The sequence below is a fragment of the Bos taurus genome, chromosome 19 (genome assembly GCF_002263795.3).
Source record: "Bos taurus isolate L1 Dominette 01449 registration number 42190680 breed Hereford chromosome 19, ARS-UCD2.0, whole genome shotgun sequence".
NCBI classification, from domain to species: Eukaryota; Metazoa; Chordata; class Mammalia; order Artiodactyla; family Bovidae; genus Bos; species Bos taurus.
In genome coordinates this window covers 55,247,698-55,379,174 of record NC_037346.1, presented here as the reverse complement: position 1 = coordinate 55,379,174, position 131,477 = coordinate 55,247,698, and the positions used below count along the sequence as shown (strand labels likewise).

Genomic DNA, 131,477 nt, shown 5'->3' with positions numbered 1-131,477 from the left:
CTGAACCGAGGGAAAAAATACCTCTGCTCATTTTGTAAATAATTTTTCTTTTTTCTTTTTTTTGCATTTTGAAATGAGACTTTTCTTGCCCCGTTCTTTTTTTTTAAAGTTTTCTCTATAAGAACAGGCTGATCTTCCAGATGTGCTGGACATTTCCTACAAAAACAAAACAAAACAAAAACAGCTTTCTCTGCTCAGTGCAAGAGGACATTTTCCACATTCAACTCAATTTCGGTTTTCAAGTTAAAAAAAAAAAAAAAAAACCTGTTGTTAACTGGGCTGCAGGTTCAGCATAAATTATGGAAACATAATCTCATCTATTCTAAAAACTGGGAGAGAAAGCACAGGTTCAGATTTGACACAAAGAATTGTCCGAGAGAACAAGCAGACAAAGAGGGGTGTGTTTCAAGAGACTCAGCCTTGTCCCCGGGGAATGAACCCTTTGGAAGACAAGGTCAGTCTCTGCGACAAAGGAAAACGTTTTAGGCAGTGATTCAGAAATGTTGCCTCCAGGTCGCACTACTCTGACTTGAACTTTGAAAAAAATATGAGATTTTTCCCTGCTTTCATTTCCTGAACAGGACTAAGCAAGCTGAGACCAAATGATCTTTAGTTCTAAAAATAATACCGATTTGGATCTCTTAGCTGATTCTCTCCATAGGACACCAGAAACCACGCTGGGGACGAGAGCAAAATACTGGGTAGACAGAGCCAAGCGCACCGGGAGTGACCCTTCCCAACTCGAGCAAGGGCAGTGATAGAGAGCAGCTGCCCTGACGGCCACTGGAAAGTCTGAAATGGAATCCAGTGTGGAGTCTCAGTAGGACAGAACCGGTCTGTTGTGAGGTTTCCAGGAACTCTTGGTGAAGGCCTTTGGCGATATGTGCTAAGTAGCTTCGGTCGTGTCCAACTCTCTGTGACCACACGGACTGTAGCCCACCAAGCTCCTCTGTCCATGGGATTTTGCAGGCAAGGATACCGCAGTGGGCTGCCATTTCCTCCTCCAAGCTATCTTCCCCACCCAGGGATCGAACCTGTGAAGATATAAGTGTCTCTTATGTTTCCTGCATTGGTAGGTGGGTTCTTTACCACTAGCTCCACCTGGGAAGTCAGAGACATTTCAGGGCATCACCAATACCCATACTTGCTGAAGACTTTGGTTCAAGGTGAGACCATAGTGCCTTCTAGAGTTCTGCCAAACGAGATGTTTCCTTGCCCATATCTCCAGATTTATAGCAGCACTGGCAAGGGGGTGAGGGAGCTCATAGGGAAAGACATGAAGGGAGGAAAAAGGTCAATAGGGGCTGATAAGATAGAAGATAAACATTAAGGAGACAAGGGACTCTCCTGGTGGTCAATGGCTAAGACTCAGAGCTCCCAGTGCAGGGGACCTGGGTTCAATTCCTGGTCAGGGAACTAGATCCCACATCAATGAAGATTGAAGATCCCATGTTCCAGGACTAAGACCTGGCACAACCAAATAAATAAACAAAAACAACCTTATTAAAAACAAACAAACATTAAGGAGGTTCAGTTCAGTTCAGTCACTCAGTCGTGTCCGACTCTTTGCGACCCCATGAATTACAGCACGCCAGGCCTCCCTGTCCATCACCATCTCCTGGAGTTCACTCACACTCACGTCCATCGAGTCAGTGATGCCATCCAGCCATCTCATCCTCTGTCGTCCCCTTTTCCTGCTGCCCCCAATCCCTCCCAGCATCAGTCTTTTCCAATGAGTCAACTCTTCGCATGAGGTGGCCAAAGGACTGGAGTTTCAGCTTTAGCATCATTCCTTCCAAAGAACACCTAGGGCTGATCTCTTTTAGAATGGACTGGTTGGATCTCCTTGCAGTCCAAGGGACTCTCAAGAGTCTTCTCCAACACCACAGTTCAAAAGCATCAATTCTTCTGTGCTCAGCTTTCTTCACAGTACAACTCTCACATCCATATATGACCACTGGAAAAACCATAGCCTTGACGAGACGGACCTTTGTTGGCAAAGCAATGTCTCTGCTTTTGAATATGCTATCTAGGTTGGTCATAACTTTCCCTTCAAGGAGTAAGCGTCTTTTAATTTCATGGCTGCAATCACCATCTGCAGTGATTTTGGAGCCCCAAAATGATAAAGTCTGACACTGTTTCCACTGTTTTCCCATCTATTTCCCGTGAAGTGACGGGACCAAATGCCATGATCTTCGTTTTCTGAATGTTGAGCTTTAAGCCAACTTTTTCATTCTCCTCTTTCACTTTCATCAAGAGGCTTTTGAGTTCCTCTTCACTTTCTGCCATAAGGGTGGTGTCATCTGCATATCTGAGGTTATTGATATTTCTCCCAGCAATCTTGATTCCAGCTTTTGCTTCTTCCAGCCCAGCGTTTCTCATGATGTACTCTGCATATAAATTAAATAAGCAGGGTGACAATATACAGCCTTGATGTACCCTTTTCCTATTTGGAACCAGTCTGTTGTTCCATGTCCAGTTCTAACTGTTTCTTCCTGACCTGCATACAGATTTCTCAAGAGGCAGGTCAGGTGGTCTGGTATTCCCGTCTCTTTAAGAATTTTCCACAGTTTACTGTGATCCACACGGTCAAAGGCTTTGGCATAGTCAATAAAGCAGAAATAGATGATTTTCTGGAACTCTCTTGCTTTTTCCATGATCCAGCAGATGTTGGCAATTTGATCTCTGGTTCCTCTGCCTTTTTTAAAACCAGCTTGAACATCTGGAAGTTCACGGTTCATGTATTGCTGAAGCCTGGCTTGGAGAATTTTGAGCATTACTTTACTAGCGGGTGGATGAGTGCAATTGTGCGGTAGTTTGAGCATTCTTTGGCATTGCCTTTCTTTCGGATTGGAATGAAAACTGACCTTTTCCAGTCCTGTGGCCACTGTTGAGTTTTCCAAATTTGCTGGCATATTGAGTGCAGCACTTTCACAGCATCATCTTTCAGGATTTGAAATAGCTCAACTGGAATTCCATCACCTCCACTAGCTTTGTTCGTAGTGATGCTTCCTAAGGCCCACTTGACTTCACATTCCAGGATGTCTGGCTCTAGGTCAGTGATCACACCATCGTGATTATCTGGGTCATGAAGATCTTTTTTGTACAGTTCTTCTGTGTATTCTTGCCACCTCTTGTTAATATCTTTTGCTTCTATTAGGTCCATACCATTTCTGTCCTTTATTGAGCCCATCTTTGCATGAAATGTTCCCTTGGTATCTCTAATTTTCTTGAAGAGATCTCTAGTCTTCCCCATTCTGTTGTGTTCCTCTATTTCTTTGCATTGATCCCTGAAGAAGGCTTTCTTATCTCTTCTTGCTATTCTTTGGAACTCTGCATTCAGATGTTTATATCTTTCCTTTTCTCATTTGCTTTTCACTTCTCTTCTTTTCACAGCTATTTGTAAGGCCTCCCCAGGCAGCCATTTTGCTTTTTTGCATTTCTTTTCCATGGGGATGGTCTTGATCCCTGTCTGCTGTACAATGTCACGAACCTCCGTCCATAGTTCATCAGGCACTCTATCTATCAGAGCTGGTCCTTTAAATCTATTTCTCACTTCCACTGTATAATCATAAGGAATTTGATTTAGGTCATAGTTGAATGGTCTAGTGGTTTTCCCTATTTTCTTCAATTTAAGTCTAAATTTGGCAATAAGGAGTTCATGATCTGAGCCACAGTCAGCTCCTGGTCTTGTTTTTGCTGACTGTATAGAGCTTCTCCACCTTTGGCTGCAAAGAATATAATCAATCTGATTTCGGTATTGACCATCTGGTGATGTCCATGTGTAGAGTCTTCTCTTGTGTTGTTGGAAAAGGGTGTTTGCTATGACCAGTGTGTTCTCTTGGCAAAATTCTATTAGCCTTTGCCCTGCTTCATTCCGTATTCCAAGGCCAAATTTGCCTGTTACCCAGGTGTTTCTTGACTTCCTACTTTTGCATTCCAGTCCCCTATAATGAAAAGGACATCTTTTGGGGGTGTTAGTTCTAAAAGGTCTTGTAGGTCTTCATAGAATCATTCAACTTCAGGTTCTCCAGCATTACTGGTTGGGGCATAGACTTGGATTATTGTGATATTGAATGTTTTGCCTTGGAAACGAACAGAGATCATTCTGTCGTTTTTGAGATTGCCTCCAAGTACTGCATTTCAGACTCTTTTGTTGACCATGATGGCTACTCCATTTCTTCTAAGGGATTCCTGCCCGCAGTAGTAGATATAATGGTCATGGTCATCTGAGTTAAATTCACCCATTTCAGTCCATTTTAGTTCGCTGACTCCTAGAATGTCGACGTCCACTCTTGCCATCTCTTGTTTGACCATTTCCAATTTGCCTTGATAAATCCCATGGATGGAGGAGCCTGGTGGGCTGCAGTCCATAGGGTCGCTGAGGGTCAGACACAACTGAGCGACCTCACTTTCACTTTTCACTTTCATGCATTGGAGAAGGAAATGACAACCCACTCCAGTGTTCTTGCCTGGAGACTCCCAGGGACGGAGGAGCCTAGTGGGCTGCCGTCTATGGGGTCACACAGAGTTGGACACGACTGAAGCGACTTAGCAGCAGCAGCAGCAGCAGCAGCAACATGGATCTAATATTCCAGGTTCCTATGCAATATTGCTCTTTACAGCATCAGACCTTGCTTCTATCACCAGTCAATCCACAGCTGGGTATTGTTTTTGCTTTGGCTCCATCCCTTCATTCTTTCTGGAGTTATTTCTCCACTGATCTCCAGTAGCATATTGGGCACTTACTGACCTGGGGAGTTCCTCTTTCAGTATCCTATCATTTTGCCTTTTCATACTGTTCATGGGGTTCTCAAGGCAAGAATACTGAAGTGGTTTGCCATTTCCCTTCTATACAGTCAGCAAAAACAAAACTGGGAGCAGACTGTGGCTCAGATCATAAGCTCCTTATTACCAAATTCAGACTTAAATTGAAGAAAATAGGGAAAACCACTAGACCATTCAGGTATGACCTAAATCAAATCCCTAAGGAGGTAGGTTGCAACAAATCATGGACCAAGTAATTCAGAAAGTTGCAAGATTCCTGGCTCAAGTAAACTAAATTTGTCAGGTTCAAGGTGATGCAGGCTCTCTAATAGCTAAAACCTCCACATGATATAAACATCCAAAAATAGCTCTAGTCCATCCATAAACTGGGAAACCATGTGTTCACTTAATGCCCCAGGGACACCCTGAGAGGGTGCGTACATGTGTGCCATCTTGGGCCCAACTCTTACCAGCTGTGTGACCCTGAGCAAATAATTCTGTCTTCCTTTGCCCTTCAGTTTTCTCCCCTGTTGAAGTGGCTGCTGCTGCTAAGTCACTTCAGTCGTGTCCAACTCTGTGTGACCCCATAGACGGCAGCCCACCAGGCTCCCCCGTCCCTGGGATTCTCTAGGCAAGAACAGTGGAGTGGGTTGCCATTTCCTTCTCTGATGCATGAAAGTGAAATTGAAGTCGCTCAGTCGTGTCCAACCCTCAGTGACCCCATGGTCTGCAGCCTTCCAGGCTCTTCCGTCCATGGGATTTTCCAGGCAAGAGTACTGGAGTGGGGTGCCATTGCCTTCTCCGCTGTTGAAGTGGGGATAATAGTAATTGCTGTTTAGAAGGGTTTTGTGAGAGTTAAGTGAGTCCATACATGTCAAGCAGAACAGGGTCTGGCATGTTGGAGATAATTAGGTGAAAAGTGAAGTCTCTCAGTTGTGTCTGACTCTTTGCAACCCCATGGACTGCAGCCCGCCAGGCTCCTCTGTCCATGGGATTCTCCAGGCAAGAATACTGGAGTGGGCTGCCATGCCCTCCTCCAGGGGATCGTCCCAACCCAGGGATCGAACCTGGGTCTCCTGCACTGGTGGATTCTGAGCCCCCAGAGAAGGAAGAGGAGAAATGTTTATACATATTTATTAGTCACGGGCAACCAGGAAAACAAGCACATTCATTATTTTAACAAAGAATTTAGAACACAGAATTGGTTAAATGGGTATTGCAGGACAGAAGCAGCAGAAAGCAGGCTCTGGGGGAAGCACAGGAAGCAGCTACCCTACTCCCTTGGCTGGAGAACCAAGAGGACAGGTCAGGGTTATGGGATCCTTAGAAGCCGGGAAGAAGGGTCCCAGGGAGCTCTGCCGAGGGGTCACTGCCCAGCTGGTGCGGTATCTCTGTGAGGCACAGAGGCTGGTTTTCCGAGCACAGGGACTCTGGAGCCAGGAATCAAACATCAGGGTGATGATGCTCGGGAGCCCGACCAGGGAGCGGACTGGAAGCCACAGCCCTCCCGCTCCGCCGGCCGTGTGGGCCCGGCTAGCGCCCCTGGCGGCAGAGGCTGGAAGGGAGCCGTGGCCGAGGAGAAACGGGGGTTCGCAGAGTCCCGGCAGCATCACGGAGCCGCGTGTGCCCCCCACTGTAAACGCTGCCCCTCCTCCCCCTCCCCACAGCCTCAGGACGGCGGATCGGAGGAGCGAGAGGAGGTGCTCAAGGGTTTAAAGGCAGGCCTGAATGACAGCGCGGCTGCAGGAGGGAGAGAGCAGGACAGCCTGGCACGTGGACTTCAGCCCTGGAGAAGGGCTTGGTGGTCCGGGGGCGGCCGCGAGAGAGTCAAGGCTGAGGTCTGACGCGGATGGGAAGCACTCTAGATCGGAGAGAGATTATGGCAGGCGTCCAGCTCCCAGAACCTAATGTTCTGCATGTTCTCGGAATTGGAGTCAGGAAGATTGAGAGCAGAGGCCAGGGACATCCCAGACGAGGAGTGGGCGACCACAGGGGGAGGGTTCGGGGTGGTGAACCCCGTAGCAGAGGGTCAGGACACGGCTTTGCAGGAGGAAGGGAGGTGTTTTGGAGGCCATGAGGGGAGCTGCCATGACTACAGTGGGGCCAGGGGATAGGGGAGTTCGGGGGAAGCCAGAGCTCAGCTCCTCGTGAGTGGGCAGCTCTGGAGTCAGACAGACCTGGACTCAGTCCTGTTCTACTGGTTCACCTGGGGAGTCTCTCAGCCTGCACCTAGGTTTCTTCACCTGTGGAAGGGTGATCGCAGTAACACCTGCCTAGGGGCAGGGGTGTGGGAGACCCGCTGGACTAAATGAGCTGATGTATATGCGGCAAGATGGAGGTGGGCATCCTGCAGGATCTTTCCTGCTCTCCAAGAATTGCCAGAGCCTACTGCCAAGAGTAAAATGCACCCCACATTGTAAGTTCAGAGAACTAGCAGCCAGGGGCTGGTTGGGATATCCCATGCAGCACTGACTCTGTGAATCCTGTGTGTAACCCAGCATTTGGATGGTCTTTGTCTGGTTCCTGGGAGGCCACCTCTAAATCCTTGGAATTTTCTAAGTGATGGGAGTGTCAGTTATTCACAATGGACTCCTCCAACTCGACCTGTTGGTTTAGGATAAACCATGTGTTATCAGCTCACTTCCCTGGTGGCTCAGACAGTAAAGTATCTGCCTACAATGCGGGAGACCCGGGTTCAATCCCTGGGTTGGGAAGATCTCCTGGAGAAGGAAATGGCAACCCACTCCAGTATTCTTGCCTGGAAAATCCCATGGATGGAGGAACCTGGTGGGCTACAGTCCAAGGGGTCGAAAAGAGTGGGACAGGACTGAGCGACTTCACTTTCACTTTCTGGGGAAGGGAGAGGAACTGGAGATTGAATTCAGTCAATGGTGTACATATATAATGAAACTGCAATAAAAACTCTGGGAAAGACTGAAGGCAAAAGTAGAAGGGAGTAGCAAAGGATGAGATGGTCAGACAGCATCACCAACTCAATGGATATGAATTTGAGCCAAGCCCAGGAGATAGTGAAGGACAGGGGAGCCTGGCATGCTGCAGTCCATGGGGTTTCAGAGTCATATCTGACTTAGGGACTGAACAACAGTAACAGCAACAGCAATAGAAACTCCAGACACTTAAGCTTGGTGAGCTTCCTTGGTTGCCAATGCTCTGCATATTGTCACATACTGATGTGCCAAGACGGAAAAGGCAATGGCACCCACTCCAGTACTCTTGCCTGGAAAATCCCATGGACGGAGGAGCCTGGTAGGCTCCAGTCCATGGGGTCACGAAGAGTCGGACACCACTGAGCGACTTCACTTTCACTTTTCACTTTCATGCACTGGAGAAGGAAATGGCAACCCACTCCAGTGTTCTTGCCTGGAGAATCCCAGGGACAGCGGGGCCTGGTGGGCTGCCGTCTATGGGGTCGCACAGAGTCGGACACGACTGAAGCGACTTAGCAGCAGCAGCAGCAGACGTGCCAAGAGGGTAACATGTCCCTGAGGATGTCAGAAGCTTCAAGTTTGGGACCACCCCACCAGCAGACCTTGCTTGAGACTGGTTCAGCTTTGTATCCTTTTGCTATCATTAAACGGTAATGGCAAGCACACCACTTTTCTGAGAGTCACTCTAGTGAATTATTAAACCTGAGGGAGTAGGTGGAACCCCCAGGTTTGTAGCAAACTGGTAAAAAGTGAGTGTGGCCTGGGGACCCCCCAGACTTGGCGGCTGGTGGCTGAGTGAAGACAGTCTTTCAGAGGACGGAGCCCTTAACCTGTGAAGTTTGGCCCAACCCTGGGTAGTTGGTGCCTCCAGAGGAAAAGGGACGGGGAGGGGTGAGAGGTGGCATGAAGACTTGGCGGGCTTTTCTGGGAAACAGGTGGGAGTGAAGGGGGTTGGGGACACAGTGGAGTCATTGTAAAGTGGGTGGGACACCAGAGAGGAACACCTCGTCTCCCACTGGGTTGGCTACTTGGCCGTGGGCTGGTGGCTCTGTCCTGGGGCTCCTGAAGTTTGGAGAGTGTCCAGGGCAGTCAGCCAGGAGGCAAAGGACTGGGACCATCTCCACCCCCGCTCCCCTACAGCCCCAGAGCTGGATCCAGAGTACGGATGGAATTGCAGAGTCTTGGTGGTTTTTTGAGGCTTTTTAAAAATTTTACTTTTTGTTGCACTGGGTCTTCATCGCTGCATGCAGGCTTTCTCTGGTCGCAGCCATCAGGGGCTACGGTTTATTCTGGCGCTCATGCTTGGCCTTCTCATTGCGGTGGCTTCTCTTGTTGCAGAGCCCGGGCTCTAGGCATGAGGGCTCAGTAGTTGTGGCACACAGGCTCTAGAGGGCCTGCTCAGTACTTGCAATCACAGGCTTAGTTGCTCTGTGGCATATGGGATCTTCCCAGACCAGGGATCGAACCCACGTCCCCTGCGTTGGGAGGTGGATTCTTTACCACCAGGGCAGTCTAGAATTGGATCCTGGGGTTTGGGGGCGGGGGAACACCTCAGAGCAATATGGCATGAGGCCAAGGGTCAACAAGAATATGTAACCAGGGGAGCCCCATGGAAGAGAGTCTCTGTCAGTAGGCCCATGGGGCACCCCCTTGGGCACACCAAGTCTAAGGAGCACTGGTTCTCAACCAGGGCATATTGGTAATGGCTGACACATTTCTGGTTGCATAACTTGAGGAGTGGTACAAGACTTAGGGCTGAACAACTGGCGTCCAGTAGCGTGAGGCCAGGGATACTGCCAAACAATGCACAGGACAGGGCCCCACCACAAAGGATGATCCAGCCCTAAACATCAGTAGTGCTGAGGATGAGAAACCCTGCTCCAGAGAATGAGCTGGGTCAGCAGTAAAGACCCAGGACACAGGACAGCCACATCATTGCCCCCAGCTGGTGACCACAGGAAACACCTCTGTTTTCCATTTCTCTCCCCAGTGCCCCAAGTAAGCAGAGAGGAGGGTGGTGTGAGAGGTATGCTTGGTCCCTGCTTCAGTGCTGAAACCTCAGGCCTGTGCTTCGGCAAGGGTAATTTGAGACAAGCTTGACTTCATTTATTTTTTTGGCCATACCACGTGGCTTTTGGGATCTTAGTTCCCTGACCAGGGATAGAAACTGTGGCCCTGGAAGTGAAAGTGAAGAGTCCTAACCACTGGACCACCAGGGAATTCCCGAGTTTGACTTTTATTTTTAGTCTTTAATTTTTGTTGGAGTATAGCTGCTTTACAATGTTCTGTTAGTTTCTGCAGTACAGCAAAATGCATCAGCTCTAAGTATACGTATGTGCGTGCTCAGTCATTTGGTTGTGTCCCACTCTTTGCAACTCTAAGGACCGTAGCCTTCCAGGCTGCTCTGTCCATGGGATTCTCTAGGCAAGAATACTGGAGTAAGTTGCCATTTCCTACATCAGGGGATCTTCCCGACCCGGCAATTGAACCACATTTCCTTTGTCTCCTGCATTGGCAGCGATTCTTCACCAATGAGCCACCTGGGAAGCTCATGTGTGCTAAGTCTCTTCGGTCCTGTCTGACTCTTTGCGACCATATGGACTGTAGCCCATGACGCTCCTCTGTCCAGGGGATTCTCCAGGCAAGAGTATTGGAGTGGATTGCCATGCCCTGCTCCAGGGGATCTTCCCAACCCAGGGACTGAGCCCGCGTGTCTTATGTCTCCTGCATTGGCAGGTGGGTTGTTTACCACTAGCACCATCTGGGAAGCCCTGGGAAGCTCATACATATACATATATTCCCTCTTTTTTTAGATTTCTTTCAGGTCACCATCATGCATTAAGCAGAGTTCCCTGTGCTAGACAGTAGGTTCGCCTTAGTTACGTTTTATAGCTGGTGTATACATATGTCGATCCCAAGCTCCCAGTTCATCTCCCCCTCCCTCACCTTGGTATCTGTAAGTTTGTTCTCTACATCTGAGTCCCAAGTTTAACTTTTTAAATGGACAAGCCTTAAACTCCCAAGTGGGGCTGCCTTAATAACAACAACAAAAACAAAATGACTGGAGAAGTGAAATCAGATTGAGGTGCCTTAACAGGGAGCCTTACACTCAAGTGACCAAGGGGGTTTGGACAGAACACAGCTGGTGGTAGTTACTGGAAACATACAAGCAAGCAAGCAACTCCTAACAGGCACTTCAACAAGACAAGTCTTCTCAATGGAACGGGTTAAGTGCATGCATTGCTCAGCACAGTCTCTGGCACAAATGAGAGCATGATGAATGTTAGCACTTGTATTAAGAAGGAAGTGGAAAATCAGCAGCTTCCAATGGAGAGAGAGGGCTTAAGGATGAATGCTGTCTGGTTGGGTAGCTGGTTCCAGTTAAAGCACGGACACCCAAGGAAGCTGGGGCTTTGATCAACCAGGCACTGGGGTTTCCTGAAAATACATTTGAAGGAGTCTGTTCTTAAACTGAAAAACAGTTTCCTTCAGGGTGAAGCAGTTCCCTAAATTTGTCCCAGTTCCCACTTCCTGAGATAAGTAACTGAGTCCCTAAATATGGCCTCCATAGACCCCTCCTCCCCCACCGAGGGAGAGGGGCCCTGGCTCCCTTCCCTGGAATCTGCCCTGGCCTTAGTGACTTGCTTGAGCTGTAGAATGTGACGAAAGTGACAGCCTGGAACTTCCAAAGCCAGGGCATGAGACGCCACACAGTTTCTGCTGGGCATCTTGGAATGATGCCCGTGAGACTGTCGCTCTGGGAACCCAGGCTCCATGTCACCTGGAGGGACCATGCAAGAGCTCTGGCTGCTGGCCCCAGCTGAACTAGCTGATAGCCCCCCTCAAGGGTCCCACAGGAGGGACCCATCTCAGATGTTCAGACCACTGACACTGCAACCACATGAGTCCTTAAGTGAGAACCACCCAACTGAGTCCAGTCATCCCTCAGTTCACTTCATTTCAGTCACTCAGTTGTGTCCAACTCTGCAATCCCATGAATTGCAGCACGCCAGGCCTTCCTGTCCATCACCAACTCCTGGAGTTCACTCAAACTCACATCCATCAAGTTGGTGAGGCCATCCAGCCATCTCATCCTCTGTTGTCCCCTTCCCCTCCTGCCCCCAATCCCTCCCAGCATCAGAGTCTTTTCCAATGAGTCAACTCTTTGCATGAGGTGGCCAAAGTACTGGAGTTTCAGCTTTAGCATCAGTCCTTCCAAAGAACACCCAGGACTGATCTCCTTTAGGATGTACTGGTTGGATCTCCTTGCAGTCCAAGGGACTCTCAAGAGTCTTCTCCAACACCACAGTTCAAAAGCATCAATTCTTCAGCACTCAGCTTTCTTCACAGTCCAACTCTCACATCCATACCGAAGCTGCTACTGCTGCTGCTAAGTCGCTTCAGTCGTGTCTGACTCTGTGCGACCCCATAGACAGGAGCCCACCAGGCTCTCCTGTCCCTGGGATTCTCCAGGCAAGAACACTGGAGTGGGTTGCCATTTCCTTCTCCAATGCATGAAAGTGAAAAGTGAAAGTGAAGTCGCTCAGTCGTGTCTGACCCTCAGTGACCCCATGGACTGCAGCCTACCAGGCTCCTCCATCCATGGGATTTTCCAGGCAAGAGTACTGGAGTGGGGTGCCATTGCCTTCTCCGCCATACCGCAGAGGACCCAGCAAATTATTGCTTCAAGCCACTACAGCTTAGGGTGATTTATCACTTGGAAGCAGGTAATTAGAACACTTCCCTAGGGAGTCAAGAACTCTCAGAAACATATGGTGCTTTCTTGGACGAAAAATTAATTGTCTTTCTAGTGACTGTCCAGGAAGGGTTTGCATAAGTGGCATATCCGGGCTGGTGGAAAGATATATGCCAAACACTCTTCCAATCCCAAGTTCTAGCTTAGGCACAGTATCAGCTCATAAGATGGGTAACATGAAAGCATTCCAGCCCTCCACCCCTTGATCTCCCCTTTCTGCCCATTTCTTCCTGCTGTCAAGCTGTTCCCATTCTTCCGTAAATTTTAAACCACTATTCCAAACAACCACTATAGACACACGGTCAGGTTCTTAGAAATCTGACCCATATCATGAAGGTACAGTGTGTCTAGGTGGGAGGAGCAGGAACATCAGAGGTTAACCTCCCCTCCCTCGGCCCCAGTGAGAACCCTCAGGGGTGGGGGGGTTGGAGGAGTTGGGGAGAGTAAGGCAATTTTATCTTCCTTTCAGGGAAAACAGAATCCCACCAGTAATTAAATACCAATTCAATACTAAGAAGGAGCACAGGGAAATAAGGTTTAATTGAGTTGTTTTTTTTTAAAGATATTCACAAGAGCGTCTGCTCGGGCGCCACCTAGTGGGAGTGACTGTAATAACAGCAGAGCCTCCCTTCCCCAGCCCCCTGCCCCCACGCCCCACTCTCCTGGAGCCTGGGTGGCAGCCAGCTTTGTCACTGTTCCCACATTCCCACGCCGGCGTCGGGGAGGATGTGGGGAGAGGCTGTAAGAGTATGTGTCACTTGTGTACTACAGCTGACTCATTTCCAGAAGTGAAATAGTCGCGGGGACCATGACAATTCATGATGCTCTTGAATAAGATGGATTTTTGTGGTAGTCACAGAATCTCTGGGAGGCTTTTGAGTCTGCCCACCTGCTTGGAAGGCAGGCTTCACATCCTCCTTGTAAGCTAAGTCAGTGGTTCCCAAATTTGTCTGTGTATTAGAATCACTCGAGGGCTTTGAAAAATTCTGAAGCCCAGACCAGTCAAATCACCATCTCTGCAGATGGAGCCCAGGCATCTGTAGTCCTGAAGCCCCGCTGTGGGGGGTTGCCAAAGTGCTGCCCAGTTGACCCAGGAAAGCGATGGGGCCATCAGTTGATCCCATGGCTACTGCCAGCTGCCTCCTCCTGCTTTCCCTTGGGAGCAACTTGAGGCCAAACTCACAGTTCTGTCTTTACCATGTCTAAGCCATTTGGAAGATCCTTCACAAATAAACTTCCCTGGTGGCTCAGACGGTAAAGCGTCTGCCTATAATTCGGGAGACCCAGGTTCCATCCCTGGGTTGGGAAGATCTCCTGGAGAAGGAAATAGCAACCCATTCCACTATTCTTGCCTGGAAAATCCCATGGACGGAGGAGCCTGGTAGGCTACAGTCCATGGGGTCACAAAGAGTCGGACACGACTGAGTGACTTCACTCACAAATAAAAAGTGCTGGATTAAAATTTTTTCCATCTCTAATATATTTTTGCTTTGTTTAAATTTAAAGTATTTTTTCCCCAATATAAAAATACACTGCACGAGTAGTTATTGTGGTTGGGGTGGGGAGGAGCTGGGAGGGAGCACCAGGGGTTTCTAGGATGTGTTCTTTTATTGATGCAGTGTGTTGGTTCGTAAATTCATAGTTTATAACATGTACTTTTCTGTACATATTTATACCTCAATAAAAATCCCACATAGCCAAGCGATTTAGTTATACAGATGTGTACATTCTTTAGAAAAAAAAACCCAACCCTGTTGGTCCAGTAGTTAAGACTCTGTGCTTCTGCTGCAGGGGGCACAAGTTTGATCCCTAGTCAGGGGTCTCGCATGCTGCACAGCAGGGGTCCAAAAAACCCTAAAAACTAAAATAAATAAAAACCCCACACATACTTCATAACTATGTAGGGAAATACAGAGAAATGGGAAAAAAAAAAAAAAAAGAACCAGTGAAAACCAAGGATTGCCTTTTAGGGCCTCCACAAGGTGACACAACTTTTGAGACAAGGTAAGTCCCTCCAAATAAAGCCACCAAAGTGCTGGTGGCCTCCTCTCACCCCTGTGAGGAGAGGGAACGAGCCTCTGGGAGGTTCCATGAAGTTGACATACGGGACTCCATATAATTCAGTGCCAAGGAGCAGGAGTCTCTCTTTGATCTAATCTGGCTCACCTGAGCCCTCTTTTTGACCAGGTCTCAAACCCTGGGCCCTTTTGTCCTTCCATGCAAAGTCCAGTTGTAACAAGAATCTTGATAAGTCAGTTTAGCCTGAACCCCCATCCTCCAGGTCTGGTCACCTTCAAAATGTTTGGCTTCCCCATTGTCCAGCATCCTCAGGTGATGTCTGAGCCTCCTGGCCTGCCTTAGCAAGTTTTTTTTTTTTTTAATTAATTAATTAATTTGGCTGCACCGGGTCTTAGTTGAGGCATGTGGATTCTTTAGTTGTAGCATGCAAACTCTCAGTTGCGGTATGTGGGATCCAGTTCCTTAAACGGGGATCGAACCCAGTCCCCCTGCACTGGGAGTGTGGCATTCTAGCCACCGGAAATTCTGCCAGGCCGATTTAGTGAGAATCTCCCCTGATCCCTGACGTTTTCTTTTAGTAATCTTCCACCCACTGACCCCTACCCTACTCCTTGGCTTATATTCCCACTTGTCTTTGTATTCACAGTTGAACTCAATCTCTGCTCCCTCCCACCCATCTGCAAGACCCCAAGGTACTGGTCCCTGCCCCTATCACAGAGGTTCTGAATATAGCCCACCTTACCCTTCTTTAACAAGTGCCTGGAATGAATGTTTTCCTTTAACAGCAGTCAAATCATAATTTAAACTGCATCATTAGAAATGGACGTTTTTGTGCATCGCAGAAGAATGATCCTGAAAGGGACATTGCTGGTTCAAGTCCCTCATTAAAAAAAAAAAAAGGGAAGAAATGCATATAACAGGAAATAAACAAGTCAGTTAGCATATTCACGACGTGCAACAATGAGCTCTGCTGCTGCTGCTAAGTCGATTCAGTAGTGTTCGACTCTGTGCGACCCCACAGATGGCAGCCCACCAGGCTCCGCCATCTCTGGGATCCTCCAGGCATGAACACTGGAGTGGGGTTGCCATTTCCTTCTCCAATGCATGAAAGTGAAAAGTCAAAGTGAAGTCGCTCAGTCGTGTCCGACTCTCAGCGACCCCATGGACTGCAGCCTTCCAGGCTCCTCGGTCCATGGGATTTTCCAGGCAAGAGTACTGGAGTGGGGTGCCATTGCCTTCTCTGAGCTCTATCTGGTTTCAAAATAAAACCCGCAATAAAACTATCACCCAAAATAAAATCATCCCAAATAAAACCCATGTCCGTTAAGCACTGTCCTCCTGGCAACCACCAACCTGCTTTCTGTCTTGGTGAATTTATTTATTCTGGAGGTTTCATTTAAATGGAATCACACAATATATGGCCTTTTTGTCTGCCTTCTCTCACTTCTTTCACATGATGTTCTTGAAGTTCATTCACAGGGTAGCACAGATCAGGACTTCATTCCTTGTCATGGACAAACACTATTCCTTAATGTGGATAAGCCATGTTTCTTTTACCCGTTCATCTGCTGATGGACACTTGGGTTCTTTCTGCCTTTTGGGTATTGTAAACAGAGCTACTATAAGCATTCGTGTACAAGGTTTTATGTGGACACATGTTCTCAGTTCTCTTGGGTAAACACCTAGAAGTGAAATTATTGGGTCACATGGTAAATCCATGTCTAATTTTTTGAGGAACCTTGAGTTTCTCTTTTTTTTTTTTTTTGGCCACACTATGTGGCATGTGGGATCTTAGTTCCCTGAAACCCTGTCCCCTGCATTGGCAGTTCAGAATGTTAACCAATGAACTGCCAGGGAAGTCCCAGGTCTCTCCTTTTTAAAAGAGATTTTTTGGGACTTCCCTTGTGGTCCAGTGATTAGGACTCCAGGCTTCCACTGCTGAAGGTCTGGGATCCCATAACCCACCCGGCATGGCCAAAGCGGGGAACAAAGATATTTTTCTTGGGGCAGGGTTGTTGTTGGTCAGTCGCTAAGTTATGTCTGACTCTTGTGAGTCCATGCACTGTAGCCCACCAGGCTCCTCTGTCCATGGGATTTCCCAGGGCAAGAATATTGGAGTGGGTTGCTGTTTCCTTCTCCAGAGGATCTTCCCAACCCAGGGATTGAACCCACATCTCCTATATTGGCAGGTGGGTTCTTTACCACTGAGTCACCAGGGAAGCCCTGGGGCAGGGTGGGGAGGTTAAATCAGGAGCTTGGGATTAACAGATACACACCACTACCACTATATATACACAAAATAAACCTACTGTACAGCACAGGGAAATATATTCAATGTATTATAATAACCTATAATGGAAAAGAATCTGAAAAAGAAAACATGTATATGTATAGCTGAATCACTTTGTTATACACCTGAAACTAACACAGTATTGTAAATCAACTATACTTCAATAAAAACAATTTTAACATATGTTTTCCTCAAGGGCTGGCGGGGACTCCAGATTCGTTCTCCACATCTATTAGTAGTAGTGGTGTTAGTTGCTCAGTTCTATCTGACTCTTTGCAACCCCATGGACTGTAGCCTGCCAGGCTCCTCTGTCCATGGAATCCTCCAGACCAGAGTACTGGAGTGGGTAGCCATTCCCTTCTCCAGGGTTTCTTCTCGACCCGGGGATTGAACTCAGGTCTCCTGCATTGCAGGCAGATTCTTTACCATCTGAGCTACAGGGAAGACCCTGTTCCACATCTGTTAGGACCAGTTTTTCATGGGTGACCAGCCTGTCTTTGTTAAGTACACATAACATCCAAGTCTCAGTTTAGAATTAAAATGATGCTGCTGTTCTTTCATGTAGCTCAATGATAAAGAATCCACCTGCCAATGCAGGAGACACAGGAGGCGCAGGCTCCATTCCTTGGTCAGGAAGGTCCCCAGAGAGGAAATCGAAACCCACTCCAGTTTTCTTGCCTGGAAAATTCCATAGACAGAGGAGCCTGGCGGGCTACTGTCCATGTGGTTGAAAAGAGCCAGATACAACTGACTACAATGAAGCCTGAAGCCTGCGCTTCCACTTAGGGTCCTGCCTGAGACCTTAGTGTCCTAGGGTTTGCCTGACTCCTGGGGGCCAGCCAGCCTGCACCGCTAATGGCTGCAAATCGGGTTAACAGATCCACCCCCAAGGACTCAACATGCTTCTCCCCTTAGGAATAACACTTACTCCTGCCAAGAGATGCAGGTGGCAGATCTGATTCCATGCTAATCCTATTTTACAGTTAGATTGTCTTCCCTTCTTAAGTGCTCCAAGTCCTCAATTTGAGAACCAAGTGGTCACAGATACTTGTCACGTGGCAACTGGAATTCAGCCTAAGATGATAGGATCTTTGCGCTTGTTGGCAAATGCCAAGTTGATGCTGTGGATTTTTCTAGGTCATGCCGAGTCCGGAAGATGGATATGCCCTTTAAACTCTGCATCAGAGCCGTCTGTCTGTCCCTCCCTCCTGGGACCCATCAGCCTGCTGCGCAGAGCCAGGAGGAGGTGGGGTGTTTGACTGTGTCCTTCCTGGGCTCTCTGCATCACTGGAACAGCCACCTGGCGCCCAGATGGGGCTCCCTCCCCTGGATCCTCTGCTGCGGTTGGGAGGGGTCAGCCCACAGCCTTTCTCTCGAGGACTTCTGTGTACAGAACCATGCTTACGGCAGCTCTAGGAAGGAGACAGAAACAGAAAAGAAAGGATACTTTCTTCGTATATGCTTCCCATTATATGCTCCTCCCAAGCCCATTCCATCTTTTGTTTTAAAATTACTTCACTCCTTAGTCTGTAAGCTTTTACAGGTAATCACTCGGCTCCCTTTCTGTTTTGAGACAGGGAGTTTCAGAGGAGGCTGCTAGGATCATCTGATGGTGCCTTGAAGGAGAAATGACAGCTCGACTCATTTTCAAGAAGCTGGTCACGTTGCTGTGGTCAGCACTTTAGGGCAAGGAGCAAAAAGGACAACGAGCCGCTTTTGGAAGTGGCTCTCCTGTCGGATCGGCACAGCATCACTCCCTTGGCAGCACAAAGCTTCGGGGGCACACGTGTGGAATGAGGTTACCGTGTCCCTTGCCCCGGGGCCCCTCTCCTCAGCCCCAGCTGTCCAGCCCATCCTGTGCAATCATTACTTAAATGACCAGGGTTCTGTCTGGAAAGAATCGAAGGGTTTGACCTTCAGGAGGCCAGCCTCCAGGGAAGGGGAATTTCTATTTTCGGGATGTGGATAATGAGTGTCAGGGGCAGGCAAGCCCCACTCCAGGCGCCCATCTTTTTTTGCAGCTTGGCAAAGTAGGGCGCTGGCCCCTCTTTGGCCTCCAGTGAATCGGCTTCTGTGAAGGAGGCCTGAGAGGCGAGAGGGATGCAACCCCAGGTGCCCACCAGGGGCCAGCAGGGTGTCTTGAAAGGGTGTTCCCCATCTCTGGAGGGGGTGAGAGAGGATCTCACCTCTGCTCTGTGGAAGTGGTCCATTCCCAGGTAGGAGGAAACCACCCCAGACCATTAGCGCCAAAACGCTACATCCAGCCTGTTTGCTTTGGGAACAACCCAAGGACGAGGCTTAGCTTTGGAGCGACGTTAAAATGGAAAACACTGCACAACAAAAAACGCCCGGAAAACTGTGTACACACCCATCCCCTTGGCCTGGACGTGGGGACCAAATAAAAGCGGCTCAGCATTCCCGCTGCCTGGCTGCAGAGCTGCCAGGTCTCTCTTCCTGCTTTCCAGAAGCTCTCCTTTTGGGAATCACCCAAAGCAGTTTGACACGGCTGCTGGCTGCTCTTCCCTTGAAGGAGACGACCAGTCGCACAGTGTCTCTCGGAACCAATATGTGAAATGAAGTCGCTTCAGTCGTGTCCCACTCTTTGTGACTCCATGGACTGTAGCCGACCAGGCTCCTCACTCCATGGAATTTTCCAGGCAAGAGTACTGGAGTGGGTTGCCATTTCCTCCTGCAGGGGATCTTCCCGACCCAGGGATTAAACCTGGGTCTCCCTCAATGCAGGCAGATGCTTTACCGTCTGAGCCACCAGGGAAGTCGAACCAGTATAAACCAGTATAAATGAGTAACTGATTTCAAAGCACAGTTGAGGGCTTCCCGGGTGGCTCAGTGGTAAAGAGTCCGTCTGCCAATGCAGGAATCATGGGTTCAATCCCTGATCTGGAAAGACGCCAGATGCTGCGGGGCCCCTAAGCACATGCGCCACAACTATGGCGCCTGTGCTCTGGAGCCTGGGAGCTGTAGCGACTGAACCCACACGCCCAAACTACTGAAGCCAGTGTGTTCTAGAGCCTGTGCTCCACGACGAGAGAAGCCACGGCAATGAGAAGCCTGCACACGACTAGGAGTGGCAACTAGAGAAAGAAGTCCATGCACAGGAATAAAGATCCAGCACATTCAAAAATAAATAAAATTATTTCTTTAAAAAGAAAAACACAGTTGGGTAGGGCAGGGGCTGGCTGCAGCCTCAGAAGGGGACCTTCTCTCCCCTCACTAGTGTTCAGGATGTGGGACTGGGTGCTGGAGACAGGCCAGAGCCCACTGTAGAGAGCCCAAACCGGAGCTGATGTCAGCAAGAACCTATGAAATATTCCTAGCCACCGTTCTCCACGTGGCTGGCCTGGTCCAGCCTCACCACAAAGTATAAAAGTAGCTGGACTGTCGGGCTTCATGACAGGAGCTGTGAGGACCACGTCTTTTGTGTGGTACCCAGTGGGCTGGGCCGGTGGCAAGCCCTTCCTGCAGAGTGGGGAATTCTGCCAAACTGGAAATGGATGGGCAGGTCTGTGCCCCACCATTTCCTCAGGTGAAAAGTTATTTGTTATCCTATAATTACTATGTTCAGTAAATATGCCAATTGCTCCTTCTCAGGCAATTTCTTTTTTCCCTCCTGTGCAGTTTTTAAAAATGGAAACCGGTGTTCTTTGCGGGGGCCTCTGTCTGATGAGTCAAAGACCACACAGTCTACAGAATCACGTGTCAATGACCTCAGCAAGAATGTTTTCGGCCCCACCATGACGAATGCGAATTGAGGGAAACCAAGTTCCTGGTTTGTGTTCAGCTGGTACCACTAAGGAGATGCGGAATGCTAGAAAGAAGGTTCTGGCGCCAAGTAAGGACAGGATTCCCAGACATTCCCTGCCCCACTGTGGCTGGCAGAATAACAGCCCCCCCCAAAGATGTCTGTGTCATAGTTCCATGCGACCCATGACTATGTTACCTTATATGGCAAAAGCAATTTTGCAGTTGTGACTAAATTAAAGTAAGGCTTTTGGACGGGGAGCTCAACCTGAGTTAGCCAGGTAGGGTCAATGTCATCACAGACGGGAGAACTTACAAGAGGGAGGCAGGAAGATCGGGGGGTTTCCCTGGTAGCTCAGCTGGTAAGGAATCTGCCTGCAATGCTGGAGACTCCAGTTCGATTCCTGGGTCAGGAAGATCCCCTGGAGCAGGGATAGGCTACCCACTCCAGTATTCTGGCCTGGAGAATTCCATGGACAGAGGAGCCTGGAAGGCTACAGTCCTTAGAGTCGCAAAGAGTCAGACACAACTGAAATGACTTAGCACAGCACAGGAAGGTCAGAGTCAGAGAAGATGTGACAACAGAAGCAAAAGTCAGACGGAGACTTGGAGATGCTAGACTGCCAGCACGGAGGTGAAAGAAGGGATCCGAGGCCAAGGAATGCAGGTGCTTCTAGACGCTAGAACAGGAAGGCAGCTCAGCCCTGCCAATCCATTCTAAACTTGTGACCTCCAGAACTGCAAGATGAGAAATTGGTGCAGCAACGAGAACCCAGGACACTAACACAAAACCCAGCTTTGTTCTTCTAAGGACTGTGGAAGAAACCCATCTGCTCAGAAAACCAGAGACGCCATAAGCCGAGGTGCAGGGTAAGATCGGAAAGTCGGGGGAGCGGGGGTGGTGTGCAAGCCTGGGGAAGGTCCCTCAACAGTGGGAGGCGGGCAGGGCCAGTTCCCGTCCCTTTCCTGTGGCACCCACAGGAGCCTGCACTGTTGTCCTCTCTGGAGACACCTAGGACTGTTCGATCTTTTTTTTTTTAGTTTAAAAACTGATACATCCATTCACACTAGAGTCCTCATAACTAACTGGGTTTTCCTCCCAGAGTAATTTGCATTCAAAAAAGAACAGTCCCGCAGAAGATAATGTAGACCCTGAAACAACAAATTTCAGCCAGGTCTTTCACCAGGGAAGAGGGTCATGTGGTGGCCAAGGCAGAGTTGCGTGATGCATGCACAGGTTATGTGTGCATGCTCAGTCTTGTCCAATGTGTGACCCCATGGTCTGTAGCCCGCCAGGCTCCTCTGTCCATGGGATTTCCCAGGCAAGAATACTGGAGTGGGTTGGCATGTCCTCCTCCTGGGGACCTTCCAGACCCAGGGATCGAACCCACATCTCCTGGATTGACAGGTGGATTCTTTACCGTTGAGCCCCCTGGGAAGCCTGCACATACAGGTCAAGGAACACCTGTGGCCAGTCAACCACTAGTAGCTAGGGGAGAAGCCTGGAACAAGACGCTGCCTCACAGGCCTTGAAAGGAACCGACCCTGCTGACATCTTAATCTTGGATTTCTTAAGAACCGTGACACAGTAAATTTCTAAATCACCCAGTCTGTGGTACCTTGTTATGACAACTCAAGGAAACTAACACAGACGCCTTCAGATCCCAGACCAGCAGCTGAAATGAGTGGCAGGGGTGAGGCCTTTTAGGGGAGGCTGTGCTAGTGAACTTTCCTGAAAGGAATGTGTCCCTCTGAGCAGGCCTGCTCAGATGTGGGGTGTGTGGGAGGCAGAGTCCAGAGACCCAGAAGAGATGCTGGCTGGCAGCCTCGGCAAGGACACCTGTGAGGAGGAGGAGGCCACCTCCGAGATAAATCTAGGCTCACCCCACCACACCTGGAGCAGCTGAACCACCACAGAGACAGAAACTTGGAACACCGCCTGCAGGTCAGGAATCTCGTGTGACCAGTCTGGTCTCCTGCATGCCCATGTAGGACACACCTCTCCACCCACAGCCTGCCACCCTCAATGCGTGTCAGGGTCACTGGGATTTCAGAATGGGAAACCACATCTGGGTCCATCCCAGGAGACCAGTCTTAAAAACAGTCAGGCTGGACACCTCCCTTTCCCTGCCCTTGCAGCCTTCCAGGCAGAAAGCCCTTGAGGTCAAGGAAGGCTGCGGGGGTCCTGCAGTTCAGCCTGGGAGCTGGAACCTCAGGAACAGGTGAGATGGCAGGAATGAACAAATCAATGTTAGTTGCTGAGTCGTATCCAACTCTCTGCGACCCCATGGGCTGTCGCCCGCCAGGCTCTTCTGCCCATGGAATTCACTAGGCAAGAATGAATACTGGAGTGGGTAGCCAAGGAGATGGCAGGAAACCTCTCCTAATAAAAGCAAGTCATTTGCCATCTGGCAGCCTTGGCTCCAAGTTTCCAGAGAGCTGGGCCAGGCCCAGTGCATGCCTGCTTGCTTTTTTTTTTTTTGAAAAAGAACAGAAAAGGATCAGGTGTGTCCTGGGGAGGCTACCCTCAAGGAGGAGGGAGGGTGACTGGGGGAATTGGAACAGCAGTCTCTTTCACCTCTGAGACAGATGTACCTGATGGTTGGTGACCGGGACAGATCAAGTCTCATGCCAGGCCTGTGGCCACAGCAGCTAGTTGCTTAATCAGAACCTGGAGGATGAAGCCTGGAGAGGGCTTCCAGATGCTTCCTCTTTCTCAGAGCGATTGAGCAGCGGGGTGGATGAGGCAGCTCTGTGGCAAGCAACACGTGGAGCGGATGGATACTCAAACGCCAGCTAGAAGCCTGGGGTCAGCTGGGCCTCCCGGGCTGGGGGCTGGGATCTGGGTTTGCTTCTCAGCTCTGTAGGGAGCTGGTTCAGTGGCTTAGCTAGGCAAGACCCTTCACCTCTCAGGGTTTCACTTCCCCCAATTATCAAAAGGGGAAAAGCATCTTCCTCTTGCCCAATCCGGTCTCCTGGGCCATGGGTACTGACGAGGATCTCTGGAGATGAAATAACCCTCTTTAGAGAGGGGCTGGGGGCGGGGCGGGCTCGGAGGGAGGGAGGCTGGAGGAAGGAGGTGACGGACGAGAAAGAAGCAGGCGAAGCAGGGACCTTGGGGGTGGGGACGGGGGTTGGGGAGAGGCGGCCGGGAGGACAGAGGAGCCTTTGTGCGGACTGGAACCGGGGCCAGAGGGCTCTGCCCTTCACCTCCCTCCCACTGGGCTCCCGGAGGCCGGATAACAACCCAGCAGGCCGCCCCGCCTCCCTCGCCGCTGGGTTTCCAGTTAACCCCGCCCCCAAGCGGCCGCACGACCCCGGGGGCTCCAGCTAGGGAGGCGGAGGGACCCTGCGGCAGGTGGGCTTTCTCACTAGGCTCGTGTACGGCCACGTCCTCGCTTCCCGGGTCTGAGTCCCACCAGACTCCGAGGTTTAAGCAGCGGCTTCTCAGGACTGATGGAAGCGCTCGTGGGGAGAAGAGGGAGGCCGCCCCTCTCCAAGATCCGAGATCCCCGGGAGCATCACGCCGCGTCCCGCGTCCTCCAGGCGCCCAAAGCCCTGACTTTGACCGTCCTGGCTGGAGGAGCAGGCAGGCGAGGGAGGAGGGGGAGAGGAGAGCCGAGGGATCCAGTCCGGGCTCCCGCAAGGAGCCCCCTCCTCCCGCCGGCGCTGGCGTTCCCGCGTCGCGTGACCGCGGCACTGCGGCTGCAGCGCGGCGCTTGGCTCCTGGCGCTGGATTCCTGGGCGGGGGGTGGGGAGCCTGGAGGTTCAAGATCAGACCTCGGTGGATTCCGATCGCGGCGCTGCTAGAGGGTGATGACGCCCCGCCCCGCTCCCCACTCGGGTTCCTAGTTTCGCAGAGTTTCTCGACCCGTGAAAGCATCGCTGAGTCACCTTCCCGGAACGCGCTCGGGCCGCTCACGACCCAGCCAGGGCTGCCCCCAGAGCTGCGCAGGGCGGAGGTGGACACCACCCGGCCGCGTGCCAGGCCAACGGCCCCGGGACCCACGCGTCCCAGCCTGAGCCTCTCCCCTATCCCGGGCCCCGCCCCGCCAGGTGTTGGGGAACAGGGACGCCTGGGTCCTCTCGCAAAGCGGTACCTCGGAGCCGTGCCGAGACCTGCCTCTTGTCGACTTTCAGGGGCGATGGGAAGCGAGACGTGTGAATGGGTGTTGGGTGGGGGCAGGTGTGGGCGCGTGAGCACCCTGCAGCCGGGGCCTGCACCAGCTAAGCCTCCTACAGCGGTTTGGTCTTTTCTAACTTTGGTTAGGGAAGTTAGAAACTTGGTAACTTGACCTTGGCAACTTCCTCCTCTGGGTCGCCGCACACTACCCCACAGGGAGCTTACTCGAGCGGGTCGTGGACACTTTCAGATCGGACACTTACTTGCCAGGGATGTGTTGATCACACCCCATTGACACCCGAGGCCCCGGGCCAGTTTGCAGCTCCCCGCTGAGCCAGCAGGGCGACGGAGGACACGCCCCCATGCTTGGCTCCCCAGTCCGGATGGGGTCGCCTAGGCCTGTTTACACCGCCAAGCTCCTTTCAGGTGGGTAAGGGGCGCGGGGCCTGGAGCGCCCGCTGGTTCAGGCGAGCATCGATGTTGTCCTCTGGGAAAAGCACCCAACTTCTGAGGTTCTTAACAAGGCCCCCTCCTCCGGACCGCGTACCCCCCGCGCTCCGGGCCCTCCCTCCCGGGATGGCTCCTCTGGCTGTCTCAGGCTCCGTGGCCGTGCGGTCCAGGAAGCTAAAAATAACTCTGGGGGAGGATGGGAGCGGCTGCAGAGACACCCCAGCACGAAATGAGGGGTACCTGGCAGGGCCTGGACCTCGAAATCCGGGTGGGATTGGGGGGCGCGGGCAGCGGGGCAGGTTCCGCCAGGAGACTATCCAGTGACAGGCAAGGGTCTAACCAGAGCCCTGAGCCACGCGCGCCCGGAGCCCCACCCGGGGGCCGCTCAGATTTTGTGCGCGGCGGCCTGTGATGCGCGTTCACCCTTGCGCGCCCGGGACGCTGCGCTCGCGGCGCGCCGCTCGTAGCCGGGCCTGGGGCTCCGCGCCTAGCCAGCAGCCTCCACGTCTCCCGCCCGGCCGCGTCGCTCGCCTTCCTACTGGGTCCGAGAGTCCCCGGACCCAGCCAAAGGGCTGAGCGCTTGGCCGAGCCGTGGGCGCGGGCCGGGCTGGGGCGGAGCGGCAAGGCCAGGGCCCCGCTTGCTTGCGCCGTGCGGGGCCTGGGTTCCACCCCTGCGAACGCCTGGGCCGCGGGGCGTGGCCAGGCCGGGAGGCTAGGCACGGCGCCCTCCCCGAAGTTGAGCGAAAAGTTTGAGGCTGGAGGCAGCGAGGCTGCGCAGTCAGCGTTTACTCGGCGCTCCGGTTGCTCCGCAGATGCGAGGCTGAGCCGGGGACTGGCTGTGTTCAGCCCTAGGCGATTGTGGGGAACGGAGGTAGCGCTTCCCCCAGGAAACTGGACCGACTGGGTAGGGCTGGCCGCCTGCCCTGCTCTCTTGCCCTTCTTGGCTTCCTGGGCGGCCGGGGGAGCTGCCGTGCAGCACATGGCCTCCGCGCCCACTCGGCTCTGGCTGAGGGAGGTGGTGGCTGGCGGCCCGGCTCCGGCTCAGCCTTCGCACGACTCCGGCGCCGTTTCCACGAGCGCTGCGCGCGGCGCCGCAGAGCCCGGCCCTTGGAAACGCGCGCGGCGATCCGGGCAGCTCCAGAGCTCGGGGTAGAGGACGCGGCGACCCGGCTGTTTCGGGCCGAGGATCACTCGCCCCGAACTTCGCGCGCGGCGATGGCCACTCACCTTCTGGGATTTTTTTACACAACTGGACTCCCCTCCCCCTGGCGGCCCCCGGGGAGGGGCTTGAAGACCCGATCCCACGGAGAGAGCCGGGGCTCTGACTCATCGTCGGGCCGGAACCCGAGGTCCTAGAAAAGACAGGCTCTCAGGAAAAGACCCTTTCCCCCTGGGGGTGGTGGTGGTGGGAGCTCAGTTCCAGGACCCGAACGCCCTTGGTGGCACTGGACCTCGGCTTTCTGGACCTCTTGGAAAAATAGGCGATGCCGGTGCGCGCGGCTCCCGGAGCGTGGTCCCAGAACCTAATGGGGCGCCCCCTACCTCAGGGGGCCGCTCCAGACTCCACCAGCGCGGTTTCCTCTCCCTCAGATCCGGCAACCGCAGGGAATGACGCGGGTGCCCCCACAGCCCCGGCAACGGGCGGGGAGGGCGAGCCCCATAGCCGTCACCGAGAGGCCCGCCTGGGCAGCACCGATAAGGAGCTGAAGTCAGGAGCCGCCGCGGCGGACAGCGTCCGGACGGCGCCGGGGACCCCTCGGCAGCGGGGCGAGGTCATGGATGCAGGTTTGTGGGGGCCTGGCGGGGAAGGCCTGTAGGGGGATTCCTATTCTCCCTGGTGAGGAAAGTTGGCCGGAGTCAACTGAACAAGAGGGGCTGGGTACCCTGGAGGCGAGCCCTTTTCCCCATGAGACTAGAAGCTGGTGGGAGTCTGAGCCCAGCCAAACTGGCTGGAGTGCCCCGCTGGAGGCCGCTGCCGCTGGCCAGGCTCAGCTGGATCAATTACCCGTGGATTTCAGGCGCCGCGTTTCCACCCGGGTGCCCGAGTTGTGATCCTCAGCCCCTAGTGGCGGTTCCGGTTTGTGTTTACAGCGGGCGGCTCCCGGAACACGCTCCCAAGGCCCTGCCACGTGCTGGTGTTGTTAAATCCGCGCGGGGGCAAGGGCAAAGCCCTGCAGCTCTTCAGGAGCCACGTACAGCCGCTGCTGGCCCAGGCCGACGTCTCCTTCACGCTGATGCTCACTGGTGAGTTTCTTCCCGGGAGCGGGCGTGGGGAGCATCCCCAGCCGGGGGACCCGCGACTCCAACCTCCCACGTTGATAGCCGCGCCCTCTGCACAGAGCGGCGGAACCACGCCCGGGAGCTGGTGCGTGCGGAGGACCTGAGACGCTGGGACGCGCTGGTGGTCATGTCCGGAGATGGGCTGATCCACGAGGTGAGGCCTTCCCAGGGGAGGCTGGGCCTGGGTCTGGGTTGTGGGGGCGCCGTGGCGGGTGGGGGAGCTTCCCAGGCTGAGGCCTCCTGTGCTCCAACAGGTGGTGAACGGGCTCATGGAGCGGCCTGACTGGGAGACCGCCATCCAGAAGCCCCTGTGTAGCCTCCCGGCAGGCTCTGGCAATGCAGTGGCCGCTTCTTTGAACTATTACGCCGGGTGAGAGCCAGGGTCCAAGCGGGTTTATTTTCCCTCAGGTCCTGCCAGGCTTTCTTTTATGAGTGCCTGCGAGCTACCACTCGTCTCTGGAGCCCTGAGCCTCTGTTCCAGGGTCCTCTCTCTCTCTCTCTCTCAGTGACTCCAGTTGGCTGTCACCCGCTGTCAACTCCCCCAGGGGCTCAAGGTTACTTTGGCCTGCCCCAGCTCCTCATCCGACTCCCTCCCCTGCAGGTACGAGCAGGTGACTAAGGAAGACCTCCTGACCAACTGCACGCAGCTGCTGTGCCGCCGGCTGCTGGCGCCCATGGACCTGCTATCCCTGCAGACCGCCTGCGGGCAGCGCCTCTTCTCTGTGCTCAGCCTGGCGTGGGGTTTCATCGCCGACGTGGATCTGGAGAGCGAGAAGTTTCGGCGCCTGGGCGAGATGCGCTTCACTCTAGGCGCCTGCCTGCGCCTGGTGGCCCTGCGCACCTACCGGGGCAGCCTGGCCTACCTGCCCGCAGAAACGCTGGCTTCCAGGAGGGGCCCCTCCCCGGCTCTGGCCCCGCAGGACCCCGCGGACACCCATGTGGTGCCCCTGGAGCAGCCAGTGCCTCCTCACTGGACGGTGGTGCCGGAGCAGGACTTTGTGCTGGTGTTAGCACTCCTGCATTCCCACCTGGCCAGTGACCTTTTCACCGCCCCCATGGGCCGCTGTTCGGCTGGCGCCATGCATCTGTTCTACGTGCGTGCTGGCGTGTCCCGGGCCATGCTGCTGCGCCTCTTCCTGGCCATGGAGAAAGGCAGGCACATGGAGTGCCACTGCCCCCACCTGGTCTATGTGCCTGTGGTTGCCTTCCGCCTGGAGCCCAAGGATGGGAAGGGTGTGTTTACTGTGGATGGGGAACTGCTGATCAGCGAGGCTGTCCAGGGCCAGGTTCTCCCCAACTACTTCTGGATGGTCAGTGGCTACAGGGAGCCCCCACCCTCTCTGAAACCACAGCCCTCACCCCGCAGGAAGTCTCAGCAGACGCTGCCCCCATCAGAGCGTCCCTGACTCTGTGGGCCTTGCCCCTGCCTTTGTCTACTTGGTTCACTCTGTGCTCAGGCCCCGCCACCCCTCTCTCCCTCCTCCCCCAGGACTGGAGGGCCTGTCCACAGCCCACGTGGTGAGTTGGGAGGAGGAGGAGGAGAAGGAAGACTGGAGAAGGGTGGGAAGGACAGGCTCTGCCCACCGAAGGCCAGATGGAGTGTTGGGGTAGGAGCAGGGAAGCCACCCTTGAATCAGATCTGAATAAAGTGACATTCCCAGCCTGCTGGTCTTATCCTAGAGGGTGCGAAGAGTGGGGTCTTAATTCTGCCCGGGCTCCAGAATTTAACATGATGACCAACCCAGTGGTCCCTCCTGGATGGGGCAGCATGTGGTACCGGCCCCTGGGAAGTCATTTTGGTAGTGGGCACAGGACCAGAGCTGGTCCAGGCTGCTTTTGCAGGGGTTGGGGCCCTGCCCCAGTGATGATTATACCCCATCTGGTCTGGAGCCAACTGCCTCTTAGCACAGGTAGGAAGACTGAGGTTTAGAGCAAGTATGTCTTACCTAGGGCCATACAGCCAGCGCATCTCAGCCAAAAGGGAGATTGTCCCGGAGTTAGGGGCACTGGGGAAAACTGGCAAGGAGCAAGAGGTCAAAATGGCAGAGAGCTGTCCCCTTTTTACAAGGAGTCTGTCTGTCCAGGGCGGGCTCTGGGGCTCCCCTGCCCTCCTCGTCTGTCCTTGTCGGGGAGTGGTGGGCTGGGGTTTAAAAGGAAGCAGTGGTGAGGAGAGGCAGATTCCAGCCATCCAGAGTGGCTTCGAGCCCAGGCCAGCCCCCCCCAGCATCTGGAAGGAGCTGAACGGGTGGACCTGGTCAGAGGCCCCCGGGGAACAGAGCTGCTGCTGCTGCCCTGCTGAAAGGGGGCTCCAGGACCCAGGCCCTGCTCAGAGGCAAGAGCACCCACCCACTGAGCTTCTAGACCCTCACCTCCCGGCCCCGCCAAGTCCTTGACAGGAGATGAAGAGGCTTGGGAGCGGGCTGGGTGGGGAAGGGGCTGCTGCCTTGAGACGCCCCCCACCCCGCCCCAGCCACAGGGATCTTTCCTTCCCCTGGGGAGGGTGTGTGAGGTGCCCCCGAGGGAAAGAAAGGCGACAGAGCCAGATGAATGGCAGAGGCAGGTTTAATGGTGCCACCTTGTCTGTTTTGTACACTGTAATGAGCCAAACCAAAAAAAATGCAAGTAAAAAAAAAAAAAGTTTAATCACACAGCACTTTATACAGATATCTTAAGCAATAGGCATTCACATCTCCACGTGAACAACGCACCGGGAAGCACAGCCCCGCCAGTCACTCTGGGTGATCCTCAAACAAGACCCCGACTCCGGCCTCCAATCGCCGCAGCCCTGGTCTGGCCCCCGTCCTCCCCCGCGCTGCCGCCGGCCGCGTGCTCACGGCGGCCCAGGTGTGGAGCCAGCGTAAGGCGGACAAGACACATCATGCTTTGGCTTCTTATTTTGTCTTTTTTTTTCCTAGTAAGAGTTAATATTTTTTGATTTATTCTTTCAATCTTAAATATTACATTACATACACCAAAAATTACATAGCTGCGATGTGCTCAATGGCATCCCCTTCACCTGGAGCTTCACATTATCAAACGCTTAGAAAACTTGTAAACCTCTGGGCCCAGCTCTGCGAGGGAAAACCCTGCTGGCCGCCACTCTGCCACATCGAGCCTGCGGTTTTAAGCGCAGGGCTGACAGGCTGTGTTCTTGTCTGGGGCGGGGAGAGGGCTGGCCCACTCTGAGTTCCATGAGCTGCGTGCCACCCCTGCCGGCGTGAGCACTGGACACAGGAGGGGAGAGGGCCCGAGTCCACGGGAGAGGCCCTCGTCTGTGCTGCTGCTCCCGCCTCCGGGGACCTCAAAGCCAGAGCTGCGATCCCCCTCACCCCGAGGGGCAGGAAGGGCAAGGCACCTATAGCCGTGTCTTCCCAGTAGCAGCTCCCTGTCCTTACCCCGTGGCAGCGTGCGAGGGCCACCATCTCCCGGGCGTCGCCATGCACCCGGCCTGGTGCCCACCTCTCGCAGAGAGCAAGTTCAACAGGCCAGGGCCCAGCCGGGAGTCAGTGGCGGCGGCACCGCTCTGGGGAGGGTGGCCGAGCTGGGGGCGAGGGAAGACCTGGCAGGTGGTGGCGACGGGCGGGCCCGGGACACCAGGAAGCGTCAGCGGGACTCGAGAGGGCAGGCGGGACGGGGCAACCGCCGCGGCAACCCACATTTCATGCAAGGCACGTCCACGTGGCCTGTGTTCTCCTGTGTCAGACCCCAGGGAGAGCCCACCCCTGCCCTGAGGGTGAGACGGCGCGGGAGGAAGCGCAGGGGCACTCTGCCTGGGACTACAAGGGGAAAATCAGCTGCGCGGTTCTGATTTCCTTTGCCACAGGGCACCTGCCTGTTGGAAGATTGCTTCGGAATACAAATGGCAGCATCTCAAGAAACTTCCTGCACGTCAGCAGCAAACTCACCTTGGGAGGAGGGGGCAAAGGGCAGGGGGCGGGGCCTGCACTGGGACAGGGGAGGAGAGGGAAGGGGGGAGGCCTCTCCCTGTGGCCACCTATGTGCCTTCCTCCGGGGCTGCTGGCTACTTGTCCCCCGCGCTCTCGGGCATGCCCGCCTCCGTCAGGGCAGCCCGGAACTGCATCAGGACTCCCCGGATGCTCTTGACGAAGCCCTTGGAGAGCGGGAAGAGGGGGAAGCCGAGGTCAGGGTAGCCGCTCTTCTCGGGCAGGAAGCTCCGGTAGCTCTTTCTCCTCTTCTTTGGCTTGACGCTGGGCGGCACCGAGGCGTCGGGCGGGGCCTCCGAGGCCTGCTCCGTGCGGTCCCTGGGGGCTGAGGCCGGGCCCTCCGAGTCTGAGCCCTGGGAGGCCTCCCCGGGGGCCAGCCCCCCGTCCTCAGGTTCCTCTCGGCCGAAATCTGAGAGCTCGGCCACAGCCGGCGGCTCCGGCGAGCTGCTGTCCTTGGGGAGCCCGTTGGGCAGCGCCTGGGCCCTCTCCAGCAGGGCGTGGGTTTCCAGCCAGGACTCAATGCGGTTCACCAGCCGCCAGCCACCGGTGCTAAAGTGCTGCCGGATCTCCTGCTCAAAGACCTCGGGTGGCCGCCGGACCAGCTGGGTCATGGACTGTACCACGCGGATGAGGGCCATCTCGTTGTAGCAGCGGCTGTTCTCGTAGCCCTCTTGCAGGCCTCGGTCGCTGTCAAAGCCTGCCTCGTTGTAGTACGGTTCGTTCACCAGGATTAGACCTGCAAGAGGGAAGGGGAAGTCCCTCAGGGCTGGCCCAACCTCCACCCCTAGACGGGAGGTCAAGGGGCGCCATGGCCAGAGTGATGGTGCCCTCCAGCCGCACCCCGCCTACCTTGGATGGAGATAAGCACCTGGAGAAGGCTGGATTTGCTCGTCCACCTCTCTGTCCCCTGCAGCACACACACGCACACACGGTGCACACTGATCAGTTGTGTCCCAGACGCCTGCCCGGACTGGCCCGCCCCCACCCTCACCGCGAGCCAGCGCTGACCCACCTTTCCAATCCAGGTGCCCAGGAGGCTGACGCACACCTTCCCGTTGTCATACAGGTTGGGGTTCAGGCGGCCACTGCACTGGGAGAGGTAGCAGAAGTGGGGGGGCACGGCCGGGTAGATGTTGGGGAGCTGGATGTCGAACAAGTAGAGGCCGTCCTCGTAGGGGGTGCGAGTGGGGCCCTTGATCAGGGCCGAGAAGAGGTCCTAGAGGGGGGTACAGGGAGAGAGTAGGGAGGTTGATGTGGGCATCGGGCACCCGCACATGGAGCCCACTTCCAGTCTTCCAGGGTGCCGTGCGGCTGCAGAGGGAGCAGGAGCGGCCCCAGGATCCACACACCCGCTGACAGCAACAGAGAAGCTGAATGCAGACAACTCTGTACAGACCCACTTGGCACCTCTTAACTCCTGGCATGAAAGGAATTTTCCAAACTGGTTTTTATCTTACTTTTTTTTTTTTTTAATAAACTACTACTTGTAAGTTGCATTCCTCAAACACCACTGTGACCTCCCCCCGCACACCCCACCACCCCATGAAGGCAACAACAGTGACAGCCAACAAGAGGAAAGATCATTCCAGGATGGCACGGCTGCACTGGCTTCGAGGGATCTAGAGGGGTGAGAGGATCTGGACTCGAGGATAATGCTCTGTCAGTCATTAAGGAGGCTCTGCACACACATCAGAGACCCAGGCTGAGGGCCGGGGCAGGGGCACCATCACCAGGGCAACGCCACCAGCCGAGAGACCGCCAGGGCTGAGCGGACCGGCGGAGTGCCGGCAGGCCCGTTCCACAGCATCCCTCTTTGCGGTCCCTTTCCCATGGCCCCTTTCTCCAGGGCTGGGCCGGAGGTGAGCCTCCTAAAGTCACTGCCCCTGGGGCTGGGTCAAGGACCGGTCAAAGGATAATACAGCTTTTCCTGTAACGTTCTAATTTTTCAAAAAAAAGAGAGAAGTCAAGTAACGTATTACATAATTTTAAACTAAGCTTTAAAAGGGCGGCTGTCTGGTCTAGACACAGCTGTGGGAGATTTGTTGGAGCCTCTCCTGCCCTGTGAGGAGGGGCTGCAGGCGGGCGGCCTTGCAGGTGTCCCCCAGGCCTGCAGGCCCAGGGCCTGAGGCTGCAGCCTCCGGAGTGCCCACCCGGACGCCTGTGCCTGCCCAAGCCCGCCTACTTGCCATTCTGTCCTCGAATGTCTTGACCATGATGCCATCAGGCAGTGAGGTGGCCAGCAGTGCCATCTCCTTCCGCACTGTGCTGAAGAACTTCTTGGCTTCTGGAGGCTGGAACTCAATTTTCTTAAAAGAGTGATTCGCTAGAGGGGGAAAGAGGGTGGTCAGTCCCTCAGGCGAGGCCTGGGAACGCCAACCGGAGGAGCAGCGGCGGCTGAATGTGCTCCCCAGACAGGTGGACAAAGCCCCCGCCTCCCCCGCCGCCCTCTCCTGGCATGGGGACTGGGGCCCACTCCAGGGACACGGCGCCCTGGCCCTGGAGTGAGGCCAGACGAACTCACAGGGTGCGAACTCCAGCACCGAGAAGACCTCGCCCTTGGCGCTGGTGAATGTGACTCCAGGCTTGCCACCGCACTGCTGGCAGAGCACCGGGGTCTCACTGGGCCACTCGGCCTTCACTGGCGACTGCCCCTCGGGCTTGTCCTCCTTGCGCTCCGTCTCCGGCACCGCCTCCATCTTCTCTTCCTCGGCGATGGCCACATTGTCCAGGGTCTTCTTGAGGTTCTCCTGCAGCTTCTTGATGTCATCTAAGAACTTCTTCTCCCGCGTGGGTTTCTCAGGCTCTGCCGTGGGGGAGGTGGGCGAGCCTGTCAGCAGCTGCTCCACCGTCATGTTCTTGAGGCTCTCCAGGATCTTGATGGCTTCCTTCAGCTCCCGGAAGCTCTTCGGGGGCCCGTCCTTGCCCGCCTTCTCCATCAGCCCGGCCACGGGGGCGGCCATGGCCACGGCCCCCTGGATGGCGGCCGTGGCAGCCTCCTCGCTGATCACCACACCCTTGTCCTCCTCTGGGGCTGCTGGCTGCTCGGCGGTGGGGATGGGGGGCTCCTCTATCTTGGGGTGCTCATCCTCCACCAGCCCATTGTCTGTCTCCCAGCTGTCACTGTCGTCTTCCCACTCGTCTGAGGACGCTCCACTGGTGCTGCCTTCCACTGAGTCGTAGTCCGACTCCTCGATCTCAGACTCGATGTTGTACAGGTGCTGAGGGGAGATGGGGCGCGGGCTGGTCAGAGGCCCTCTGCCAGGGACCCCGAGCCTCAGAGCTGACACTGACCGGGCACCCTGAGGCCTCAGCAGCCCTGCCGCCCTTTCTCCCTTTCCTGCTCTGGCCTCGCGGTTGGGCCTCTGCGCTAGGTGGTCCCTAGGCCTCTGGGAGGCACCCCAGCCCAGCCCCTGGGTCCAGGGTACAGCAAATGCCAGTGCCAGCCTCCTCGTCACTGACCGCACTTGGTCCGCTGGACCGCGGCAGACTCTGTGACTCTGTTCCCATTCCTGGAATGGCCTCCTAGACGAAGGGGGAGCCACTCCTTCGTCCATCCTGTACTGGCACAGGGAGAGGGGAGCTGGGGTGTGAGCATCAGATCAAACGAGGGGCACAGAAATGGAGCTGCGAAAGCCTGTCCATTCCTGCCCCCCGATCTGTGACAGTTTCCTAGAAGTGGTGGGGGAAGGCTGCTTCTTACAGGGCGCAACCTGTGCATTCTCAGCGCAGTGAAATAGGGATCCAGGTAGATCTGTGAGAACCTAGACATGCCTGGCAACCAGGAGCCTGCCAGGTGGGGCGGGACGGTTGGGCCCACTGCAGGCAGCCTCTCTGCTCTCCCGACTCTCATCCGGGGCTCTGGGTGTAACACTGCCCTTCCTTTCCCCAAGACCCTGCTCCCCAAAAGAAGATTCCTTTTCCAGGAAGGCCCTGAGCCCTTGGCCTGGCTGTCACAGTCTGGAGCTGAGCCATGGGCTCCCGGGGGTCTCACCTGGGGCAGGATGATGGTCTTTGAGTTGTCAGCCCACACCACCTCCACTTTGCTGCTGACATCCACGCGGGCTACCTGGCCTACCGATGGCTGCAGTGGAAACAGGACGGGGTCAAGGGCAGCTCTCCGAGAGTGAGGGCACAGGCAGGGCCGTGAGAATGGAAGCGGTGTGGGCGCCGGCCAGAGACCAACGTGAGTACTTGAGAGCACAGCCCTCTGGCTGAAACACCGCCAATACTCGCTGTCCACTGAGCCTGGTCTCTCTGGATGCCCCCTGGATGAGGCTCCAGCCTTGGGGCTCTGGTACCCCTTTCTCCCCTGCCCAGAATCTGCCTGACCTCACCATATGTCCCCACTTGTTCCCTGGGGCCCAGCTCAGAGTCACCTCCCCAGGCCTCTCCTGTGCTCCTACGGCACCTGCCACCACGCTCACAGGACTGAGGACAGGGCTGGGCGCCCCTAAGAAACCACCCGTGGAGCCCGGGGAGCAGCTGTGTAGACCGGCAGGCGGGCCCTACAGGGGGCGGGGCGGGGCGGGGCGGGGCACCTCCTTCGCGGGGCGGGGCGCCCTCTGGCGGCATCGACAGGTACTGCAGCGGCCGTGCAGGACGCCCTACCTCGTCCTCCTTGTGCGGGGCTCCGTCCTCAGCGTTACCGATTCGGATGACGATGTCAGTTGTGCGGAACCGGAAATCAGGGTGATCGGCGATGTCGTAGACGCTCACGTCTTCCTCCTCTCCGATCAGCTAGGGCGGGATGGGCGGTCGTGAGCCTGGGGGCTCTATGCCCAGCTCACCAAAGCCCACCCTGAAGGAGACACGGGGGCGGCGGCCCCTGCTCACCTCCACGTCGTCACCGCTCGGCCGCAGCTTGAACCACTTCACCATGCACGTGCGGCCCACGTGGTCCCCAGACTGCACCACGCCATAGACAGCGGGGTCCGGACAGCTCTGGACTGTGGACCCAGAGCAGGCGAGGAGTGAGCTAAGGCACCCCGTTGGGGCCACCGGCTGCCCCCACAGCCGGCTGCAGGTAAAGCACAGGAGCCCAGGACCCACTGCTTCCCTGGCTTGGTCAGAGAAGGCCAGAAAGGCTGCCCCGTCCATAGCGGGAGCCACCTCCCAGGGGAGGCCTGATGCCAGACCTCCTGACCCTTCCTCCTGAGCCGCGCCCAGCACTACCTCGCTTGTCCACCACGAAGTCTCCGGGGCAGAACTCGTTGTTGTCCAGGTGGTGCACAGGGAAGAGGTCATTGGAGCGGATGTTGCACTCCACGGAGCCGTCCTGCCACATCACGTCCGCCGAGGTCATCGTGGTCACCACCTCCACAGCCACCCTGCAGGCGGGCCAGTGAGCAAAGGCCAGGGATGCTCCCTCCCCACCTGCCCTCCCTGTGGGCTTGGCAACTTGGAACTCAGCTTCAGGCAGGAGGGAGGAAACAGCGCTGCTCCCCTGCAGTCTCCATGCCCAGCATCTTCCAGAGAATCCCTCAACCCTGGTCTCACCCTCTCCCGTTCTCAGATCCTTCCATCCCACCTGGCCGACCCCAGGCACCCCTGAGCCCGCATGGGGCTTCATACCACATGTGCACCCATGAGCCCGCCTGCGTGCAGGTGCCAGGGAACGGTCTCGGGCTAGACACCCAGCCAGGAAAGAGGGTGCCCCTGAGTCTACCTGTCCCCCGGCTTGAAGTCGCGTGTGATTTTATTCTTCTTCCTCTTGTGTTTCCTCTTTAAATTCTTTATTGACAAGGGGATGCTCTTCTTGCGACTCGTGCCGCTGCCGCTCTGGGAGGAGGTGGTGGAGCTGGCGGAGGAGGTCACCGAGCTGGTGTCGTCTGTGTCGTCGGCGGCCTCATCGTCCGCGTCCTGCTCGGCCGAGTGCAGCCTGTCGTCCCCACCCTCCTTCAGCAGGAAGGGGGGCAGCTGCTCACCCGCCTCGTGGGCCTCCTCTGGGCCCTCGTCCTGCATCTCCACTGGGCTGGAGGACCCATCGGGCGTCTCCTCGGGGCTGGCGGAGCCCGTTTCGCTCTTGGCTTTGGCCGCCCCCTTCTTGCCTGCGTCCTCCATGGAATGGTCCCTGGAGCACTGGACGTCCGGGGAGCAAGATGTGATCCTCACAAGCTGTTTCTTCAGGAGGCGCTTCACCTGCCGGCAGAGCGGGAGGGCGGGCGCCATGGAGAGCTGACTCCAGGCAGCTCGGTCGAGGGGTGACGGCTGTATACACCTAACTGGCCTGCAAGGGTCATCAGGGCTGCCCCCCAAGGCCTAAGGCACAGACCTTCCTGCTGTGGAAATGGCTCAAGGCCAGTTCCTCAAACGCCCGCCAAGCCCCAACCCCGAGGACATACCTTCTTGGCCACAGAGCCCTCCCCCTGGGCGCAGTGTTTTTCTGGACATTCACAGGCAATCTTGGCCGGCTCTACCTTGGCTGGGAAGACATACAGACAGCGCTCCCCAAGCTGCCGCTGAGCATGGTCAAAGCATCCGAGACGCTTCACCCTGGGAGGCGAGAGGGAGAGGGGAAAGGCAGACGCTGGGCGAGGGGGTCCTCGGCAACACCCCCGGCATCTGTGCCTGTGGCCCAGAGACTTGCTTGGGGACCACCTCTGGGGCTGCTGGAGCAGGCAGGGGGCGTGCTGGGGCCGCTCACCTGCCTAGGTTTTCCTGGGTAATGACAGAGGGTGGGGGGCTGACGCTGTCCGTGCCCCCTGGACAGAAGCTCTTGGTGATCCAGGTGACCTTCAGCTCTACAACCTGCACCTGGGGAGGCGGGCGGACAGGCCCGGTCAGCAGACTAATGCCGCTCGCTCCCGCAGCCATCCTCCAGAGCGGGAGGCAGGTCTACATCGTAGTTCAGACCCTCCCAGAGGTCACGGAGGCCTCCTCCCTCCAGAAGGGCCCAGCGGACCTGCCACTGGCCACCTCCTTCCTTCGCTCAGCCCGGGCTCCCCGTCCTCAGAGCAGCCCCCTTCCAGGCGAGGCAGGCTGGGCAGGAGTGCCCGGGCCTCACTCCCTGCCACGCCTCCTCCTTACCTCTTCGACCACCACGCGGAACTTGCTCTTGGTGCTGAGCACTGGCTTGACGCCCGACAGCCACTGGACGCTGGAGAAGATCTTGGCAGGGCCAATGAGCACCTGGCCCGGGTAGAAGCCATAGGAATCATCGAAGAAGAGACCCTGCAGGATTGGGGGCCAGAGGAGGGTCCCTGTGAGTGCTGCCTCTTAGGGGGCGGGGGCAGCAGTGTCCACACCTGCCGTCCACCCCAGGCCTCCATGCTCCACACCACCTAAGACTGCAGAGTAGCACCTCTCAGACCTCAGATGCACACAAACCGCCAGGGGTTTTACTCACTAAAAGGCACGGCTGGCCCATCCTGCTTATAACAAGCTCTCGGGCCACAACAATGCTGCTGGTCTGGGGGGACAAAGCTCTAAGAGCAGGGGTCCCCAAACCTGCTTGATCACACACACTCTCCTAGTATTACTTAAAAACTGTCATTTACCACTGCTCTAAAATGTCACATCACAGTAAAATACTGTGTACACTCCAAGAAAAAGGGAGATTTTAAAAGGATGAGATAAAAACTTAACAAAACGCAAAGAAAGTTCTATGCTTCCTGCAAACACCCAAGCTTTTACACCTTCTGATACACACCCCCTCCTTCCAGGAAAGCACTGGCTGAGACCACTGGTCGCCCCGGGCCAGACCCTGGCTCTCTGCCGAGAAGCCCCTAAGCTCCCTCCTGCAGAGCCCAGGGCTGAGGAACAGGAGACGCGCCCCCCACCCGCGGCCCCCCAGGCTCCTGGGGTGGAGCCAACGTACAGAGTCGCTGACGTGCGGGCAGACGTCGTAGAGCTTGGCGCCATCCTCCGTGTTCATGGAGCACCTGCAATAGGGGGCGGGGGCTTGGTGGGCACCGGACCCAGTCCCTGAGTCTCAGGGGAGGCGAGGCAGCCAGGACCCCGGAAGGAGCTGGTCAGTGTCTACAGGACTTGTGTGGAGGCGTCAGTGCCTCTGCAGGCCTTAAAATGGGTAATTCACCCTCCACCCACACCTTAGTCCCTGCACTGGAACAAGGAACTCTCTAAAACAAACAGGACTCAGCCAGCAGATTTCAGCGTTCACCCCCTTAAAGTGCCTAAAGGAGAGCATCAGCCCCTGTTGGGGGTCCTATGTGATGACGAGGGTCTCCCCAAGCCAGGGTAGAGCGAAGACCAGGAACTGAGCCGGGGAATCCAGCCAGGCTGACAAGGAGACCAGCCCAGGGTCGGGCCCTGAGACGCAAGGCCCGCAGCCCCTGGCATGGCCCTCGGGGGACCTAGGACGCACCCCTGCCCCTTCCCCAGCGGCCCCGCCCTGCGAGGGCTCCTGTGTGGTGGGGAGACCGCACCTGGCGCCGTTGGACAGTTTCAGGATGATCTGGTTCTTCAGGTCGTAGACCTTGCCCAGCCAGCAGTCGTAGGCGATGTAGTCCCCGTACATGAAGGGCTGCAGACCAGACAGACAGGCGGTGAGAGACGACGGAGGACTCTGGTGTCCAGAACCCTCGTTCCTCTTGGCCCCACAGACGGCAGGAAGGCTCCATGTGGGTCGGACCTAGTAACTGTGCAGCAAGCTTCCCCCAAGAGTCCCCAGCTGCTCGCCCCCACAGGGGCAGAGGCTGGACGGCCTTCTGAGGACACAGGACACGTGAGTGGGAGTGAGCTGGGGTGGGTGGTTACACAGTAAAGTGATTTAAATAAACAGATAACTATATGGAGGATATCAAGAGCCAAGTCTCCCTGCTGGGGACAGCAGCCACTAACACAGGAAGGGGAAGAGGGAGGAGCTGGACTGGGGTCAGAGGGATCAAGACGGGCTCACACATCTGAATACGTACACAAGATGGGCACAGGCACATTTAGACGTGCATGCTTATCCACCTACATACACATATAGACGTGTGCACTTATCCACCTAGATACACATACGTGGATTCCCTAGCGCTGCCCTGAATGGGGCCCAGGAGCAATCAGCACACCCAGTTTGCACTGAGATCATGGCTTTTGAAAGAAACTAGGGCTCGCTGAAGAAACGGCTGATTCTAGTCTGGATCAGAAATCAAACAATATGGAAAGTAAAGTGTTTTTTAAAAAAATGGTGGAGACATGTCAAAAGAGCACAGATGCCAGCTTGAAGGGGTTCCTACTGGCCAAATCTGGGTGGGATCACTGAAGCAACAGAACAAGTAACGGATTACAACCAATGAATAAAACAGGAGTCTCTGCATCTGATGTAAAAAATGAGGAAATAAATGGGACAGAAAGTACAGCTCTTCCATATGGTAGAATGCCAAACTCATAATAAAGCAGGCAGTGATGGTGTCATGAAATCACCATTTAGCAGCCATCAGGCTGCTGGCTGGGTCAGGTGGGAATTGTTAATGGAGGCTAAGGCTGGTGGATGGGAGTTGAGAACCACCAGTTTATTGACACAATCCCGGAATATCTCCCCACAAAACCAATATGATTGCTGGCCAAGGGGTGAAATCTGAGTTTGTTGGGAGGCAGCTCAGCAGAGCTCAACACGACTGGGGAGCAAAGAGAACGTCCCCACACTGCAGCCGAGGCACGTTCCAGGGCCAGGGAAGAGCTGAGCGGTATTTCTGGGGCAGTTCTGCCAGAAGCGCGGGGCCCGAGGCTGTCACGGGCACTGTCGGACGGCCCCATGCTCGGGGTCACCCAGGACAGGGAGACAAAGCAGGACTGGGAACTGCTCCAGCCTGGGGAGGTCAAAGCACTGACGACTGAGCGTGCGCTCCTGATGGAGGCTGGGTCAGAAGGGGAAAACGGAGATTGATGGAACAACTGAGTGGGTCTGTGGATGGACAGTAACGGGTCAAGGTCCCAATCTAGGGGTTTGAATGGTGGTTAAATAGGAGAGTGTTTCTGTTTTGGGAAAATATACACTTAGTACTCGGGGGCAGATAGAATCATATCTGTAGCTTGCTTTCAGAAGTTTCAGAAAAGCAGGGACTTCCCTGGCCGTGCAGTTAACACGTGGCCAAGGCAGGGAGGGGGGTACGGGATCGTTCCCTAGTCAGGGAACTAAGATCCCACACGCTGCATGGTGTGGCCAAAAAAAAAAAAAGGTTAAAAACAAAGTTTCAGAAAAGAGGAGAAAAGAGAGGCGGGGAGAGAGGGGTGGGTAAGAGGGAGAACAGGCAGGAGCCAGTGCTGACACGGCACCAGGTGTGGCTCCCGAGGCTGCGGGAGACACGGCACCTACAACCTTCAGCAAGCTTGGAATCGGAAATGCATAAACTACTGGAAAAAATTGTTTCAAAAACGACGACACAAAGTCTTAGAAGAGAAAGGAAACCAGCCTTGTCTGCCAGAGACATAAAGCGCCACCTGACCTCAAGTCCGGATGGCTGACACGTGAGAAGCGCCACAGGCTGCAAGGAGAGGCTGAGCACTGGGCTTGGCCGCTCGACCTGGAAGATGCTTCGGAGAGAAGCAGAGCCCCGTGGGGGGAGGCCGGCAGGGGGCTCACCCAGATGTGCTGCAGGTCCTTGCTGTTGACGGGGTAGACGATGCAGTTGGTGCCGATGAGCTTGACGGCGCAGTCAATGTTCACGTCGATCACGGTGCCGCACTGGCTGTCCTGCGGGCGAGAAGGCATCCAGGCCCAGGGAAGGTGCCCTGGGGGCCACCCCAGACCTGCCCCGACCTGCCCCAGGGCCATGCCCGCCGGGTGGGACGGGGACTCACAGTGGAGCGCATGTGCCGGACCACATCGCGGGGCACCACGGAGCGGTCCTCGAGCTTCAGCTGGAACAGAGAGCAGAGAGTGAGAGCTCGGCCTCCAGTCACAGGGGGTACGGCCTCCTCCCAGCTACCAGCTCCTTAGTGCAGCAGCGCTTCACTACGTGCAGCCAAGCGCAAAAACCCCGAGTTCCCCGGGGCTTTCCCAAATCCCACACGCCCTTCCCCGGCACCTGGATCTGGGGACAGGACCGCACTCTGATCAGGGACAGACCAGGGGCAGCCTCCCCGGTCCACGGTGAAAGTCGGGCTCACTGGAGGGAACTGATCACACCGGAAAGGGTGGCTAAGCGACAGACCATGGAAAGCCTCACTTAAACGAGAGCAAAACATTCTGCTACGAGCGGAGTCCTGCCTCCGCCTCTGCCTGCCCTGCGCCCCTGCCGCTGAGTGCTGGGGAGGGTGGGCTGGAGGAGGAGCATGACGCAGGGCTGGAGGGCACCCCGAGGCAGCTATCAGCCGCACCACCTTCTAATCTGGGCTATCCTGCCCAGCCAGCTGGAGCCTGCTCCTTATCGACAGTCCTGCGGAGCACTGTAGGCTGATGAGTAACTCAGGACGCCAACCTCTGTGCACAGCAAGTGCTGACCCCTTCCCTCCATGACTGTCCCCCCACCTGCCCCTGGGCACAGGATCCCCACAACAGCCCGACGGTTCTCCACTGAGCCAGCCCACCTTCTGCACTGGCCCCCCAAGCCTGGGGAGGCTCCTCTGGGGTTCTTCACTGTATCCTGGGAACAGGGGGGCTCTGGGACTGCCCACCTCCCTAGCGCAGAACCTCCAAGACCCCAAACGAGGAGGGGGGAGGAGCTGTTCCCACAGACACCCAGCTGAAGACCCTCAGGGTTACTCTCGCCACTGCAGAACCTGGGGCCTGGAAAGGCGACCTCCATGAGGTGGCCTGAGGTACTGAAAAGGGAGACACTCAAGGTCACCGAAACCCCTGCATCCGTGCAATGTGACTTATGAAACAAGGAAAGCGGAAGCAACGGGCCTGCCACCAACAGGCGACCGAGATGCTCCCATAGGGAGCGAGCCCCGGGTTAGGCACAGCGGACCTTCGCCGGAGACGAGACGGCGCAGCAGCCCTCGGGGGCGCAGAAGGTTCACAAGGCGGTGAAAGCACAGACGGCCCCCGGGCGCCTGGCTCACGGTCAGCGCTCAGCCAGCGCCCACTGGCTGGTGACCCCAAGTTCAGGCTCCGAGACCCCAGGAGGCTTCCAGGGGCCATGTGGAACTCTGCCAAGAAGGTACTGGAATGACGGTGCCGTTTTGCTAACTCAACCAACCTCCTGTCCTCTAACCCTCTGGGTCCAAATCCCCAGGTAGGACATGGTATTTTCAGTGTGCTGTCCCGCTCTATCTCAAACCTCTGCTCCCATTTTAGACTTCAAAAAGCCACAACTACAGGTCTTTCCAACTTGCCATGGAAACCAGGAGTTGCAGCGAGGGGAAGCCCTCTAGGAGAGGGGCTGTGCTGCGAGGGGTGGGAGGCGACCCTGCATCTGGCCGTGAGGTACAGTAGCCCCACCTCACGTTGGGGTCGGTCCCTGAGAGCGTCCTGGGGAAAGGATGGGAGCGGCCCGGGGCGGACCCTGAGTCGGTACAGTCCCGGCAGGGACACGGCCCAGCCCTGCTGCCCCCGTGGGCGGAGGGGATGCTGAGGCTGTTGCTCGGAGGCCCAAGAAAGAATGCCACAGCTCATGAAAGCTGGCATCGTGGCCAGGCCAGGGGTGGGCTTTCTCCTTCCTCCCCTTGCGCAAGTGCTGCCAGGATGTGGGACAGGCAGGTCACAGAGCTCCCGGGGGGTGGAGGGCGGGTGCTGGGGAGCCAATGTGTCCACGGGTGGGGCTCTCCTGACCTGCACTCGGCCTCCTGCCAGAGCCAGACTCCCTTCCACTGTGAAGCCAGGTCTCCAGATTCTAATGCTGCAGGACAATGACAATGACACAGTGCGTGCCGAGTGGGAGTGGCAGGGATGGCAGGGAGGAGCGAGGGGCGCCGGGGCCACGATTCTGTCCACGTGCCCTCCCCTGGGAATCCCAGAAGAAGAGCACAAAACGCCCGGGAGGGCAGGATGACTCGCCAGGCTCTCCTCTCCGCTCCACAGCGTTGCCTCCTGGGCGCCCGTGTGCCCCCACACCAGGCACGGCTCTCTGCACGTCTGCTGGGCGCCGCCCACGGACCAGGCCTTCCCCTCGCCCTCCTCACCTCTGCCTGCCCGGGGCACGAGCTCCCGGCATCTCACAGTCTCTGGAAGGAACCCCTGTTCTGGAGGCCTCTCCTCACAGCGACAGCACACCTGGTGTGTGTCACGCTCCACACGCACGCGGTCTTCAAGCAGTTCACGTGTTTCAACCTGAGAAATCCTCCACAACTTCGTGGAACCAGTACACCATCCTGGCCTTCAGAAAAGGAGACTGGGATGAAGAGCAGATGAAGTCACGTGGGCAGGGGCACACAGCTCCTAAGTGATGCAGCCTGGACTTGAACTCAGGCAGTCCAGCTCAAGTCCATTCTCTTAACCACAGAAAAAGCTCCTCCCTTCCCAGAGCTGTAGAGACAAGAACGGAGCAGACCACATTTCTGGCAGCTCCATGCACTCTGCAAGACAGCAATCCTTGTCCTGGTTGTAAAAGCAGTAACTGCTCTGTTCATTTCTGGAGCACATGGCAGGCAGCTGTCGTGGCTTCAGCTGGCGGACGTCATGAGGGCCCCCGAGCACCCGCCAAGGCCAAGGCCACAGGTGGGAGAAGCCTCCTGGTCTCTCTCAGCAGAGCACCCTCTGCTCCTCCCGCCCTCCAGAGATCCAGTACCCAGACCACAGGTGCTGGACACGGGGCCGACACCAGGGGGGCACTGCGCCTGCTCCAGGAAATGGCCAGGTTCACAGGGAGACTAAGCCAGACACAGTCTCATTCTTTGTTGGGTGCACTCTGATGTAGTTTTTATCATGATCAGCTTTAGAATTCTGAACAAGCTCTGAGGTGGTCAACTATGGTTTAACATTTCTGGAGGAGAGCTGTAGCTGTCGGAGGTTTCTGAACAGAAAAAAAAAGACAACACAACACACCAAAATAACACAGTGTCTGAGTGAAGAGGGGCTACCGGTGGTTTCTAAAACGAACGTGCATTACTTTGGAAAGACTGAGGGGCAGGAGGAGAAGACAGCGACAGAGGATGAGATGGCTGGATGGCACCACCAATTCAATGGACATGAACTTGGGCAAACTCCAGGAGATGGTGGGGGCCAGGAAGGCCTGGCGCGCTGCAGTCCATGGGGTTGCAAAGGGTCGGCTACAACTTGGCGACTGAACAACCGTAACAGCAGCTGGTTTACAATCCTGTGTTAGTTTCAAGTGTATAGCATGAAGATTTGTTTCTGTGAGTTTTTTTCTTGGTACATTATTATAGCTTATTATAAGATCCTGGGTATAATAATTAATTCCCTGTGCTTAGACACTTTTGGGACATGTCTGAGGGATGTGCCTGGTGGAATCCAAGAACACATGTCCTTTGCCTCCACTGCCTCCTCTGGAAACGAGTAGCAAACAACATGCCCACCACCCATGGGGAGCGGGGAATTCCTGCACCTTTGGGGGTGGGGGAGCCAGGCTTCAGGAGAACAGGCACTGCTGAGACAGGTCCTGCTCTGACTCAGCTTCCATTCAGTGAAGCACAGGAAGAATTACTCGCACGCGCACACACACACACCCACCCACCCACACACACACACCCACCCACACACACACACCCACCCACACACACACCCACCCACCCACCAGGTAGTGCCATAGGCCGTACAGAAAATCAAGGCACTACCAGGCAATGTATGCGGGAGTGACTGGAAGTGGGAGGTGAGCACGAGTGAGTTATTTTAAGTGGGTGCTCAGGAAAGGCCATTCCAAAGTGACATGTGACCAGAGGTCTGGGTGTATTAAGGGAGGGAGCTTGCCAAGCAGACAAGAGAGCCGCCCCAAAGACCCGGGAGCCTGTGCCTGGAGTGTTCAATGGCCAGCAGAGGCTGTGACAGCAGCAGTGAGCAGGAGGCGAGGCCGGGTGTCTCAGGCCTCAGAGAAAGCACCGGGGAAGGACCCGAGAGTCCACCCTGAGTGAGGCGGAAGCTCCTGCAGCTCTCTGTGGCGGGGCATGCTGGGAGAATCACCTGGCGATTGGGCAGAGAAGATGCTGCAGAGCAGGCACTGGGACCAGGCAGCCCAGAGTTCTCAACTGCGCAACTGCGCCCCCAAGAGGACACATGCAATGTCTGTGGACACCTGGCTGTCAAGGCTGGGGGAAGGGGCTCCTGGTGGGTGGAGGCCAGGGATGCTGTTAAAACATCCAACAAACCACAGGACAGCCCACGGCGGAGAATGATCAGCCAAAGCATCACCGGTGTGGAGGCTGAGGAGCCCCGAGGCTGCTCCCAGGTGAGCCCAGTGGTGTGGACACCAGAGGTGGGTTAAGGGATCGCCCTCTGGCTGCTTCCTGAGATCAGAACTGATGGGGAGCTTCAAGCCGGAAAGCAATGTAGCGGCACAGGAGGGAGTGGGGACCCCGCGTGGGGGACGGCCACCTGCAGGGAGGCTGCACACGTCCATCCCGCCCCTTTCTAGGCTCCCAAGGGCTCTGCCCCTTGCCCCACGGGCCGCCCAAGGCGCACACAGCTCCCCTGCGCTGCGGCTCTGATGCTGGGCACTGATGGTGCCGCAGCTCAGGGTCTAGACCCTCAATCACAACACTGCTCCTGGCTGACCTGGGAGAACCTAAATCACTGAATAAAAATGTTCTAAGGAGAGAAAAAGACAAACTAAGGCTGATCAACTGGTTGAAAACACAAGGAAGCTGAAACAAGATGCTCCTTTCCAGTGGATCTGAACATCACATCCTGTAGGACTGGGTGGCCCTATGGGTTAGCATGCTCCGTGGGGGCCAAGCACATGCCCGAGGGATACAAGGGGCCTTTGTGCCTGGTCCCTAAGATCAGGACCCACTAACAAGGCCCCTAGCATGCGCGGGGAAGCAGTAGGAAGTTGGACAACAGGCAGAGGATGGCCCTGAAAGGAGCCTGAACGTCTGTGTTGAGGCTGGAAGCCACCCACCCACCACTGTCCTGTCAAACTCTGGAGGTCAAAACATGGGAGAGGAGGGGCCTGTGTCCTTCAGACCCAGAGCAAGAGAACCACGTGGGCTTCTCCGAGGGTTAGTGATATGGACCGCACCAGATCCTCAACTGATAATGGGAGGAGCTTCAAACTCGGGGCTCAAGGACCAGCTGTCTGCCAGCCCTACAAGGCACCCTTGGCGAGTGAGTGAAGACGTGGAAGACGGTGTGTGTGTTGGGGGGGGATGGGCCCTCTGTGACCCTGGTTGGGGTAGGGTGGTGTGGGGAAGTGGCAGGTCCAGCAGACACACTCAGACGATGAGGCTGTTTACCTAGGCCAGGACTCAAAGAACGATTCCTCAAAGAAATATGATGAGGTCAGACCAATGCTGGAAATTTCTAAAGGCCTGCTATTCCCAAGGCGTACAAACAATCGGAGAAACACGATCCCTCCTGCCCCTCGAGCCAGCACAGTGATCACTGCGGGGTGGGGGTGGGGTCGGGTGGGGGGACTTCGGGTCCCCTAACCAGTTCCCCTCGCTCCCTCAGCCGAGGTCACAGAGGCTGCAGTAGGTCCCAGTTCTGCTGCCCTTGAGTCCACTTGGCTGTGAGAACCCGGGCTCACTGCGGAGGCTGCCCTGTGCACTGCAGAGTGAGATGGGGGCGGGGGCACGCTGGCCACTGGCTGAGAAGCCCAGCTCAGTTTGGGGGGTGAGACTAGAGGAAAACTATTCAATAGGAACTTCGCTAAAACCTAGGACTGAGGTAAGTGAAATTCTTTTTAGTGTTCCTACGGATTCAAGGCTTGATAAGATTACAAAATGCAAACAAGGAATGTATACAGTCTTTTAAAAGGATGTAGAAGGATCTGGTGCAGAGATGGGTGGGGAAAGAAGGGCAGGCCCAGGGATACTGACCACCTCCTTCCAATACACATGCAGTCTGGAGGCCAGAGGAGCCGTGCTGGCAGGCCGGCAAGTTTACGCCTTGGTGCAGAATTCCGGAAAAGCCTTGCGAATCCTAGAATGGATGCTCCCTAGAGCAGAGATTTTTTTTTCTTTTGCCATGCAGTTTCGCCTGTGCCATCCCCATTCCTGAACCAGGCCCTTGGCAGTCAAAGTGGGGAGTCCTAACCACTGGACCGCCAGGGAATTCCTGAGCAACACTGTTTCCAACCGAGGGCTCAGACCTGTTAGTGGGTTATGAAATCAATTTAGTGGGTCATGGCCAACACTGGGCTTATCACATACAGGAAGGGTGAGTACTATCTCGAGAAAACTTTTCCAGTTGCATAAATAACATACATGAGTTCTGGGTCACGACGTAAAAGGTGTAGTCAATGGTGGGTCACTTTCACGGTGTCTGAGAGCCCCCACCCCACTCAGCTGCTCCACGGATCCTCTCTGGCTGGTCCTTTCTGGCTTGGGTTTCAGCCGGTTATATCAAGTGGAGGGAGACATTCTTCTAGTCAGAAGCTCGTCTAGAGCCAGAACCAAGCAAACGATCAAAAATCCTAGGATCCAAACGTTTACACGTAGACACTGTGGGTGGGGTTGGGGAAACTCTTAACTCTTTCTGACCTTACTTAAAATGTCAGTATGCTGGCTTTCAGAACAGTCCCACTGGGCGTGGCAGGAAACGGTACTAACTATGGGCTGGAGCTGGGCTCCTCTGTCAGCTTTCAGTTCTGAATGGATCTGGGGACCTGACTGGCCAGTGAGCCTAGTGAATGCCAGAGTAATGACTTTCTCACAGCAGTTGACCATCATGTGACTGAAAGTCCCTAAAAATCCAGCCATCAGCAAGCTGCCCACCTGAGGATCGAAGGTTTCACTAGCAAACACAAATGGCTGGAGGGCCTCACGTGCCTGCGGGAGAAGAGCTGGAAACGGCTGGGCAGTGGGAGAACAGACCAACGCTGGTGCCCCTCGCTGGAAAATTCTGTCAATCCCATGCTACAGAAACCACTCAACAGAAGCTCCGCTGAATTTGAAGACTGAGGTCAATCAATTCAATAGTTTTTTAGTGTTTTCTATAGATTTCAGAACGAGATAAGAGTACAAATACGAAGGTATGTGTCCCGGCTTTACAAAACTTAACATTTAGTTGGGGGGAGACAAAATGAAAATACCTGAAAACACTCACACGAGTAAATAACACAAAAACTTCTGTTGCCAAAGGGCAGGTGGGAAGGGCCAGGCTGCAGAGGAACCCCCCCCCCCCAACACACACACCCTTTCAGATGAAAGCTGTGCTGGCCAGGCGTCTACACTCTCACCCCCCAGGGTGGTGGCCCTGTCCCCAGGGCCCCCTTGCTCCGATGGCATGCCGCAGACCAGAAGCCTGCAATCAGGGCCAGGCAATACAGCGTGGCTGCATCACTGCCTGGAAACTGCAGCTGCGGCCTGCCAGCTTGCAGAGACGGCCCAAGACTCAGCATGCCCAAGGGGACAGAAAGGGGACCGCGTCCCACTGCCTAAGTGGGAGGGAGGGCCGGGCAGCTGTGCCTGGCAGTGGACCAGCGGAAGCCCAGGCAGCAGAGCTGGGTCTGCAGACGCTACAGCGCTCAGGGGGAGGGCAGCGCCCGCCTTCAGGAACTCTGCACTGCACCCAGTGTCTGGCCCCAGCCTGATCAGCCTGGCTCCAAAAAGGACAAAAGAGCCCAGGATTCCTGGATTCGGAAGGAGGGTACGAGACGGGAAGCTTCAGAGTGAGAAGAACTCCCTCCTCAAGAGATAAAGGAGAAGTCAACAGCGTGGTTTCAGGCCTGTCCTTATGGCTGGGCTGCTGGGCATCCCTGAGTAGGCAGAGAGCAGGCCCAGAGAGGGCTCGGGGCTGCTCTCCAGACCCCTCCCTCTCCCCCACGAGTCTGATGTCAGCTTAGCTCGCAGAACGATGACCCAGGCTGGGAACCCCGCAGGCAGACCTTCACAGAGCTCACACTGTGCAGGAACAAGCCCTGCGTGGAGAGGTCGGAGGTACTGCTGTGGTCTCTCTCGCCCTACAGAGCAGGCTGGAGGCTCAGAGAGGTGAGGGGCCTGCCCCAGACCACCGGCACCAGGACTCCAGGGCCCTGGATCTGCTATCTCCTTCCTCATTTGGCAGGAGTGGCCCTCGTCATGGCCCTCGTCATCTTCCTGGATCTCACTGGAAATGCAGGCTCGGAGGCCCCCGCCAGCCCGGCCACCTTAGAGCCCACGGGGTAACAAGGTCTCCGGGTGACACATGGGCACATCACCATGTTCTCACTCAACAGCGGCTCAACAGAGGGGCCTCGGGGTGGAAGGAGGGACCCAGCCCAGGCTCCCTGCCCAGTCGGTCCCCTGGATGGTAATCTGAAAGCAGGCATTCTGAAGAGGTTCCTAATGCGATTGTGATACGTAGCCGCAAATCCTGGCTCTTCTGACTGGCATTTTAAAGGCAGCAGAGAGGAGGAGAAACAGCTAAAGGGGTCTGCGTCTGAGTCCAGCGGGGCAGCCAAGCCCTCCCTCAAGCGTCAGGACCCCACGTGGAGGAAGCACAGCCTCCCGGGATGTACACCAACCTCCGTCTGTGCCTCAGACACCTGCCGTCACTATTTCAAGGCGTGGAAGGGATACCCACCCTAGGGCACCGGGTGTCACTCAGGCACCAAGTGGCCTGATGACCCTGGCAGAGACTGAATGGCTCCTGGGGGCTGCTGTTAACCTCTTGGTTTGATTTTTAAGTCCTAAAACCCTGACTGACCTCAAAAGAGCAGACTCCCTGTAGCGGGGAGGAAGTGTCCCTCCAGCCTCGTTGGCACAGGGAGCGAGGTTGCCGTTGGCCACGCTGAGAGCCAGGGCCACGGAGGCCACAGCACCGCCACACCCCGGCTGTGGGGCTAACTAAGTCCCGACACCTCCCTGGGCTGTCCCGGGATGGGCAGCCCCTTCCAGAGGTCGTCCCCTCAGTGCCTGGGAGCCCTGGGGTCTACCTGCCCAGCTCCTGCCCTTGCTGAGGGGCCAGGTGGGGAGTCCATTGGGAATGTGCACCCCCAAAGCCCGCCCCCATCCCCCCGCCCCCGCCGGCCTGAGAAGGCCCTGTGACGGGAGCGCCAAGGCAGAGCGTGGACTGCACCCCTGAAGGTTTCTCCCCAGGAACTCAACCTCAGCTGGAGGAAACAAATACACGAAACTAACATCTACAAAGACAGAAACAGAAGCAAAAATTAACATACAGGTGCATCTTGATTTAGAAGGCATTTCTAAAAAGTCTTGTGTAAACTGAAAGGATCTCAGTATCAGGGAGCTCTTTGAAAGAAAATCCCAGGAAATCTTGGAGTCTGCCAGTCACCACCTTCTTGTTTATACGGTCACAATTCTCCTCCCCTTTTAATGAGAGCAGACACACCCACTTCCATGACCAAGAGTGAGGTGTATCATGAGACTCGGCCAAGAATGAATCAGAGCGCGCGGGAGATGGAGCGCTCAGCTGGTGGCACGGCGGCACTGAGGTGCCTACCCTGGGAGAGGTGTGATCCAGGGACCCGGTGAGGAGAAGATAGCACCGGGCCAGGGGTCAGCATGGGTGCTCTCAGGTCCGGGGGAGTGAGGTTGGGGGTGGGGGGGAAAGGAGTCCTCACGGCCCGCTCAGCAGCAAGGGCCTGGAGACGGCATGCAGGGGGTGGTCCCAGAGCTGGCACTCATGGAGCGAGCCTCGCCCCCGGCCCCCACCAGGACCAGGAGCCTTGAAGCCTCACGAAGCCCTTGTGCTGTCGGAGGAGAAGGGGTGACCAGTGAGCAGAGTCCAGCACACGAGACCCTGGCCTGATTTTCTGTCTGACTAAGCACGAAACTTCTTTCCTCTGAGCTCCTCTAGGTCTCACACAGGAAGAAGGACGTCTCAGCCAGAATTCATATTATCACAGGTCTGAAGGAGGACATGATTCTGAGAGTGAGGGATTCAAAATGCATCTCAACCACTGGACACCCACCTGCAGACGCCAAGCCCTAAAATCAGCAACAGCAAGGCAGTGTTTTGGCTGAACACCCACCACTGTGTTTGATCTCTGAAGGGCAACTGGTGGAAACGAACCAATGGCCCCATAAAAACAGAGTGGAGAAGGCTAGATATATTTAACCTAGCTGTGCTGAAATAGCAAAAGATTATGAAGAAAAACGGACGCCACCTCGGCAGGTCCCTTGGGAGGAGGACTAAGGTTTAAAGCAACTATCAGAATCCTCAGGGCGCTGTCAAAAATACAGATTCATGTATATATATAAAATCCCAAACCTACTGAATGAATCTCTAGGTGAAACCAGCAATCTATTTCTTAATGTTCCCTGGGTGAGTCTGATTACCAGCCTGGTTAAAATAGCTCTACTTTCTTCTAAAACAAAAGAGGGCCCTGACTACTCAGGGACATTTGTTTTTAATTTTTTTTTTTGGCCGCACGCCATGGCCTGAGCAGGATCAAACCCTTGTTCCCTGTAGTTAACCCCTGGACCATCAGGGAGGTCCCTGTTATTAATTAAAAAAATTTTTTTAAAGATGAAAAACCTGGGGATCAAGATGCAAAAGTGAGGTGGATTACAATAACTAGCAAAGCAAGGCTGGGCTCACACCCGCCCCGCCCAAGTATACCTGACACACTCCAGCGGGTCAGCCCTTGAGCACACATAGGGACCAGGTTCTCTAAACGATGTGGCCCCAACTCTGACCTCTGTTCAGGTGGTCCAGACTCTGGCCTCCATCAGCTTCCAGACAGACGCCAAGAACAAAGCCCCAGACCCTGGGGGCCAAGAGTCCTGGGACCTGACCCAGGCGGGCTGCTGCCTAGGTGGCAAAGAGCAGAACTTGCCAGCACACGTCCCTGGACACCCGGGCGACTCGGTTTTCCCATGGTGGAGACCTCCAGGCAGGAAGGCAGCTCTGGGCCCCACACTGCGGCCACAAGAACCGCAGGGATTTTAGAGCTCGGTGGCCGGACGGGCAGGAGCTGGTGCATCGAACGCGGCTCTCCTTACGGGTAAGAACCCCGAGTCTGAGAAAGAACCACCCTGGCAGGAAGCTCAGTCTCTGCCTGGTCCAGTTCTCAGGGACGACCACTGGGACCTCGGCTCCCAAACGCTCCTGCTCCCTCCTCTTCACCTCCCCTCTTTCAAACCCGCAGAAAAGTGACATCACCTTCAAGATGACGTCATCGCTGGCCGGCAGAGCTGGGCCTGTTCCCGCAGTGGCAGGCTGGGGACGCCTCTCCCCAGGAGAGCCCACAGCTCCTGCAGTCCACACTCCAAAACGCTGAGAATTGCTGCTGATCAACAGCCATACTCCCTGCGAAATGCACCCTACCTTCTACAGCAGACTCAGACTGACAGGGATTCACTCAGCATTGCTATTTTTAAAAATGCAGATATGGGAGGAAAAGGCAGTAAAAATACACACCAGAGCCCTGGTCCAAGGCGGAGTCCTTCCTCCAGGGCCAGGTTCTCACTGAGGTGGGCTGGGCGGTGGAGTGGGGGTGGGGCTGACCTCCTGGGCAGTTCTGTCTTCACCATCCGTGAGGGCTCTGTGCCCCCATCCCACCCACCCCGAGCTGCCCCGTGGGCCGGTAAGGCGGATCCACACCGGCGGGGCAGGAGCTTCCAGGACTCACCCCGGAATAACTGTCATCCTCTGCTTTCCTCAATTACAAAACTCCATCTTTCTAACACAAACTGGGTGGGGGGCTGCAAACATGTCCTCTCCCCACCCCCTGCCCAGGAAGCAAGAGCTTTGGCCAAGGCACAGACAGGAGAGGAGGAAGCAAGGTGAGCACCCCCAGGATGGAAAGCGAGCCAGGGCCTCACATCCCTGAGCAACGGTCCTACAGCCAGCTGCTCCCAAAATGCTGATGGCCTTCTGAACCGGCCTGATGCCCTCGGTCCGCGGCACAGCCACCTGGAGCCCCACAGACAGGCTGGCCCCGCGGGGAGCAACTGACTGGCCTCACTACTCACCAGCGCCCACCTCGACAGTCACGTCTTCCTTTCTCAGCTACCCCATGTCACCAGAATTAGACCAGGGGAGGATCAGGTAGCCTGCCCTCTGAGCAAAAGATTTCTAACAGAACGAAGCACAAATGCTTACTGAGCAGCTGGCTTCTAGGCTGAGCGTGTGGTAACTGGCGTGGCTGGGAACAAGGAAAGGACTCGCCACCACCCACTGGAGAGAGGTGAGGAGAAAACACCTATAGGTACCAGAGACCCAGCTCAGTCCTGCAAGCTCACAACTCCTCCAAAGACAGAAAGGCCAGAGTCATTGTCATCTGAGCCTTCAAGGCATAGAAGGTGACTATCTTCTGTTCTCTAAAGGACCGTAGCAATCAGCATCGATGAAAATGCATTAACACATTTCGACGAACGCCCTGGAGCATCAGCACCCCTGCCTGAGAAGGGCTGGAGACGTATCGGGTACACGGTATATACCTTTTACGAGAAACATTTCAGCCTTGCTATCTCTCCAACCTGCACGCATGCTAAGTTGCTCAGGTGTGTCCAACTCTTTGCCCTCCCATGGACTGTACCCTGCCAGGCTCCTCTGTTCCATGGGATTTCCCAGGCAAGAATACCAGAGGAGGTTGCCATTTCCATCTCCAGAGGATCTTGCTGACCCAGGGATCGAACCCGCCATCTCCTGCATTGGCAGGATTCTTCATCACTGTGCCACCAGAAAAGCCCATCCCTCCGACCGGGGCTGGCCGTATTTCTCTTAATCTCTGGGCCCTCAGCACTGGCCAACAGGCTGCGGGACCGGAAGTGTGAAGAAGAACCAGAAGATGACCCCAGGCTGGCGTCTGAAGAATCCTCCCCACCTCCCGCAGGCGGCATCCAGCAGCCCCCATCAATCTAAGTGGAAGAAGACGGGACAAGCACTCTGCCACAATCCTTTCAAGGTCCAACTGAGTCACATGAGGGTGATGGCAGGTGGCAGGTCTGTGATGGTTCTGAGATGGAAGCCCCCAGGACATGAGTGGCATGTGGCGAGTAATAGAAATGGAATTCTCTTGCCCACCCCTGCTTATGCTCTGCCAACGACTGGAGGGCTTACTTCACTGGTCAGTTTGAACTGCCCTGAAACGGGAGGTGAAGCACAGAGCTGTGCAGTGAACCACACAGGGAGAGGGTGCGACGGGGCACCCAGCGTGAACCCCGCTTCCCTCGGGCCTGGGCTCCAGATCCGCCTCTCCTCTCCCAGCGGCCAGGCAGGGACAGAGCCTGCCCTGCAGAAGCCTGGGTTGGCTTCCCTTGACATCTGTCACAGGCTGCTCACGCGACTGTGGACCATCCATCCATCTATCCACACACTCACACGACAATCTGCACACCCACGAGGATGCCAGACGCTGCGTGTGCCTGGTGTTAATGAAACATCAGGCTGGGAAGAGCCGGGAGGAGGCGGGGGCACGGAAGTGCAATGAGCAGTCACACACGAGGCGCCGCCACGGTGACAATCACGGCTTTTACACGTGCCCAGACAGCTGACTCCAGTCTTTGCTTGGGCGTCATCCCATCAGGAAGGCCTCCTCTGACCGCCCTGCTTCCTTCTCCCGCAGCACCTGCCCTGCCTGGAAGCAGATGGCTTTGGGGGAACCCGTGGGAACTGGGCTGGGGACAGAGGCAGTGGTCAGCAGAACCCCCACCAGAGAGCCACTGGCCCCCCAAGGAAGCAGGCAGTGGAGGGTGGCAGCTCCTTCAGGAACTAGGCTGGAAGGAGGGACCAGGGAGGGGACATCGGCTGGGGAAGGGCCTCTCTTTAACATTTCGAAGACAGGTCTGATAGGAGCTGCCCAGGGAGGCTCTCAAGAGTGCGGCCTGTAAGGTAAGCAGGGCGGCGCCTCCGGTCTGGCCACCTCTACGAGGCTGGCGTCCTACAGGCCAGCCGAGCCTTGTGCCAGCTCGGGCAGGCTGCAGGGCTCGGCTTCAGCCTCATAAATGTCATGCATGGCCAGTGAGAGACCCTCTGATGGCTGCCACCTCTGAACATGTGAGTTGCTCCTCCAACTAGAACAGCCGCTGCTCAAGGGCAGGGTCCCGTCACACGTGGACTGCGGTCGTTGGCCCGGCCCAGGGGTCAGCCCTCCACCCCACCCTGGGGGGCCCGGTCTAACAGGACGGCTCTGGTCTTGCCCCTCTCTCTCCTGCAGCCTCCAGCCCCTCTCCAATGCCTGCCTGGGTGGGATCTCATGGCCTGGATCCCAGGACACCCCCTGGTCTAGGTGCAGCCCACCTCCCACCAGCTTCCGGAGGAAGGTCCGCGGGAGCACGTGCCTCCAGTCCTCGCGGGCCGGGCAGAAACGTCTGCCAGGCGACTGGCTGGTTGTGATGCTCTCCAGAGCGTCGAGGGCTCTGCTCGTCCAAACTGAGGGCCTCTAGTGTTACCTGGCGCTGTTGCTCCGATTATTCACTGTGATCCGTGTGGATTTCCTTCCATTTCCTTCCATTACCTGTCTTTCTGTCTACCACACTTTTTCTTTCCTCTTTTTTTTCCAGTGAAATGACCTAGTTTTTATAATGCTGAACATTCTCCCTCTATTGGCTTGAAACCTTTCAATCCTGTTTCTACCGTGAACGTTTTAACGTGTCCAACTGACTCAGAAAGTCTAGAGGAAACCAGCTGCCCTCCCACTCTTCCCTAACAGTTCAAAGATCTTCATGTTGACTCCCATGACCCTCTCCCTCATCTCCACTGACCGTTTGTCAGCATTTTAGTTTCTAACCCTCCTCAAGTCAGTAACGACTCCAGTTTTACACGCTGGCCACGATTCAGCTTGACCACAAGTTTTTGCTGTCTCTGACCTGGGTTTAGTTTCCTTCTTCCTCAAGTCCGTGAAGAGTCTGTGAGTGAATAAACTTGGGTTTCTATTTCTGTGAAAATGCTTATATATTTTAAAAGTTAATTTATTTTTAACTGGAGGATAGTTGCTTTACAATGTTGTGTTGGTTTCTGCCGTACACCAACACGAATCGGCCGCAGGCATACACACGTCCCCTCTCTCCTGAACCTCGCTCCCACCCAGTACCTGTGCTCTGTTCTCGAGATAGAATGATATGCTGGTCTTATCGTCCTCGTGAAGATTTTCTTCCACCGTGGTCTGACCTCCCTATTACTATGTAGACACTTGCTGGGCTTCACTGTTGAGCCTTGGGAGCAATCTCTGTTTTCCTCTCAAGCTGCTTTTAAGATGCGCCCGAGCCCTCTGGGAACTCCACCAGAGCCGGCCTGGGTCCTCCTCACGCCCTCCCCTCTGCACCATCTCTCTGGATCTCTGTGCTAAGTCTACGTAACTTCTTCAGATCTCTTTTCTGGCTCATGCATAATTCTCTCCTGGGATGTGTCTATTTTGCCGGTTAACATCTCTATTGGGTTTTATATGCAACGGCTAGAGTTTTTATCGTAGAGATTGTATGTGGTCCTTAAAAAAAAACAGCTTCTTTAAATGTACTGTATCCTATTCTGTTCTTGATTTCTAATCTTTCTTTAACCCTCCGATCACCTTAAACATTATATTAAGATCTCTATCATCTGAAGTTGTAAAATGTTGGAAATCCTCCTGTTTTGTTGTGACACCTGATTCTTGCTTATGATTTCTATATGTTTAATAATTTATTGGCACGGGCTCGTAATTTGTAGAAATTGTAGGATTCCAGGTGGCCTGAGCTGTGCAAGGGTCATTCTACAAACTTTTTGCTTTTCTTTCTGCAAGTGGCTCCAGGAGTATCACCAGCCTGGTGCTGGCTTGGGGATTCCTAAAACACATAGGGATTATAATACAGACCTCAAACTCAAGATGTTTTGATCGCTCACAGGAGACTTCCCCCAGCACCTGAGTGCAGGATAGTGATAAACTTCTTCATCATTTCTCTGGCTCCATGGGGGAGATTTTCTCATGTCTGTTTTTTCCCGTTTTACCAGTTAATAGCCCTTTAATGGGGATTTCTATTTCAATTCTATATGTTTTTAAAAGAATCCCAAGTTATATTATTGTTGGGCCTGTTTCAGAGCCCAGTAAACTATCCCCGGGGCTTTCCTGATGGCTCATGGGTAAAGAATCTGCCTGCAATGCAGGAGACACAGGAGATGTGGGTTCAATCTCTGGGTAAGGAAGGTCCCCTAGAGTAGGAACTGCCAATGAAGGTCCCTACAAGTCAAAGCTATGGCTTTTCCAGTAGTCATGTACAGATGTGAAAGTTGGATCATAAAGAAATCTGAGCACTGAAGATACTGATGCTTTTGAACTGTGGTGCTGGAGAAGACTCTCAAGAGTTCCTTGGACAGGAAGGCAATCAAACAAGTCAATCCTGAAGGAAATCAACCCTGAATATTCATTGGAAGGCCTGATGCTGAAGCTCCAATATTTTGGCCACCTGATGTGAAGAACTGAGTCACTGGAAAAGACCCTGATGCTGGGAAAGACTGAAAGCAGGAGAAGGGGATGACAGAGGATGAGATGGTTGGATGGTGTCACCGATTTGATGGACATGAGTTTGAGCAAGTTGGGAGTTGGTGATGGACAGGGAAGCCTGGTGTGCTGCAGTCCATGGGGTCACAAAGAGTCAGTCAGACACTACTAAGCAACTGAACTGAACTGACTGAGGAAATGGCAACGCAACGCCAGTATCCTTGCCTGGAAAAATTCCATGGACAGAGTAACCTGGCAGGCTATGGTCCATGGGGTCTCAAAGAGTCGGATGCGACTGAGCAACACACACACACACACCCCCCTCCACCAGAGCTGCCAGGACACTAGCAGCCTCCTCTGGTTTTAGGTTCCCTCTTTGATTCTGTGTCTTGTTATTTCATTTCTTTCTCATTTGTTCAGTTATATTTAACATCTTTGTTGTATTTCACATAGCACTTCTAAATGATCGCACTTAAGAGTGGTTCTATTGTGCACTAGCTTAATCTACCACGTCACACTGGAAATCTACTCCATTGCCTTCTGGCTTCCCATCAAGCTGAGAACTCGATGCATCTTCATTCCCAGACTTGTTTAGTGACTGTTTGGTCGCTTTGGAAGCTTTATCCCCAGTGTTCTGGAATTATACGAATGTGCCAGTTAGGACTTTTCCCATTCACCACCCTGGAACCTTGTGATCATCAATTCTGGAAACATTTCTCATTTCTTTGATACATTTCTGCCCTTTGTTTTCCCTCTCTTTAGATTGCCTAGATGTCAGATAATCTATTTCCTGGGAGTCTTTGTCAATGCTTTTTTTCCTTCTAATGTTGTGTTTTTAATTTCTAAGAATTATTTCCTCTTCTGACTTTTATAGCATCCTGTTTTATTTCATTGACAAAATCCTGACTCTTATTTCTCTGAGGCTATTCGCTATGTGTTTTGAGGGTTTTTCTGTTTGCAGTTATCAGCTGTTTCCTCTGATATATCATTGTCTTTGCTTGTTCTGGCCTCTACCCTTCGTGTTGGGAAACAGGCAGTGATCCTTGCTGTCCATCCCTATTTTTAAATGAGTCATCAGGGAATTCTTTGTGATGATGGAACAGGCCTGTACTTTGACCGCTGTGGTGGTTACGTGAAGCTACATACACAAGCATCCGGGACATGTCAACTTCCTGGTTTTGTCCGGGTTACGTACGGTGTGACCGCCGGGGCAACCTGGGTGAAGGTGCAGGGCGCCTCTCTGGACCATTTTTTGCAACTTCTTAGGAATCTACCTTTATTTCAAAATAAAAAAATTGGAAAGCTGAGGCAATAAAAAGATGATGGAAGCTTTGTGCACACAAGCAAGCCTCTGGACTCACACTGAGCGTATTAGCTGAAGCATCCAGCTTCTGCTTTGAGGGCCTGCCCAACGCTAGCAACCACAGGTCTGTCTCTGACACCGTTTCTTCTTCCAGAGGGGAGTCCTCCAATCCCGGGCCCTGCCTGGACTCAGGCTCTGGGATTTCCCCTCAACTGGACAGACTTCCCTGAATCCCCTCTCAGGGTTTGGCTGCCCACTTTGCTCCACCTGAGGTGCCTCGTCCAGAGTGTCTGGTTTGAGGATTTCTCCAGAGCATCAGCCTCTGCTCTTGTGGGCAGAGGAGATAAGTATTCTCTGGTTGGTACAAGCAGACAGGTAACTCAGGGAAATGCATTTCCTCCCACGGAGACTCTCAGCGAATCGCCCCATCTTCAGGCCCAGACGGAGTCCCGGCACTGAGGGACCCCAGGCTTCCATACCGCTCCCCCGGGCAGGTCGCTGCGGCACCAACACTTCAGCTCCTGCTCTGCCGCCTTCCACCGACCACGTTCCACAGCTCAAAGCCTCCTGTCTATCGTCTTCTCTCCTATTCTCGGTCCTCGTGGGTTTAGACATTTTAAAAATTCCTTTCCTATCATTTTAGAAGGGTTTCTGGAGGAAGCGGAAATAAATGAATGTGTTCAATCACCCGTGTGAACCCAAGCACCCTACGTCAACCAGAGCTCCTGAACTTGAACTCTGTGAAGTATTTACACACAACCACAGCCCTAAAGGGCCTTCCTGGTGGTTCAGATGGTAAACAGTCTGCCTGCAATGGGGGAGGCCCAGGGTTGATCCCTGGGCTGAGAAGATCTCCTGGAGAAGGGAATGGCTACTCACTCCAGTATTATTGCCTGGAGAATTTCATGGACAGAAGAGCCTGGCAAGCTACAGTCCATGGGGTCTCAAAGAGTTGGACACAACTGAGTGACTAACACTTTCACTTTTATAGTCCTAAAGAAATGAACCCTGAATATTCATTGGAAGGACTGATGCTGAAGTTGAAGCTCCAATACTTTGGCCACCTGATGCAAAGAACTGACTCATTGGAAAGGACCCTGATGCTAGAAAAGATTGAGGGCAGGAGGAGAAGAGGGTGACAGAGGATGAGATGGTTAGATGGCATCACCAACTCAACGGACACAAGGTTGAGCAAACTCTGGGAGAGAGTGAAGGACAGGGAGACCCGGCGTGCTGCAGTTCGTGGGGTCACAGAGTCAGACACGCCTTAGCGACTGAACGACGACAACAACAACGGGACATGTGTGCAGATGGGAGAGATGCTAACATGTCAGCAAAAACAAGAAATCACCAACTCAAATGAGAAATCTTCGGTTTCGACACTCAGCTACAAGTACGTGCACACTATCTGCTAGACATCAGGCGTCTGACGGGCTCTTCCAGTAATGGCAACTCCAAGATTTCAGATGGGGGACAGGAAGAGAAGCACAACTCCACTCCAAACTCTGTCAGTGCTCTGAAAGGGCCACCTGTCTGCTCCTACAAATGGCTTTTGTTTCAAAGGTCAAAGAAACTTTAAATTCCATAGATGGCTGTGATTTCCAATCAGGACTGATACAGGACAAAGCTGGGCTCTGGGAGGGAGGGACCTGCAGTCATTGTCAGGCAATAGGCACGGGGAAAAAACACTTCACACACTTACAAAATGAGACCAGACTCTTACACGCTAACCTCAAAACAACCACTGAGAAAGTCGCAGGGCATGAATAGCAGCACATGTGCCCCTCGGCAGCTGGCCGTGCTGCTTGAGGAGGGTGGATCTGTGAAGCGGCGGCAGCCAAGACACACTCGGAAAGCCCAGGGCCTCGCAGACAAAGCCCCGCGTCACACACAGGCATCCTTGCACCGTCTCAGCACGGCCACCTGCCAAACGGCTCCAGAAACGACGGTGACCAAAGCACACTCATGTCAAGCAACGAGCACTTCATCCCCACTGTTGTTACTGTTTAGTCGCTCAGTCGTGTCCAACTCTTTGTGACCCCAGGGACTGTAGCCCGCCAGACTCCTCTGTCCATGGCATTCTCCAGGCAAGAAGACTGGAGTGGGCTGCCATTTCCTTCTCCAGGAGATCTTCCCAATGCAGGGATCAAACCTGCGTCTCCTGAATTGGCAGATGGATTCTTTACCCAGAGAACCCCATTTCATCACCTACTGCATAAGAAATATTACAATCTGTACTATGAGAGAGTCAAGGAGGAAAAAAGATGATACAGTCTATGCCTTTGAAAACCTTCAATTGTAAATGGCATACCATGCATATTTTAAGCAACTGGAACGTATGTGAAGGTTGCCCCGCTGTCCAAGAAGCCCCATTCAACAACCTCATTCTCATTCTAGAGTGACTGTGCAGCGTCAGAGGTACAACAATCAGAACTTTGTTCTTAGAAAGATGTAGAACCTAAAGGTCTTTGAGACCCTTTAATAAGGGTCTCAAATCCCCTAAAGCTATAACAGGCAAGGGAGTTAGATCCCAGTGTAAAGCAAGACACCTCGCACAGACCCCAGGGACACAGACAGGGCCCACCTGCCAGGGTCTAAAGGATAGACAAGACCCAAATGCAGGGTCTCAGAGGCAAGTCAACACATCACCCGATCTAAAAAACGGGCAAAGGATGTATCTCAATAGACATGTCTCCCAAGAAAATACATCTATGGCGATCAAGGAGATGAAAAGACACTCAGCATCATTAGTCATAATGCACATGGCATCATAATGTGATACCACTGCACACCCACCAGGATGGCTATCATCCAAAGACTGATAAAAACAAGCCACCAGGGAAGCCCACAGTGGATGACTACCTGGCTGTAAATAGGAATGAAGCACTGCTCTGTGCTGTTTCCGGTGGCTCAGTGCTAAGGAATCTGCCTGCCAGTGCAGGAGATGTGGGTTTGATCCCTACGTCAGGAAGACCCCCTGGAGAAGGAAATGGCAACCCACTCTTAGTATTCCCGCCTGGAGAATCCCACGGACAGAGAAGCCTGGCAGGCTGCAGCCCATGGGGTTGTCAAGAGTCAGACGTGACTGAGCACGCATGCACTGTCATATGCTACAACGTGAAGGAAATTCGGAAACAGGCTAAGGGAGAGCAGTCAGACACAGAGGGCCACAGAGACATAGGAGGCCGACTCTTCATGTTCCCAACTATAGGAAACGTGCAGAACAAGCAAACCCAGGACGACACAAAGTGCTTACTCCCAGCGGTTGATAGGAGTGGGGGATGTGGTGTAACTGCTGATGGGTTTAGGGTTTCTTTCTTGGGGGGTAATCAAAGTGTTCTAAATTTAGACCGTAATGGTGGGTGTACAAACCTCTGAATATACTAACAACCATTTGAACTGTCTTCCTTAAGAGAGTGAATTTTATGGTATGTGAGCTAAGTCGCTTGCTTCATCATATCCAACTCCCTGCGACCCCGTGGACTGCAGCCCGCCAGGCTTCTCTGTCCATGGGATTCTCCAGGCAAGAATACTGGAGTGGGTTGCCATGCCTTCCTCCAGGGGATCTTTCCAACCCAGGGATCAAACCCACATCTCTTATGTCTCCTGCATTGGCAGGCGGGTTCTTTACCACTAGTGCCACGTGGGCATATGAGTTATATCTCAATAAAGCTGGTGGCTGTTGCTGTTTTTTTTCCCCCAAGCTCAGGTTAAGCTGCCTGGTTGTATGTTCTTGAGTAGAAAGTTTTCTTGGAATATGTCTCTTGAGTCATGGTGTAAATCCCCTAAATCCTCTGTACTATAGATTTTCTTTTCCAAGTCAAAAACCAGAAACTGTCTCCACTACAATTAAAATCACCAGAAAACTAAAATCAACACCACTGACCCCCTCGACTTCTACTCAGAATTAGATGGGCGCCTCCCGTGGACTCCTCTGTCCTAAGGCTTAGTGTCGGGGTTCATTTGTAGCTTCCATCAACCTTAATCTCAACCACTTAGCCCCTCGGGGTCTTAGTTCCCCGATTACAAAACTAAGGAGTCAAACCAGATCTAATCACCCCCTCCAGTCCCTTCCCTGCTACCATGGACCTCGACACCCTAAAACATGGGATGCAGCCAATATCAACCATCTCCGGGCCTCAGCCGAAGACCTACCTGCACTGATCACGCCCTTATGGTCCAGGGTCACCAACACAGAAAAGGGGAACCTAAGGTGTGAGTGTCCATGGGAGGCGGGGAAGCTGGAAGCCCCTCTATGGAGGAAACACACGCCAACCTTGGGAACTACTGCCAAGGACACAGTCCCAGTGCTTCTGTGAGCTGCGCCACCTGGGAAGTGTCTCACTGGAGCCACAGGGAAGAGAGTCTGAGCGCTAGGTTCACGCCTGCCCTGGAGAAAGCAAGCAGCCCACTGCCCATGGCACAGTCTGCTCTGGGGCTGTGGAGGGTCCCCTCAAGAGTTTATTTAGCCTTGGCTTCTGGAAGGATTTCTGGGGTGGCCCCAGCCTGAACCTTCACGCCTCGTGAGCAAAATGCCAAGAGTGGGCACAAAAGGCACTAGGAAGTTTCTGGGAATGCTTTTTCGTTTAAACTTGAAAACAAACGAACAAACCAAACCACAACTGCCATTCCCCTCCCCGCTCCGCACCCACCCATCCTGGGCTCCACCACGGGTCTTTTGATTCAAGGACCGCCAACAGCCCCCACTCACATCAGTGGCACCTCTGGCTACTGAGAAGACCCTAGACAGAGGGCTTGGGGGCAGGTGCCAAGAGAAAATAAACGCTGGTCCTGCTGCCCCCAACAGCACAGTGGTCTCTCCCTATGTGGTACCCAACTCAACATGGCACACTGCCCGCGCAGAGAGGAGACAGTGGGGAAGGACAGGCCAGGGACGGGACACTCTAAGTGCATCACTCAACGTCGCAAAGCTAACAGAGAGGGCAAAGCCCACCCAGGCCGGCCTGGAGTATGACCTGGCGAGTGCAGACAGCTGTCCAGAAAGCCATGGTATTAAAAAAAAGGGGGGGAGGCGGAGGACAATATACACACGTGCAGTCAGAACAGGCAGAGAACAGCGGAGACCGTTTTGAAATGTACAAAAATACTGAAGCAGCACGCTGTGCACCAGGAACAGCGCCGCAGGTGAAACACACCTCAAAGACACACTCGCACAGACACAGGTCAGGTCTGCGGTTCCCAGGGGCAACACACCTCAAAGACACACTCACACAGACACAGGTCAGGTCTGCGGTTCCCAGGGGCAACACACCTCAAAGACACACTCGCACAGACACAGGTCAGGTCTGCGGTTCCCAGGGGCAACACACCTCAAAGACACACTCGCACAGACACAGGTCAGGTCTGCGGTTCCCAGGGGCAACACACCTCAAAGACACACTCGCACAGAGACAGGTCAGATCTGCGGTTCCCAAGGGCAACCCGGAGGGGACTGGAGGAAGGCGGTCAAAGGTACAAACTTCCAGTTAAAAGTAAGTACTGTGGACGTGATGTACACCGTGACAGATGGGATTAACACGCCGTATGTTATATATGAGAGTTGAGAGTGAATCCTAAGGGTTCTCACCACAAGGAAAAGAATTTTCTTGTTTTATTTTGTATCTATGAGACTATGGATATTCACTAAATTTATTCTGGTCATCATGTCATGATATATTTAACTCAAACCATTATGCTGTATACCTTCAACTTATACAAAGCTGCACATCAATCGAATCTCAATAAAACGCAGGAGCAGGGAGAAAAAAAGTAGCAAATAGTTTTAAAAATCTAATTAGGGACCTCCAGTAGACCTTAGGTGGTCCAGTGGCTAAGATTCCACGCTCCCAATGTAGGGGGCCTGGGTTCAATCCCTGGTCAGGTAACTTTTTTATCCAAATGCTGCAACTAAGACCCCACTAAGACCCCACATAGCCAAATAAATACATATTGAAAAAAGAAAAAAAAAATCTAATTAATTCAGTCTTGCTGCAGAACCATCACAGAGACATTCTCAGCGGGGTGTTAATATATGCCTAGTCTTGTTAAATATATATGCTTAGAACAGACTAAGTCTGGTCATAGTGATGGTCTCTGGGGAGAAGAAATGTTAGAAAGGAAACAAACATTTCATGACATCCTCTTTAAGCCTTTTGAATGTTGTTCCATCTGCATATATTATCTATTTAAACACACACACAGGAGCATTAAGATTTCAATTTAAAGGGCAGACAAGCTAATTAGCAATATCCCCCCTTGGACCTGCAATCATATTTACTGTGTGGGCTCCCAAACATGACCAGGAAACTGAAGCAGAGCTAAATGACTCCCTGGCAGCGGCAGCTGCCAGCCAGCGCTATGCTGAGTGGTGCTCAGGGTGATCTCGTCCAGTCCCAGAAACCGTCCAAGATTCTGTCTACGGGGCGAGCTGTGGACGCGGAGCCATCACAGGTCTCCATGCCGACTCCAAGCCCCAGGGAGCACTTCCTGCACCCTCGTCTTACTCACGGCCCCCTCGTCCAGCCCTCTGCCTGCGGAAAATGCTCGCCGTGAGCTGAAGGCACGACAGACTGGCCCGCCCGGCCTGCAGAGCTCAGGGCCAACCGCTGGCACAAGAAGGGCTTATTTCTTGGCAACCGGGGCACAGTCAGCTGACTTGCGCTCTAGTCCCCTAGATGCTGCCAACTAGCCGGGTGCTCCTGCCTCAGTCACAAAAGGCTTCAGCATCGTGCTGGCAAACAGGCGTTCTAAGATGAAGTGTAAGTGGAGACCACTTGGGGGGAGGACAGTGTAGTAAAGTCAATCAAGTCTTAAAAATGTATTCCTACCCCTTGACCTGTAATTTCATTCAGGGATTTAACCTAAGAAACTTACAGAAATAGACAAAGATAGAGAAAAAGTATAAGATGTCAGTCCCATCATTTAAAACTGAAAACCTGGCAACAATTTAGCTGGTTGAAAGAGACGGATCAGAGAAACAGGTTCATCCATCGGATGGAATTACAGACATTAAGAATCATGTTATCAAAAATTTTTTGTGAAATGAAAATGTTACCAAAAAGAAACATATCTGCCTCTGAACACCCAACTTGGGAGACTATGAAGGCCCCAAGGTATGGGTGACAATTCTAATAGAGAGAATGCAGAAAAAGCAGGGGGAACTGCATCTGAATGTAGTTTATGGGATGAGCGATCAACAGAGGAGAGGACCCTGAAGGGCTGAACAAGCCCCTGTGAGGCGCCCACAGCGCACCAGCGTGACCGTGGGTTCCGCAGAAGGTTCGGAACTGAGACCCCAAGGCTGAAGCAAGGTAAAAGTGGCCAAAGTTTCTGTCACTGGTGGTGTTTCTAAAATACAATCTGGGGACTATCTTGGTGGCTCAGTGGATAGGAATCCGGCCTGCCGATGCTGGGGACACGGGTTTGGTCTCTGATGCAGGAAGATCCCACATGCTGTGAGGCAACGAAGCCCGTGAGCCACAAGTACCGAGTCCACGCATCTAGAGCCCCGCGCTCTGCAGCAAGAAGCCCCGCAGAGCCACTAGCGAGTAGCCCCCCTTGCTGCAACTGGAGAAAAGCCCACGTACAGCGAAAAGACCCAGGGCGGCGAAAAATAAAATAACTAAATAAATTTTAAAAATTCACTTCATAGAATACAACCTGGGAGTAAGTCTTTAGGTTCGAGCCCAAGAGAATCAGTGCACATCAAACGAAGCAGGTGGGGTAGCCCGCCCAGCAACAAACGTGACCGGGCTTCCACGCAGATGATACTGCCTGTCGTGGGAACGGTGTGTTCCAGAACACTAACCAGCAAAGAGAAGACGATTCTCTGGGTTTAAAGCTTCCACTGTTCGGTGGAAATACACAAGTACTGCAAACTTGGAACTCCCCTGGACATGTGCAAATGGTCCATTTACACGGTCCATTTTAAGTTTGTTAAGTGGTGTGGGGGCAGGATTAAGCACGGTATGTACTTTTGTAAACAAATATTGATACGCTGATAATAGACTAGAATAACCATCCACTGCAGTGATAAGCAGTAGTTATACCTGAGTGGTGGAATTATAGGTGACTTTTCTTAAACCAATTTTTCTATGTTCTTGCAACTGTGTACTAAGTGTGTATAAGTAACTCAAAATAACTTGAGCAATCAGAAAAAAGCAAAAAACAAACTACCATCTAAGACAAATAAGAGAATAATCCCACCGATTTTCTTCAGGGATGATCACAGAGACTGACAAGAGGCCACTGAGCCTGCGTCTTCCCCGCACACCTGACCTGGATGCTGCACTCCCACGCCCTTGCATTCACCTGTCCACCCCCTGCTGCCCTCTGCTCTCCTCCGGCGCCCTCCACGATTCGTGTGGCTCCCAACTGTCTCTTTCTAGAGAGCTTGACCCCTTCTCTCCAGCATCAAAAGCTGTTGAGCAAAATTCTTCAGTACAATGACTCTTAGGGCAAAGGATGGAGTGTGGATTAGATAAAGAGCAAGAGCAATTAGAACGGTTTTTCCAACATTCAAAAGGCAATTATGCTAAGTGCACTGTGGAGCCGTAGATTTGGATCCTGCAACAAAAGGAGGACATGAGTGGAAAACCAATCCAAACACAAGTGTGTGTTTCAGTTAATGGTGTGGAACCAGGACTAAGTTCTTGCTTTTGACAAATGTACCATATTACATAAAGATGTCAACCTTGGGGGAAGCTGGGAGAAGGGTATACCGTGGTCCTTACAACTTTCCTATAAACCTCAAGAGAGTTTATACTGCAGACATGAAATAGGACAATGATAAGAATAAAAGAAAGATGGAGGACAGGCTGAATACGCTTTTCCACGGCGGGTATCTCTCTTCATATGGCTGCTTCCAGGCACCCGCGACACAGCACAACCAAGACTGAATGTCCTCACCCTCTGTCCCTGGTGCTATTACGGGAGGGGCATCACCTGCTTGAGCCCTTGGGAAACCCAGGTCTCTGCCACTTTAGGGAAAGAGAAAGATGACACGTTCAAAGCAACCATGATGCTGCCTGGCACAGAGCCAGCGAGCCATGGATACGGGCTGGACACAAGACGGCAATTTCAGCCCTTTTCCTCCTAGACTGGTTGCATTCTATTCATAACAACTGTCATGTATTTTCACCCTTAAAAGAAATTAAATCCAACGACACGTCTTGGAGACAGCTGCATATAAATACCGGTCAGTAGGCAAAAGGGAGTATGTCTGTGCTTAGTCACTCAGTTGGGTCTGACTCTTTGAGACCCAGGGACTGCAGCCCGCCAGGCTCTTCTGTCCATGTGATTCTCCAGGCAAGAATACTGGAGTGGTTTACCATTCCCTTCTCCAGGGGATCTTCCCGAATGCAGGGATCAAACCCAGGTCTCCTGAGTTGGCTGGCAGATTCTTTACCGTCTGAGGTACCAGGGAAGCCCAGGCAAAAGGGTAAAGGGGAAGAAAACAGGTTTTTCTGCTACTAGGACCCTTAAGCACTGCCTGCTTATCGAGGGCAACTCAATGTCCCTTCCCTCCTGTGGCCCATCTTTGGCCAATCTCTGGCATTAACACTGTTACTAGAAGACTAAGCAGAGGGGAGACAAGAACCCTAAATCAGATCTATGTGTGTATATATATATACACACACTTACAACTTGGGGTGCGGGGTAGATTAAAAACCTGAATCTACAACAACAGGGTTTTAAGCACCTATATATGTCAGTCCAACTCAAAGGGTAGTTAGTTCCAACCAGCAGACTCTGCATCACAGGGAGGACATTCCCCTCCAGGTCCTCGGGCCCGCCCACCCCAGTCTGACTGTGTCAGAAGAACCTGCGTTAACAGCAGCCAGCAGATTCCACGCCATCGGGTTTCGCAGGTGTGACTGGGGATCATTTACCATGCTCTCCCCGCTCCCCCTAGCCCCACAGGTAAACAGGGTGGTTAGATCCATTTTTAATTGAAGGAGTTACTCCTCCATGTGAGTCATTCGGAACGTAAGCTTTCACAGAAAGCCCTGTTTCTCAAGAAGCACCCCACGGAGAGAACACGGGGTGTGAGACGCAGGGAACAGCACAGGTGACCTGGGGTTCAAATGAAGGGGCAGAGAGTAGGTGAGGAGCCCCGAAGACACGCAAAGGCAGGGCCGGAGGCTGGGGGTGGGGCGCTCGCCCGGGAGCTCAGCCTACCTGCTGGGCTGAAAAGGGGTCCGGAGGCCAGGAGGCAGTCCGGGCTGGGGCAGTCAGAGCCGGAACCAGTGCAGGAGCGAGGACATGCAGGGCAAGCAAGGGGCGTTTCCAACAAAGATCTGAAGACAGACGAGTGGGGGCCTGGCACCAAAGGCACAGGCAACAGAAGCAAACAAAACAGACAGTTCGGGCTTCAGGAAAATGAAAACAGTTTTATGCGTCAAAAGACTGCCAGGAGAGTAAAGTGCAACACCCACGAAGGAGAAAATACCTGCAATCAGGTATCTGACAAAGGATTAACATCCAGAACAGACAGTGGTGGTTTAGTCGCTAAGTCGTGTCCGACTCTTTGCGACACCGTGGACTGTAGCCCACCAGGCTCCCTCTGTCCATGGGATTTCCCAGGCAAGAATACTGGAGTGGGTTGCCACTTCCTTCTCCAGGGGATCTTCCTGACCCAGGGATCGAACCCAGGTCTCCCAAATTGCAGGCAGATTCTTCACTGACTGAGCTACCAGGGAATATAGAGAGAACTCCTAAATATAGAGAGAACTCCTAAAACTCAATAACAATAGAGAACAATTCAAGTCAAAGACGGGCAGATGATCTGAATAAATGTTTCTTCAAAGAAGACACACAAGTGATCAATAAGCACATGAAAAGATGCCCAACACCGCTAATCTAATCGTTAGGGAAATGCAAATCATAATGACAATGAGGTATCATCTCACACTCAGCACGATGGCTACTATCAAAAAATAAATAAATAAGAATTACAAATGTAGGGTGTGGAGAAATTGGAACCCTTGTGCCCTGTTGGTGGGAATGTAAAATGGTATCGCTGCAATGGAAAAACAGTTCGGCAGCTCCTCAAGAAAGTAAAAATAGAATTACCATATGATCCAGCAATCCCACTTCTGGGTGTATACCCAAAAGAACTGAAAAACAGGATCTCAAAGAGATATCTGTACACCCATTTTCCTAGCAGCATTATTTATAACAGGGAAAAAGGGTCAGAATGGGAGCCCAAAAAGGAGAATTTTAAGTGATCCTAAACGTTCTGATGTTTAGAAGATGTACACTTGAGTACTTGGAGGTGAGCGTCATGTCTGCTCCTGACTCACCAGGGGCTCTGGAGGAGCGTATTTACATACTCTTACAGACACAGATAAAGCAAACTTGGCACGAGGACGAGGTTAACTACTGACTCATGCTGGCTGGTAATTAGTAATCACTGGCCTAGTCGTTCAACTTCTCTCTGTTTAAAACTGTCTCATAATAAAAAGTTGGGAAAAGAAATGTTTACAATTCCACAGACTTGCAGGTGGAGAGGGCAGTTAACACTTTGCAAAGTTGGAGGTTCTAGATGACAGGATGGAGCCATCAAGGAAGCAGCTGGGAATGTGCGAGTAAGGACGAACATGCAGGTACCAGCAGCCTTTCCCTGGTGGCTCAGTCTGCATTGTGGGAGACCTGGGTTCGATCCCTGGTTCGGGAAGATCCACTAGAGGAGGGCATGGCAACCCACTCCAGTATTCTTGCCTGGAGAATCCCCATGGACAGAGGAGCCTGGTGGGCTGCAGTCCAAGGGGCACCAGAGTCGAACACGACAAGCAACTAAGCACCGCACACAGCACAGCAGGCTGAAGAAAAGCCCAGAGGAGAGGGGAATCTTCAAAATTTCCTAAGAGGAAAGAAGGTAAGAGAGAGAAAAATTCACTACAGCCAGAAGAGTTGTAACTCAATGGAATAGAGTTTCCATTAAGAGGGTGATTGATGGACCATACTGACAAGGCTGGAGGGTCAACAGGGCAGGGACTGAGAAAAAGCTCTAAGTACCATGACCAGGAATTCCCTAGGCCTTTGTGACCTTCGGAAGAGCTGTTCACACCCTTCAGTGGGAGGCCAGAAGGAGAAAGGCTCTGGGGTGCTCCGGGCACGGGGAAATGGAGGCAAACAGCCCTTCTCACCCGGGGGTGGTGGGTGCCCCCAAAGCACGCTGGGGGAGGGTGAGATGCTTTTTCTCCCTTGTCCTGAAGATGACATCATCAGCCTTCAGGGCCCTCAAACTCCCTCAAGTAATTAAACAGTCAGAGCTGCTTTCAGCCCGGAGTATGTCAGGTCCTGATGCTCCTGGAAGCCACACACGAGACACAGATGTGTGTGTCTGTCTTCCTTCCCACCTGCACTTAGGGGGCCAGTAAGTATAGTCCCGTGGACACGCCTGTCAAGGCAGCTCCTCCAGCCCTCATCACAGCAGCATCTCCCACAAAAAAGGATTAAAATTAAAGCTAGGAGGAAGAACCTCATCAGAACTGCTGAGTGTGAAGGACCAGCTCTCACTTGCAGGATGCAAATGAAGAACGCTCTTCAGACTGCAGGAAATCTCTCCAGGAGCTGGGGGTTTTCATTTTATTGTTGAATAGGATTGACTGCAGTTTTTTTTTTTTTGTTTTGTTTTTTTAAAGCACTACTCAGTATCTTGAATTTTTTTAATTGCTCAGATTGTCATAGTCAGAATGAATTTTTACCAGATATAGCTATGCCATCAACTTAAACCATAAGTGATCCAGTGTCTAGTTCCTTTCATCTTGCTGCAGAAAATAAGATGTTTCAGTCTTTCAAAATATGCAAACACACCAAAAACCCCTCAACGAGTCAACTGGATTTAAAGGACACGCATCCCAGGACTTACTGCCCCAGGACTTACTGCCGAGCTGAACCCCTCTGAACAGCAGGGGTTTGCCTCAATGTTTAAATCGTAAGACCTTTTTCACAATCCTGCTTCAGAAGAACACAGTGGACCTGCAGACCCAGTGGACCAAGAGATCCATTCAGTCAGCCTGGGTCGAAGGACACGAAACCCTCAACCGCAGGGAGTAGCCGAAGAGCAAAACACGGGCAAATAACCTTGGAGTGGATACATTCAGAGGGCCATCCACTAACGTGATTCAGTTCTATTCTGAACTACAAAAAATTCCAGTAAGCGTTTTGCTCTTCGCTGTTGGCAACCACACGTGTCAGGTGGCTCCTAACAGAGCCCCCTGAGGCTGGCAGAAATGTCAGCGAGAGAAGCAATTCTGAACGTGTGTTCCAGCTCAGTCAGAGTTGCCACTGTGGGCTCAGGAGCACGAAAACCTCGTCCTTCTCAGGGCTTGGCATCCAGCCGCCCGGCCGCTGGAGCCTCAGGGAGGAGCTACGGTTAAAAACACCAAACTGCTAGTCAATGTGAGTGACAGCATCGTGTAAAGCGAAAAGCACTCTGGAAACGTCCTGCTGGCCATTTCTCCCGCTTGAGCATCTTCCCACTCCGATCTGGGCAGCAAACTCCGAAAAGCTTCTTTCAATCAGAACAGGAGCACAGATTGTGTCTTCCAAGGGTTAAGGCTCTTTAAAAGAGAACCCGCTCATCACCGAAATCACCGTAAATTCAACTCGGAGGGGACCACAGGGTCAGCTGCACTGGTCATGGGTCCAGTGTTGTAGTGATGGCAATGCACATCGCACACTGCACCCACATCCCTTTTGTAAAGCGAGGGCCCCATGGATATTCCACCGGAGTCCATGAGGCCCGTGGGTAAAGTTATAAAAAAGAAAAAGTTCCTCTTTATAGAACAGGAAAATGACAAACAGAAAGGCAGGACTGCCGGGGACACGGGGTGGGGAAAGCACCAGAGGACCTCAGTGTCCTAAAGCAAAAACAGGTGGGGAGTGGAGGCAGCCTGATGGGGAGGGGCTGGGCCCGGGAGAGGGGACTGAAGGAGCCCACCTGAACCCAGCTCGGGACTCAGCATTCCCAGCGGGAGGGTGACGATGGCAGCAAGACTGGGCAGGAGGTCAAGACTGGGCAGGAGGTCACGCTGGATTTCCTGACATCACCCTCGTCTAAGACAACACAGGAAGGCCGGTTACCTGCAGGCAGGGAATCAGACTTGCACAGGTTTCTTTCACTCAACATCTAGAGGTATTCACAGGTTCTCTAGAAATAAAGTGTCTTCTGACAGTTGTTTGGATAATGACCAAGGGGCTAGGGAATGAATGACAAAAGTAGGCTGGAAGCAGCCTGCAGTGCAAACAGGGTGTTTCCCCCACACTTCTTCTGCTCTTGTCCAAGACGGCCTCCCTTGTGGCCACTGGTCCAACTTCCACCCATCCCAACACCCTGCCCTTTCTCCTCGCCTGTGGTTCCCTCCCAGTCCACTGGGACATCCAAGTGTGAAAAGACTGGATAATTAATGCCAACCACAGGGCTAGTGACTCATGTTTGATGGGGGTACTCAATTCTAGTTAACGACCTATGAAACCTCAGGTGACGGCAAACTATATTTACTTCCACTTTATTTGGGTTCCTCCACTATTATCAGTGTGACTGGATAAGTTACACAACTACTCTGTTCCTCGGGTTCCTTCTCTAAAACAGTAATAATAGTACCTAATTCCCAGGGGTGTTGTACACATAAGTGAGCCAAACGCATAAAGTACTTACCGAGTGTCCAGCACATAATAACACAGTAAGAAGAAGAACAAGCATTATGTAATCTTTAAATACAAAAGCAATACTCTGCCATCCTTGTAATTCACAATCTCATTTTCTGTCTTTTGGGAATTTCAAAAGATGCCCCTAGATTCTGGAAGATATATATACCTACATACACACATTCATTCCGTCCCCTCCTGGAGGCTGGTAGACTTTGCCAGGTGTTACTTTAAATGTCCATTACTGTTTTCTTATAAAGTAACAGGAGTGAAGATCATGAGTATTTATAGACGAGGCTTAAAGAAGAAGTCAAAGGTATAATCCACCAGGTCATAAGCTGCAGCATCATCAAACAGGAATGCCTACATCACCGAAACAGAGCGCACCTTCTGGCTTCCCTGTGGAGGAGCACCACCTGCGACACATGGATGCGCCCTCCTGAAGGGGCGCGGCTGGCCCTGTCTGATGGACATCAGGTCGGTGTCTGCCAACAGCAAAGAGGCTGCTCTGGGCACCACCCAGCTAAGCTGCTGGTTATTCCACCTGTGCAGGCTCAGTTCAGTGGCTAGAAAGACAGACCTCGTATTTTATTGCAGACAGAGAAAAGGAGGCAGTGACGAGGCCAAGGTCATTCAGAGCAGGTGACAGCCAGCAAGAGCACCCAAGGGTTTTTACTTCCAATCACAGGACGCAAACACATGTCCCTCATTGGGTGAAAGTGCCCTTGAGTTAGGCAGAGGGCCAGACAGAGAAGCCAGGAAGACACTGAGGCCTACAAGTTAGAAACCAGAAGCCAAGGGACAAAGATTAAAATCACAGAATAGTGGTGAGATGCCACCGCGCTGTGATCCTACCTGAACAGAATGCAATCAGATGCGCTCAGCCCTGCACCCTGGTTAACCTTACGTAAATTCTTCCTATTACATCACTGAGAACAATTGCTTTTAATGGGCCCAGCACTGGACCAGCGAGGCAAGCAAACCTCACACGCTATGATGCTACACCTAAATAGCTTTCCCCGTGGAAATGCTGGCCTGAGTAGGAGCCAAAAATAAACCCAAAAGCCAATTCCAGAGGGACCTGTCACCAGGAATGCCACACACACACACAAAAACACACACCACCTCACAAAAGGAGGGTGATCGTGAGAGACAGACCGTGAAAACTGTGGCAACTGAGAGCAAGAGACAACGCACGAGAGACGGGAAAGCAAACGAGTGTAAACACGAAGGCCCTAAAGCTGCTCAAACAGCAGCTGGCGCTCTTCCTTACAGGGGCTGCCTGTCCAACCACGACAGGTGGAGATCAGGACGACCCACCATGTTTAGCCAACGCTCAAGAAGGGCAAGAGGCTGTCAGCACTCGGCTTCATTCCAAAAATCTACTCAAAGGATGACCACTGATGGGAAGGCCGAAGTCTCCACACAGGAGACCCATGGCCGAACGGGACAAGCCTCAAGTGGATAAATCAGCTATCACACTGAAGGGGTCAGGAGCTCAAGGAAAGGAAGGAGCACAGACTGGGTGCCTCTTTTTTAGTCCTAAAGAGGCTTATAACTTTCGCTGCTTGAAGCCTCAGGAGTTAGACCATAAATCCTGCAGTTTCCAGAAGAACGACTTATTTTTCTGTTGATAACTTTCACGGTAGTGGCCAGGAGGGGATAGGACTTGCTGACTGTCCTCTTCATCTCTCTTTCTCAATTTGCTCATTAAAAACTTAAAAGAAATTAAGAAACTAAGAGTACTCACAGTCTGCCATATTAACATGCAAACTACAAAAAACACTCCACAGCCTACCAAACAATTCACATTAAAAGGACACTATTTATAAAATGGCAATAGGTGGCAGCTTTAAAAAGAAAAGTTTCCCAAGACTGGCACTGCTTTATCCTATCAATAACTGGGTTCTCAGGTCTCATAACCAGATTAGTGATGGAGTGGGAATCAGTCTCGGTCTAATGGTCTTCACAGCACACTGTCCCTTCAATGGGTATATAAGGAGTGGGAAGTGAGAGGGAAAGTCTTCCTAAACCGTAATGTCACACGGTCCCAGGCCCCAGCCCACCACCCCAGGGGGTGCTCAGGAACAAAGCCTCAGGAGCAGAACTGGTCAGGGTCATCTGTGCCTGTGGTTTGCGGTAACAGAGAGCTACCTACCGGGTATAAACTCCCTTCCTTCCCGCCAATAAAACCATTCTCAAGTCCTGACCGAAGCACTAGCTCCTGCCATCTACTCATGGGCACTACGTGTCACCCCATCCCAGGATCCCTATGTCCCTGAGGTTTTGCCAAGCTCAGAAGCGGCAGAAACTACGATAGCAAAGAACACATCACCGCTGGAGCCACGATGGACTTCACCGAATTCCAAGCAAGTCACAAGAGGGCAGCTTCAAGATATATCCAACCTGGGGCCTTAAACGTATTTTCTATTTAATTCCAAAATAGATTATTTTAAGTCAAACTTCATAGAATTACACATTGTGTGAGGAGACAGACTGAGCATAATTGTAAACAAAGTTAACCACCAAAGTCGAGACGAACAGGAACAACAACTGAGAAACACTGCAGCTCCCAGCAGCGAGCCGGGCCTGCCTCCCTGAGTCCCCGGGCAGCAGGCCCTGGCAGAGGCCAGCGAGCTCCATCCCAGAAGTCACAAACCTCTAGAGGAGATGGTTAGAAAAAACGTTTTTTAAGAACCAGTGGAAAGATGCCGGCAACCCTTCACCAGTGACACAACCTTCGCTAGTGTAACAACACACAAATGCAGTGCATAGGGCAAAAACTCCTGTCTTCCCAACAATACTGGCAGTAATTTTTAACCAGCATTCTGCAGCAAAAGGTCATCTATTCCACATACTTTTGCGTGAACTTATCATTTTCTCTCCGACTCAGAGAAGCTACCGCCTGATCTGTATTTTTCTGAGGGGAAGCCAGGGGTCCTGTGCAGGGATTTCTGTGCCCGTGGATGCGCATGTACTGGCTAGGAAAAAGACCCTGCTGGTATCAGTGGTGACTTCTGCCACTAGGAAATGGATCACAGGCTCTTCCGGAGAGTGGGGACTTCTTCCCAGCCAGACCAGTCATCACAGAATCCCGTGCAGGTCGCCTTCGTCTCCCAGATTAACTTCTAAAGTGCCCTCCCCTGAAATCAGACCACTCAACACCCCGGGCAGCTAAAACAGTCCAGGCCTGATTCTCGCCAAGAAATGTTTTCTTGAAGGAGAGGAGGAGGAGGAGATGAAATAGGGGTGAAAGATACAAGAGGCGTGTGTGTCTGTGAATTACTGATAGGAGTTCACACTGGGGGAAAACAACATGTGAAAAGCCACCAAACCAACCCTGGTTCACGGTTTAAGTTTTATGATGATGAACGGGGGAGTCTGCTATTTGCTTAATGGCCTCAGGTAAGACAAATCCTTCAGGTTTCCAAATGGGTGGCTCCTCTCCATCCAGGGTTCTATAGAATTTTTTTTTTTCCCCAAGGAGTCCATCTGTACTTAAGAGAGTCATCAATTCCAGTCAGTAGCTGCCACATCCCTCCCTGCACCCTCAGGGCTATTAATATCAGGGTTCCGATTGTTAATGATTTTACTCAAAGTTCCCTGCAGCAGTTAAAACCAGGCAACAAGCTAAAACACAAAGGGGCTGCTTTTCTTCACCCATAATAACGCATTCTGCAATCCAGTGAACTTCCTGGGGTTTCATGTCTGCCGAGATTTTCACCTCTATCTTTTGTTTTGGAATGCCCATAAGCCCTCCCTGCACGGACCGGCACGGCCTTCCTTTCTGGATGCATAATGCAGTAGGTAGCTGCTCTGGGGGTCAGCAGAACGCCGCTCTGGTGTAAAGCCGAGAGCGTGCCTGCCCCAGGAGTTCCCCCACCGGACTGGGTTCACATACAGGATCTTAAGGCCGACACCGCAGCAGCCTGGCACGGGCTTGCCAGTTCGCCAGTCTTTAGCGTGGGAGAAGCCCGGGGCCCGGTGGCCCAAGGCTGGTGCAATGACTTTGCACCGGAGCGTCCCCGCCGCGGAGGCTTGTCCTCCCATCTCGGCCCCACTGCAGTGTGGCACCACTACCCGGGCAGCGCCCTGCACGCCTCCCCTCTCGGCCCAGGGCTCGAGCGGCCGACTCGGTCCCCCGCCGGCCCCCCGGCCCGGCCCCCGCCCGCCGGCCCGCCGCACCTTGGTCTCCTTCACGTGCTGCTTGACGCCCTCCGGGTACCACTGGACGCGCACGTAGCCGCGGCGCAGCGGGCTGGCCCGGCCCTCCTCGTGGCCCGCGCCCCCAGCCTCCGAGCAGCCCGAGCTCCCACGGCCCTCCTCTTCGCCCTCCGAGTCCGAGTCCTCGCCGTGGATGAGGCGCACCAGCCCGAAGTGCACCGAGCCGCGGTAACGGCCCGACACCAGGTCGTGGGAGAAGAGCAACCGCTGCGAGCCGGCTTCGGGGCCAGAGTCCGAGGATGGCCCGGAGCCCGAGTCCGCCGCGGACGCCGGCGCCGGGGCCGAGGCGGGGGCTGCGTCCGGGCTCGGGGGCACGTCCGGGATCTGGGCGGGAGCCGGGGCTGCGGGCGCTGACGCTGCGGGATCCGCCATAACTGCGCTGCGCGAGTCTCGGGCGGCGGCGGTGGCGGCGGTGGCGGTGGCGGCGGCGGCGGCGGCAGCAGCGGCGGCGAAAAAGGCACGGGGAGGCGGGGCCTGCCGGCGCCGAGGGGCGGGGCCACGGCGCGCTGACGTGGCTGCGTGCCGCCGTCGTCAGGGAACCGAGATGCGGTTGCTAGGGGCTACTGCCTGGTCGCTAGGGGACGCTGGAGATTCTGCCGCTGGCGAGGGGCGGGGTGGGGAGGGATGGACTGCATGAGGGCGGGGCGGGGTGGGGAGGGATGGACTGCATGAGGGCGGGGCGGGGCCAGAGGGAGTGAAAGGACGGAGAGAGGAGGCAGGGGTGGGGACCCGGGGGCGGGAAGTGGAGTGCTCACCGAGAAAGAGGGGAGGAGTCGAGATAGGATGGAGGACGGTCCGGAGACCGTCCACAACACTTAATGAGCTCCCTGGACGTCTCCAGTCTAGTTCTAGGCACTGGGAGGGATACAGAAGGAACAAGATACAGCCTCTAGGTGTTTACAATCTAGTTGGAAAGACGAAACACACACATTAAATAGCTTAAAGGCAACTCCAAGGCAGCTTGTAAGCAAGGCTAAATATAGAGTGTATCTACAGTGTACTGCATTAGGGAATTCCTTGCAAAGCCTGGAAGGTCATGACCCCTTAGGGACTGGTCAAGAAGTTGGTGAAGGAGTCCCAGAGAAAGATTGGAAACGTAAGCAAGTGTTAGTGGCCCCTATGGTTTGGCTTTAAACTCTTGCCTGGAAAATCCCATGGACGGAGGAGCCTGGTGGGCTGCAGTCCATGGGGTCGCTAGGAGTCGGATACGACTGAGCGACTTCACTTTGACTTTTCACTTTCATGCATTGGAGAAGGAAATGGCAACCCACTCCAGTGTTCTTGCCTGGAGAATCCCAGAGACGGCGGAGCCTGGTGGGCTGCCGACTATGGGGTCACACAGAGTCGGACACGACTGAAATGACAGCAGCAGCAGCAGCAGATAACTTCAAAGCTCCCTGAGGCTTATGCGTTGCAAGAAGGAGGAGAGAGGGGTAATTAAGGGTGTAAGCCGTCGATTCCAAATTTTGGGCATAGACACTTACTAACCTTATGAAGTTGGCAAGCTGATAAACTTCTTTTCACCTTAATTTTCTCATCTGTAAAATTGGGGAGGTAATAGCAGTACCTCTGTCATCTGGCAGTTGACAGGATTAAGTGAAATAGAACAGTGCCTGGCATATAGTTCCCCAATAAAGGAATTTTTAATATATTTCATTATTATAATATTTCAAACCCCCTGCCTAGACTAACATTCTAGACTGGCAGAATTCTTAGACTTACAATCTGCTCCAGGTTGCCATTTTAAAATATTAAAAGTAATTATAAAACAGAAGTAATTATACTGATGTGTGTCTCCTAAGTAACTTCCAAAAGATTTAGATACATTCTCAAAGGACAGAGTCATACTGGGTTGTTGAAAGGAAATTAGGAATACTCAAGATATGGCCCTCCTCACCTTTCTCAGTTAAAATCATTTTTTTTCACAATTTTCTGCAAGACCATGAGTGGTAAATTAGCAAGATAAGTCAATATTTCAGTATTTAGGTTCTTCAAAAAAGGCATTGGGTAGTTTATAGACTACCGAGGATATAGAACTATACTCGTGGAAAAGTTATGAGCATTCATGAAAGGAAAAACATTTTTTTAAATTAAAACACACATGGAGTGCAGATGGCAACCTGAGTACTTGAGATGCCCTGAGTTAAGTACTTACAGAGTGTTGATATATTACTGGGTGTGGGGTGGTTGTCAGTGGACTTGTATCTTGGAAAATTCACATACTAAGGTATAGGAAAAAAAGACTTAAGGGGAGATGAGGATGTGATGGAGAGACAAAGCTTGATTCCCAAATCATGGCCTTCCTGTCCCAGACCACAGTGCAGAATGTCCATCTGAAATTATTGCTGAAAAGATGCAGTACCCTACTCCTTTCTCCATAAAGACTTGGGAGGCTTAGTAGCAGTGACATAGTAGCTTCTGTTCCATCTACCATGTCCCTTTAGTTCTGTCTCCTTGGCCCCTGATCACCTAACATTTATCAATAACTTATTATTGACCCGCACAGTGGCAGACACATTCACATGATCTTATTTGTTATCACAATTCTGGATACAGGTGTAATTAACTTTATTTTACCAGTAAGAAACAGGGTCCAAGGAATTCAGTGCCTTAAGGGCATAAGGTAGGAACTGGTAGAGTCGGGTTGGAACCCAGGTTTCCTGACTCAAGTTAAGGGTCTTGTGTTTTTTTTGGCCAGGCCTCCAGGCTTGTGGAATGTTAGTTCCCCAGCCAGGGATTGAACATTGGCCCTCGGCAGTGAAAGCTCAGGGTCCTAACTGCTGGACTGCCAGGGAATTCCTTCAGGTATCCATCAAGGGATGGGGGGTGAGCAAGACCTTAGAAGGGGCAGGGCAGGTCTTTGTTTGATGTCAAAAATCTAAGTGAGTTTTGCATTCTTCTCCAGCTTATGCCAGTGTTTGTTTTAATGTAATAAGAAAGTCCTTTCCTCCCTAATCTTGAGTAAAATTAGCACTCCAGGAAGATGTGCCATGTTTATTCTGCAGCTTCTTATAATAATGGCTAATAATAGCTACCCTGTATTGAGCTGTAACTTAATGCCAGGTACTGTGATAAGTGTTTTACATAGATTACCCATCTTTACATAGATTTAACTTGTGCGGGAGGAAGTATCAGCCCCACTTCGTGAAGCACCGCCCCAGAGGGTGCTGTCCCCCCGCCCCCACCACTACCAGGAACATGCTAGGTTGTAGGCAAGAGCCCTTGATTTCAAATGCTGATCCCTCCCTTGCTCAACCTGTTTCAAGCTGGTGAATCCTCGCACTAATATGTGTAACCTGGTGCCTAGTAAGCACTGGCACTCAGTAAGGGTACCATCTTGGTGGGTACATCAAAGGTCTGAGGTTCCAAACTTCCATCGGGCCAGTTTCACATTGTCTCCTCCATATACCCGAGGAGTTGAAGCTGGGGTGGGGAGAGCAGCCCTCTCTGGCCCCTGCCGGCCCGTGCTATCTCAAAGCCCTGTCTATCGCCCCCAGTTTGAACTGCATCTGAGCCCTTTTCCAAAGAGAAGCTCAGTACATTCCTTCCTACCTCCTAGTGACCTTCAGTGACCTCACTCAGCCCTGAGATGCTCCAGGCAAAGTGTGAGACTTAACTCCTTCCCAAACCCCAAGCCCCCAGCCACAGTCTCTTGCACGTCCAGGCTGGCTAGTGGGGGTGACCCTGGATGGAAGTGACTGCCTGATTTTTATTTTCATAACTGTTGAATGGGGAAAAAATAAAATAAAACAGACCTGTATTCCCCAGCGGAAAATCACCGTTCTCTCATGGGCTCAATACTTAGCTCTTCGTGGAGAATAGAGATACTTCTTGGGAGAATTTTGCTTATTTACAAATGTGCCTGCCAGAAACGGAGCCAGCCTGGCCACTCCCCTTGCTAAGGGGCTGACTGGGTGCAGGAGGCAGCAGACCTGGCAGCCAAGTGAACAGATCCCCGTGAAGCAGGCTGTGTCTTTCCCTGCCTTAACTGGCCACAACCGCCTCTCCAGAACCTTCAAGTGAACATGAGCCCCACGCTGCCCCCTACTGGAACCCTACCCTGCTTGGCCTCTCCAAACCTCTGAGTAGGAGGAAATCCAGATTGGCCCAGAGAGGTCCCTTTCGCCTTGCAGTGAATGTTTGGGAGCTCTAGGCTGCCTGCAGCACTGGGGTCTTTGGTTGGGAAAGGGGGGCAGGAAGGGTGTGGCCCTGGGGAGCCCTCCCACACCCTCAGTGGCTGGCTGGAGAAATGCCTTTGAGGTCCACCACTGGCTTGCTCTAGAATCATGGGCTCTTGGGATTTCCCTGGTGGCCCAGTGGTTAAGAATTTGCCTTCCAATGCAAGGGACATGGGTTCAATCCCTGTTCAGGGAACTAAGATCCCACACACTGCAGGGCAACTAAGCTTTCATGCTGCAACAAAGTCAAAAAAATTTTTTTTTAATTTATTTTTAATTGAAGGATAATTGCTTTGCAGTATTGTGTTGGTTTCTGCCATGCATCAGCATGCATCAGCCATAAGTATTCATATGTCCCCTCCCTCTTGAGTCTCCTTCCCACCTCCCACCCCATCCCACCCCTCTAGGTTGTCACCGAACCCGTTTGAGTTCCCTGCGTCATACATTTAATTCCCACTGGCTATCTATTTTGCGTTTGGTAGTGTTAATGCTTCCTGTTACTCTCTCCATCCGTCCCACCCTCTCCTTCCCCGGCTGTGTCCACAAGTCTGTTGTCTATATCTGCGTTTCCACTGCTGCCCTGCAAACAGGTTCCTCAGTGTGCACGCGCGCGTGTGTGTTAGTCGCTCAGTTGTGTCCGACTCTGCAGCCCGTCAGGCTCCTCTGTCCATGGAATTCTCCAGGCAAGAACACTGGAGTGGGTTACCATTTCCTCCTCCAGAGGTTCATCAGTACCATCATTAACAAAATTTTTAAAGGATCTTCTTGTTCCTGGAGCCTCACTCCTCCTTTGCTTTGATGCCCTGGGTGAACTAACCGCGGGACGTGCCCAAGGTCACCCTGCAGTACAATCAGAATGAAGACCCGGAGCAGCTGGTCTTTGGCTGGCCACTCACTCCTGACCATGAGGATGGGTTGCAGTCCACAGGGTGAAACCCTTTGTGCTGCGGGTGACAGTGGAAAGGGTGAGCTGTGAGTGAGAGCCCAGGATGGGCAGGCTCATCCTGCTTCGCTCCTTCCTGAGGATTCAGGGCCCAAGGACAGCAAATCTGCCAGACCAGCTTGCAGAACAGGAACAGGGCTGCTGGGGCTTAACCATGCCATACTCTTCACCACCACTGCCCCACCACCAAAGCATGGGCTCTTCCTGGATGACCAGCCATGGGAGCAAAGTGGCATCTTCTCCCTAAAACCCCTGCCTTCTCCCAGAGTCTTCATCCAGGTAGATGGCAGGGACACTTACCTAGGTACCAAGTTGGCCACCTGAGGGTCAGCCTTTGATATGGAGCTCTGTAAGTCAGCTAAGCCCAGAACCTGGTCCCTCCACCTCCCTTTTCACACGCAAATAGCCCCTGCCTGCTTCACTGGAAGGGTCCAATGGGGCTGGGGTGATGGGATGGTGCAGTGGTTAAGGCTGAGTTTCTGGAGTTAAATGAACTTGGGTTTGAAGCTTGTGTTGCCACTGACTCACTAGGTGACCTTGACTTATTTTACTTCTCTGAGCTTTGGTTTCCTTCGGGAATGATAGCAATACCTACTAGCTAAGGCTGTTAGAATTTAACTGACATAAAGGATCAGAGATGCTTTGCCGGTGCCTGGACACTGTGGGAGCCTGATTAATGTTAGCTGCTGCTATTAGTTCATCTCCGCCCCTCACCACCTTGTTCCTGGAAGACTGACGTATAAACACCACCATCCGACTTCTCAGCTTAGTGTCTTTTCGTGGTTCTCCATGGTCCATCAGAGCGTGGTGCTCGGGGCCCTTCAGGAATTCCTTCGTTAATCCCTCCCAGCTGCCTCCTGTCACGCCTCCACCGCTGCATCCTGTTCACACCCTCCCTGCTGCAGCCTCAGCTGCTCATGCCAGGATCCTGACTCTCCAGTGCCTCTGTGCTTTTGCTTGGCATTTTTCATTCCTCTACTTCAACCGATGGTTTTGCGTAAAGAACTCCTTTTCATCTTATGACGTCTTCCAAGAGCCCCATTGTGCCCACTGATTCCTCCACTTGCCTAGTCATACCTGCCTGATTGCATTTATTTCACTCTATTAGGACCATTTGTTGGCATGCCTGTCTCTCCTGTGGGACTGTGTCTTCTTTGTACCTTTGTATTCCCAAATCTAGCACAGGTCTGATTCATAGTAGGTGCTCAAAAGAGTTTTGTTACCAAACAGACTCACAGACATAGAGAATGAATAGACTTGAGGTTGCTGAGGGGCAGGAGGATGGATTGGGAGTTTGGGGTCAGCAGATGCAAACTCTTAGATACAGAATGGATAAAAAACAGGGTCCTACTGTAGAGCCTAGGGAACTATATTCGATACCCTGTAATAAACCATAATGGAAAAGAATATGAAAAGGAGTGTATATCTATGTATAACTGAATCAGTTTGCTATACAGCGGAAGTGGACACAACATTGTAAATCAACTATACTTCAATTTAAAAAAATTATTTATGTTAAATGATTGTACAAAACAAGCCAGCCTCTCTCAAAGGTCCCGAATATGCCAACAGGTCACTGGACACCTCTGTTTTTGCTCAGGTCCCCAGTTCTCCATTTTTCCTAGACACACACCCCACTCAGGCACACTCACCCTACACACACATACATACATACGCACATGTGTACACACACACACACACACACATATGTGCTGCCCCTTCCCCAAGACTTTGCTGTCTCATTAAACTTTAGTCTCTAGATCGAGGCTGCTCTCTGCAGGAGCCCCTAAGCACATGTGGCTCTTGAGCACTTGAAATGTGGCTGATCTTGGGCTTCCCTGGTGGTCCAGTGGCTAAGACTCGGTGCCCCCAATTCAGGTGACCTGGGTTCAGTCCCTGGTCAGGGAACTAGATCCCACATGCCACAACTAAGAGTCCCCATGCTGCAGCTAAAACTTGGTGAAGCCAAATAAATAAATGTTATAAATAAATAAAGTTATTTAGGCATCATTTAAAAATGTGGCTGGTCTGAACTGACCTGTGCTGTAAATGTAAAATACACACGACTTTTTTGTCATCCTTCATCTGTATTTTGTATTTATTCTATAATAAATATATAATTATATACTATAGAAATGGTTTTTTAAAACAAAAGGGTCCTCAAGTATAGATTCACATATAATTGGCACCACACCATACCATAAATTTGTACTATGTACCCTTTTTTTTTTAAGATTCAAGATAGTTTTATTACATCAAGCTACAGACTCAGTATAAAAAGGAAAAAAAAACAGAATATGAAATATGTGTAATAATTTTATATCAGTTATTTGTTGAAATGACAATACTCCTTATCTACTGGGTTAAATACAAGATCTTATTAAAATCGAGTTAGCCTGTTTCTTTTGGCATCTTCTCATGTGGTTACTAGAAAACTGAATATCATGTGTGGGGCTCCCAGGATCTTTCTGTTGCACAGCTGAGCTCCAGATCCTTAGGGAGCTGTAGGTCCCTTCTTTCTCCAGGAGGTGGCGATCTCTCCCTGCTTTTGACACCTCTGTTCCAGAAAGGTCTGGAAGGTTCCTGAGGAACCTGTGTACCATGGCAGATACTGAAAACCCTAAATAAGGACGAGACCACATTCAGCCTATCTATCCAAAGGAGGCTTCCATGGAAATCCACAGAAAGTCAAGAAGCTAAGTGTCATCCTCACCAGCAGAAGAATCAACACCTAGCTGATAGAATCCTCGTCTATGTATCTAGCTCGCTGCCACACATTCAATGCAATCTCTGTTTTCCAGGGGTTTATAAGCTGCTGGGAGCTTGCCGGGTGAACCTCCTGCACACAATTCTCCATCTTGATCTCCATCCCCTGGAGAATCTGCTAGTGACAGATTAAGGTTGGAAAGGTCAGTTTTTGCTCAGTCGCTCAGTCGTGCCCGACCCTTTACAACCCCATGGGCTGTAACCCGCCAGGCTTCTCTGTTCATGGGATTCTCCAGGCAAGAAGACTGGAGCGGGTAGCCATTTCCTCTTCCAGGGGATCTTCCTGACCCAGGGATTGAACCCACCTCTCCTGCATCGGCAGGCGGATTCTTTACCACAGCGCCACCTGAGAAGGCTGGAAAGGTAAATATGATTAGGCAAACCGCTCTGTGCACTCTGTTCAGGGCAGATCTTAAGTGCAGGGGAAGAATGAGAGAAGGATGCTGCCCTCAAAACCACCAAAAAACGCAACTCTTACAGTTTCACGAGTGCCTGAACTGAGCGCTGCCTTCCTTGCCTGCCTGGGCCGTTCAGTTGCTCTGTTGGGAAAACTGGGGTCTCGGAGGCGTCACTGGAGTTTTTCGTGGGGTCCACCTTTCAGTTTCCCCCAGGTGGATACCCTGGGGTCCTGCAGCGGGAGCCCAGCAGCAGTCACATGGTGGCAGCCCGCCCCACCCCCGTTCCAGGCCCTCCAGGTGCAGCTGAGCTGCGGCAGGCTCTGTGCTGGGGGTGGGGTGGACTGGCTGAGGGGAACTTGGCCCTGGCCGCGCCGGCGGGTCATACATCTTTCGTCAGTGCCCTCTGCCCTGCTGCGGCCTCTGCTTTGTCACCATAAAGTGGCTCTTCTGCATCTGTCCCCCACCCTCCCCCACCCCTCTCTCCTGGAAGGACTCGTAAAGTCCATGGGGGGTGTCCTTGTTAGGAGACTCTGAGCTCCTGTCTCCACGCTTGGCTGCAGGAGATGCTGCTGATTGTCCAGTACTTGGGTTCTGGGATGTGTCCTGATCCAGGGCTTGCTCGTCTCCTCACCTTTCTTCCTGTTAATGGCTCATCCTGCCCACGGCTCCACCCAGAGAGAACATCCCCCAGCTCAGCCCCAGCATCCCTGTGGGGACACACAGCCCCTAGAATGTCCTTTCTATATTGAGACTCTGATGTCCACTCCATCATGGGACAGCCAAATCTGTTCTGGTCATCTCACTGCTACAGAGCATTAGTGGGGTGGGGGCTCAGCCAGGTCAGAGGGAGGCTCTGCTGGGCAGGTGGGCAGTCAGGTCCCATGGTCCTCTGGGGTTCTCCGTGTGGCCTGGACAACCCGGCTCCACTGTCATAGAATGTCCTGGAGCAGGAGCCCACCATCGCCCAGGATCTGCCTGGGACCACAGAGCCTGTGGGAGAGACCTGGTGGGCAGCCACAGCTGGCACCCAGATGTGTGTAGCCCTGTCTTGTAGGCTGGGGGGCCCAGAGGAGAGCTGGTGGACGAGGTGACAATGGGACCCCTGAAGGGGAGCAACTGGGGAGAAGAAGCGAGAGGTGAGCGGAGTCAGAGCCGGGGGAGCTGTGGTCTTGGGACCCTCTCAAGGGGGCTGGTGCTGGAGGGAGTCCGTGGCATAGAGAGTGGAACTCCATCATCAGGGGTCTGGGATGCAGCCCCCGAGCCAGAGTCCCCACATGGAGACATCAAATGATGTTGACTTTGCATCCCATACTCAGCCTTGGTCTCTTGCCTCTGGTTCTGCAGTTCTGATTAGCCACTGAGCAAGTCCTCTAAATGATGACACGCTTGGGCTGCCAGAGCTGGGAGGACCCTCAGAAGCGGGCTTGCCTAGGGGACAGAGCGTGAACACCTGTGCCAGTCAGTTGGCGCCAGGACACGGATTAGACTGGACCCACGAGGCTTAGCCCCGTGCTCATTCCCTCAAACCCTGGGGCCTCAGCCAGCCACTGTAATCCTCCACATCCACGTGCCATCTGAGGTTTCAGCCTCAGCCAGCAGGGACAGGGCTTGGCGTGGGGGGTGGGGGGACAGAGCCCTGCTGACTACATCTGCCTGTAACGTGGGGGTGGGGCAGGCAGGGGATTAGAAATCTCTGAGATCAACATCACAAGTGTCTGGACTTTTCTGGTCCTGAGGCTGTGGACAACACCCAGAGTGGTGGCTCTGTGGGGGGAACATTAGAGCTCCTGCAACACAGGAGTCCTGGTAAGTGGAACCCTGGACCCTGGGCTCCTAGAATTTGAGAGCAGGAGTCCCCTGCCCAGGGCTTGGGGACGGGGGAGAGAAGGAGGCAGAGGGCGGGAAGGGGAATGTGCGGCTCACAGGCTTTGTAAGGGATGGACGGCCGCCCCTAAGAACTGCACACCAACAGGACATCAGCGAGTGAGAAAGGGGCCCAGGGAGCCAGAGCAGGCACAGGGCAGGAGGAATCGATGCTCTAGCCCCTAGACTCCCCGCTCCAGGTCCCCTACAAGAGAGGCAAGAGGCGCCATCGCCCTGGACGGCCCCCTGGGAGATGAGGACCAGCCCCCTGACCATCGCCCCTCTCCAGCAGGTGTGGAGGGACCCTCCTTGTCACACAGGCCCTTTCTGAAGTTGGGGACCCCTTGGGTGGCAGCCGCACCCAGGATGTCCACGCCGAGCATCCACTGCCTGAAACCCTCGCCTCTGCACCTGCCGTCTGGGATCCCAGGGTCCCCAGGCCGCCAGCGGCGCCACACACTCCCCGCCAACGAGTTCCGCTGCCTCACCCCAGAGGACGCTGCCGGCGTGTTTGAGATTGAGCGAGAGGGTGAGCAGCTCCCTGGCCCCCCAGGGTCAAGGATTCTGGGGAACTCTGCTGCTGTTGCCCTTGGGGGAAGACCTTGGAGTCCTCTGTCCTTGGCAGATGGGCCCCCAGAGTGTCTGATGGTATGTTTTGTGTGTGTACAGGAGCACACTCATGTTTCAGGAGAGTGGGGGGAAGAGCAGCCCTGAATCCCATGCTTTCCCAGGGGAGGCCTGGGGACCCGGGGAGCCCACCCAGCATCCACACAGATGCTCAGTGGACTGGGGGTCACCCACTCGTGCTTCCTGACACAGCCTTCATCTCTGTCTCCGGCAACTGCCCCCTGAATCTGGACGAGGTCCGGCACTTCCTGACCCTGTGTCCCGAGCTGTCCCTGGGCTGGTTCGTGGAGGGCCGCCTCGTGGCCTTCATCATTGGCTCCCTGTGGGACGAGGAGAGACTTACTCAGGTGAGGATGGAGGTGACCTGCCCAGTCCCGGGAAGGCCTCAGGAAAGGAGGCCACCACCTCCCGTGGAGGCAGAATGTGGGGGAGGAGCGGGAGCCTGGGATCCAACACAGGAGCTCACGGTGAGTCCTCTCCCGGCAAGAGAGCCCAGTCCTCTGGGGCTCAAGGCTCTGATGAAGGGGACCACAGAGGGGCGGGGTCATAGCTCCTAACCTGGGTAGAAGGGGGCTGACTGGGGACTCACGGGGCAGCTGCTCTTGGCCCAGCGGGGGTGGTTTTGGGGTGCACAGAGGCGACCCTGACTCGTGTCCGCCTCTCGCCCCAGGAGTCGCTGACACTGCACAGGCCCGGGGGCCGCACGGCCCACCTGCATGCGCTGGCCGTGCACCACAGCTTCCGGCAGCAGGGCAAGGGCTCCGTGCTGCTGTGGCGCTACCTGCAGCACGCGGGCGGCCAGCCGGCCGTGCGCCGGGCCGTGCTCATGTGCGAGGACGCGCTGGTGCCCTTCTACCAGAGGTTCGGCTTCCATCCCGCGGGCCCGTGTGCCGTCGTCGTGGGCTCACTGACCTTCACGGAGATGCACTGCTCCCTGCGGGGCCACGCCGCCCTGCGCCGGAACAGTGACCGCTGACCCCCTGGGGAGCCCATGGTCGGGAGCTCCTACTCAATCCCCGGCCGTCCCCTTCTCTGCCCTGCCATCCCCCCTGCTCTGCTTGGTCTGAAGGGAGACGGTGATTCCCAGGGGATTGTGGAATGGAGAGAATGGGTGAAATAAAGAGAGAGCAGGGCGGCTGCTCCCAGCCCAGGTGCCCTCCTGGGGCGCAAGTACTGTGTGCTCCTCTCTGTCCATGCCAGGCCCTCCAGACCCCCTGCATCCATACTGCGCCCACACGTGCTGGGTCCGTGAACTGGGGACAGTGGGAGGCATCCTGCAGCCTTGCTTCTGCGTCTCACCAAAGGAGCCCCTATGCCCCCAGACCCACGGCTGCCCCTTCTGGTCCTCATCCCTGGAGTGCGGGCAGTAGGCAGGAGGGGAGGGCAGGGGCCACCTCCCTGCTTGCCCACCACCCCAGGTGCCCTGGGTCCTCTGCCCACAGTAACTTCCATCCCATCAGGTGGGGGGTGAAGGACTGAGGGGAGGTGCCGTCCTGCACAGCAGGTGAGACAGACCTGAAATGGGGGTGAGCACGTAATGAAAAGATAGACACATATAATTTGGCCAGCGGGGAGTCAGGGAGCCCTCCCGCTCTCCATGGCAGGAACACAAAATGGCTCCTTCCAGCCCGCACTTTTATTGGCAGAAGTCACATGAGATCATTAGGGAATAGCTATATGGGGGAGTTGGATTAGCTTACCGTAAAGAGGGAGTAAAGTTAAGGCTCTGCTGTTGATCAGGAATATCTTGTTTGTTTCCGTGGGGACGGACGCTGGGGTAGGCAGTGAAGCGGGGCAGAGAGCACGTGCCGCTCCAAGAATGTCCGATGGGCATGCTTCCTGGGACAATCACGGGCGCGCAGTGTGCCGCACCCTTGAGTCCCGGGGCAGGTTCTGGTCTCTGCTACCCTAGGCTGCAACAGGGAGGCACTGTGAGTGACTGAGTGCTGTATCCCCACCCCAGCATTGCTTCGGCCCGGCCAGCCCTCCCCTCTGCCCAGCAGACCCCGATTCTGCTATGGGGAGGGGCAAGAAGCAGAGGGCCATGGCCAGGCAGGGCTGAGAACGCGGCGGGAACCCAGCCTCGTCCCCAGGAGGGGCGCACTCACAGTAACGGGGAGGGGTCTGTACCAGCAGAGCCGGAGGTAGGGGCCGAGCAGCAGCCCAGGACCCTGGAAGAAAGGAGCCCACCCCCAGAAGGGCTCCCGATGGCAGGGCAGCACAGGGGCTGTCAGGGCCTCAGCCCCGAGTTGCAGAGACGCACAGGCTCTGAGTGTCCCCCACCCTGGGCCTGAGGAAGGGGGGCCTCGGTCTCCCAAGGAGCCCCCCTTCAAGAGCATCTCCTCTCAGATTCAGCCTCTCCTGGGGGAGGGAGCTCCTGGCGGGCAGGGAGCTCCTGGGAGCAGGGCCGGCCCCATGGGGTCTCTGGGATGTGTGTGGGGTGCGTTGTGCAGGCCGACAACCCGGTCCAGACAGTCCCTGCGTCCTCCAAGCTGGGTGGGAGCAGCCGTGCTGGCCCCGCCAGGCAGGTGGTCAGTGTAGCTCCTGGTCCAGCTTGTACTTCTCTGCAGAAGCAGCTGGTGAAGGGTAGGCCGGTGAGGCCAGGGGTAGACCTATAGCCAGATGATGAGCAGGGTGGGTGGGTGCGTGGGGAGGGCACAGGGTCACTTCCAGGTGCCAGCTGGAAGCTTGCGGGGAGGACCGGGCATATCCAGGCGTGAACTCTGGGACCTGGGTCACCCTATGTGTCATCCCCTCCCAGGGTGGGGACCCTAAAGCTGAGAGCCTCGGGGTACGGGGAGGTGCCGCTGGAGCTGCCAGAACATGGCTGGACTCCTCCCTCCCCCGCTTCCTGCAAACACTGAGCACCGACTGTGTGCACGCCCAGGGCAGTAAGCAGGACAGGCAGCCTGCTCCAGGTGGCGCGCGTGGGAAGCACAGACACTGAGCAAGCCCACAGCCTGAGGAGGAACTGATCAACAAACTGCTGACTCTTAGGGTCAAGAAGGGTCACAGGAGGCTGACTTCATTTGGCCTAATTCGTAGCTGTGGGATATGCTGGCAGGCGGTGGTCAAGGTCACGGAGCAAAAGCAGAGAAGAGGCGGAGTGAAGGGCGGGGTCCCAGCAAGGAGGTGACCTCGGAGCATGAATCAGGGGTTCGGCTGTTCCCTCTCATCCAGGGATTAAGGAATCAGCAGTGGGAACCTCGCAGCTGTCACGCGAAAGAGGAGAGGGAGCAGGTGGGGCCCCGTTTGAGAAGCTCCCTGGGACCCTGACACTGACGCGGCCCTTGCTCGCCTGGTCCAGATCAGTGGTCAGTGCCACCCTGTGCCAGGCCACCTCGGTGCCTCTGAGCTACCGCTGGCTCTGTGCTGGAGGCAAGGTGGGGTGGGGAGACTTCTCCAGGCCTTGGCCACGCTGGTGGGTCAGTATACCTTTCACTGATGTCCTCTGCCTGTTGCTACCTCTGCTTTGTCACCTGGAGGAGCCCTGGTGCCTCTGGCCCCTACCCGCCCCCACCCCTCTCTCCTGGAAGGATGCCCAGCGGCCATCAGGGTGAAGCTGAGCTCTTCTCTACACTCTTGGCTGCAGGAGATGCTACTGGCCACTCCTCGGGTTCTGTGATGCTCCTGATTCTGGATCTGCTCATCTCCTCGCCTTTCTTCTGGTTATTGGCTCATCTTGCCCACCCTCGGCCCCGAGAGAACATCCCCCAGCTCAGCCCCCACTTTCCCTGTGGGGACATGCAGCCCTTCAGAACGTCCTTCCCATACTGAAACTCCAATGTCCTCTCCTCCGTGAAGACAGCCAAGTCTGTCTGGTCATCTCACCGCTACAGAGCGTTAATAGGGTGGGGGCTCAGCCGGGTCAGAGGGAGGCTCTGCTGGGCAGGTGGGCAGTCAGGTCCCATGGTCCTCTGGGGTTCTCCGTGTGACCTGGACAACCCGGCTCCACTGTCATAGAATGTCCTGGAGCAGGAGCCCCCCATCGCCCAGGATCTGCCTGGGACCACAGAGCCTGTGGGAGAGACCTGGTGGGCAGCCACAGCTGGCACCCAGGTGTGTGTAGCCCTGTCTTGTAGGCTGGGGGGCCCAGAGGAGAGCTGGTGGATGAGGTGACAATGGGACCCCTGAAGGGGAGCAACTGGGGAGAAGAAGCGAGAGGTGAGCGGAGTCAGAGCCGGGGGAGCTGTGGTCTTGGGACCCTCTCAAGGGGGCTGGTGCTGGAGGGAGTCCGTGGCATAGAGAGTGGAACTCCATCATCAGGGGTCTGGGACGCAGCCCCTGAGCCAGAGTCCCCACTCGGACACATCTGTTGGCGTTGACTTTGCATCCCACACCCAGCCTTGTCCTCTCGCCTCTACACTGGTGACAGTGGTGTCACCTGTGACTGCCTTGCAGGTAGGTGGCATTTTTCTCCTGCCCCCTCAGCCCCCAGCCTGGGCAGAGCCTCAGAAGGCCTCTGAACAGCCACGGGCAGTGGAGTGGGCACAAGAGATAAATATTATGACCAGGAAGGGAAAGCGTGCAGGGTGGGGTTTCCAAGGGCCCAGGGGGCTGAACTGTGGGTCTAGGCCTCTGCGGGAATTCCATTTCACTCCAGGATCCCTGTGGGGGCCCTCATCGTGCCCCCCATTATTCTAGCAGGGTCCTCTGGGGAACCTTACATATTCCCAGCAGTTCTGTGGAGTCCTGCCCCAAGGCCATAGAAGCAGAGTCCAGAACCACAGTCACCTCCAAAGCAGACTGAACCCTTTTGTAACCGTTGCCAAAAGCCCCCTGATCATCACCAACCAGCTTCCTGACCCCAGTTGAGTCAAGAGAGCCAGTGCTTACCCTATAGCACTCTAACCAATCACCTAATGTCAGCTCTCCAGCAGGAAGTTTCTTTGTCTTGAGGCTTTAAAAATTGTCTCCACAGGAGACCCTGATGCTGGGAAAGATTGAAGACAAAAGAAGGGGACGACAGAGGAGGAGATGGTCAGATAGCATCATCGACTCAATGAACATCAGTGTGAGCAAACTCCTGGAGATAGTGAAGGACAGGGGAGCCTGGCGTGTTGCAGTCCAGGGGGTCCCAGAGAGTCGGACACGACTTAGTGACTGGACAACAATGACAACCCACAAAAAACGTCGTCCCTCCCTTGAGCATGCCTGCTGTTCTAATGGCATCTCCCAGTAATAAACTCTATTCTCCCTTCCGTCCGCTCTCCCTGGCCTGTCAGGAGGTGTCTGCCTGCTGCGCTCTCAGTGCCCACATTATCTCTGCTCTTGGTTCTTAATAAACTCACTCCTTTCTGCAACACCCTAGGTCTGGAAATTCTCTTTCAACCCACATGCGGACTGCCATAAGTTCCAGCCAGGAAACTCTTGGTCCGTCTATACTCTCGCCCACTGCCACAGACTCCACTGGAAGTGATGGCTGGGGCTACAGAGGTTTGAAACTCCCGGGCTCTGTGCACACAGTGGGCTGGGTACCTCTGTTGGGTGACCCACATTCTTTCCCCACAGGAAGACAAGCAGGTTGCAAAGTCATGACTAAAAGGCTGTTGGGAGAACATGAGCTTTGAGTAGTGGTTTTGAGGCCAGGCTGCACAGGAGAATCCCCTGGGGGAAGGTACACAGACCTGGAGTCCCATTCCAGGATGTCAATATCACAATCTCGGAGGATGAGACAGCTATTGAAATATTTTTAAAGCTCCCATGGGATTCCAATGGGCAGCCAGGTATGAGGACCACGGTTCTGAAGCAGGGAAAGCTGGACAGGTGCCAGTCATGGCCGGGGGCATCAAACCAAGGTGTACATTACAGGTTTCTCCCACTGTCGGGAAGTAGGGAGTTCTCATGAAAACTTTTGTAAGCTGAAAGGCCGTGAAGCGAAGAAGCAATTACCATTAAGTTATATGGAAACACTTTTGAGTGTTCCCAGACCCCCCAAATAACCTTCCAAATCATACCAAATAACACATAAAACCTAAAATAACACTAACATATAGGGAAGGCAGGAATAATAAGATAATCACACAGCGTTTATCAAATAGAAATAACGTACGACAGTTAGACTCAGTTACCAGAATGGGGAAGATAGAACACACTGGGAGGCCGAGAGGTGGTCATGACGGTGGGTTAGGGTCGGTCTTGGTGGCGGCGGGGGAGGAAGACTGAGACTGGCGTGCAGGACCGAGAGGAAGCAGTTCATCTAATAACATCTCACCACGTCTGAATCCATCAGGGCAGGCAGGTCACTGACAGCTGTGTCTTCTAGGTCTGCTTGCCTCGAAGTCAAAGGTCAGGGTCGCTGTCTGCTGTACCTGATGTCGCTGATGTGGCTAGCGTGGCTGGTGAGGAAGGCTGGGAATAGGACAGTAAGCTTGACTGCTTAGACTCACATGTTGTTCTATCATAGAACCCTCAGTAGGCAGTCAACGTGCAAAGCTGCCCTAAACCTACATGCTGTTTCAAAATTAGTCCTGTTTTCCTGTAATCATTGTAGCCCTGGCAATCACAGTGAAAACCTCAGTCAACGGCTTCTCCGGTTCCTGGACGTCTTCCCTCGGGCGTTTTGCTATTGCATTCAGTTTGTTCGCTGCCAAACGATCCCCCAGTGCTGTTTTCGATTTTCACCTCTTTTCATGGAATAGCGAAAATCCTCTTCAGATTTCTTTTGGTTAGTGAAAACAGGTATTAATGTAAGCCTTTCATAAAAGCGAAATGGCAGAATGTGGACTTTTGAAAAGAAGGTGATAACTGTATGAGGTTTGGTAACCAAAGGGTCCAGCCAGCCCAAGGCTCAGATAGGCGCTGCCCTATGCCCTGTGCCCCGCGCCTGGTGCAGACCTGCGATTCTCCCCGGCTCCCTCACGGCCCTTTACCGGCCCAGGCTGACCACTTCCCTTCTCATACCTCACAAACAGGGTTGCCAGACAAAATTCAAGACCTCTGGTGAAATTGAAATTTGAGATAAACTCCTTTTTTAGTATAAAAATGTTCTACATATCACATGTATGCGTGCGTGCTAACTCAATTCAGTTGTGTCTGACTTTTTGTGACCCTGTGGACTGTAGCCTTCCAGGCTCCTCTGTCCATGGGGATTCTCCAGGGAAGAACACTGGAGTGGGTTGCCATGCCCTCCTCCCGGGGATCTTCCCCACCCAGGGATCGAACTCACATCTTTTAGTTTACTTGCACTGGGAGGCGGGTTCTTTATCACTAGGCGCCACCTGGGAATCATTCATTCTTTAAAAAGTATTTGTTGTATACCTGGGTCAAATTTCACCAGGTGTCCTGCATTTTTATTTGCTAAATTGGACAGACTTAACTGATGTCACCTGAGGCTACTCCCTTGGTTGACGGATTCAATTACAGCCCAGGGGAGGGGGAGGACACATCTCTAGCGAGTCTGCTGCTGCTGCTAAATCGCTTCAGTCGTGTCCGACTCTGTGCCATCCCATAGACGGCAGCCCACCAGGCTCCCCAATCCCTGGGATTCTCCAGGCAAGAACACTGGAGTGGGTTGCCATTTCCTTCTCCAATGCATGAAAGTGAAAAGTGAAAGTGAAGTTGCTCAGCCATGTCCGACTCTTAGGTACCCCATGGACTGCAGCCCACCAGGCTCCTCCATCCCTGGGATTTTCCAGGCAAGAGTACTGGAGCGGGGTGCCATCGCCTTCTCTGACTAGCGAGTCTAGTGGTCTGAAATGCCTCGGTAGGGAATTTCCTGGCAGCCCAGTGGTTAAGACTCTGCGTTTCCACTTCGGGGGACTTGGGTTCAATACCTGGTCAGGGGATTAAGAACCTGCATGCTTTGGGGCTAAGCAAAAAAAAACCTCAGCAGATTTTTACTCTGGCTGGTGCCAGGCACTATTGCTGTCACTCTTGATGTTGATTTCACTGCAGAGGGCACCCTTATCTTTGTTCCCATCACTCTCTCCCTTAATGGGGTATTGTCATTTTCTTCCTGTTGACCCGGAGAGAGGCCTTGTGATCAGCCTTCCCTGCCCTTTCCTGCCCACCATGGGAGCCATGCACCAGTTTAGCTGTGTTTTGTATCCTGCTGGTCTTGTTCTCTGAGGATCCATGTGCCTAGACGGGTTTTCCAGAAAGCACAGGCCATATGGTGTGTGCACCAAACAAAATGCACCAAACAAAAGAGGTGCATTCAACAGTGGGCATTTCTTCACAGCTCCAGGCTGTTGGGATCAGCCACCAGGGGGCGAGGTGGAGCCACAGGATCTAAGAAGAGCTTTGTTGTTCAATGGCTAAGAGGTTTCTGACTCTGCAACCCCATGGGTTGTATCCCGTGAGGCTTCTCTGTCCCTGGAATTCTCCAGGCAAGAATACTGGAGTGGGTTGCCATTTCCTTCTCCAGGGGATCTTCCCAACCCAGGGACAGAACGCACGTCTTCTTGCTTGCCAGGCAGATTCTTTAGCCACTGAGCCACCTGGGAAGCCCCTATCAGAGGAGGCCTTTTCTGGGACCCCAGGTTGGAGGTGGGGGTGCCCAGCTCGGGTCCTGGACATGTTCCTCCCAGCAGGTCTGAAGGCCAAACGTGAGGAAGTCTTCTGGTCAGTCCTGAAAAGTCAGTCGTGGGTTCCCAGAAGGGGAAAGACAGGAAGTTGCTCAGTGGCAGGTGGGGTAAGCAGGGGTCATGTGAGCTCTGGAGGTTCTGCTGGGCCTCAGACAGCAGAGGGGCCCTGGGTGAAAGGGTGTGGGGGCACCTGGGCTGATCTGAGGTTACTCCAGCGTCAGGGCCAGGTGGGCCCAGCAGCACCTGGCCGGGCCAGCACTGGAGTGCCTCCCGGGTCCTGGTGACAGCAGGGGCTCCTTCCACGGTGTGTGGACAGGGGTCAGCTCTGCTGTGCGGGAGTAGAAGCCAAGGGCCGATAGGGCAGGCGGTGTGTGTCAATGAAGGATAGGGCTGGGTGCTGGCTAGGGAGGGGCTGAGAGCTGCAGGAGGGGTGTGAGTTGGGGGTAGAAAGGGAAGCCAGGGGCCATCTGCTGGCCTGAAGAGGGGCTGGGGTAGTGGCATAGGAGAAGGGAGCAGGAGGCAGTTTGCTGAGACTCTAGATTCAGGAGGGAAAGCTCACATCAGATACTAAGACCAGAGGGCAGCCCTGGGCATGGGATGAAGCCAAGGTAGACCAGGAGCCCATGGGGTGAAGCCAAGGTGGACTGGGAGCCCATGGGGTAAAGCCAAGGTGAACCGGGAGCCCATGAGGTGAAGCTAAGGTAGACCAGGAGCCCATGGGGTGAAGCCAAGGTGGACCAGGAGCCAAGGTAGACCAGAGGGCAGCCCTGGGCATGGGATGAAGCCAAGATAGACCAGGAGCCCATGGGGTAAAGCCAAGGTGGACCAGGAACTCTGGAGTGGACCTGATAGGCAAAGCAGTCTTCTGGATATTTAAGTAAACAAGTAGAACAAATATGCACAAAATCACACAAGCTAAATTTAAGAACGTAATGTTACATTTCCAGCACCTCCCCAAAAGCTCCCTTTGAGGGGACTTCCCTGGTGGTCCAGTGGTTAATACTCTGAACTTCCACTGCAGGGGGGCGCAGGTTCCATCCCTGATCAGGGAACTCAGACCCTGCATGCAGCTGGGATTTTTAAAAAGCCCGGCCCCCAGACAGGCACTGATCCTCTGAGGTGGCAAAAGAACACACCTGCCAATACAGGAGACCCAAGAGACCTGGGCTCCATCCCTGGGTCGGGAAGATCCCCTGGAGAAGGGCATGGCCACCCACGCCAGTATTCTTGCCTGGAGAATCCCATGGACAGAGGAGCCTGGTGGGCTACAGTCCACGGGGTCACACAGAGTCAGACACGACTGAAGTGACTTAGCACACACACCCTGCCTTTGGAGATCTTCCCCAAAGCGCTCAGAAAGAGGTGCGCGTGCAGAACCAGACTTTGGTTACCTACACCACGGAGGAGGTAATGTATGCGGAAGGACCTCCAGGGTCAGTCAGCGATGGAGCCCCTTCAGAGGCTTGTCCCTGTGGACACAGCAAGGTCTGAATTGCACAGTTGCAGCCATGTGTGTGTCTCCAGGCTCACTGGTCCCACCTGCCCATCTGGGAACCAGATTTGAGCTGACAGGTGGCTCACTAGCTCCCTTTGCTTGGTAGACCCTGACTGGAGGACACTGATGACCGCGAGGAGAGATGCGAAGATGTGAACTGGTCATTTGGAAAATCGATGGGGCCTAGCAGCCCTGGGGGTAACATACAGCTCACCTCACCTCTCTGAGTTTCAGTTTCCCTCTCTTTGACATGGGGTTCATACTCACTGGGCGGAGCTGTCATGTGGATTAAAGGAGACTCTGATCCAGGGTTCAGCAGGTATCAAGTGCTATAAATGCAGCAATCTTGGGCTGCCAGGGCTGGAAGGACCCTCAGAGGAGGGTGCGCCCAGGTCCCCAGGGGACAGAGGGTGATGCCCCAGCCAACCAGTGAACACCAGAGCAGAGGTTAGAGCCTGACCCCTGAGGCTTAACACTGTTTAGAAATCAATGACAAGCCCAAAATGGAGTCCCTAGTGCTAAGCGGCACCAAACTGAGGTTTTAATACCTAACCTCTTGGCAGCTTCTGCCTTGCTCAGGTCTGGAATGCTAAACCAGTCAATCTGGAATTTCCTGGTCAGCATTAGTGACATACTCTTCCTGATAGACCTCATCTGCTCTTCCATTATTAAAAAAAAAATCATTTTTATTTTTGGGGCTGCACCATTTGGTTTGCTGGATCTTAGTTCCTCGACCAGGGATTGAAGCTGAGGCCCCAGCAGTGAAAGAGCCGAGACTCAACCGCTGGACCATCAAGGAATTCCTCATCAGTTCTCTCCTCGTTCCTGGCCCCTTCAGCCTTTGAAGGCATTCAATTTCGTACAACTCTTTGGAACCCCTTTCTAAATATTTAGTTGCTTCTTCATGACCGTGCTTGGTCTTCGTTGGTGCATGCGGGCTCTCTCTAGTTGCGGTGCACGAGCCTCTCATTGCGAGGGCTTCTCTTGTTGCAGAACAGGGGTTCAAGGCTGCCTGGGCTCAGCAGTTGCGGTTCTCAGGCTCTAGAGCACAGGCTTAATAGTTGTGATGCAGGGGCTTAGTTGCTCCATGGCAAGTGGGATCTTCCCGGATCAGGGGTCGAACCTGTGTCTGCTGCCTTGGCAGGCAGACTCTTTACCACTGAACCACCAGGGAAGCCCTGGAACTCCTTTCTATTTGCCAGGTGGGATGGTGCTTGACTCATGTTCAGTTCAGTTCAGTCACTCATTCGTGTCTGACTCTTTGCAACCCCATGAATCGCAGCACACCAGGCCTCCCTGTCCATCACCAACTCCCAGAGTTTACTCAAACTCACGTCCATCGAGTCGGTGATGCCATCCAGCCATCTCATCTTCTGTCGTCCCCTTCTCCTCCTGCCCCCAATCCCTCCCAGCATCAGGGTCTTTTCCAATGAGTCAACTCTTCGCATGAGGTGGCCAAAGTATTGGAGTTTCAGCTTTAGCATCAGGCCTTCCAATGAACACCCAGGACTGGTCTCCTTTAGGATGGACTGGTTGGACCTCCTTGCAGTCCAAGGAACTCTCAAGAGTCTTCTCCAACACCACAGTTCAAAAGCATCAATTCTTCGGCACTCAGCTTTCTTCACAGTCCAACTCTCACATCCATACCTGACCACTGGAAAAACCATAGCCTTGACTAGACGGACCTTTGCTGGCAAAGTAATGTCTCTGCTTTTTTAATATGCTATCTAGGTTGGTCATAACTTTCCTTTCAAGGAGTAAGCATCTTTTAATTTCATGGCTGCAGTCACCATCTGCAGTGATTTTGGAGCCCCAAAAATAAAGTCTGACACTGTTTCCAATGTTTCCCCATCTATTTCCCATTAAATGATGGGACCAGATGCCATGATCTTAGTTTTCTGACTCATGAATCCCTGAATAAAGCCAATTTGATCTTAGAATGGACTCAGTTGACTTTTGTTTTTGAGCGGTCCCAAGTGATCTTTTCCCCAACCCCTGGGGCCTCATCAGCTGCTGTAATCCCCTCTGTGTCCTGCATGCCAGCCTAAGGTTTTGCCCTCAGAGGTTGGGGACAGGGCACAGCCCTGCTGGTTTCGTCTTGCCTGGGGTGACATGGAGGTGGGGCATTGCCTTAGAAATCTCTGAGGACACTGTCATGCGCTGCCCAGCCACACCTGCTACAAAAGCAGGTCCTGGATTTTCCTGGCTTCTGAGCCCAAGGACGGCCTCTGGGGTAACTGGCCCTGTGGTCCTGGTAAGTGGGATCCTCTCACAGGTTCCCAGGAACAGGAGTCCCCTGCTTAGGGCTTGGAGACAAGGAGAGAGAAGGCAGAGGAGGGTGGAGAGGGCAACTCGCAGATTACAGGCTTCGTAACAGAGGCACGGCTGGATCTGCACATAGACGGGAGTCAGGGAGACAGACAGAAAGGGGTCCAGGGAGCCAGAGCAAGCACAAGGCAGGAGGAATCGATGCCCTACATGCCCGCTCCGCCCTAGCGCCCAGACTCCCCACTCCAGGTCTCCTGCAACAGAGGCAAGAGGTGCCATCGCCCTGGACGACTCCCTGGGAGATGAGGACCAGCCCCCTGACCATCGCCCCTCTCCAACAGGTGTGGAGGGACCCTCCTTGTCACACAGGCCCCTTCTGAAGTTGGGGACCCCTTGGGTGGCAGCCGCACCCAGGATGTCCACGCCGAGCATCCACTGCCTGAAACCCTCGCCTCTGCACCTGCCGTCTGGGATCCCAGGGTCCCCAGGCCGCCAGCGGCGCCACACACTCCCCGCCAACGAGTTCCGCTGCCTCACCCCAGAGGACGCTGCCGGCGTGTTTGAGATTGAGCGAGAGGGTGAGCAGCTCCCTGGCCCCCCAGGGTCAAGGATTCTGGGGAACACTGCTGCTGTTGCCCTTGGGGGAAGACCCTGGAGTCCCCTGTCCTTGGCAGATGGGCCCCCAGAGTGTCTGACGGTGTGTTTTGTGCGTGTACAGGAGCACAAGCGTGTTTCAGGAGAGTGGGGGGAAGAGCAGCCCTGAATCCCATGCTTTCCCAGGGGAGGCCTGGGGACCCGGGGAGCCCACCCAGCATCCGAGCAGATGCTCAGTGGACAGGGGGTCACCCACTCGTGCTTCCTGACGCAGCCTTCATCTCTGTCTCCGGCAACTGCCCCCTGAATCTGGACGAGGTCCGGCACTTCCTGACCCTGTGTCCCGAGCTGTTCCTGGGCTGGTTCATGGAGGGCCGCCCCGTGGCCTTCATCATCGGCTCCCTGTGGGACGAGGAGAGACTTACTCAGGTGAGGATGGGGGTGACCTGCCCAGTCCCGGGAAGGCCTCAGGAAAGGAGGCCACCACCTCCCGTGGAGGCAGAATGTGGGGGAGGAGCGGGAGCCTGGGATCCAACACAGGAGCTCACGGTGCGTCCTCTCCCGGCAAGAGAACCCAGTCCTCTGGGGCTCAAGGCTCTGATGAAGGGGACCACAGAGGGGCGGGGTCATAGCTCCTAACTTGGGTAGCAGGGGGCTGACTGGGGACTCGCGGGGCAGCTGCTCTTGGCCCAGCGAGGGTGGTTTTGGGGTGCACAGAGACGACCCTGACTCGTGTCCGCCTCTCGCCCCAGGAGTCGCTGACGCTGCACAGGCCCGGGGGCCGCACGGCCCACCTGCACGTGCTGGCCGTGCACCGCAGCTTCCGGCAGCAGGGCAAGGGCTCCGTGCTGCTGTGGCGCTACCTGCAGCACGCGGGCGGCCAGCCAGCCGTGCGCCGGGCGGTGCTCATGTGCGAGGACGCGCTGGTGCCCTTCTACCAGAGGTTCGGCTTCCATCCCATGGGCCCGTGTGCCATCATCGTGGGCTCACTGACCTTCACGGAGATGCACTGCTCCCTGCGGGGCCACGCCGCCCTGCGCCGGAACAGTGACCGCTGAGCCCCTGGGGAGCCCACAGTCGGGGGCTCCTACCCTGTCCCCAGTTGGTCCCCTTCTCTGTCCTGCCGTCCCCCAACTCTGCTTGGTCTGAAGGGAGACGGTGATTCCCAGGGGATGGCAGAACGGGGAGAATGGGTGAAATAAAGAGAGAGCAGGGTGGCTGCTCCCAGCCCAGGTGCCCTCCTGGGGCACAAGTACTGTGTGCTCCTCTCTGTCCATGCCAGGCCCTCCAGACCCCCTGCATCCATACTGCGCCCACACGTGCTGGGTCCGTGAACTGGGGACAGTGGGAGGCATCCTGCAGCCTTGCTTCTGCGTCTCACCAAAGGAGCCCCTATGCCCCCAGACCCACGGCTGCCCCTTCTGGGCCTCATCCCTGGAGTGGGGGCAGCCGGTGGGAGGGGAGGGCAGGGGCCACCTCCCAGCTGTCCCACCACCCCAGCGCCCCAGGTTCCCTGCCCACAGTAACTGTGCTTGTGCCCCATCGGGTGTGGGGTGAAGGGCTGGGGGACGTGCAGTGAATGGCCAAGAGCTGCACCCCCAGCTCCAGCACCGCTTCTGCCAGGCTGGCCCTCCCCTCTGCCCAGCCAGACCCCTGACTATCTCTACAAGCAGCTGGGGCTGGAGTAGCGCAGGAGTCCAAGGATTTACCAGTATCGTCTCAGCATACCTCCTGAAACCCTCCAGGTGACCCCAACCTGGTTTCTGCCCCTAACAAATCCCTCAAAATTCCCACAAGCTTCCACGGTTCCTTTGGGTCACGCCTCTGACCCCTGCTCCTCATGGCTGACCCCCGCCACCCCACCCCTAAAGTTCCAGCTTTTATTTTATTGAGGCCTCAGGTCAAAAGCTAGTCCTATCTTAAAGAATTTAATTCATTTAATTCATTTCAGACGTTGTCCATACAAAGTTAGCGTTACTTTAAAAAATTAGGACCATAATATAAATTGGTAAAAAAAAAAGTCCTGATTGACCTTGGCAACCCCTGGGCACAGGTCCACAGGGTGGCCCTGCCCCTTTCTTGGCAGAAGTGAGACAGAGGGTGGTGAGCTGCTTGGCATTAGTCCAGCCCCAGGAGGCTGAACACTAACTCGAGGGGAAGCGCTGGCTGGGAGGGCCTGGGGGCCCTGGAGTGGGTTGGTGGGTTCAGCTTCTGTTGGGTAACAGCCCAGGCTCTCAGCTTCCCAGTCCAGCTGTGTCTCTCTGCTCCTTCTCTGTCCCAGACCACGGCCAAAGCCTCTCCCTCGAGGTCTGGTCCAGGAGCGTAATGGGGAGGCTCACCAGGCCACTGATGGAAGCCGAGCATGGACTCACAGGACAGAGAGGGGAGGGACAATAGGAAGGGGACCGTGGCCAGGCAGGGCTGGGAACCCGGCGGGAACCCCAGCCTCATCCCCAGGAGGAGCTAGCTCACAGTAATGGGGAGGGCTGGGGACCGTACCAGCAGAGCCGGAGGTAGGAGCTGAGCAGCATCCCAGGACCAGGAGGGGTCCTGACGGCCGGGCAGTGGAGGTCTGTCAGGGCCTGGGCCCCGAGCTGCAGAGATGCACAGGCTCCGAGTGTCCCCCAGCCCAGGCCTAAGGAAGGGGAGCCTTGGCCCCCCATGAAGGCTGCCTTTAGGAGCGTCTCCCCTCGGACTTGGCCTCTCCTGGGGGAGGGCTCCTGGGAGCAGGGCTGGCCCCATGGGGTCTCTGGGGTGTGGGCAGGGCGCTGTGCAGGCAGACAGCTCGGTCCAGACACAGTCCCTGCATCCTCCGAGCTGGGTGGGAGCAGCCGTGCCGGCCCCACTGGGCAGGTGGTCAGTGTAGCACCTGGTCCAACTCATACTTCTCGCAGAAGCGGCTGGTGAAGGGGAAGCAGGTGAGGTACTCGACCCAGGGCCAGTGGATGGGGTAGATGTACAGCCAGATGACCAGCGAGGCAAAAAGGCCGGCGAAGACCACCAGCGACACCAGGATGAGGGCGCGCTTGCGGTACTTGTCGCTCGTGCCGAAGGTGATGTAGGGCAGGAAGGCGAAGGCCAGCAGCAGCCCGCTGAGGAAGCCGAAGATGTGGGCGATGTTGTCGATCCAGGGCAGGAGGCCGCAGATGAAGAGGAACAGCACGATGGCCGACAGGTTCAGGAAGGCCTTCCAGGGCCGCTCCAGCAGCTGCCAGCTCTGGAAGAGCTCCACGAAGAGGCAGGCCAGGAGGCCGAACTGCGACCCTGCAGGGCCCACCTGGGGTGGGTGGGCGGGGCACGGACACGGTCACTTCCAGGCGCCGGGTGGGAGCCCGCGGGGAGCCCTGGGCACAGCCAGGCTGGAGCCCTGGGACCCAGGTCATCCTGTCCGTGAGGCCCTCCCAGGGTGCGGACCCCGAAGCTGAGGGCTGAGGTGCAGCCAGCGCCGCCGGAACCCAGCTGGACTCGTTCCGCCCACCCTACGTGCACAGTGGGCACAGCAAGCAGGACAGCCAGCCTGCTCCGGGCAGCGCACGTGGCAGGGACAGACGCTGAATCAGCCCGGAGCGTGAGGTGGAACTGACCCACAAACCCTGCTTTCTTAGCAAGAAAGGCCACACGAGGGCGACTTCATATGACCCAGCCTGTAGCTAAGGGGCGTGCTGGCCGGCGGTGGTTGTGATCACTGGGAGAAATGAAGTGGGGGTCGGGGAGGGGGGGTCCAGGAAGGTCTTTCTGGAGGTGACCCTACATGTGACCTGGGGGCATCGCTGCTCCCTCGTGCCCACTGGCCAGGAAGCCCCCAGCTTAGCTGTCCATCGACTGTTGAGCCTGACACAGCAGGGGCTGTGCGTCCCTCGGGTAGTGGTGGGGGTCGGGTGGGGAGGGGAAGGAAGTGGCAGGGCTAGCCCCACCCCGCCCAGTCCCCAGAGTGCCCAGAGTCCCCACCTCTGCCCGGTATGGAAGGAAGAGGGCGCTGGCAAGGTTGCCAGTGATGCCGCTGAGAATGAAGATAATGGAGATGCGGTGCCAGCCAGCCAGCTTCTCCAGGTCACGCAGGATGGTCATTTGGAAGATCACAGACACGAGGCAGTGGATGACGCTGGGCGGGGACACACGGGCATCGGCTTCCGCCCGTGGCCACCAGCCAGGCACTTGGGGGGCACCGGGGCCCGGCAGGTTGTGCCCTGGCTCAGGGGCCCTTCCTCCAGGGGTCCAGGTGGTACCACGGGGGCCTGGGGGGTGGGCAGTGAGGGGCCTCTTACCCAGCGTGGAGGAACAGAGACAGCCAGAGCCTATAGAACTGATCGGGGACCTCGGGGTTGAGGAAGGGCAGCAGTCCACACACCTTGTCCAAGCAGTGCACCTGGGCCGAGCGCACGGCAGTCAGTCCCCGGGACCCGGCCGGGTGGGAGGCCCTGGTGTGCGGGGTTGGGACCAGACACCCACTGTGGGAGGGCGCGAAGGCTGCTCACCGTGCCCAGGGCCCCGCCTCACCTGGGAGCAGAGTGTGGCCTTCTCGTGGAAATAGCCGTGCATGAACTCACAGTATTCGCGCGTGGTGATCTCACAGCTGGGGACGGAGAGGCAAGGGCGGACGTCAGGGGACGGAGTCCCGATCCCTCGCCCGGTGTCCAGCGCCTGGCCGCAGCAGGCGTCGCTGGCAAGATGGGTGCCCCTCTTCAGGGACCCTCACAGCATGGATGGAGGGGGCGGGGGAACAGCGGCAGAGGAGGAGCACAGGGGCTCGGGCCCGCGGCCCAGGCCGGCTCACCTGCCCTTGGTGCCGATGCAGCAGGGACGGCCCCGGATCTGGCAGTCCATGTGCGGGAAGCCCGAGCGGTTACTCTTGGCCTGCTCCGTGCAGATCTGCCGGGAGGGGCACGGAGTGGAGATGGAGCTGTGCGGCGGGCAGGTGCCTCCCTGCCCTTCCTGGACCGCTCTCCTCTCCGCACACTCACCGGCCACTTGGTGATGTCGTCGGGCCAGATGTGGGCACCACTAGAGGCCGGCTCCTCACAGGTTCTGGAAGTAGACGTTGGAGGGGGCAAAATGTGGGGCCTCGGCACCCCCAGCTTGCCATGCCCCCCGGACCGCACCCCAGCCGGCCACGCCCACCAGCCAGCACCCCAGCCGACCACGCCCACCAGCAGCACCCCCACGGGTGGCACCAATGACATGACACTCAGCCTCATCTCAGAGAGCTCAGCCGTGGGTACCTGGGGTCTTGGTTGCACACGGCCCCAGAAGTCCGCTTCTGGCCCAGATCAGACTTGTCCATGGGGGGCCCTGTATCATCCTGCCACTTGACGAAAGTGGCCAGAGTCTCCTGGAGGATGGGGAAGGGCTGGTCATGGCAGGCTGGACAAGGTCATGCCCATCAGAGTGGGCAGGGGCCCCTCTAGGGCAGAGGCTCATTCCCTGCTGTCCAGGTCTCTGGCTCATCTCCCAGACCCCTACCCCTCGCTGACACTCCCAGGACTTAGCTTTCACTTCTCTGGGGCTGGGGAGGTTGATACTCTCCCTGTGCCAGGCTGCCTACATTGGGTGTGAGGCCAGGGAGTGGGGTGTGAGGCCAGGGAAGGGCTGTGAAGCCAGGGAAGGGGGCTGTGAGCCCAGGGAGGGGGTTGTGTGAACCCAGGGAGGGGGGTGGGGTGTGAGCCCAGGGAGGGGCTGTGAAGCCAGGGAGGGGATGTGTGAGCCCAGGGAGGAGGGTGTGAGCCCAGGGAGGGGGGTGTGAGCCCAGGGAAGGGCTGTGAAGCCAGGGAAGGGGGGTGTGAGGCCAGGGAGTGGGGTGTGAGGCCAGGGAGTGGGGTGTGAGGCCAGGGAAGGGCTGTGAAGCCAGGGAAGGGGGGTGTGAGTCCAGGGAGGGGCTGTGAAGCCAGGGAGGGGGGTTTGGAGCCCGAGGAGTGGGGCGTGAGCCCGGGGAGGGGTGTGTGAAGCCAGGGAAGGGGGTGTGAAGCCAGGGGGCGGGGGGTGCGAGCCCGGGGAGGCGGGTGTGAAGCCAGGGAGGGGGGTGTGAAGCCAGGGAGGGGGCATGAGCTTGGGGAGGGCAGACAAGGATGGGTGCAGTGTGCTGACACTGCCCCTGCCGGGCCCTCCCCCAGGCTGGGCCAGTGGAGCCAGCGCAGACAAGCGGGGCTGGGCGGGGCTGCAGGGCCCAGGCCCCCACCGAGCAGTCCTTCCTCTGTGTCTGGATGCAGCCTGAACGGTCGTTTTGGACACAGCAGCCCGAGTCCCGCTCCAGGTCTCGCTCCCGCAGCACGAGCTGCTCGATCTGTTGGTCCTTCCGGATGCAAGGTGAGAACTTGGCTCCCAGGTGGATCAAGTCGATCTGGGGAGGGGGCCGCCGGGGAGGGGGTGGTGAGCTCAGGCCCAGACCTGGCCGGGAGCATTCCTCCCGAGGGTGGTCCTGCTGAGGGGGTCTTCCAGGTTAGACACAACCCCCCTCTCTGCGCAGCTGGGGGTGACAGGGGCAGGGGGCTCCCTGTTGAGATGCCTCCGCGCCTGGGCGCCTCACCGAGCTGGGGCCAATCCAAAAGTTCTCCTGCTGGATGTACTTCACGCTCTCATACACACCTTTGTTCCTGAGCACCTGGCGCAGGGGTGGAAGGAGGCGGGGTCAGGGCTTTCTCGGTCCCAGGGAAGGGCTTCCAGGAAGGGGCTGAGAGGCAAAGCAGAGGAGAGCCCAGAGCCCCTCCTGCCTGGGCCAGGTCTGTGCCTCGGGGGGACCAGGTGGCCCAAGACAAGGATGCCTCTTGTGGGGGAGGCTAGGATTCCCAGGATGGAGACCCCCTTCCCGAGCCCCACGCACCAGCTGGGTGGTGATGTGCTGGGCGAAGCCCACGGGCGCGATGCCGTACGTGCCGATCACCAGCAATGTGATGATGACGTGGACAAAGGTTAGCCAGTAGGTGAAGTAGGGCCTGCGGGCAGGGCCTCGGGTCAGCAGAGCTGGACTCACACCCCGACCCTCAGCCCTGTGACACCCAGCTGCTGACAGCTCTTACCTGCTCCCAACCCTCCACTGCTCTGCTCAGACTCGTCCTTCACCACCGCAATTCTTAACACGCACCTCTATGCCTTTCTCTCCCAGCTGAAACCCTCCCTGTGGCTTCTCGCTGCTCTGGGAATCAAGTCTAATGCTGCCCACTCCCACTGGTGGCCAGGCCTTGCTGCGCCTGCCCACCTTCCTGGCCTCCTTCCTCTCCTCTTGCAGTTCTGGGAATGCACCCCTGCAGCCCCGGGGCCTTTGCACATGATGCTTCCTTTGCCTGAGATGCTCTGCCCTTCTCTTTTCACCCAGCTAACTGCTGCTCCTCCTGACCACATGCCTCCCCAGCCTCTGGTTCACTCCCTTCTCTGTCCTCCTTCTCTGGGACACACTCCACACCTGCTATCATTTAATTTTTTGTGATCTGGGGTTCAAAGTCTAGCAGGTTGCTGCTAACTGTACACAGAATGGCCTGTTCCCAGTCCTCTGGCTTCCCCAAGGTCTTGTACACAGTCCCTCTCCACAGGCTCCTCACTCGGGGTCACCGCTTCTAACCACGCCTCTGATCCACCACACTTGCCCTGCTCTGCTGTCCCAGGGCCTGTGTGGCACTCAGTGAATGCTTGTTGTCTGGGACCCAGGGAGAAAGCGGGCCCAGAAGCAAGGAGAGGCAGCAACACCTGACGACTCTTCCCGGGTGACGTGCGCACTCGCAGGGTGACCCCGGGGACTGTCCCTGCTCCCCCGACACATAAGAGGTGCTCATCAAAGGCTCGCTGAACAAGGAGGGATGCTCCAGGAGAGGGCCCAGGGGGATCTGGAAGCCCCCGGTCCCTCCTGGATGGCTCCCAGCCCCTCTCCCTGGGCCTTCTCCTGGGAGCAGCCCTCCGGGACAGTGAGCACCCCCAGGTCTCGGAGCAGGCGGGCTGGCTGGCGGCTCACCGGTGGCTGTCGAAGCTCTCCAGCTGCCGCTGCACCGTGCTGCTGATGCTGCGGCGGTAAGTGCGGTTCAGCCAGTTGCCCACCACACCCAGGCCGTAGTGCCGCTTCTTCCGGTCGAAGGCAAAGTGCTTCACCTTGGAGGCAATGCGCTTGCCGCGTTTGGTGGGGGGCACTGGGGCTCGGCTGGACTCCTTCCTGGTGAGGACGGTGGTCTCAGCCGGGTACCCTCACCCCCTCCTTGCCACGAGGAGGGGACCAGGAGGGACCTGCAATCTGGGGAACCCCTCCACCCCGCCCCCCACACCCGGGAGGACTGCCTGGAACTCACAGGGGAATCTGGTCGGGAGAGACTGGGGAGGCTGAGTGTGGGATCCCCCGGAAGTAGCTGGCGGAGAGTGGGGGCGACTCAAACACGTCATCGGGCATGGAGCTCATTTCTTCCTGGGGTAGGGGTGGAGTCAGGGACACAGCAAGAGACAGTGTGAGGAGTCACTGTCCCCCGGCCTGCCCCCCCAGCAGCTCAATTCAAGGGCAGGACAACGTCGGACAGGCTCCCGGGGAGAGAGGGAGGGGAGGCACGTGTTTGCGGGCCCTGATGGTGACCCTCCCAGCTGGCACCTGCCCCACCCCAGGCCCTCGCTCTGCCAATGAAAGATGGGGAGCCTGGGAGCTCCGAGAGGCAGCACCCCCATCCCACGGACAGGCCTCTGGACATCTGAGGGCCTCCCGGCAGAGCGCGATGGGAAGTCGGGTCTCTTCCCACAGCTCTTGCCCACCCCAGCCCCCTGACCCGGAGGGCCCACACACCCCGTGCTTGCCTTACTAAAAAACGAGGAGTCGAATGTCTCCGCCCCGTCGACCACGTCCTCCTCCAGGGAGCTGGGGTAGGCAAAGCTGCACTTGACCACCCGGCTCCGCTGTCCTGTGGCCTCTAGCACTGAGCGCCCCTGTGTGGGGCAGAGGCACGGGCGTCAGGCCCAGGGGAGGTGGTCCTGCCCCGACACCAAAGGGGTGTCAAGGCCATCCTCCCAGGGAGGTGGGACCCCGCGCAGAGCAGGAGTGTCTGTGGAGGCCGGGACTGGGCTGCAGCTCCTCCCCAGGCCTGCACACAGTACTCTGTCTGCAGTTGGCTGCCAGCTTCTCCTGGCAACCTCCCGCCTTTGGGCTTGGGTACCTGGCACCCCACCACTCACCCTGCACCCTTACTCCCAAGGTTCGGGCTTCCTGGCACAGCACACGGGGCCCCTGCTGACCTTTCTGATTCCACCTCCCATGATTCCTCTTGTGACCACCCTTCACTAAATCTACCTGCTACTGCCTCTTACCCCCAGGCCTTTGCATATGCCGTTCCCTCTGCTGAGAATGCTGTTCCCTTCCTGGTGAAACTTTCTTTATACCTCTCAAGTGCCCTCTCTGACATCAGCCCCTCTCCTGGGCAAGACGGGGCAGCCCTTCCTCTGGGCGGGCCCCAGCACCTGTCACACCGCATGGTGACATCTTCCCCTCACCCGAGCTGAGTGCTCCTCTAGGGCAGGGACACTGGCTCAATTCTCTTTGCAGTGCCCCTGTGCCCAGCATGTAACAGGGGCTCCACAAACATGGGTCAGGGAGCGGTGACTGTACATTTCACTTCCTATTTCTCCTGTGTATGTGTCGGTGCAGAAACCAGCTGCCCGCACTAGGGAGAAGCGGGGCTAGAAGGATGTGGGTGAGTCTGCCTGCTGGGCTGTAGCCCCCTTCTCCGCCCAGGGATCCCGGAGCAGCCACTGCCCTGGCACAGACGCAGGTGCCTGGAATGGGGGAGAGAGGGAGCAGGCCGGGCAGAGGTATCCTTACCTTAAGCAAGGCTGCAGCAGCTTGAAAGCTCATGTGGGCCACAGAGATCCTCTTGCGGCGGGGCAGGTGGGAATAGCCGGAGCGGACGCTGGTGAAGGAGGTGAGGGAAAGGACCCCGGGGGTCAGCGGTGGGTGCGGGGCGTGGGGCCGGTCCACCTCATCCGGGTGGCGGAATGCCCGTCCTCGGGCCAGGGGGTCCACAATCTGGACGGGAGGGAGGCAGTGAGCAGAGGCCGCCGGGAGCTGGGCCGAGTCCCCTGATGGCCCCATCCCCGGCTGGAGCCCACCTTGGGCATCTTGCAGGGCTTTGGAGACTCAGTGTCCTGGAAGGAGGGCACCTCTTGGCTGGGGAGCTCCAGGTCCCGCTGGCACGAGGCCTTGAGCCGGCCGTAGCGCACGCTGCAGTGGTGAAGGCTCCGGCGCTGCCAGTGCTGCCGCTTCAGTTCCCAGTCTCCACTGACCCCGAACCACTGGGCCGCGCCCCTGCGGGGGCGGACAGGGCACAGGGCGCATGTCACCATGGCGGCGGGAGCAAGACAGGCCCCGTGTGTGGGGAGGTGACAGGGTGCGTGTGTGTGCAGTGGGAGGGGACAGGACATGTGTGGGCGCAGTGGGGGGTGGGGGGCAGACTGACTCCCCGACTCAGTGTCCAGGGACTGGATGGGCAGAGGCAGGGGAATAAAGTCCAGGGCCTGAGGGCTGAGCCCGGGGCCGGGGGGAGAGAGGGGGACCCTCCTCTGCAGTGCAGGGTCCACCCCCAGCTCCTTGACCCCCTGCAGCCTCCTTGCCGGGTCTTCCTGCCAGGCACAGAGCCACCCGGGCCTCAGTTTCCCCAGCCTGGAACATGGGCTGCTTGTCCACGCCTCCCAGAAAGGGGCTTGGGGCCCCGGAGTGTCAGAGTCCGTCGGGTGGGGAAGGGGGGTCTGCTGTGTGGGGGAGCATGTAGGCGGGGGCGGAACATGTGCTCACTTGCGGATGCTCTGGGACAGCGAGGCCTGGCGGCGGAAGCCAGGACGCTTCTCTGGGCTGCCCTCCTGCCATCGCCCTCGTGGCTCCTGGAGGCTGACGCTCTTCAGGAGGGCCGGGTTCCTGTGCCTCTGCCCTCCGGATTCCTGGAGGTGGGAGAGGGAGACGGGCTGTGACTCTGTAGAGCTCCGAGCCTCCCCGGCTGCCTCTACTCTGGCTTCCGATGTGAAAACCAAGACAGGACAAACCTCGACCCCAGCTGACCCCAAGCCGCGTTCTCATTCTGAGGGTCAGATGGGCCCTTTTCTAGTGTGTCTGGGAGCCTGGCACTTACTTCCCCAGGGTTCCCTCTCTAGGTCCTGGCCATGGCTAAGCTGCAGATTGGCCCGGCTTTGTGTGTTTGAAAGTGCCCTTGGCTGCGTGGGTGGCACGAGACCGCCACCCCGGGGCCCCGGACTGCACGGGAGCCCACGCTGTGAGCAGCGGGTTCTCAATGGACTCTTTATGGAGCACTGGTTGGGATGCTGGCAACAGTGATTCATCCCCGTTCTCCTGCATGAGCAAAGCGCTGAGAGTCGGGGTGCCCCTTCCCCTGAGTCACAGACAGTCTACCGCCCGCAGAACAGCCAGGGCCGGAGGGCTTCCCTGGTGGTCCAGTGGCTAAGACTCCGTGCTCCCAATGGAGGGGACCCAAGTTCAGGACCCTGGCCAGGAAACTAGATCCTGCAACTAAGACCTGGCATAGCCAAATAAAAATAAATAAAAGAAGGGACTGGGGCCGGAAACAGCTGATTCCCAGGTGGGACTGACAGGAGTTTCCTATTTTCCCTGGCCAGCCACGAGACTGAGTTCCTGAGTTCAGAAGTCACTCCCAGTGACATTGGGGGCCAGGAAGCAGTGGGTGAAGCCTACGGCAGGGGCTCCAACAGGCTCCGGAAGGGCCCCCTTCCAGGAAGTGAAACTGCCCTAGAGATGCCAGGGGACACAGAGGGGGCCCCTCTTACCTGGGGCAGCATGCTGGCCTGCTCGCTGGGGGCCGAGGTCTCGGGCGGAGGGATGGTGATGGACAGGTTGGGCGGCTTCCGGCTCTGTAGGCGGCTGCTGGACACCGAGGAGACCCTCTCTCCGTTCTTGTCATCGGAGGCCATGGTGGGTAAGGGGGCAGGGCAACTGGAAGGGCAACGGAGGGGGCACAGGTGTATCGTCGAGAGGCAGCAGGATGTGGGGGGGCACGGGGACAGTGCAGGGTGTCAGGGCGTGCCATGGCGGGCAGCCCAGATTGAGAACAACCCATGGACAGTTGGTTCAAAACTGACTCCGGATACTAAACCCCGCAGCAGCACACTGATCGGACTGGGTGGGGTATGGTGAGAAGGTCTATTTTCATCCCTTCATTTGCATTCTAGGCCAGCAGGAGCCTGGAAGGTCCCCAACTTGTCACCTCGTTCTGTTTCTGGTCTCTCTGCTTCAGGCGAGGACCACACCCAGAAAGGAATGTGAGGACCAGGGATGCAGAAGGGATGTGATCTTGGCCTGCCCATCAGTCGGGCTAGAGCAGGCCAGGGGCCCGGAAGGCAGATTCCTTGGACAAAGGGCCCTGCCTTCGTCCCTGGGACAGGGCTTGGGGCGTATAGGGAGAAGGCTCCAGGCGGCTCACAAACAAGGGACCCATAGCTATGCAGGGAGCGGGTGGTTCTCAGAGAAGGAATCCCTGGGCTGCAAGCGAGGAAGGGAAGGTCCAACCTAACTCCTGGGAGCATGAGAAAGCCACCGTGCTAGTCCCTGTCCCCCTGGACTGCCAAGTTCCTCTTTCAAAGGTAAGTGAAACTGCCATCTGTCACTTTTTTCTTTTCACAAAGGAAGAATATTACATCTTAGTGATAAAAATGATACACGAGCATTGCAAAAGAAAAAGACTCAGACAACTAAAGGAAAGTGAACTGCTGGCCCGCCTGTCACCCCGTGTTCCGGGAAAGAGCTTGGTGTGCGCATGCTTCTCTGCACCTGGAAAAGGACACGATACTTAACATTTCCTTGTTGTTGTTTAATTGCTAAGTTGTGTCCAACTCTGAGACCCCATGGACCGTAGCCCACCAGGCTCCTCTGTTCATGGGATTTTTCCAGTCAAGAATATTGGCATGGTTTGCCATTTCCTTCTTCAGGGGATCTTCCCGACCCAGGAATAAAAGCTGCGTCTCCTGCGCTGGCAGGCAGATTCTTTATCCCTGAGATGCCAGGGAAGGCCACTTAACACTTCTATCATTTCTCTATAGCATGGACATCCTCCTCTGTCAATGCAGACAGACAGATCTACCTGATCTGTCTTGAAGACTGGGAAGGTTTCTAAGAATGGAATGTACCAAGATTTACTTAGCTCCAGACTGATGGTTGCTTAGAGTTGTGTCCAGTGTGAAGGACACCCTTGCCTACATCACACGTGTTGTGCTATGCTACATCGCTTCAGTCGTGTCCGATTCTTTGCGACCCCATGGACTGTAGCCCACCAGGCTCCTCTGTCCATGGGGATTCTCCAGGCAAGAATACTAGAGTGGGCTGCCACGCCCTCCTCCAGGGGATCTTCCTGACTCAAGGATTGAACCCCTGTCTCCTTATGAATCTGCGTTGGAGGTTCTTTACCACTAGCGCCACCTCCAAGTTTTATAACAGACAAACAGTGGAAGGGGAACGACTGGACTGAAGAATAAGTGCGTCTTGAGTTTCAGTGGAACTTTCCAAATGGCCCAGCCAGGAGGAAGTAGTGATTTACCCACATCTGGGGCTCTTCCATCCTCACAGGTGCCACTGACTCCCACACCCTCTTTGACCCAACAGAACGAGCACCCTCTGACTTGACTAATCTCTCCATTTCACCTCTCACTCTGCCCTGTGACCTCTGTCTTGCTAAAATCCTTTGCTATTTCCTCTCCCTGCATTCCAGGGCTGCTGGGGCAGGTCTGATTTCTCTTCCCTCACATCCATCTTCTGATCGGGGTGGGGCCACATGAGGCCAAGGTGCTGGATGTCAGGGCAACACAGCAGCCACCTTTGTTTGGAGCCTGCCTGCTTCCCCAACCCTCACCTCTCACCTGAAGGGTCCCAGCAGCCCCCTGACTCCTCCTGATCTGCTGCCCCCTCGAGCCCCCACCCCAGGACCATTTCCACCCAGTGGCAGAGTTCGCCTTTTAAAACACAAATCATACCATGCTCAACACTAGGCTGGGATCTCCAGTTCTCACTTAAAACCAAGTCCAGACTTCTCACTGGGGCCGCTGGTGAGTCTCCTTATCCCTTCATCTCCTCCTCGGTCCCACCCTCACCCCAATGGGGCCACCTGGGATCCCTCACTGCCCTACACCTGCCGCTCTATTAGGAGGTGCTGGGGGGGTCATGGTCAAAAGCACAGACAGGAGCTGGGTGGCCTGGGGCTTGACCTGCCTCTGATCACTGGTCACCTAGGTCCTCACCTTATGGGGGGAATAACCCCCTCCCCTAAAGAGACATCCTGGGCATCACGTGACTGCACGCATGACACGCACTTAGGCGGCACGTCCACAGACACTCGTTCCAGAATGTTCATAGCTCCACGTTCACCGGAACTCAAAGGTGGAAACAAGCCAAACGCTCGTCAAAATACAAGTGGAAAGGGGGAGAGATAGATTAGGAGCTTGGGATTAACGTATACACACTACTATATCTGGGGCTCCCAGTGGCATAGAGGTAAAGAATGAGCCTGCCAATGCAGGAGACGCATGGGACGAGGGTTCGATCCCTGGGTTGGGACGATCCCCTGGAGAAGGGAATGGCAACCCACTCCAGCATTGTTGCCTGAGAAATCCCATGGACAGAGGAGCCTGGCAGGGCTACACAGTCCACGGGGTCACAAAGGGTGGGATATGACTGAGCACACACCCCTTCCTTCCTTCCTCCTCACCACTATACACAAAATAGACAATCAACAAGGACCTACTATATAGATCAGGGAGCTCTGCTCAGTATTCTGCGGTGGGTCTTCCCTGGTGTCACAGTGGATAAGAGTCCATCTGCCAATGCAGGGAACACGGGTTTGAACCCTGGTCCTGGAAGATCCCACATATCGCGGAGCAACTAAGCCTGCGCATCCTAACTTCTGAGCTTGCACTCTGGAGCCTCTGAGTCACAACCTGGAGCCCGTGTGCCTGAGCCTGTGCTCCACAATGAGAGGATCCACCGCAAAGAGACGCCCGCACGCCACAACGGGGAAGAGCCTCTTCTCTCCACTAGAGGAAGCCCGTGAACAGCCACGAAGACCCAGTGCAATTAAAAAAAAATTCTGCAGTTTGGGAAAAGAGTCTGAAAAAGGTAGATATATGTACATGTGTAACTGAATCACTCTGCCATACACCTGTGACTAACACAACATGATACATCAACTACACCCCAATACAAAATACAAGTTAAAAAAAGGGCACTATGATCTATGGGGAAAAACAAACATTCAAATGAGTAAACAAAATGCGCTAAATCCACACAAGGGGCTATTACTCAGCCATGAAGGGGAATGACTCGCTGAGACAGGCTAAACACAGGTGAACCCGGAGCACCTCATGCTAAATGAAAGCCAGACACAAATAGACCGCGTACGCCAGGGGTCCAAATGCAGTCCCGAAGAGGCACATCTACAGAGACAGAAGCATGAGTCATGGCTCAGGGCTGGGGGTGACAGCTAAAGGACGGCGGTTTCCCTCTGAGATGATGAAAACGTCCTAAAGTAGATGAGTTTTACATGAATTGTATAGATTAAATGTGAACTGTAACTCAATAAAGACGGTTAAGAAAAAAAAAGTTACAAGTACGTGCTCCATAAATGCTGGGCCTCTGGTTGGGACCCTGCTGGCTCTCCCCAGATCAGATTAGCACCTGTGCATGCAGGTGGCTCCTTCTCATCATTCTGGTCCCAGCTTGAGCGCCACCTCCTCCAAGGAGCCCTCCCGGACTGCCCGAGGCAGCACCCCTCCCACCCCACGTGTCTCTCCGTCGCTTCACCCTGCTCGTCTCCCTCTTTCTGCCTTATTCACAGCTGCATCTCTACTGTCAGCAGAGTGCTGGCCCATGGGTAGCATCAGTACATATTTGCTTCAAGTCAGGTAAGCAAGCAAGGAAAGCAGCTGGTACCCGGGGTCCACGCCACTCGGCTACCCAGTTACCTACCTTCAGGCTGTGGGCTGAGCTTGCAGTTCCCTGAGTCTTGTTGCTGAGGACTTTAGAGCATGTTCTAGTCCTTTCCTCACTCTGCAGAGATGCTCTGGGGTCAAGTCTCAGCTCTGTGGAGAGGTGGCTGGAGGCAGAGACAGATGGAAAGACAGACAGATGACTCCGGGTCAGGCAGGGCTGCTTCCTTGGTGCTCACAGCCTATAAGGAAGGGGAGGCAGGTTCAAGGGGGTATGTCAGGACCAACGCATCTTTCCATCTTCTTGACCTCAGTCTCCTCATCTATAAAATGGGGATAATTCCACCAGCTTCAAAGGTGGGAGATTAAGAAATAACCCCTCTCCTCCCCTTGTGGTGATGAGCTAGGTTCTTTAGACCGCCCGGACGCCAGGGGCCTCTGGGCGTGTATCTAACAAAACCACATAAAGACCTGGGCTCTGGGCTGGGAACCATAATCAATACGCTCCCTACTTTCTTTTCTTGTTTCTAGAGAACTTCATTAGAAACACTAAACTTTTAAAAATGCAGGCATTATTGGCTATCTTCTGATCAAGATTTCTTTTCAATTAGACAAAGGCAGATATTCAAGGCAGTGTTTAAAGGATTCAGGCGTGTTTTGCTGTTGTTTCGGCTCTTTAACAATTAGTTTAGGTGAAATCTATGCCTGCAATGCAGGAGACCCGGGTTCAGTCCCTAGGTTGGGAAGATCTCATGGAAAGGGAATGGCTACCCATTCCAGTTTTTTTTGTCTGCAGAATTCCATGGACAGAGGAGCCTGGTGGGCTACAGTCTGTGGGGTCGCAGAGAGATACAACTGACTAACACACACACACACACACACCATAAAAGGATTAAAAAGTGAACACCTCGTGGGACTTCCCTGGTGGTCCAGGGGTTAAGACTGTGCTTCTGCTGCAGGGGGTGAGAGTTTGATCCCTACTTGGGGAACTAAGATCCCACATGCTGTGCGCTGCGGCCAAAAGAAAAACAAAAGTGAACACCTTGAGGGCATGGCTTTGTTTCTGAGAAGTCCTGCACAGGGGACATGCTGGTATAGCAGAGGAGGGGCCCCTTGATGGAGCCCCTGAGGCCGCTGGGGGCAGGACAGGGTCAGGGCCCCAGGTGGGCCAGGCCTTGCCTGACCCTTTACATGCATTATCCTACTGTCCTCAAAACTTGCTTTGAGGTAGATATTATCAACTACCTTTTTGTGGATAAGAATGGAGGCTCAAAAGGGGTTGAGTAACTTGCCCAAGCTCACACAGCCAGGATGGGGAGCAGCTGGGACTTAGGCTGCTCTGGCTACAGGGCCTGAAGCCTCTTTGGGAACAGGCGCCCCTTCTCCCTAAATCAGGAATACACTTGCCGCCAGAGAGCCTCCTATCAGGGAGACAGAGCAGAGTCCAGCCTGGAGAGAAACTTGGTCGAACATCTCAGCGTTTTGCAAACTGTGCTTCTCAGCGGTCTGGGTCACCAGAAGTATCCAAGGGGCCACCATGGGGTAAACTGGAGGCTGGGGGAGGGCCCGGGACCCCCGATTCCACAGGGTAGCACTCCTCTGGCTTTGAGCAGGCCTCTCACCTCCAGTCCTACAACTGCAGATGAGAGCTCTGGGTAGACAGGGGGTGCCAGAGAGCTATCTGAGGCCCAGCTGGTGGCCCGGAACGCTTCCTGCTTAAGGCTTGGCCAAGACTTGGGCATCCTTCCTTCTTTCGCACACGTGGGGAGTTCTGACCTGCACCCCAGGGCAGATGGGCTGTCGGCAGGCGCCTCAGACGCCACTTGGCACCACTCAGGGGACCGCTCCAAGTCAACAGCCTCGCCTGGGGCCCCAGCACGGAAACTTTTCCCGCTGGGCACCCCCTGGGACCAGGTCGCAGTGAGAGGGCACCAGGCAGGCACCGCCCTGGGAAACTGGCACCAAGGACGAGTGGAGGCATCGGGGGGAAGGCTGGGGGCGAGTCTGGGGCTGCCACACCTGAGCTCAGTAAGGTCACCAAACAGTTGGATCCCTGGGTGACTCGGAGCTCCTGATGAGAAGAAGGGCAGACTCAATCCAAGGCTGGGGGAGGGGGGACTGGACCCACCCCGGGGAAATCTTAGCAGTCCCGAAGAGAAGTGGCCAGTCCCGGAGAGCAGAGGCAGGGCAGGGGCGCCTTTTCATGCGGAGCCATTTAACCATCCTCATAGCGTGGTGCCCAGAGCCTTGGCCTGTAAGCAGCGTGACCTCCACGGCCTCAGTTTCCTTCTCTGCTACGCAAGGGGGTTGGACAAAATGATGCCCCGCCGTGACATCCTCGAGCCCACATATTGGGCATACAAACACCACTTTGCCCGTCACTCTCCCCCCGTAGTGGGTATGCCCCCAGCTGATGCAGACACGGGGGGTGGGGGCACCAGAAGCCCAGCCCCTGCCTCTGGACTCGGGGAGGGAGGAGCTGGGGGTGGCAGGTGCCTGGGGTAGATTCAGGGGTTGTGGACAGACTCTGGGTGCCCACCATAACCCAGTCTAGGGCGGGGAGGAGCCCAGATGGCAGAAAAAGTGCTGGAGCGCTGGGAGCGCCTGCCCCGCCCAACGTTTATCTCCCGCGCCCCAGAACTGCTTGCTCATTGCAGAGGAAATTGTGGCGTCCTGGGACTAGGCTTCCTCCTGACCAGTCACATCCGCTGCTCTGAGATCCCCCGCCAGGCCTGCTGCAGCATCCAGCCCAGGGTCGGGGGTGGGGGGGTTTGAGGGCAGGACCCACCTGGCTAGACCACTGCCACCTGCCCATAAAATTCGGACTTTGTTGGGGGCCTGTCCCAGAAAAAGGCCTTCAGTCCCAAGGTACCCAGGAGACCCCAAAGGGGCCTGGGGAGAGGAAGGGGTTCCACCCTGGACTAGGGGGGTACATACCCAGAGCAAGTGCAGTACAAAGTTCAAGTCACCCCAAGGTACACCCAGAGTCTAAAACCCCACTGCCTCCACGCCCAGAGGCATAGCCTAGGATCAGACACACATGGCAGAAACGCAGACTCAGACACTGCACGCTGGTTTCGCCAGGGAATCCGGTTTCCCCACAGGGCGGGGCCGGGCACCGCCAGCTGAGCCCTGTCCTGGCAGCCACAGCCAGGGCAAGCCAGGCCTCCCCGCAGTGGGTCCCCCGCCGGAGCCCTACCAGGGCAGCTGCTCCATCCCCAGGCTGCATGGGCCCACTGTCCCCGCCCCACCTGCCCCCAGGTGTGGTTCCATCCCTGGGAATCTGACTCTGGTGTCCTGTTTCTCTCTCCACCTGCCCACCCCCCTGACACACCAGCAGTTTCTGAAGCCACCCCGGGTCTTGCTCACGCTGGATGGATTTTCCACACCCCCTGGGGCTCTGAGGACCTCCTGAGCCAGAAGCAGGCAGGGCAACTTGACACAGGACTCAGCCTGCGTGTGGCCAGACGTGGGGACACAGGAGAGGGAGGGGTCCCTGGGAGGAGGGATGAGCAGCCCCTCCTGAGAGGGGCTTTCTGAACCATAAGGTCAGGAAGGTTAGGGGATCCCCCAAAACGAGGGCCTCAGGCCCCCCGAACAGAGGAAGAAGAAACCACCATCTGGCCCAGAGGTTCCCCCCAGCTGGCGGCAGGCGGGCAGTCTTGAGGGAAGGGAGGTGGCCAGGCAGCTGGGTCCTGCCTGTCCCCCCGCTGAATCACAGGATGTCGGGGTGAGGGAGGAGGGCAAGGAAGTGGCCTCTCCCCCCACTTGCTTCCCTGTCACAGAAACCGAAACCTGCTTTTTTCCTCCCCACAGCTGTTCTGGGAACCGCTGTGAAAAAAGCAGCAAGGAGGAAGCAGGCCCTTGGGCAGTGTGCAATCCCCCAGTGAAAGCCCTGGCTCTGCTGAGCTGGGGTGGGGGCCGGGGGGAAGTGGGGGGCTGCTCTGGCTGCTGCAAGGCCCGGCAAGGGGCAGCTTATGTAAAAGGTGCCACCTGGCCGGGCTCCCTACCCGCGGCCCCACGCTGGCCCGAGCAGCCAGTGACTCACCCTGAATGCCTCCCTGCCCTGGCAAGAGTGAGTGCGGATAGGAGAGCCTGGCAGGAAAGAGCCAAGAAGGCCAGCTGAGGGTCAGACAGGATCAGGAAGACCAAAAATGGACAGATGAAAAGGGAGGGAGGCAAGTCTCCCAGGTGGGGGCCGCAAATCCCACCATTAGAGTTAGAGGAAGGAGAGTGGGGAGGGGATGCCCATCTGTCTCCAGAGGCCAGCGGGAGCCCTCCCCGGGACCCCCTGCCTCCTGGTAAGCACCCACTTCCCCAGGGGAGCCAGCCGGCAGACTTATTTCACAGGCCGCCCTTCAGCCCAGCTCCCCCCAACAGAGAGGAAAAATGAAACCACTTGTGGGTTGGCGCCCCAACCACAGGGAGAGGCCCCACTCACAGAGGGCCCTGGCCCAGGGAGGCCTGGATTGATCCTGCTTTCTGCTCAAGCTCGAGAAGATACAGAATCTGAGCACAGGGTCAAGGACCTGGTAACCTTCCCCATCCGAAACCAGGCTTGGGCTCCCTGGCTGGGGTGGCTTGGGAGTCACGGCCGACCACAGACCCGGGACGTGGGCGCCGGGCTCCAGGCCGCTGCCAAGAGCATGCAGGGGCGAGGAGGACAGGTTGCCGTGTTCCCAGCCCCCACCCCGTACTACCCAGAGGTTTGCTCAGGACCACACACCAGTGGGGGGCGGGGCTGGCTGGCAGAGATGTGAATGCCCCATCCCTGTGGGGATCCCAATTCCAAAACCCAGCTCGAACTGCCCAAGCCACACAGCCCCCCATCCTAAGGTGTGGGCCGCTGTTGGTAACATACGGGGGACAGGCATTATTGGGAGGGAAATGCCACCAGATGGCCCCAACCGACCACGATGCTGTGCCCTGTCCACCACAGTGCCCTCCCCAAGGCCCCACTGGCCTCCAGGAGCTGCTGATGGAAGCAGACCAGGGACACAGCTGGGCAGAGACCTTCCAGACCTCAGGAAAGTAGTAGCCTCTAGCAGCTGGGGGCCGAAGGCTGCTCAAGGACAACAGCGGGAAGGGATGGAGTGGCTGGGTCCTGAGATGCTCTGCCCGGCAGCCTGGCCTCCTCTGGGAAGGTGGTCTATTCCCTCCTGGTTCTACTGCTCCTGGAGCATAGCCAGAAGGCTCTGGTCCATCCAGGCTGGATACCAGGGCACAGGAGGGAGCCTGAGGGGGTGGGGGTACCTGCACCACCGGGCACCACACTCACCCAGACCTGTCGTGAACCAGGCTTTGCTCCAGACACTCCTGAGGAGTGTGCCTCTCTCGGAATCTTCAGGCACTGGGAGCTGGGTTTCCACTGGTCCTCGGAACCGGTAGGACCTAGCAGACGCTCAGTGGTGGGAGGGGATGGGTGCAACACGGGTCGGGGAGGAGGAGAGGCCCACATCCCTCCCGCCAGGGGCTCCAGACCCCGAGGCGTTTGCAGACACAACCAACCCCGGCACACAGAACAGGCCTCTGTGGTGTGCTCGCGAGGGCGGAGGCCACCCAGTTTCCATCCCCGCCTTGTGGCCTGGCTCCAGACAATGAGAACGCTGTCCTACTCGGGGAGACGGGGTCAGAGGCCCGGCCCTGAGCGCTGTGTGATATTAAGCAAGCCACTTGGCGTCTCTGAGCTTCGGTGTGTTATGGGGTCGCCCTGGGAGGCTGGGGAGCCGAGGGACAAAGCCTGATATTCCACAGAGAGGTTAAACGCTTCGCCCGCTGTCACTCAGCCACTGTCGGGCCCTGGGCTGCCCGGGGTCGCTCACCTCAACACGCTCAGGACAGGGTGCAGGGTGCCCCACACTCCTGGAGGCTGGGGTCGGCCGTTAGCACAGAGTGAAGATGCCAGGCAGACACTTTTCAGCTTGTAAACAGTCATTAAGGAGCTAATAAACCAGACTTCCCAGAATCCTGCCCTGGGGCTTGCTCCGTCCCTGGAAGAAGCTGGCCCCAGTCCCGATGCCTGCTGCGAGGGCTCTGGGACACGTAGACGTGGGCCAGCCAGGCCCCTCAGACCAGAGGGGCTCTCCACACGCATTACCAGCTCTATCTCTCCACCTTGCTTTGGAGCCACTGAGGTCCTCTCATCGAGAAATGGGAGCTGAGGGGGCTCACACTCTAGCTTGGCCACCTATCCACTGGAAGAATGAGCAAGTTATGACTTCTGAGCCTCAGTGTTCTCTGCTGTGAAATGGGGTGATGCAGCAGAGATGACATGAGATTGTGAATGCCCAGTGCCTGGGAAAATTGGTGGAGGGTAATGTGTAGCTTCTTTTATTCCTGGCTGGCCTCCGCCACCATGGCTGACGTGGTTTCTACATCTGAGCCAAGTGCCCCGGAGGCAGCAGATCTTTGACAGGTGGGGAAACTGAGGCTCGGAGAGGTAAAGGCAACTGTCCGAGGTCACACGGTTAGGCCGTGGGGCTGTGGCCTCCTGCTATCTGGGAACTGGTGAGGCGAAATGGCAGAAGAGCGGGCAGGGGGTGGTGACTCAGGAGCTGGGGCAAGTTTGGGGTGCACAGGCCTTTGACTCATGAGCCCCTCCCATCCCCCCACCAAGTAGAAATGACATCATCTAACGCTTGGTGGCACTTCCCAGCTTATCTAGGGCTTTCACAACCATTCTCTCATCCTTGTCCTTATCTCACGATTGTCACTGGCTGATAAAGCCATCAGCTAATGAGCCAGGACTCGGGCCAGACTGCAGTTCCAAGGCTGGCTTCTACCCAGTCCTGCGTAGGTACCCCTTCTCTTCCAGGCCTTCTGGGGTCTGCACCAGGGGGCAGGACCTTGGGAGAGCCACCAGGAGAGGGCACGACCACCCGAGGATCCTCGTGGCACAAGCTCTGGGGCCACATGTGGGAGGCAGAGAAAGCCAAGCTGGCCCGGCTCCCAGCTCCAGGCAGCCCGGCCAGCGGGGAGCAGGGCTGAGGGTCACGGCCTCCACAACCCCCCCCCACCCCACCCAGCAACATGACGCACACGCTGGAGGGTGGGGGCCAGCAGTTCACAGCCTGGTCCTCCCTTCCCTCCTCCAAAACCCATCCTCCATTCCCGTGGCCTCCATGATGCTGAGGTCCCCCACCCTGGACCCGGCCACTTCTAGAGGATGACACAGCCACGATGCCATTCCACAGCCTGTTCTCAGCTTGTCCCCCCAACAGGCCATGGTAAGACCTCTGGCCTCACCACGAGTCCATCCCAAGGGCACACAGACATGTCCCTGTTACTGCGATGTTTCTGTTACTCCCTCACCACGCTCCTCGTGCAGCCAGACACCTGCCCAAGCTTCACATGAACCACCACTGGAATCCTCCCAGGCAGACCACTGTGACCCCGCTGGGGAAGCTGAGGCACAGATTTAAGTGACCCTCTGCCCCATCCTATTGACCACACTTTCATAGCCCAGGCACCTGCCAGAATCTGGGCCTTGCTTTTTGGCTCCCCCAGCTGGGAATCAGCCCCTCCCACCACCACCCCCACCCTCCCGGCCAGCATCCCTGATGGGCCCACCTTGTCTGCGTTGCCCACTTAGTGCCAGCCACTTTCCTAGATGGTCAGATGGCATCACCGGCTCAGTGGACATGAGTTTGAGCAAGCTCCGGGAGATGGTGAAGGACAGGGAAGCCTGGCGTGCTGCAGTCCATGGCGTCGCAAAGAGTCGGACACAACTGAACGACTGAACAACTTTCCTGGAAGGTTCAGAATGTGCCTTCCCAAGGCTCTGAAACCGCAAGCCTTGCATCTGGGTCCCTAGATAAACTTACTGAATGAGAGAACGTGGACACGGAGGCTGTCTGTACTGCTCTGATGCGGAGAAGAAAATGCTTTCTTTATGCTGGTCCCGAGAGCAGCCCTTGCTTTGCAGGCCCCCCACCGCGGTCACCACTCCTTCCCCAGGCTGGCCCAGCTGGACGGGAAACCGGGAGCAGAGGCGTGAGCTCACTCTGGAAATCCCCAAGGGTGGCCAGGGCATCACTAAGGTCTGTCCCAAAGTGGGCGTCACGGAGACCCAAGAGGACCTGCAGTCTGGAGTGTACATCCCCTTTGATGCTACACGAGGGTGCAGGCAGGTGGCGGGGCCGCCCTAATCCCGCCACCCCTCATCCCAACCCACAGGGAAGTGCCAGATGGCTCATTCAAGTCACAGGCACAAACACACCATCCCTTGACTTCTTGCTCTCATCTGAGGCCTCACCTGGGGAAGAGTTTACACAGCAAGTCACACACCCTGCAGAGAAGTCTGGCCACCACCACTGACCCGGAGCTGGGCTTGGACCCCAGCGGCCCCCAGTGCTTTTATGGCGTGACTCATTCCTCCTCTTAGAGGACCAGGAGTCCCCACCTTGGGCAGTGAGCGTGTGCCGGTGTGTGTGTGTGTCCATGTGTGTCACACCAGGTACTCAGAAATGAGTAAGTGAGGTAGAAGTCACCTGGTACTCTGTTGCCAGCTGGTGGCACAGGGTTTTAGGGCTGGACCTGGGAAGGGGTGGCCCAGGTTCAACGTGAGGCCCTGCTGATTACTTCCTGAACAGCTTTGTGCAAGTCTGACTGCTGCTTTATGCCTTCAGAGGCACACAGAAGATGGGAGGTCGCTATTACAGGTTGCTTTGTTTTTGTTTTAGCTGAAAAGGTGAAAGCCTCACTCCAGCCTTTTAAAGTTAAAAGATTAAAGAGAAGCCCCCCCAAAGCAAAAGTCAAACCAGAAACTGCCACTTGCCCTCTGACCCCACCAGGGTTCCCAGGTCAGGAGGCCAGGGACCACAAGTAAGCAGGATGGAGGGTGGGCGTGGGAATGGAGATTGTCAAGAAGTGGGCAGGGAGGGCAGTGAGGGGACCTGGGCTCCTGGGCGTGGACGGCTGCTTCATCCCATCCTGCCCTTTCTATGACAGCCCCCGCTGCAATTCCCTGCACAGCGGGGAGCCCAACGCAAATAATTAATTCAGAGTTGTCCCTACCGGGGAACCCCCTGGCCTGTGGCTCTGATGACCCCCATCTCTCACTGGGGCTCTGCTAACACCATGAGCAGGGGGGGCCTCGCTGTCTAGCATCAGGGCCCACCCCGGGTCTCTCATCTCACCCAGAGTTCCCACAGCCACCGTGGAACGTTTTACTGCCGGCAGGAAGCAGACTGTGAAGCGGCAAGGAATGTGTCCTGTTATTCCTCGGGTGTTATTTTCCTGGTATAAGTGACTGAGGAGTTAGAAGTAGGTTCAGAAGGGAAAATGACAGCCGGTCACATGGTGTCAGGCATCCAGGCCCGCCCAGCAATCAAGGGTTGGGCAGTTTCTGAGCACAGAGTTGCCCCCTTCCCACCCTCCACACTGTGCTGATGTCTGACCCCCAGGGCTGCCCTGGCTCACCCAGCGTGGGAGGTGCCCTGGGGGTGAAGCACTCCAGGACCCAGCTGTGAGAGAGCCCCTGTTTCCAGCCCCTCCCCCATGGCACCAAGAACTGCTTAATGCAGGGCCCGGGGTTTAAGTAGGGAAGAGGCTGGTGGCACCAAGGGCGGCCTGCTGTTAGGACAGGACTGCCCTCACGCCTTCTTACTGCTTATCTCATTTGGGTTTATTTCTCCTCTAACCTGGTGAAACTGAGGCAGGGAGGGGCAGTCAGTGAGAAGTAATCTGATGGACCCGGTACCACGCCAAGCTCAGCACAGCACTCCTGACACTTCCCACTGGATAACTCTTCATGGTAGGGGGCTGTCCTGCACACCTCAGGATGTTTAGCATCATCCCCAACCTCTACACGCTAGATGCTGGGAGCCACAACACTCACCCTCCCCCCCCCCACCCCCAGGTGTGACAACCAAAACGTCTCCAGACACTGCTGAATGTTCCCTGGCAGGCAAATCACTCCCCCAGGCCCGTTTGAGGGTCACTGCTCTGAAAGAAGCTTCACTTTCCACTCTGCTCTGCCTCACCTACCGTGAGTGACAGTAACACAACACAGACGCTGGGCCCATCACATTTCAGCAAATACCACCCACACAGGGTCCTAAGGCTAGCCATTGGGAAAGAGCAGCCAGTCCACGTGGGGGGTCAGTCGGCAAGCCCTCCCCTCCTCAGACACTCCCTTCTCAGCTCCAACTCCAGACCTTCTCCCTTGGCCTTTCACCCCGGGCTCCTAGGGACATACTCCTCTCTAACCCAACGCAGTACCCTGGGGGAACGGAGAAGGTTGTGGGGGGGCACCTTCCCAAGCCCCTCTGTCCAGAAGTCAGGACTCCTGGGTCCACCTTCTGAGCTCCAGTCTGGCCTGGCTGCGGCACCTGTTTCCACCCCGGGGAGGCCGAACAAACTCCACCCTGGCCGCTGCAGCTCACCCAGGAGAAAGTGGAGGGGCGGGGAAGGTCTGAATTCCGGGCGCTTCTGGGGCAAGGCGGGACTGCGCGGTCCTGCCCTGGGGCTTTCCCCCCGCTCTTCCTCCTGGGACTTTAAACTGCGGCTCAGTCATCCTGTCCCCGCCTCTGGTGACTCGTGGCCCAGGGACCCGGGAGGTGTCTTATCCGAGCTGAGCCTAGGGGCCGGCAGACCCGGTCCAGGGGCCCCGTCCCAATCCAGCCCGGGCCTCCGGTATCGGCCCACGTGGAGCCAGCGCCGGAACCTTCGTCGGTCACGCACCGCCGCCCCGGGCGCGACCCCGCGGCCCCTCTGGCGCCCGGCGCCCAGCTGCCGCGAACCGGCCCCTCCCGGTGCCCCGCGCTCACCTCCCGGCGGCCCCAAGTCCCCGGGACTCAGCTCCAAGCTGCGCCGGCCGGCCGCTGGGTAGTGGCTCCCGGGGGCGGGGCCCCAGCGCTCCGCCTCTTCCCTACCTGCGCGCGGTCGGCGGAGGCGGGGCCGGGGGCGGGGCCGGACGCCTGGGCGGGGCCGGGTCCTGGAGGCGGGCCCGAGCTCTGGGGGCGGGGCCTCTCTCGGTCCCCTAGGCCAGCATCCTCTGTAGCTCCAGGGTCGCGCTGTCCCCGCCCGGGCAAACCCTATTTTCCGCCGGAGCTACTCTCATCCAGGCGCCGTCCTCTCCTCCCCCGATAAAACGTATAATCTAGGTCCGAAGTGCCATCATCCCGTCAACTTCCAAGAAAAGCCTCTCCAATAACAGCCCCCTCCCAGAGCCTTCATCCCTGGATCAAACGAGCCTGTTCCCTCGGGCCTTTTAGCCCTCAGGCGTTCCTTCTAACTCATTTGGAGAGTCTTGCAAGTCTTGCAAGTCCTGCTGCGGTTGCCGCCTCCGGGACGCCTCCTCTGATTTCCATCGCTGCTCTAGACTCTAGTCCACCGCGAACGCGCCCTCCCCCGCATCCTGCTGCAGCGAAGGCTCCCTGCCTGGCTGAGACCCGCTCTTACTCAACTTCCCCCGCCCACTCGCCCCCGGCACTGCGTCCAGGCCTGGCGCCGAGGACAGAAGGGGACCTGGGGTTTGCTACTGGGAGAAGCCCTCACTGAGTGCCTGAGTGGCGGCGGGGTCTCTGGTAAAGTTCCAGGAATCTCCTTTAGGGGAGACCCAGTTGAAAAAAACACACAAACCCGTGTGGCCTCTGGCCCAGTGACACGGAACCTTCCTAATGGGGCAGGACCTTGGTTCTCACAGGTGCCTGCGTCCGAGGAAAGCACTCAAGATCTGGAGATTGGACTGCGGGGTCAGCCTTCTGGCCGCAGAGCCTGTCTGAGCCTGTTCTCAACATAGCAGCCACCCTATCCCACCTTCTTACCCATGAAACCACTGGTGGCGGCATCTCTACCGTCACAGGAGTCTCAGATCCTTCAGCCTCCCTGGGCCTGCGGCTGCCTTCTCTTTAAAATGGGGTAAGGGACTCCCTGGTGGTCCAGTGGCTGACTCTGTGCTGTCAAGGCTTGGGGCCCAGGTTCAATCCCTGGTCAGGGAACTAGATCCCACAAGCCACAGCTAAGACCTGGTGCAACCAAATAATTGAATTAAATAAATAATTCATTTTAAAAATAAATAAATAAATAAAATGGGAGTAAAAGGAATTTCCCAGCAGTCCAGTGGTTAGGACTCTGTGCTTCCACTGCTGGGAGCCTAAGTTCGATCCCTGGTCAGGGAGCTAAGATCTTGCATAAATAAACAAATAAAAATGGAGATAAAAATAGGCCCTGATAAAAAATAGGACCGATGCTGAAGCTGAAGCTCCAATACTTTGGGGACTTGATGCAAAGAACTGACTCACTGGAAAAGACCCTGATGCTGGGGAAGATTGAAGACAGGAGAAGGGGAGGACAGAGGATGAGATGGTTGGATGGCATCGCCAACGCAATGGACATGAGTTTGAGCAAGCTCTGGGAGCTGGTGATGGACAGAGAACCCTGGCGTGCTGCAGTCCGTGGGGTCACAAAGAGTCAGACACAACTGAGTGGCTGAACTGAACTGAAAAATAGGCCCTGTCTCTTATAAGAAGCCCCTTGAAGGGCAGGAGGCACGTGCTCATAATTGTGAGCAGCTGCTATTGTTAACCGCTATTGCTGTTACTGTTATCATAGGAGGACCTCAATGTCTCCTCAACTTTGAGCCAGTCTCTCTACTTGCTCTCAGCCCAGAGGAGCTCAGCTTTGATTCCTAGCCTCCCTCCTCTGCTGCAGCCTCGCCCCTGGCCCTGTAGCTCGACTGGGGTGGGGGCAGGCAGAGTCCCCTCCACCCCAGGTGCCCACTTCTGCAGGACGTCTCAAGCATGTGCCCTGCAGCCGGGCCCAAACCCCTGCACCTTCCTTTCCCAGAGGCATCTATCCTCAGGACCCAGCTAACTGGTCCCCCGAGTGTGTGTGGGCCCGACTGACGCCCTGCTGGTGCCCAGTCACTCCGTCCTGGCCTTCCCACCCCTTGGTTGGGGTCTGGCTGCCCAGGTGCCCCTGTTCCCTCCTCTGGATGCTGATGTTCTGGCCTAGCCTCCTGCGGTAGACTAGACGAATAAAATCATTGGTGGGGGCGCAGGGGCGGTGGTGAGATCTCGGGTGAGCTCCAGTGTCCAAATGCCCCTTTCTTAGCCCTGAGCAGGCTCTTATTCCCCCCAGACCCACCCCTGGGAGAGACGTGGCTG

At 55.3% G+C, this 131,477-nt stretch overlaps 5 protein-coding genes across 18 annotated transcripts; 3 read left to right on the top strand and 2 right to left on the bottom strand.

The window, feature by feature from the left end:
- Positions 1-21,067: 21,067 nt before the first annotated feature.
- Positions 21,068-29,055, top strand: SPHK1 (sphingosine kinase 1). 9 transcript variants are annotated; one of them, XM_059878629.1, is made up of 6 exons: positions 21,068-21,409; positions 26,703-26,897; positions 27,204-27,356; positions 27,452-27,546; positions 27,647-27,762; positions 27,994-29,055. In XM_059878629.1, the coding sequence occupies exons 2-6, from the start codon at positions 26,888-26,890 to the stop codon at positions 28,796-28,798; spliced, it is 1,179 nt and encodes a 392-aa protein (XP_059734612.1). In that variant the 5' UTR covers positions 21,068-21,409; positions 26,703-26,887; the 3' UTR covers positions 28,799-29,055. The 9 variants fall into 9 exon arrangements, with proteins under 9 accessions (XP_059734612.1, XP_059734608.1, XP_059734611.1 ...); XM_059878625.1 differs by lacking the exon at positions 21,068-21,409 and adding an exon at positions 22,328-22,484; XM_059878628.1 differs by lacking the exon at positions 21,068-21,409 and adding an exon at positions 23,330-23,348.
- Positions 29,056-29,936: 881 nt separating this feature from the next.
- On the bottom strand, positions 29,937-79,273 carry UBE2O (ubiquitin conjugating enzyme E2 O). 2 transcript variants are annotated; one of them, XM_002696167.5, is made up of 18 exons: positions 78,785-79,273; positions 42,083-42,142; positions 41,865-41,975; positions 39,721-39,818; positions 39,153-39,216; positions 38,363-38,506; positions 37,980-38,089; positions 37,678-37,828; positions 37,002-37,474; positions 36,509-36,663; positions 36,170-36,282; positions 35,945-36,073; positions 35,328-35,417; positions 33,858-34,554; positions 33,523-33,659; positions 32,349-32,552; positions 32,186-32,243; positions 29,937-32,072 (listed from the first exon to the last, which is right to left on the bottom strand). In XM_002696167.5, exons 1-18 carry the CDS (start codon positions 79,193-79,195, stop codon positions 31,414-31,416), a joined length of 3,864 nt encoding a protein of 1,287 aa, XP_002696213.1. In that variant the 5' UTR covers positions 79,196-79,273; the 3' UTR covers positions 29,937-31,413. The 2 variants fall into 2 exon arrangements, with proteins under 2 accessions (XP_002696213.1, XP_005221362.1); XM_005221305.4 differs by having other exon boundaries at positions 37,753-37,828; positions 78,785-79,268.
- Positions 79,274-88,881: 9,608 nt separating this feature from the next.
- On the top strand, positions 88,882-90,723 carry AANAT (aralkylamine N-acetyltransferase; the record flags this gene model as incomplete). The annotated part of the gene is given in 4 exon segments (NM_177509.2): positions 88,882-88,914; positions 89,261-89,500; positions 89,791-89,945; positions 90,269-90,723. Coding segments are annotated over 3 exon segments (624 nt in total). The 5' UTR covers positions 88,882-88,914; positions 89,261-89,337.
- An 11,424-nt stretch (positions 90,724-102,147) lies between these two features.
- Positions 102,148-104,151, top strand: LOC112442710 (serotonin N-acetyltransferase). Its single transcript, XM_024981048.2, has 3 exons — positions 102,148-102,467; positions 102,758-102,912; positions 103,236-104,151. Exons 1-3 carry the CDS (start codon positions 102,305-102,307, stop codon positions 103,539-103,541), a joined length of 624 nt encoding a protein of 207 aa, XP_024836816.1. The 5' UTR covers positions 102,148-102,304; the 3' UTR covers positions 103,542-104,151.
- Positions 104,152-104,395: 244 nt separating this feature from the next.
- RHBDF2 (rhomboid 5 homolog 2) lies at positions 104,396-129,207 on the bottom strand. Of its 5 annotated transcripts, none has more exons than XM_059878623.1 (19): positions 128,754-129,207; positions 118,409-118,610; positions 114,226-114,391; positions 113,225-113,367; positions 112,543-112,738; positions 112,256-112,459; positions 111,238-111,366; positions 110,748-110,860; positions 110,420-110,614; positions 109,298-109,409; positions 109,004-109,078; positions 108,656-108,817; positions 107,703-107,812; positions 107,445-107,508; positions 107,258-107,352; positions 106,981-107,056; positions 106,749-106,849; positions 106,432-106,585; positions 104,396-105,760 (listed from the first exon to the last, which is right to left on the bottom strand). In XM_059878623.1, exons 3-19 carry the CDS (start codon positions 114,367-114,369, stop codon positions 105,341-105,343), a joined length of 2,493 nt encoding a protein of 830 aa, XP_059734606.1. In that variant the 5' UTR covers positions 114,370-114,391; positions 118,409-118,610; positions 128,754-129,207; the 3' UTR covers positions 104,396-105,340. The 5 variants fall into 5 exon arrangements, with proteins under 5 accessions (XP_059734606.1, XP_010814918.1, XP_005221360.1 ...); XM_010816616.4 differs by having other exon boundaries at positions 129,138-129,207; XM_005221303.5 differs by having other exon boundaries at positions 118,409-118,535; positions 129,138-129,207.
- Between the last annotated feature and the right edge of the window lie 2,270 nt (positions 129,208-131,477).

Bases quoted from the DNA above. Each gene is read 5' to 3' on its own strand.
- SPHK1 (XM_059878624.1), top strand. From the start codon at position 26,597: ATGCCGGTGCGCGCGGCTCCCGGAGCGTGGTCCCAGAACCTAATGGGG. The intron at 27,357-27,434 runs GTGAGTTTCTTC...CCACGTTGATAG, and splicing joins CTTCACGCTGATGCTCACTG to CCGCGCCCTCTGCACAGAGC. The intron at 27,547-27,646 runs GTGAGGCCTTCC...GTGCTCCAACAG, and splicing joins GAGATGGGCTGATCCACGAG to GTGGTGAACGGGCTCATGGA.
- UBE2O (XM_002696167.5), bottom strand. From the start codon at position 79,195: ATGGCGGATCCCGCAGCGTCAGCGCCCGCAGCCCCGGCTCCCGCCCAG. The intron at 39,217-39,720 runs GTGCGGTCTCCC...CCCCTATTGCAG, and splicing joins AAACTGTCCAACGGCGCCAG to GTGCTCCATGAACACGGAGG. The intron at 36,074-36,169 runs GTGAGCAGGGGC...ATCCCGCCCTAG, and splicing joins CGAGCGGTGACGACGTGGAG to CTGATCGGAGAGGAGGAAGA.
- LOC112442710 (XM_024981048.2), top strand. From the start codon at position 102,305: ATGTCCACGCCGAGCATCCACTGCCTGAAACCCTCGCCTCTGCACCTG. The intron at 102,468-102,757 runs GTGAGCAGCTCC...TTCCTGACGCAG, and splicing joins GTTTGAGATTGAGCGAGAGG to CCTTCATCTCTGTCTCCGGC. The intron at 102,913-103,235 runs GTGAGGATGGGG...CTCTCGCCCCAG, and splicing joins ACGAGGAGAGACTTACTCAG to GAGTCGCTGACGCTGCACAG.
- RHBDF2 (XM_059878623.1), bottom strand. From the start codon at position 114,369: ATGGCCTCCGATGACAAGAACGGAGAGAGGGTCTCCTCGGTGTCCAGC. The intron at 109,410-110,419 runs GTGAGCCGCCAG...CCCTGCCCGCAG, and splicing joins GAGAGCTTCGACAGCCACCG to GCCCTACTTCACCTACTGGC. The intron at 107,057-107,257 runs GTGAGCCGGCCT...CTCCGTCCCCAG, and splicing joins TGCATCGGCACCAAGGGCAG to CTGTGAGATCACCACGCGCG.